The 144,179-nt window shown below is 42.2% G+C and overlaps 7 protein-coding genes across 18 annotated transcripts in view; 5 read left to right on the plus strand and 2 right to left on the minus strand.

The window, feature by feature from the left end:
* raraa (retinoic acid receptor, alpha a) overlaps positions 1-13,658 on the plus strand; it is a 218,390-nt gene extending 204,732 nt beyond the window's left edge. For 4 of the 6 annotated variants that reach the window (XM_064923932.1, XM_064923934.1, XM_064923933.1 and 1 more), the window contains 7 exons: positions 1,065-1,206; positions 3,450-3,566; positions 6,248-6,408; positions 8,209-8,385; positions 8,815-9,019; positions 9,837-9,995; positions 11,347-13,658. In XM_064923932.1, the coding sequence (XP_064780004.1) occupies positions 1,065-1,206; positions 3,450-3,566; positions 6,248-6,408; positions 8,209-8,385; positions 8,815-9,019; positions 9,837-9,995; positions 11,347-11,549 (1,164 nt within the window). In that variant the 3' untranslated portion in view covers positions 11,550-13,658. The remainder of the gene's footprint in view (positions 1-1,064; positions 1,207-3,449; positions 3,567-6,247; positions 6,409-8,208; positions 8,386-8,814; positions 9,020-9,836; positions 9,996-11,346) is intronic. The other 2 variants (XM_064923936.1, XM_064923935.1) reach the window with 1 other exon arrangement.
* A 9,203-nt stretch (positions 13,659-22,861) lies between these two features.
* mki67 (marker of proliferation Ki-67) lies at positions 22,862-42,457 on the plus strand. Its single transcript, XM_064923937.1, is given in 18 exon segments — positions 22,862-23,062; positions 23,559-23,664; positions 24,799-24,880; positions 26,309-26,424; positions 26,604-26,676; positions 26,820-27,618; positions 28,249-28,487; positions 28,582-28,860; positions 28,863-29,472; positions 29,577-29,692; positions 29,851-30,028; positions 30,418-30,555; positions 31,201-31,793; positions 32,061-32,097; positions 32,558-32,663; positions 33,559-33,640; positions 33,736-33,851; positions 38,814-42,457. Coding segments are annotated over 17 exon segments (7,035 nt in total). The 5' UTR covers positions 22,862-23,062; positions 23,559-23,575; the 3' UTR covers positions 42,196-42,457.
* Positions 42,458-45,780: 3,323 nt separating this feature from the next.
* On the plus strand, positions 45,781-53,113 carry tut1 (terminal uridylyl transferase 1, U6 snRNA-specific). The gene is made up of 10 exons (XM_064923938.1): positions 45,781-45,961; positions 46,352-46,542; positions 47,174-47,380; positions 47,533-47,647; positions 47,835-47,962; positions 48,062-48,288; positions 48,536-48,645; positions 48,853-48,975; positions 49,541-49,633; positions 51,138-53,113. Exons 1-10 carry the CDS (start codon positions 45,883-45,885, stop codon positions 52,280-52,282), a joined length of 2,418 nt encoding a protein of 805 aa, XP_064780010.1. The 5' UTR covers positions 45,781-45,882; the 3' UTR covers positions 52,283-53,113.
* Positions 53,114-69,007: 15,894 nt separating this feature from the next.
* Positions 69,008-75,202, plus strand: pyyb (peptide YYb). The gene is made up of 4 exons (XM_064923948.1): positions 69,008-69,114; positions 71,284-71,471; positions 74,667-74,747; positions 74,990-75,202. The coding sequence occupies exons 2-4, from the start codon at positions 71,284-71,286 to the stop codon at positions 75,012-75,014; spliced, it is 294 nt and encodes a 97-aa protein (XP_064780020.1). The 5' UTR covers positions 69,008-69,114; the 3' UTR covers positions 75,015-75,202.
* A 303-nt stretch (positions 75,203-75,505) lies between these two features.
* On the plus strand, positions 75,506-120,831 carry mpp2b (MAGUK p55 scaffold protein 2b). 4 transcript variants are annotated; one of them, XM_064923939.1, is made up of 13 exons: positions 75,506-75,884; positions 85,781-85,862; positions 106,811-106,911; positions 111,115-111,291; positions 111,638-111,793; positions 112,820-113,047; positions 114,877-115,008; positions 115,128-115,230; positions 118,127-118,195; positions 118,386-118,547; positions 119,608-119,810; positions 120,228-120,356; positions 120,655-120,831. In XM_064923939.1, exons 2-13 carry the CDS (start codon positions 85,832-85,834, stop codon positions 120,829-120,831), a joined length of 1,668 nt encoding a protein of 555 aa, XP_064780011.1. In that variant the 5' UTR covers positions 75,506-75,884; positions 85,781-85,831. The 4 variants fall into 4 exon arrangements, with proteins under 4 accessions (XP_064780011.1, XP_064780014.1, XP_064780015.1 ...); XM_064923942.1 differs by lacking the exon at positions 75,506-75,884 and adding an exon at positions 106,566-106,614 and having other exon boundaries at positions 85,813-85,862; XM_064923943.1 differs by lacking the exons at positions 75,506-75,884; positions 85,781-85,862 and adding an exon at positions 89,293-89,461.
* A 6,665-nt stretch (positions 120,832-127,496) lies between these two features.
* Positions 127,497-136,331, minus strand: LOC135504968 (uncharacterized). 4 transcript variants are annotated; one of them, XM_064923947.1, is made up of 4 exons: positions 136,205-136,331; positions 135,187-135,250; positions 132,800-133,094; positions 127,497-132,416 (listed from the first exon to the last, which is right to left on the minus strand). In XM_064923947.1, exons 2-4 carry the CDS (start codon positions 135,219-135,221, stop codon positions 132,228-132,230), a joined length of 519 nt encoding a protein of 172 aa, XP_064780019.1. In that variant the 5' UTR covers positions 135,222-135,250; positions 136,205-136,331; the 3' UTR covers positions 127,497-132,227. The 4 variants fall into 4 exon arrangements, with proteins under 4 accessions (XP_064780019.1, XP_064780018.1, XP_064780017.1 ...); XM_064923946.1 differs by having other exon boundaries at positions 135,187-135,254; XM_064923945.1 differs by having other exon boundaries at positions 135,187-135,284.
* Positions 136,332-137,008: 677 nt separating this feature from the next.
* On the minus strand, positions 137,009-139,806 carry LOC135504970 (uncharacterized). Its single transcript, XM_064923949.1, has 5 exons — positions 139,558-139,806; positions 139,009-139,176; positions 138,624-138,803; positions 138,208-138,353; positions 137,009-138,020 (listed from the first exon to the last, which is right to left on the minus strand). Exons 1-5 carry the CDS (start codon positions 139,696-139,698, stop codon positions 137,228-137,230), a joined length of 1,428 nt encoding a protein of 475 aa, XP_064780021.1. The 5' UTR covers positions 139,699-139,806; the 3' UTR covers positions 137,009-137,227.
* Positions 139,807-144,179: the final 4,373 nt, after the last annotated feature.

The raw sequence follows: 144,179 nt of genomic DNA on the forward strand, positions 1-144,179 counted from the left end.
AGTATACTGTAATGATACTGTTCCTCTCATTTCGCTCACCTTCAAATAGGATCCCTCCCCACCTATCCCCCAGCCTGCCTGTCTCTCCTCTCAGGAGGGGTAGGACGAGGAGAGAGAAGGATAGCCCATGATCCGAGAAGGACAAATTGTGGGTTTTAGTCCATCTGTCGGCCAGAGAGCTAATCTCCTGGAATTGTGACGCTCCCCTGCCAGCCGGCCCCATCCAAACATGACCCACCCCCTTTCCTCCGTGATTCAATATGACCTATGACCCACCGTCGCTCCTCCGCCCGTCAATGTTGCCAGTGATTAACCCATTGAGTGACTAATGAAAAGAAATAGAAGTTATAACTTCCACATTGTGCTTGATAACTGATGGCATCCTCTACAGTCTCTGCATTGCCAGAATACACAAAGGGGGTAGATGCCTCGAATGGTAGATGTACCGTTTGTGAGCTTTTGTTGGGCTTTTTAGGTTTTTGGAGCTTTGAAACGCATGGGTTGGCGACTTTTGTGTATCTGACACCCTCCTCTGACACCCTCCTCCTGTCCAGATATCTGCTAAAACAAAATGATCTGCGGCGAGTTTTTTTTTTTCATTCTGAGAGTGTAAGCATTTTAAACCCATGTTCTCTCTCTGTAATGATTTTCAGTTGGCCCCGACCCAGAATTTCTTTTTGCTGGGCCATTTTAAATATATAAAGTAGGTCATGGAAAATAGCTAGAGGCCCATTGGCCTCTGCGTTTCATATCCCCGAACCGTTTTGACTTACTTAAAGTCCTAAAAGCATCTCTCAATGTCCTAATGGGCTATTACCAAGGTACATGGGTGATCTCATGAGATGGCAACAGGAGTTAATATTTCTCCTGCAGATGATTCATTGCTACGACTTTCAAGAGCGTAGTGTTTGGGTAACGCACTGTGGACCCTATGGAACACTCTGGGACTATCTATAGGTTGTTGAATCTCCTCACGCTCACGGACAATATCTCTCTTCTCAACGCTCTCATTCTTTTTTTTTCTCCCTCTCCTCGCTCTCTGTCTTCATTCCTCTGTCCTCCAGGGCTTCTTTCGGAGGAGCATCCAGAAGAACATGGTGTACACGTGTCACCGGGAGAAGAACTGCATCATCAACAAGGTCACCAGGAACCGATGCCAGTATTGCCGGCTGCAGAAATGCCTGGAAGTGGGCATGTCCAAGGAGTGTGAGTAGCACTGCTAAACTACACCAGCCTGCCAACCCTAACCTCAGTACACTATACGCTACACCTCCCGGGTCAGGTCGTCATCCACAGAGGCCATGGCATTATCCAAACTATGCACTGACAATCAGGACAATTAAAATCATTTCCGTTCGACTGCCATCTGGGATGAAATGTCTGGGTGTTTGATTGAGTTCTGATTGATGGGATATCATGCGTCGCTGAGGTACGCGGCACTGTCCAGTCGAGCCTATACTACACAACAAACTCTGATCCCAATCATCATTCTCTATCATAGGGCCTCAGAACTGTGTGTGTGTGTGTGTGTGTGTGTGTGTGTGTGTGTGTGTGTGTGTGTGTGTGTGTGTGTGTGTGTGTGTGTGTGCGTATATATGTGGGTAGTGTACACTGCCCCAATACACATTTTGGCTTTGCACAGTAATAGTGGTAGCATAGTGAGTCTTAGTGGACCTCTGTGATGAATATGTTAGCACCTGCGGAGAGTGAATGAGCAGGCATCGCCTCTGATCAGTGCATCCCTGGGGCTGTGTCAACACACTCCCTCCCCTCACACACACACACATACACACACTGTCAGACCAGATGAGCTAATTGGTGGAGGTGAGACACACACACACACACAGGTCCACACTGTAGGCATTGTAAATATACTGACACACACACAGGCGGGCACACTCCTCCCTCTCTCTGTCGTCTCTCTACTATGGTATTTACCCTCTTCATGGTACTGTAAGGGCTCTGCGAGTTTCCCACGCTGCTGGCCGTCTGAGGCCTACTGTAAAGTAAGTTATCCTCAGCGCTCCTTACCTCTGAATGGGCCCATTAATCATGATTATGAGGATTACGGCAGGCCGGCTCTGCAACACCCACCACAGGGACAGACGGGAGATAGTTTGAAATGGCACTGCCATCTTGTGGCTTGAAGTCGGTACTGCATGGCTGAAGGTAAATAGACAGGATAGGTAGAAGTGGAACCTAACAACTGATACAGGGTGAGATCTTTCTTCTGTTCATCTCCCTAATGGTTAAGGGCCAACTTCTATCTCAAGTTCAAAAAGTAGCCATATAGGTTCACTCTTAAGGCGTCAGCATGCTGGACTCCGCTAGGTGTGCTCGCATGCTCCCTTCAGCCCTCGCTTGAAAAACAAGAAAAAAGCGACAATACTGTACATATTGTCCATTTTGAGACACCGTAGCCAGTATACACTTCCTCACAATAGTCAGAATTAATCTGAGATAACTCAAGAAATCTGTCATCAATTTGAACGTTTTTGCAGAGAAACAATGTTGGGTTCCCGAACAGACGATTTAAAAACCCTCACCTGAGTCCAAAACGAACAAAAATGTTGTCATAATATATGCACAAACTCTTCCAAACTGTTTCGTCTGGGAAGCATGCTGACGGACGCCTTTACTCTCCCATACTCCCTCTATTTATTCTGTGTGTGTGTGTGTGTGTGTGTGTGTGTGTGTGTGTGTACTGATTGGGTTATGTGAGGGTGTAGTGTTGAGATGTCTTTCTCCGTGTGTCTCTGTGTCCTGGCTGATGACTTTGGTTGTGTTGCGGGGCTCCATCGGGGGGGCTGGCCATCTGGGGACCTGCGGGGAGCTACCGAGGAGGCTGGGAGGGCCGGCCGCTCTGCTAGGGGACGTCTCGGTGACCTTGCGTCTGCTCGACAGCTCCAACACCGTCAGGACCGGTGCCAGGTGGCCATGCCGAGGCAGAGAGGGGGAGAGCGGGTGAAAGAGGAGGAGGGGAGAGATGGGGGGGGGGTTACCAGGGAAAGCCTGAGAGAGGAGTCAGTGATGTCGAGGAAAGGCAGGGGCTGGCCTGGAGTTTTTGGGGGAAATGCTCTTTTACAATATCAATGTTGACTATGTTTGTTTCCTTCGGGGTGCCGTTAAACCTCTGCTGGTGACTACTGTATGTGTGTAGAATATAGACTCGATCCATGTCATGAAGTTGTGTGGTTTTCAATACAGTCTGTGTACGACAGAGAATATGCCTATTCAAGTTGTTTTGTTTTTTTTAGTTGTGTTTTGAATTTGGTTATTAACGTTCAGATTATAGGACAGTCCATTTCATTGTACATACGTAAACGTTCCCCGCTGTAATTACTGTGGTAGGGTGTGTGTGTGGCTGTACTGTACTACGGGGGAGCCCTGTGTTAGTTAGCGTGTGCCCTGTCGAGGGGGTAAAACTGTGCCCCTCCTTGTCGCCTCAGCTCCTCGCTCCAGCTCCAAAGGCGGGATGGCGTTGGGCCCCCAGCCGCCGCCCCCACCCTTGGAGACCGGGAGAGGACAGACTGGGGCGCCAGGGGCGGACAGGGCAGCTCCCCCGGGTAAGCAGTCACCCCCCCTCCTTCCCCAACTCCATTCCTCTGTCTCCTCTTTCCCTCCATCCATCCCTCATCACCTGTTTTCATCTCCCGTGCAGTGCCCTAGCATCTCCAGCATGTATGAACGGAGGAGGAGGAGGGGGTAGGAGAGGATAGAGGGAGAATAAGTTTCATCATTGCCTGGCCAAAACAGAGCAGCGAGAGAGAGAGAGAGGCAGGCAGGAGAAGCAGGGCAACATTGACATTTTTATCTTTCCATTGAATTTAATCTGTGTGATGGACGACCTGTCATGGGTTTAATTTTCCTCCTTCAAATTATCCCTGTCTGTCAGCTAGCTGTCCCTCTCTCGCTTTCTCATGCGCACACACACACACACACACACACGCGTGTGTACGCCCCCACACATTCATGCACACGCACGCAGACACATTGTCAAACGTAGCCTTTTATATTGTGAAATCCACTATGAGTACAAGTGATTGATTGATGGGAGTATGTGTATTGCTTCTAGCATACCCAATACAATACTATACGCTACAATGAATAGACTGCTAGAATGTGTTTCATATCAGTGGGAAACCCAATTCCACACGGTCATACCATTTTAAGAATGCTAGAAAGAATCCTTCATAGCTCAAACACATTCATATTCAAACAAAGCATTCGTGTAGACACATTCCACGATTTACACACACACACACACACACACACACAAAATAATGCTGTGGGCTGTATTTCTTCTCCCCCTCGCTAGCCCTGCTATGGATCGCCCTCCAGTTATTGCACACAGCAATTCTCCGTGACTGATCGCGAGTCCCGGCTAATGGTTCTTTAATGACTGCGTTCAATTGTGTTGTGCAGCTTTTGATTGCAGTGTCAATTTGTCACGGGTAATGTCTCTGCGTTAAGGATTCTCCACTTTTATTTAGGGAATTCATTTAACGTCTCCAACGGGCGCCGTAATGGCGGTTGGGGTGGGGGGGGGCGCTGAGTCGCTTTGACAGGTACGGGAGAGCGGGGGAGGGCCCGAGACACACACATACGCACACACACTCACATCATTCTCAGCTTTCCTCACCTGTCAGCTCCTTTAAAGGTGGATGGACTTTGTGGCAAGGAGCTGTTGGCAATGCATAGTTGTATAGATGGAAGTGCTTGACTTTACTTACTTGATTTTTATTTGTTAGTGACGCACATTAATCAATATCTCTGTAATTGTGCCAAATTTTGCCAAAAGTCTAATTTTCATCTGAAGTCTTAGTGATTTGAGGGTGTGCTTACCTAGCAAATGCAGGATCTGCTGTTGTATAGTGTGTGAGTATCAGACCTGGATCTCTCCCCCCCCGTGTCTGTGGACTGATTTAATGAACGTTGTCCCTGTACGGTGCATCCCTTTCTGGCCCTGGGTCAGATGTTGTCCCTAGACAGACAGTAATCTGTGAGTTTTGTGTACCCCTATAATGGTTAGGATTTGGACAGGGGAACTGATCCAGGGTCTGTGCCTAAGGTTAACCTCTGGGTCAAGGTCTGGGACCACTGGGTCTGCGCTGGGGCTCGAGCTGTGGTCTGGGGAAAGGGGGAGAAGAGGAAAACGACAAACCCAGGGAAGACCTATCAGAGAACAAGTGAAGCTTGGAGCGACACAGAGGGAAATAAGCTGGCGATTGAGGATTAAAGAGAGGGAGAAGAGAGGAATGTGCAACAGTGATGGAGATAGAAAGAGTGCATGAGAGCGAAAGCTAGAGGGGGTTGTGCAGCTAGTGGGAGCGGGGGCTCAGTCGAGCCCTTAAAACCATTACCGCCTGGATATTTGTCATATTATGTTATTAGATTAGCCAGGGCCTCTAATGAAAGCAGTAGCAATGTGTCAGCATTATGAACGACCTTATCCTCCAAAGCTATTTATCACCTAACCCGCCTCCCCTCGTCAGACCTATACACCCCAGGGTGGGTGAGGGGAGGGAGGAGGGAGAGAGCTGAATATACCCTAATGGCTTTCCAATGCTAAACACAGCAGCGGCTGGTGTATTTGTCATTTCGGGAGTGAGTGTAGCTACATTCACAGCAGCGGTCGGAGCGCCGCGGGGAATGGCATTTCTCAGGCTTTCCTTTTGGATTATTTCCTCAGTAATATCTCTGTCCCCCCTGGGCCGACCTCTCATGGTCGTTTATCTTCCCGGATGGGATCAGAGCTGGAATGTGTTCTGCTGGCTTCTTAGCTACAGAGGCCCTCGGAGCTTGATGTTTTCCTACTGCCACTTAATCATCCTCTTCTATCGGGTATCTGTCCTGTTAGCTAGCCTACATACACCACCTCCTACTCTTGTCCTTTTGCTACCTCTATTTTCTATCTCAATCCCCTCTTAGTTTCAGTCTAGATACCGCCACAATTTAAATACTGTTCCACAATTTGTTCCCCCCGACACATGGGAAATCCTGGGTGCCGATGGTCTTGCCATTTCATTTTGGTTTTATTTCTGTCTTTGATATCACAATTACGTTCTAGTTTCGGCAGGAAAAGCAGTATCCTTCCTAGACTGTTTGCAAACCAACCAACTGAAACCGAGACATACCAAATTGACCTACAAAGCCCCCTTCTTTTTAACACACCTTTTAGACATTCCACTGCTAAATGGCCTCCCTGTTCCTAAACCCTGCTTCTCTTCCTTCTCTCTCCCGTCAGCGGTGAGGAACGACCGGAACAAGAAGAAGAAGGATGAGAAGAAGCCGGAGTGCATTGAGAGCTACGTGCTGAGCACTGAGACGGAGCAGATGATCAACAGGGTCAGCAAGGCGCATAAGGAGACCTTCCCTTCCCTCTGCCAGCTGGGCAAATACACTACGGTGAGCACCGCAATACTTAGTCAGAGGTGTGTGTGTTTCTGTATGTAAAATCTCACAGATTACCAGGACAGTGCATTCGCTCATCTGTTGTGGTTGGTATTTTAACTGAATGATTAAGTGTTGTTTAAGTATAGCTTCAGAACCTTGTTGGTGCTGCTACCTGTGATTCTCATAATCACAGAGTTCATTCATTTGATTTATTGTGTCATTCATGTTGTCTGTGTGGAGTCTTGAATGCAGGGGCGCAACTTTGTTTTTAGAAGTGGGGGGGGGGCATAATCTGGCGGAGGACCCCCCCCAAAAAAAAAAAAAAAAAAAAAAAAAAAGAATTGGGGCATCTAAGATAATTTCCTGCATTTCTGCACAATCCAATATGACCCATGGCCCTTCTCGCCATCTTAATTTAGAACAACGACAAAAAAGCTAAAATGTCCCAGTCATCAAGCTCGTTAAGAGATCATTGTTAAATATGTTTAAGGGATAAGACTGAACAAGATCAAAGCTAATTCAATAATCAATATTGTTGCACCTTTAACCAATAACCTAACAAATGAACAACTCTTTTAAAATGAAGTATAAGGACTTTGGATTGTGTTTATTAAGAAATTCTCTATCAAATTTCAGCCAGATCCTTCTACACGCCCGACCCCCACCAGCCTAGTCAATAACTAAACTCTCTTCCAACACAATTTGTTTTCACAGTCTTTAGGTTTGGGAATAAAGGTTAAATATAATACAAAAAATAAGCGCAAAGCTACACATTATACATATTTTATTTCAGCTCATGAAACACTTTACATGTTGCGTTTACATTTTTGTTCAGTATTATAGTTGAAATCTTTTGAGGCATCTGGCTTGTTCAGTGTTTGCTGCACGGAGAGAATAAAGTGTATCTGCAAAAGGTCACCTGAGCTCCGTCACAAACTGGTCTTCCCTGGCTGCCTGTCTCTGCTGAGACCCCTGTCACCATCTGATCCTCCTGAGGCATGAGAAAGAATTACCTTGGTGTACATTTATACATTATCTAAGAATAGAATCAACGGTTCAATAATTGAAATGACCGTTATTCCTAGATCCCAGACTGTAGCATTAATCTGCTGTCCTGTAGGTACTGTAGGTCTACCCATCAACTCAAGACAGAACTTTGTATCATTCAATAATATTGTTAATATACTGCAAAAAATCACCAGAACTCCGTAGACTGGTCTTCCCTGGCTGTTTGACCCTGCTGGGACACCTGTCACCATCTTATCCTGCTAAGACATGATGATCATGGTGCACCGTCTGTACACAACACTATGACAGTGAAGCCTGTAGAGCTGTTTATTACTAGAATTATCTAGGGAAACTTGACAAATCAATAAGATTACATTGCTATACTGACTCTAATAAAAACTCACATTGCACAAAAACCGCCAATTTTGGCCAGCTCTCTTTCTCTGTACATCAACTGGCGAAAGCAATCGAAGTTAATTTACTTCTGTTGAATCGGGACAAAAAGGCTACAGAACATTTCCATACAAACAACAGCTGTTAAATGGTAATAATAGCCACCTCATATCGCAATCTGATACTGATAGCTACAGGCTAAACTAGAGCTAAATTGGCTTTGGTGGCTACTAGCTCTCTAATTCATTCACCTCAGTCGAGACACTACTAGCTCAGTACTGGCAATTTCAGAATGTGACCCGCCTCCCCGTCCCCAGTGAAAGTTGCACTGCTGCTTCAATGTAAAACCATCTTCATCCAATAAAAACAGGTTAGCCATCAAACTCTTACTAGTTTCTCTCTCATTCACAGAGTAACAGCTCGGAGCGGCGTGTGGCTTTGGACGTGAACCTGTGGGACAAATTCAGTGAGCTGTCCACCAAGTGTATCATCAAGACGGTGGAGTTTGCCAAGCAGCTGCCCGGCTTCACCACGCTCACCATCGCTGACCAGATCACCCTGCTCAAGGCCGCCTGTCTGGATATACTGGTAAGGGGATCGCTTTTGGTTAGGTCTACTAATGGTTGTCTGGAACAAATGCTAACACACCCTCTCTAATCGCTCTTCATGATCAGAGTTGGTCAATTAACCAACCCTGGTCCTGGTCCATCTGAGAGGGAGTACAGGCGTTTGTTCCAGCACTAAAACACCATATCACCAACAAACCACCTTATAAGAAGGAACTCGATCAGTTGAAACGGATGTATGAGTGCTGTGGTGGTGTAAAAACCTGCACACAATCTAGTTTTTTCAGGCCTGGGATTAGTGAGTGGTGACCACTCTATTATATAAGATCTGTTCATAGGATTATTGAAAGTACTACAGCTACTTATCGATTCATACCCCGTGCTATTTCATGATTGGCCTATGTATTTTATTTCTGGCATTCTCAACCAATCCTGCGCTCTGCTCCCTCAGATTCTGCGGATCTGCACGCGCTACACACCGGAGCAGGACACCATGACGTTCTCGGACGGCCTGACGCTAAACCGGACCCAGATGCACAATGCCGGCTTCGGACCGCTCACCGACCTGGTGTTCGCCTTCGCCAACCAGCTCCTCCCCCTGGAGATGGACGACGCCGAGACAGGGCTACTCAGCGCCATCTGTCTGCTGTGTGGAGGTACTGCGGCTGTTTGAATTTAACCAATGCTACTGCATATACAGACGCACCCATACACACTCAGTGATTTGAAGTTGATAATGACATTGTGTCCAGGTAGAGTAGGGCAGGGGTTCATCTGCCTCGTCTTCATGTGGCTGTGAAGGTGTCGCTGTCTAAAACCAATAGAGCTGGTCACATCACTTCTCATTATAGGCAACTGTCACTGTACCGTATTCCAGCATTCACATATTGGACAAGCTCCCTGCTAGTGAGCATTTCTCCTTTGCCAAGATAATTCATCCACCTGATAGGTGTGGCATATTAAGAAGCTGATTAAACAGCATGATCATTACACAGGTGTACCTTGTGCTGGGGACAATAAAAGGCCACTTTTAAATAGGCAGTTTTGTCACACAACACAATGCCTCAGATCTGTCAAATTTTGAGGGAGCATGCAATTGGCATGCTGACTGCAGGAATGTCCACCATAGCTGTTGCCAGATGATTTAATGTTAATATATCTATCATAAGCCACCTCCAACATCGTTTTACAGAATTTGGCAGTACGTCCAACCAGCCTCACAAGCGCAGACCACTTATAAGGCTTTCTGTAGGCGAGTGGTTTGCTGATGTTAACGTTGTGAACAGAAGTGCCCCATGGTGGGCAGGCATAATATGGCATGAAATAGGCAGGCATAAACTATGGACAACGAGCACAATTGCATTTTATCGATGGCAATTTGAATGCAGAGAATGCATACAGTTTAGCATGAGCTCTATTTATTACATTTCAACTCACTGAACACACCCCTGTATTGTTTGTGGCTGTGTGTAGATCGGCAGGACCTGGAGCAGGCAGACAAGGTGGACGTACTACAGGAGCCCCTACTGGAGGCTCTGAAGATCTACGTGAGGAAGAGGAGGCCTCACAAACCACACATGTTTCCCAAGATGCTGATGAAGATCACCGACCTGAGGAGCATCAGTGCCAAAGGTGATAGGCAGTCCGAGACATCCGTCTACACCGTTGACCATTTCTTTCTCGTTCAAAGGTTGTCTGAAATAGGCCAAGATCAGGCATCTTGCGATTGGTTCACGGATGATCGATAACGGACGGGACACAAATGTAGTTTCCTCAGTATTACGAAAGGTGTGCAGCAGGGGTCGATTTTTGGGGCCCTGTTCTCTTCACTATTTATATGAAACCTGTAACATTCCTCTCTGTGCGGATGGTACACTTATTACTGTTATTTACTCCTGTGTCTCCTCAGTACAGCAGACCTTTCATGACCTTCAACGTGTTTTTGACAATTCAAAGATCACTTACTGATCTTGAAACTAGTGCCTAATGCCAATAAACCCCTAATCAGTGTTCTCTAGGTCTTGTAATATTGACCCTGAGGACCTGCGTATTTGCACGCGATGATACTCTCTTTTAAAACACACATTGAAAAAACGGACAAAAAAGCTGAGAATTAAGATGGGTTTTGTATAGAAATAAATCCTGGAAGATTGTTCAAGGAACGCTTATCCTAGTGTATTATTATGGTGATATAATCTACATACATGCGGCAGCCTCCGTTTTTTTTAAACCTTCAGACTCAGTCTATCACTCAACACTGCGTTTTATCACTGGGGACCATTTCCTTACACATCACTGCATTTTGTATAGTTCTGTTGGCTGGGAGCCTCTGACTACCAGAAGGTCCCACTTTGTATATGAAGTGTTTCTTCAGAGACGACCCCCCCTCCCTTACTCAGCTCACGTATTGATTGGAAGTCCTGTTTCAATTAGCGTTATATTATAATGGTCTACTATATATAGTAGTTAAAGCTGCAATATTCAACTTTTTTGGGCGACCCGACCGAATTAACATAGAAATGGGATTTTTAGATCTGTAATTTTTATCGAAAGCAAGTCTAAGAAGCATAGATTTGTTCTATGTGCGCTATTTATATGCTTCCCATTCTTACGTTTTGTTTTTGCTTCTTTTACTTTCAGTTTTGTAAACCAGCTGAGAATACAATATTTTTGATTATGGAAAATATATTTCACAGCGGTTTAGATGGTATAATGATTCTCTACACTATACTTGCTTGTTTTGTCACAAACTGAAATTAGGCAAACTATTTTAATTTTAGCAACCAGGAAATGGAGGCGCAATTTCTGCATAGTGCAGCTTTTAAAGTACTTACTTTGCAACGTCCATAAAGGTTTAAACTAAATTGTAAAGGTATACATTTGTAATGTCGATCCAAGTCAAGTGTGACTCATTCATATAAAGGGGTTGAATGTCCACAACTGAGGACAGACTAACACCATATCTTGGTCCTCCCCTCCTCAGGAGCCGAGCGTGTCATCACCCTGAAGATGGAGATCCCGGGCTCCATGCCCCCTCTCATCCAGGAGATGCTAGAGAATTCTGAGGGTCTGGAGAGTGGGGCCACAGGCTCCCGGTCCAGTGGGGCCCTCCCAGGCAGCTGCAGCCCCAGCCTATCCCCAAGTTCCGCCCAAAGCAGCCCCAGCCCCACCACGCAGTCACCGTAGCAAGCTCTTTTTCGCTCATCCCCCTCTTTCTCCCTGTGGTTTGGGGGTCCTCAATGGACACAGAGACTGGCGTGTTCTTGAGTGTTCCTCCCTATGTGCGATACACCCTTTCCTGCTCCACCCCCTCAAAGACACTTTTGGGAAAATGGCGGACGGGCGGTGGTGGGGTTTCTCCGTTTTCTGGAACACTGCTGATATCTCCTCTGTCCCTCACCCTTCCCTCTCTCTCTCTCTCTCTCTACCTGAAAGACTGAGGGAAGGAATCGAGCAGTCAGAGCTGTGGACACTGGTCCACTCAGAGGGGCTGGCGGGAAAGGAGGAAACAGACAGACAAATGGGCAGGACAAGCGGACAGACTAACACCAGACACTTTTCTCGTTTCTCCAAGGCGGACTGCAGGCATGGACTTGTCGAAGAAGAACCCACATAAAAAGACTGGGTCATTCTCCTTTTCCATCTTTGAAAAACAGATTTCGTACAAAATATATATATAAATATATATAGAAAAGTAAGGAACTGTTGTGATTGAATTCTTCTTGATGGAATAACAGGTTGAGAAGAAAAACTACTTTTTGTGTGTTTAATTGTTTTATACCCATGAGGGTATCAAAAGAGAATTGTTCCATTGTTTTATCACATACTGATGATGTTTTAATTAACAAAAGTAAAGAAGTTAAAATTACTTTTTCAATTTAAAGACATACACACGCAAATGTGCACAGAAAAGAGTTGCGATAAATATCGAACTATTCCAGGTTGGGTTTGCTTTTTCTCTCCTTTTTCTTTTCTGCTGCAAAGAGAATGGAAAAAAATGATTGTATGAGCTTGGATGTATGATATGGTCACAGGTCCTTCAAGAAATCAAATGAATGAAGTTAAGGTGTATTTTAAGTAGCCTTTGAGTTCGTGTATATAAGCTGTATTCATTTCTTTAAAAAAAAAAAACTACGGATACCTTTTACGTGTTTTGTTCATAGGTTTCTGTTTCAAGAAAAATATATTTTAAGCACATTTTCCTGAAGGAAACGCATCTGTTTGTCCCTTTAAATGAGGGACTTGTCCATAGAAATCACTATGGTTCTTAAACAGCAGCCACAATTTAGTTCACTCTCACCCCTTAAATTACAACATAGATTACCATGAATACGAAAAAGAAAACCAAAGCACTCATATTGGGGCTTTTTGGTGAATGGATTTGGGGAGTTGGAGGGTTGAGAGCCAGGCGCTGGGTTCATCCAGCTAGGCACAGAGACTAGACACAGCATGGTTCCCAAATTGATTACAATGTGAAGGATGGAGTACAGTACACACATTTTCCCCAAAAAAATGATATGGGGGAGGGTAACTTGAGTGATCTAGTGTTCCCTATTGATGGTGAAGAAAGTTGACTGCTCTCACGACTACACCAACAACCTGGGTCGTATTCATTAGGCATGAAAAATTAAAAATAAGTGATTGACACAGGGAGAGTCGACCCTCCCCCCCTTGTAAAATGTTTTGCAGTGTGCACTAATGAATGTGACCCCGTTTTGGGAAACGGGACCTTTGACCTTTGCCTCAGAGCAATACCACCTGTGATTCTTCATAGAAGCCCAACATCACCACTGAGCCTAGTTTTTGATTCTCACACACAGCTCGCTCAAACATTCATCACTGTATACAAACACATACCGATGTCTCAGGAAGGAATCATTCTATATGCTTTGCTTGTTCTTTGTAAGAGTTTCCACTGTGCTGCACCCCACTGCCTATCACACACACTGACACACATATGCATGCTACTGAATTCTACAACTCTACAATCACTCGTCTCTGCTAGGCCAGTACTTTGCAGAGAGACTGGTCTGAACAACAAGAGCTATGAAGAGGATGTCAATATGGATTCTGTTGGAATCATAAATGTGTTCCTTTTTTTTCATTTCTTTATTTGTACGGTCAAAGCTGCTTTTTTTTTACCCTCAATTTTTCACCTGTCCACAACAGCGCACAAGCCTCTCCCCAGCGAATCTGGATTAGCAACACAAACCCCTCGATTTGAGAAGTATGGACTATGTTGCAATTTTATTTCAAAATTCATCAGGCAACTTAAAATAAAAACATTTCATAATAGTGTTTGTTTGTGTGTGCCTGAAGCAGTGTTTGATTACACATTTACGATAATACATCAAGATGTGTAATATATATATATATATATATAGTCTTATACTTGAGTAGTCTTCTGCACCTGAGCCTTGTCCTTTGAGAAGCATTACTTGGCGTGTAAACAAATGTCTGTCATATACACCCCACTGATAGATGAGTAGGCCTCTTCTGATAGAAGAAATACATTGATGGCAGCAACGGCTACCATTTACGGACCGTCATGTCTTGCATAATGTAAGTACGCAGTAATGAATGGGTTCCGTGGTATGGTATATGTGCTGTTGCAGACTGCAGTACAGTACGAGGACAACCATACAAACGTTAGGCCCTCAAATACCAACGAAGGCTACGGTGTTCTACTGGTAGCAAGCAGGCCATCGAGAGGGGTTATTTGTCATCTGGCATAGAACGTTTAATATCACCCCTCACAGCCAGTGAACTACGAACGCAGAGCATACTGCGTCTCTGCTTGTGCTTGGGAGTGATTGTACTAGTTCTTGTAACTGCATGAGATAAGAGCAGCTTTTAAAATTAGCGAGAATGTGTGTATTTATACTGAGCAAAAATAAATATGAAACAATTTCAAAGATTTTACTGAGTTACAGTTCATATAAGGCAATCAGTCCATTTAAATACATGGATTATTCCCTAATCTATGGATTTCACATTTATTTAATCTTTATTTACCGAGGCAAGTCCGTTACGAACAAATGCTTATTTACAATTTACATTTTCCTCACGCAGAGCGACACATTTCCTTCGCATAGAGTTGCTCAGGCTGTTGATTGTAGCCTGTGGAATGTTGTCCCACTCCTCTTCAATGGCTGTGCGAAGTTGCTGGATATTGGCAGAAACTGGGATACGCTGTAGTACACGTTGATCCAGAGCGACACTAACTTGCTCAATGGGTGACATGTCTGGTGAGTATACAAGTCATGGAAGAACTGGGACATTTTCTGCTTCCAGGAATTTATTACAGATCCTTGCGACATGGGGCCATGCATTATCATGCTGAAACATGAGGTGATGGCGGCGGATGAATGGCACAACAATGGGCCTCAAGATCTAGTCACGGTATCTCTGTGCATTCAAATTGCCATTGATAAAATGCAATTGTGTTCATTGTCCGTAGCTTATGCCTGCCCATACCATAACCCCACCGCCACCATGGGGCACAACATTGACATCAGCTAACCCCTCGTCCACACAAGGCCATACACGTGGTCTGCGGTTGTGAGGCTGGTTGGACGTACTGCCAAATTCTCTATAACAACGTTGGAGGTGGCTTATGGTAGAGAAATTAACATTAAATTCTCTGGCAACAGCTCTAGTGGACATTGCTGCAGTCAGCATGTCAATTGCACGCTCCATCAAAACTTGAGACATCTGTGGCATAGAGCCCCACCGTGGAGGTGTCATAATAACCATAAAACCTAGCGGTCAAACAGGGAAATGGTTCCAATTGTTTTTCCACTATTCATTTTTCCCCATATCGGATTTTAGAAACACTTAAAATAAGGGCTGTGTTTCGTGTAGGCTTATTATGGTTTGAGGTTTTGTAAATCCCTTTCGGACAAGGTGACTTATCAATATATTCAGCTCTACTTACTCTCAGTTTCAAAAATGCGAATTAGCATCAAAGTAGACACCATGCAAAACTACAATTCCCTGCAAGCTCCATCACGTCATTTCTAGCTGAGACTTTTGCTAACAGGTATTGTGTCCATTTAAAACTTGCACAAGACATTTCACATAATTGTCCATTTAAAGAAATGTAGCCAATTTATTAATTACTATATTGAACAAACATTAGATAGTTAATCCAGAGATTCTTACTTTTGCCTTTGATTCGGCAGTCTCGTCCAGATAATCATGGCATCTGTAGTTCTTTATGATAGCCACATTAGCAGTTAATTAGCATTTCATATTTGGGGCGTGAATACAGACAAATATATTGATAAAAGTCACCTTGTCCTGGAGAGATTTACACAGTTATCAGAACATCACGCCAAGGTAAGCCTACACTTCTTCACAGAGGTTTAGTGGCGGTTGGCATCCAATAAATGTTGCATTACCGCCACCTACTAGACTGGAGTATAACTCCCTTATACTGTGCTAAAAAGAAAATACCCTACCATCTAACACTACACTCACTAAATTATATTCATTTTTTTTATAAATAAATAAAACCACCCTATTCCTATTTAAATTATTTACATCTATTTAGTCCTACTTTAGGCCACCAGCCTGAAATTATGGGACACCACTTAACACACCCTGGAAATCTTCTGACATCAAGTCTTGCACACCCAAATACCTCTCTGCAGCTGCCACCACAACCTCAATTTTCTGCGACTTACTTATTAATGCTAAAAATAGTATCTTACTGAAACACACAGTGCCTTCGGAAAGTATTCAGACCTCTTGACTTTTTCCAGGGGTCTGTCATGTGCCTTTTACTGAGGGATGGCTTCCATCTGGCCACTACCATAAATGTCTGATTGGTGGAGTGCTGCAGAGATGGTTGTCCTTCTGGAGGTTTCTCCCATCTACACAGAGGAACTCTAGAGCTCTGTCAGATTGACCATCAAGTTCTTGGTCACCTCTCTGACCAAGACCCTTCTTCCCCAACTGCTCAGTTTGGCCGAGCAGGCAGCTCTAGGAAGAATCTTGGTGGTTCAAAACTAATTCCATTTAAGAATGATGGAGGCCACTGTGTTCTTGGAGACCTTCAGTGCAGCAGACATATTTTGGTACCCTTCCCCAGATCTGTGCCTCAACACAATCCGGTCTCAGAGTACTTCGGACAATTTTAATTTTTTACCTTTATTTAACTAGGCAAGTCAATTAAGAACAAATTCTTATTTTCAATGACGGCCTAGAACAGTGGGTTAACGGCCTTGTTCAGGGGCAGAACGACAGATGTTTACCATGTCAGCTCAGGGATTCGATCTTACAACCTTTCGGTTACAAGTCCAACGCTCTAACCACTACCTACTGCCCAATTCCTTCACCCTCATGGCTTGGTCTTTGCTCTGACACCTGTATATAGCCTCATTTCTTTTTTTTCTTTACTTATCTATTGTTTACCTAATACCTATTTTTTAACTTAAACTGCGCTGTTGGTTAAGGGCTTGTAGGTAAGCATTTCACTGTAAAGTTTACACCTGTTGTATTCAGCGCACGTGACAAACTTTGACTTGATTTGACATGCACTGTCAACTTTGAGACCTTATATAGACAGATGTGTGCCTTTCCAACTCATGTCCAATCAATTAAACAGGTGGACACCAATCAAGTTGTAAAGACATCTCAAGGATGATCAATGGAAACAGGATGCACCTGTGCTCAATTTCGAGTCTCATTGCAAAGGGTCTGAATACTTATGTAAATAAGGTATTAGAGTTTTTAAAGTTTTTTTATTTTAATTTCTAAAAACTGTTTTTGCTTCGTCATTATGGGGTATTGTGCGTAGATTTTTATTTAATCAATTTTAGAATAAGGCTGTAGCTTAACAAAATGTGGACAAAGTCAAGGGGTCTGAATACTCTCCGAAGGCTCTGTATATCACTTGTTGGCTTATCCCTCTGTACTGGTAAAGATCTACTACTCATAACACTCCTCACAGGATCCCTCCCCCTTGACTCATCTTCCTCTACTTTCTTCACTGCCTCAGCATATGAAAACTTCTGCACTACTCTAACATTGGAATCCTCAAACTGCCTCTCTCGCACCGGACATTTCTAATTCAACACCATAGTACCCTCCAAGCTCATGAGTAAGCTCGGGGCCCTGGGTCTGAACCCCATCCTATTCAACTCGGTCCTGGACTTCCTGACGGGCAGTGTGGTGTTGCGCCTCTTCAATCTCAGAAATCTGAAGAAATTTGGCTTGGCCCCAAAAAACCCTCACAAACTTTTATAGGTGCACACTTGGGAGCATCCTGTCGGGCTGTATCACCGCCTGGTACGGCAACTGCACCACTCGCAACCGCAGGGCTCTCCAAAGGGTGGTGCGGTCTGTCCAGCACATAAACGGGGGCAAACTACCTGCCCTCCAGGACACCTACAGCACCCGATGTCACAGAAAGCCCAAAAAGATCATCAAGGACAACAACCACCCAAGTCACTGCCTGTTCATCCTGCTATCATCCAGAAGGCGAGGTCAGTACAGGTGCATCAAAGCAGGGACCGAGAGACTGAAAAACAGCTTCTATCTTCAAAGTCATCAGACTGTTAAATAGCCATCAGTAGCACCTTAGAGGCTGTTGCCCTATATACATAGACTTGAAATCACTGGCCAATTTAATAATGGAACACTGGTCACTTTAATAATGTTTACATATTTTGCATTTCTCATCTCATATGTATATACTGTATTCTATTCTACTGTATCTTAGTCTATGCCGCGCCGACATTGCTCGTCCAAATATTTATATATTCTTAATTCCATTCCTTAACTTTGGATTTGTGTATATTGTGTGTAGTGTTGTGAAATTGTTAGATATTACTTGTTAGATATTACTGCACTGTTGGAGCTAGAAACACAAGTATTTCACTACACCCGCAAAAACATATGCTAAACATGTGTATATGACCCATACAATTTGATTTGATTTGATTTCCACCGGTCTAATGTCCATTGCTCTTGTTTCTTGGCCCAAGCAAGTCTCTTCTTATTATTGCTGTCCTTTAGTAGAAGTTTATTTGCAGCAATTTGCCAATGAAGGCCTAATTCACACAGTCTCCTCTGAACAGTTGATGTTGAGATGTGTCTGTTACTTGAACTCTGTGAAGCATTTATTCGGGCTGCAATCTGAGGTGCATTTAATTGCCAATTTCTGAGGCTGGTAACTCTAAATAACTCTGGGTCTTCTTTTCCTGTGGCAGTCCTCATGAGAGCCAGTTTCATCATAGCGCTTGATGGTTTTTGCGACTGCACTTGAAGAAACTTTCAAAGTTCTTGACATTTTCTGGACTGCTTATTTGAGCTTTTCTTGACATAATACGGACTTGGTCTTTTACCAAATAAAGCCATCTTCTGTATACCACCCCTACCTTGTCACAACACAACTGACTGGTTCAAACGCGTTGAGAAGGAAAGAATTTCCACAAATTAACTTTTAACAAGGCACACCTGTTAATTGAAATGCATTCCAGGTGACTACCTCATGAAGCTGGTTGAGAGAATGCCAAGAGTGTGCAAAGCTGTCATCAAGGCAAAGGGCAGCTATTTTGAAGAATCTCAAATATAAAATATATTTTGATTTGTTTAACACTTTTTGGTTACTACATGATTCCATATCTGTTATTTCATAGTGTTGATGTAGAACATTTTTTTTAAATAAGAAAAACCCTTGAATGAGTAGGTGTGTACTAACTTTTGACTAGTACTGTATATGCTAACATGACTTTGTTGGGCAAAGACTCAACATCAAAACTCAAAAGAACAGACAACGACACTTCTGTTTCGCCACTCATGCCACCCTGTCTTCGTCGCATCAAACGACGAGCATCACAAACACCGGGAATTTTACATTTTTTAAAAGTTATTTTTTAATTTCACCTTTATTTAACCAGGTAGGCCAGTTGAGAACAAGTTCTCATTTAGAACTGCGACCTGGCCAAGATAGAGCAAAGCAGTGTGACACAAACAACACAGAGTTACACATGGGATAAACAAACATACTGTCACGTTCTGACCATAGTTATTTTGTGTTTTCCTTGTTTTAGTATTGGTCAAGACGTGAGCTGGGTGGGCATTCTATGTTGTGTGTCTAGTTTGTCTATTTCTATGTTTGGCCTGATATGGTTCTCAATCAGAGGCAGGTGTTAGTCATTGTCTCTGATTGGGAAACATATTTAGGTTGCCTGTTTTGTGTTGGGATGTGTGGGTGGTTGTTTCCTGTCTTTGTGTTTTTCTGCACTAGATAGGGCTGGTTTGGTTTTGCCACGTTTATTGTTTTGTAGTTTTTCATGTTAAGTGTCTCTTATTAAAGAACCATGAACTTCAACCACGCTGCATTTTGGTCCTCCTCTCCTTCTCAGGAAGAAAGCCATTACACATACAGTCAATAACACAATAGAAAAGTCTATATACAGTGTGTGCAAATGTATTAAGATTAGGGAGCTAAGGCAATAAATAGGCCATTGTAGTGAAATAATTACAATTTAGCAATTAAACACTGGAGTGATAGATGTGCAGAAGATGAATGTGCAAGTAGAGATACTGGGGTGCAAAGGAGCAAAAAAATGTTAAACAATATGGGGATGAGGTAGTTGGGTGGGCTATTTACAGATGGGCTATGTACAGGCGCAACGATTGGTAAGCTGCTCTGACAGCTGATGCTTAAAGTTAATGAGGGAGATATAAGTCTCCAGCTTCAGTGATTTTTGCAATTCGTTCCAGTCATTGGCAGCAGAGAACTGTAAGGAAAGGTGGCCAAAGGAGGAGTTGGCTTTGGGGGTGACCAGTGACCAGTGAAATATACCTGTTGGAGTGTGTGCTACGGGTGGGTGGTGCTATGGTGACCAGTGAACTGAGATAAGGCGGGGCTTTACCTAGCAAAGACTTATAGATGACCTGGAGCCTGTGGGTTTGGCGATGAATATGAAGCGAGGGCCCGCCAACGAGAACATACAGGTCGCAGTGGTGGGTAGTATATGGGGCTTTGGTGAAAAAACGGATGGCACTGTGATAGACAACATCCAATTTGCTGAGTAGAGTGTTGGAGGCTATTTTGTAAATGGCATCGCCGAAGTCAAGGATCGGCAGGATAGTCAGTTTTTCGAGGGTATGTTTGGCAGCATGAGTGAAGGAGGCTTTGTTTTGCGAAATATGAAGCCGATTCTAGATTTAAGTTTGGAGATGCTTAATGTGAGTCTGGAAGGAGAGTTTACAGTCTAACCAGACACCTAGGTTTTTGTAGTTGTCCACATATTCTAAGTCAGAACCATCCAGAGTAGTGATGCTCGTCGGGCGGGTGTGGGCAACAATTGGTTGAAGAACATGCATTTAGTTTAGCTTGCATTTAAGAGCTGTTGGAGGTCACAGAAGGAGTGTTGTATGGCATTGAAGCTCGTCTGGAGGTTTGTTAACACAGTGTCCTAAGAAGGGCCAGAAGTATACAGAATGGTGTCGTCTGCTTAGAGGTGGATCAGAGAATCACCAGCAGCAAGAGCGACATCATTGATGTATACAGAGAAAAGAGTCGGCCCACTGGGGTAGTGGTAAAAAGAGTTTACCACTACCCCAGTTATCACTCCTTTTAATGGCACCCTTTTCTTATTCACATATCTTGTCCCCATTCGTTTAACGCAGAGTGCCTGCTGGTGACCCTCACCGATTCTACAGCACTCAATTCTGTTTTCACCAACCCTGAAACCACAAATGGATCAGCCAAAAGACAAGAGTCCCCTTTTTCCCAAAACTAAACTCCTACTGTCAGACTCATCTTTCTCGGACTCCGAGAACTTCACCACACCGACCACCTCCGATACTTCTCCCTCATTCACTTTCATTTCTCCTCCTGTCTTCAGCTCACTCTTCTTACACTTTCTACCATTCTTCTTCAACAAACCATGTCCCTTTTTTCCTCCATTTTTAACCGACTCAAGCTCACCCTCTTCCTCCCTCTTTATCTTAGATCTCCTCTGCCTCTCTTTTTCCCTCCATTCCTCCTCCGCATTCCAAGTACACGTATCATTATGATAATACTGCACTTCTCCTGACATACCTTCTTGTTCTTGCCTTCTCAAGGGACGCCATTTAACCTGCTGTCATAATCTCAGTACAATCAGCACAAGCCCCTCAGGATTTAAACACTCAACAGTGCATCGCACTGCTTTCGGTAAGCCTACACGAAACACAGCCCTTATTTTAAGTGTTTCTAAAATGCCCTATGGGAAAATGTATGGTGGGATAACGATTGCTTTTATGGGTATTATGTCTCATCCTGTGGTATTTTAGTGTTTTGTTTGAAGAAACTGCCCATTTTAGTGTCCTTTTATTGTCCCCAGCATAAGTTGCATCTGTGTAATGGTCATGCTGTTAAATCAGTTTCTTGATATACCACAGCTGTCCGGTGGATGGATTATCTTGGCAAAGGAGAAATGCTCATTAACAGGGATGTAAACATATTTGTGCACAACATTTGAGAAAAATACACTTTTGTGGAACATTTCTGCGATAATTTATTTCAGTTTATGAAACATGGGACCAACACTTTACATGTTGCGGTCGTTTATATTTTTGTTCTGTGTAATTTGCGCATTTACTAGCACGAGCCGAGCGAGACTCTTTCTTTGGCGTGAGTGAGTTCGGGAACAATTGAATGTATGCGTCTTAGAAGTAGTTATCACATACAAACTTTAGTTATGTCCATACTCCGAATCAAATATGATTCCCAAAAATAACATGGTCGCTGTGGTAGAACGGTTATGTTGGTTGTCGATGTTCTGCATTTATCAGTGCCATCAGGTAGACTGATTTCAGACGTGTCCATGTAAATATGATTATTAGGGAAATCGTTCTTGCAAAGCATGTACATTTTTGAATCGAACTATTATATTAATCTGCCTCCACAATAATCCTATTATTGTATTTCTTCAGGGAAGTTAACATTACCATACTCACAAATATATTTGTTTGATATTTTGATTAGTTCACATTGACCATTCAGTTTCAAGGAACGAAAAGACTGAACTAATATTTGTACCTTTTTGTTTCTGGGAATTTTACTTTTAACATACACTGCTGACAAACAATTAATAGTTTTATATAATTGTTTAATTATATAACTATAATTTCTTACAACGTTATTTCACCTTCAACAAATCCGCTCTGCCTCCTACTACTGTGCGTGTACCTTTAACAGGATTTCAGCCAATGGACACACTTCGCGCGTAATTTCAAACGTTTTCAAATGGCTATCTGTTAGAAGGCGAAGAAGTCCTCCGCCGGGCTTGTAAACAAAATAGTCCTTCATATTTTAAAGCACATTTGACACACTGAAATCTGTAAAACGGGGTATATGTTTTACAAAATATAATATCCAATATATTTTATGACCTACCAAGTCCACAGCACAACTATGTATTTTAATAAGATTGAATTGTGCGGAGGGATTTCATGTACACTGAAGTACGCTAACCGTTTTGCCAAGCGCAGTAAGGAACCGTCCACATCTACACATTAGCTAAAGATAGGTAGGGCAAGATAACGAGAAACAGTTTTAGGAAGGTAAAGGCGATTCTTTTAAAACAAGGTTGATGATTTTATCAATCATTGTTATAGTTTGATAAAGGGTCAAATATTATCCTGTAGTTTATGGACGACCAGCTGTTTTGAAGAATATTTTTGAACTGCCTCAGGTAACGTTAACCAAATCATTTATAATTGCTTGCAAATGTAGCTAGCTAACGCCTGCCAAAAGTTAGATCGCGTAGAACGTTTCAAAGTGGCAACAACATTTTAGCTTCGCCTGCGCGTTCACAACGGTGTTGAAATAGCCATTCTACATTGGTTGGTAGTTTGCTAAATATGTTTATTATGAATAAATCGGTAACACTGAAGCGCGTGGGTAGTTGGCTAGCTAGGTTAGCACAGTGCCATGCGTGTTGGAATATATGTTGGTTGGCGATTCAATTTTAAACTCAAATGTAACTAATTTACAAAGACTGACGCTAGCGTTTGCAATCCTCAAACGTATCCTTACTTGGCAGTTGTAACCAGTTGGCAGATTATTGGTCAATACATTGTTGCCATGCTGTTACAAATCAGAACAATGTGGCTAACTAGAATCATTGTTGAATCAGTCATATTTTACACGATCGCTCAATATCTTAACGTTTGTTTCTTTGTATTTAGGTAAAGTTGAATTCAAAATGTCCCTGCACGGGAAAATTGTTGTAATCAAAAGGAGTGGCGGAGATGGGACTGAGTTTCCTCTGACTGCATCATGCTTATTTGGAAGGTGAGAAAAAGCATTCAAATTCTGTCAACAATACGTCTAATGCCATGGAAGTGAGAGCCATTAAGTATGATTTCGTTTTTTTTTTTTTTTAAATTCGTACTGTTCAATGTATGAAAGTCAACTTTTGCTGCATGTATGGAACGTGTTTTTACTCAGTGGTTCAATGTTGCAGTCTAGCCATTTTAAATTTGTAAAGAGGCGGGCTTTCTTCTGCTGTCGTTGATCAGTATTACAGCGTTTCAAAAAAACATGACACCACAGATCCTAGAGGCCCATTCAACTTTATCCACTGAAAGTCAACTGGATTGGGTTTAGCACACCCATGTTGATAAATTGCCACACGTTTAACATTTACTCAACTGGACTGTTCCTGTATTTGCTGCTGTTAACCCCAATAAGTTTTGCTGGAGTGACAGTTTATGGTAGGGTGTCCACCCATGGGTGACAATTGTACTTCCTTATGTTATAAAATACATTTGACCAATAAATGATTATTCATGTTCTAAATCTTTCAGTGGGATCTTTCTCTAACATATCATTAAACATGATATCCAATAAGATTTGGATTTGGTAACCTAATACATCCAATAATAAGCACCTAGCTCTGAAATAGTTGTGCAGATTTCTCATTACTTTAGAGGATTTTGTGGTCGTCTTCAAAGTTGCATGACATGAGCTGAATTAAATGTGTAGTTCAAAGATTGTTTTTTGAAATATATATTTTCAAAATTTATCTGAGAAGCATATGCTAAAAGATTGAAATACTACATGCCTCAAAATCGACATCCATCTTCGCTCTAAATAGTTTGTCCTCCAGATTTGTGAGCCTGTCAGGTGCAATGTCACTTTAAAAAAAAACACCAACGTTATTACCCTTTCTCAGGCTTCCATTTATTTAGGAATCCTAACTTTGGCCATCCTACAAGGGTAGAATAAATAATAATCATAATCATTTTTCCCATTGGTCAAAAAATGCGTTTTTGATTGGACACCCTACTAATGGAGTTATGAAATATAATTGACATGCCATAAACACAAATGTTGTATTGACAGAACCAAATCTTTATGTATGCAATGAAATCAGAAAATGTAGACAACCTTTTTACATAATATAATGGTGTTTTTGTCTCTTAGGAAACCTGACTGCGACATTCGCATTCAACTTCCTCATGTCTCCAAGGAGCATTGCAGGATTGAGTTGAATGAAAATAAAGAGGTAACTATAGTCAGTCAATATACATTGCATTTGGGAAGTATTCAGATGGCTCTACTTTTTCCACATTTTGTTACGTTACAGCCGTGTTCTAAATTGGATCAAATATAAAATAGATCGGATCTACACAAAAACCCTGTAACGAAATTGAGCTCAGGTGCATCCTGTTTCCAGTGCTCATCCTTGAGATGTTTCTTGGGTCCACCTGTTGTAATTTCAATTGTTTGGATATGATTTTGAAAGGCACACACCTGTCTATATAAGGTCCCACAGTTGACAGCGCAAAAACCAAGCCTTGAGGTTGAAGGAATTGTCCGTAGAGCTCCGAGACAGGATTGTGTCGAGGCACAGATCTGGGGAAAGGTACCAAAATATTTCTGCAGCATTGAAGGTCCCCAATAATAGTGGCCTCAATCATTCTTAAATGGAAGAAGTTTGTAACAGCCTAGACTCTTCCTAGAGCTGGCCAAACTGAACAATCAGTGGAGAAGGGTCTTGGTCAGGGTGGTGACCAAGAACCCAATGCTTAGTCTGAAAGAGCTCCAGAGTTCTTCTGTGGAGATAACCTTCTAGAAAGACAACCATCTCTGCAGCACTCCACAGTAAAAGGCACGGGACAGCCTGCTTAGTTTGCCTAAAGGACTCTGACCTTGAAACAAGATTCTCTGGTCTAATGAAGCCATGATTGAACTCTTTGGTCTGAATGCCAAGTGTAACATTTGGAGGAAACCTGACACCATCCCTATGGTGGTGGCAGCGTCTTGCTGTGGGGATGTTATTCAGTGCCTGGGAGACGAGTCGGGATTGAGAGAAAGATGAACAGAGCAAAGTACAGAGAGATCCTTGATGAAAACCTGCTCCAGAGCGTTCAGGACCTCGGACTGGGGGTGGAGGGTCACATTCCAACATGACAACGTCCCTAAGCACACAGCCAAGACAACACAGTGGATGGCCCGGACATGAACCTGATCGACCATCTCTGGAGAGACCTGATAATAGCGATGCTCACATCCAATCTGACAGAGCTTGAGAGGATCTGCGGAGAAGGCTAGGAAAAACTCTCCAAATACAGGTGTGCCAAGCTTGTAGCGTCATATCCAAGAAGACTCAAGGCTGTAATCACTGCCAAAGGTGCTTCAACAAAGCACTGCATATAGGGTCTGAATACTTATGTAAATGTGATATTTCAGTTTTACATTTATTTCATACATAAAAAAAAAAAATATGTCTTAACCTCTCTTGCTTTGTCATTATGGGTTATTGTGTGTAGATTGTCTCTTCCCCCCAATGTGATCAATTTTAGAATATGGCTGTAATGTGACAAGTCAAGGGGTCTGAATGCTTTCCGAATGCACTAATTGCTGTCTTGAATAAGTCCGCTTTATTTTAATGTCTGTAGAGCAAGTATTGAAAGACAGTTTTCTCTTACAGGTTATTTTAACTAATTTGAGTTCAACGAACCCGACCCGTGTCAATGGGGAGGTTTTTCAGCAGTCTGAACGTTTGAAACATGGAGATCTAATCACAATTATTGACCGTTCTTTCAGGTTTGTGCATCTTCTGTCAGTTTATAACACTCAGAGAATATCAATTATGTGTTTAGTCTGCTTACTGACTTCCTCCAATTTGATGGACAGCATGTCATAATTGGACAAGTGTTTGGCATTTTGAACATGCACATGGATAGACTATATGATAATGGGTCTTGGTAATTATTTTTCTTCAGGTTTGAATACCCTCCAGCACCCACTCCAAAGAAAAATCGATATTCTACCACTAGCAAAAGTGAAACTCCTCAGGTATGATGCATGTTGCACACTAAAAGTAAAAGCCTGAGGCATATTTGATAATAAAGCATGACTTACTATTCATTATATGCACCATTTAGGAAATCTACCTCATGAATTGCCTAGAAAGTCTGCTCAAGCTGTCTTTGTCACAGGTTTTACATGAAACCCAAGCAAGGGATACCAGCGCTAAAGATGGAACCAACACTTCTGATGTCAAACCCAAGGAGGATGGAAGTCTTGAACAGAACAAGCCAAGCTCCCCTTTCTGTGAGCTGTACCAAATGTTCAAACAAGATCTGGATTCCAAGACTCCAAAGAAAGCACTTGGAACACCTGCTTCGAAGCTTTGCCCACAGAAACCTATCTCAACCAGGAAAGTGGATGGGGCGTCTGTCATTTCCACACCCAAGAAGGCGGAGACTGAAAATGTGTCACCTGTCACTGGAGTGACTCCAAAATCGGCTCAGAAGAAGCGAAAGTCCCTCAAAGGTCGGGTTGTTGAGGGGAATGTGCCAGTCGAAGATTTCATCCAACTGCCTCCATCTATTCTTGAAACTCCCAAAGGTAAAAGGCGTTCTTCAAAGTCCATAACACCCACCATTGTTGAAGAAAAATCCGCCCCTGTTTCTCAGAGGAAAAGTCACCTGGCAACGCCCGAGAAGTTCACTGCTAGTGAAGTGGCTGAGCAGATTTCTGAGTGTCCGACTGCAGAAATCCTTACGACCCCCACTCGGAGGAGGAGCAGGGAAGCCACTCCTATCAAATCTTTGATAACTGGGGTAGAACCACCTGCTGATGCTTTCGTCTCAAACCAAGACCAGATCGTACTAACTGAGAATTCCACGCCAAGTACTCTTAAGACCGAGCACTCCCGCTCTCCAAGGCCTGCTGGGGGAAAGCTTCAAGCCCAGGATGTGCTTTGTGAGCTGGAGGTGACCACACCCATCAATGGTGAGGAAAAAATGCCCAGTTATTTCCCAATAGCTGTCACATTTTTCACGTATACATATTAACCTACTTTGAAACTTAAGCAATGTCAATTATTTGATTTACATTCTGTATTATTCCTATGTTTAACCCAATGTCTGTATATATGTATAAACAAAGCCATTGATCATGTGACACCATTCATTCCTATGTGAAGACTCGATAGCGCATTGAAGTCTGTTGAGATGGCTATCATGGAGACATGCACAGTTTGAGCTACCCCGGGAAGTGACTTTACACCCTAGCTGCCCTCTCTCAATCACTGACTCAAAGTTCAAGGCTGACCAGAGTACCTCAGGCCGCCGGTAGCAACTAAATTATCCTTAACTACTTCTGTGTGCAATTTTAAATAACCTTTTCAAGGTTCTCTGGTCTATTGGTCCCATGATTCTTCTTCAAAAAAAAAATGTTTCCATTCACTATAATAGTGGTCCTGTTTTCTGCTAACAATGCCTGTAGTACTGCAAACAGCCATGAACCTCTGGCTTCAATGAGAGTGGGCAGTTCTCTGGTTTAACCTAAGGTGTCATGTCCTCTTGTGATTGCATGTGTTTGACCACTATAATAAAATATTTTTCATTTCCATCTACTCAGTTAAACAGTCGTCTGCTAAGAAACGGAAGAGTGGAGACCTTGAAACTGAATTTCCAACACCTCTGTGCAAGAGGAAAAGGGTTTCATTTGGAGGTCATTTGGAGCCGGAACTGTTCGATAAACGTCTTCCTCCTGACTCCCCACTATGCAAAGGTGCCACTCCTGGACGGCGAAGCTTGTGTGCCCCCAAAATGAAACGGTCACTCCTCAGGAGAGCGTCTGCAATTGGTCTGATAAAGGTAAGTTCAATAATATACTGTTGGTTTGTGTGCTGACTTTGCTCATTTCACATATATTGCTGATTCTCACTTAAATAATTTTTCCATTTCATAGGAGCATGAACAATCTGCCCCAGAGAGTCTTAGCGTGAAAGGAAGTCCAGGAAAGAAGGCATCTCCCAAGAAGTCGCCGAAGGCGTCTCCCAAGACTCCCTCGCCCGCCAAGTCGCCAAAGGCATCTGCCAAGACTCCCTCGCCCGCCAAGTCGCCAAAGGCATCTGCCAAGACTCCCTCGCCCGCCAAGTCGCCAAAGGCATCTGCCAAGACTCCTCGCCCGCCAAGTCGCCAAAGGCATCTGCCAAGACTCCCTCGCCCGCCAAGTCGCCAAAGGCATCTGCCAAGACTCCCTCGCCCGCCAAGTCGCCAAAGGCATCTGCCAAGACTCCCTCGCCCGCCAAGTCGCCAAAGGCATCTGCCAAGACTCCCTCGCCCGCCAAGTCGCCAAAGGCATCTGCCAAGACTCCCTCGCCCGCCAAGACGCCAAAGGCATCTGCCAAGACTCCCTCGCCCGCCAAGACGCCAAAGGCATCTGCCAAGACTCCCTCGTCTGCCAAGAAGTCAACAAAAGCTAAAACGCCATCTCCAGGTAAAGAGAAGACCCCGAAAACCGCTGTCAAGACTCCATCTCCTGCTCGAAGAAAGTCTACATTAAAAGATGAATCTCAAACACCCAAGGCTGGGGGAACTCCCAAGACCCCTGCAAGTTTGCCATCAGCCAACACGACACCCACCATTCAAGGCCGGTTCTCAGTGTCCCTCGTCAGCACCCCTTCACCCACCGCAGACCAGGACTCTGTTCTACAGCCGTCTGTCACTGTAACGCCTCGTGTTCCCTTGAGGCGAACGACAATGTCGTCTACCTCGAAGACGACACAGAAAAGCGCAATGAAAAATTCCCTTCAAGTCATCCGTAGAAGAAGTGGTGTTTCTCGGGCATCTATGAAAGGTATGCATCCATTTACTTTATTTCCTATTTGGGATTCAGTAACTTTTTTTTGTTGATTTTGTATTTTGATTGCAATCTAAGTGTTTAATTTCCTTTGTTTCAAGTTGTGAATTCCTGGGCTGACATTGTGAAGTTTGGCCAGACCAAGACCCAAGCTGTTATCCCAACCAAGAAAATCACCCGAGTGACTAAGACGAAGACTGTTGTACCAAAACCGAAGGTATGTTTCGATAGTATTTTGCCCTCCATGACTGCACTTTATGAAATTTGTCTAGTGTAGCAAATTGAAGCTTGTTGTTAAATTGACGTCAATGGTAGTCTTGATTTTGTTTTTCTATGGCTACATTACCTAACTTGTTGATGTTTGTTCTGTTACAGACACCTGTGAGGAAACTCCTAGGACATGTCAGCACTGGTCATGCAGATTCACCTGTGACCATTGTTGTGGGCAAAGCTCACAGGCTGAAAGCCATTCAGCCAAGTGGGGCCGCCCCAAAGCTTGTCCACAACATTGCTGTGCTAAAAAAGAACATGAGAATGGATGAGGATTTGTCAGGTAATTGGTCTATTTCCTAATCCCACTGTTCCATGTGCATATGTTTTTCATATGGGGTGTTGGTAAATATGCTGTATTGTAAGAGAATGCCTCACTCTGAACTTTTTACTTGCCCTAGAGAGTAGAGCCGATGAGTGTTTGTTATGAAGAGGGTTAGTGACTTACTCTGTTACTGGCAACAATTTAATAGGTATACATAAACATGCGCTAAGAAAGCTGTCTTAATTGTTTTAATTTAAATTTTTAGCTCTGGAACTCAAACCAGGGTGCTCAGAATTCGCCATAGATTGCCAGGGTGAATTTATGAACTCATCCATTGTATATAAAGGACTTGTTACATTGTCATATTGTTCTCAAGTAAAGCAACCTGGTTTTGTTTGTGGTTTCAGGCATTGCAGACATTTTCAAGACCCCTGCTAGGCAAAGGAAGTCTGTGGTCAATGTGCAGAGTGCCCTCAAGACCCCCCTGAGAGCCCAGTCTACATCTATGATTGAATCATCAGTGATGAATACCCCAGAGGAGACTGGTAAGTGATTTTTGGGGGGTGTGGGCTCAATTGCATACTCCTTGTCCCTCCCCTCTGACCTTCTCCAATGGGTTTTGAGAAGAGGCGAGAGGACACAAAAAGTATGCAATTGAGATTCTCCCTATGATCATGTCAAGATGAGTATGAATGATGAAGAATCTGGTGTGGGGGACTTTTTCTGAATTGTACACTATATTATGTTTTTATGCTCATCAAACTATTCAGTGACCACTTCAGTGCGCTGTGGATGGGGAGCATTGTAATGCTATGGGGGCGTAGCCGAAATAATGGCCTGCCCAGCATTCTTATACAAGTGTTGGTAATTCCAGTCCTAGAGGAGCCTGATTGATGTTACAGTAATGCCCCAGCTAACACACCTGACTCCAATAATCACTTAATCATGATCTTCAGTTTAGAATGCAATTTGATTAATCAGCTGTTTGCTAGGGATGGAGAAAGTGTGACATCAATCAGGCCCTCGGGGTCTGAAGTTGCCCTGCCCTACATGATGATAATTGCTTAATTAACTCAGGAACCACACCTGTGTGGAAGCACCTGCTTTCAATATACTTTGTATCCATTTACTCATGTGTTAGCTATATCATGCTGAAATCAGTTGACACTAAACATATCTTATCTTCACAGGGGAAATGGTGGTGTCTCCACTTGTTGTTTCTACTGCTAAACGGGGCGCATACAACAGCGATGCAGTCACAAGACTCCTTCGGGATGGTCAAGAATCCAGTTTCATCACGGAGGAAGCTGATGACTGCCGTACTACACAAAATGAGATTCTTGCCTTAGAGAGGTCTTCAGAGGAATTGGAGGAAGAACAGCGGCCAGAATCAAAAAAATCTATTTCCACTCCCAAACAGAAGAAACCCGAACAACCCGAGTGTCTCACTGGAGTGAAGAGGATCATGAAGACCCCAAGACAGAAGGTGCAACCCATTGAAGACCTCAGAGGAAAACTGATGACAACTCCCAAACAGAAACTTGAACAACTCGAATGTCTCACTGGTGTGAAGAGGATCATGAAGACCCCAAGACAGAAGGTGCAACCCATTGAAGACCTCAGAGGAAAACTGATGACAACTCCAAGAGGGCCTAAGGCTTCTCAGGAAGTAAGCTTAGTTGGTGTAAAGGAACTCCTGACCACCCCCAAACAAATCGCTGAAACAGTTGAAGAGATGTCTGGTAAAGTCCAAGATGACAACGTCCACAGCGAGACAAAAGAGGTAAAGGCAACATGGCTATTTGTGTGTAGTTTCAGCGCCATTGTTCTCTTTTTATTACACAGATGTATAAGGGTTGGTAATTTGATTTGATGTTTGGTGTAATGGTAAGTTTACATACCAAAAAGTCTTTGGCATAACTTAATTGCCTTTTATGTTTATTAGCTGTTGAATGGTTTATTTCATCTTATCCCATGACTACTATAATAGGTTCTGAATATTTCAACTGTATCTGCTTTTTAATTAAAAGGGTCTTCGTTTCATTTTCAGATTCACGGCGACGCTGTTTCTCCTAAATGCCTCTCAGGTAACATATCTGCTTGCTAACATAAAGCATTCACAATCCGCAGAGTGACAAGTTAGCTTCGCCCGTCAGTCCACATCAATGTTTGAATAGCAATTCTACATTGGTGTTTGACGCTCTGCTTATTCTGCTACCGGTAGTTAGTTTACACGGAAGAGCATTGTTACTTGGCTGGCTCGGTTGGTAAGCACAGTGGCATGTGTGTTCAATGCAGCAATGCATATTGGTTGGCGATTCAATTCTTAACTCATGTAACCTACGAGTAGTTTACTACTATCAAGAGGCATTGCAATCACTCAACTTAATCTTGCTAGGCAGTACTAACCAGTTTGCACACAGGTTATTGGTTGCTGTTCTTTTTGCGAATCGTAACAACTTGGCTCCCCTAGCTAGCTTGTGCCAGTAGCTAGAATCATTGAGTCACATGATTGCTCAATGTCCTAACATTTTATTTTTTATTTAGGTAACGTTGAATTCAAAATGCCCCTGTACGGGAAAATAGTTGTAATCAAAAGGAGTGGCGGAGATGGGACTGCGTTTCCTCTGACTGCATCATGCTTATTTGGAAGGTGAGCTTAAGCTATTCAAATCTGTCAACGTGTGAAATGCCATAGCAGTGAGTGCCATTATCTAAATGTAATATATTCATAGTTTTGTATGGTACTGATAATTGTATGAGTCTACTTATGCTGCATGTATGGAACGTGGTTTTTACTTGGTGCTGAGCTAGGGCGAAACCCCGGTGTACATTATATTTTGAAATACCAAGAGGTTGATTTACAATACCGGGAGGAAGAAAAAATGTCATCTGAAATGTGTCAAATTATATCCAGCCCAGGGCTCCAGCTATGCATTTGGTTTGTTTACTTGCTAGCCAATCAAGCTTCTTGATTACAGCAGAGACATTCGCTTAATCTTGACATCTAGCAAGTTAGCAAACCAAATGCATAGCTTGAGCCCAGAGCATTTATTTGACACATCTTAGATTTCTTAATGTTTTTGCCAATCCCTACTTGGGGTCACTTTTTAAATTTGTGACGAGACGGCCCTTCTACTGCTGTCTTTGGTTGTTTAGCTTTGTTCACTATTACAGCTTTTCGAAACGTTTCAAGACATGTCACCACAGACCCTAGAGATCCATTCAGCCTTATCCACTGAGAATTAATTATGGATTGGATTTAGCCTGCTTTTGTTTATAAATTGCCACACATTTAGCATGTATTCAACTGAACTTTTTGTTTCCATATGTGTGCTGTGTGAACCCCAGCAATTGTAGCTGTTGCTGGAGTAACAGCTTATGGGGATAAAGATAAACCATGAAATACAACTTAAATGCCTTAAACAGTTTAAATAAGGATGTTTAAACATGTGACAATCATATATTTGCAGAGCTGATGACTGGTATACAATGAAATCAGGAAATGTTGACAACCTTTCTAAAGAATATTTATTATTGTCTCTTAGGAAACCTGACTGCGACATTTGCGTTAAACTTCCCGAAGTATCCAAGGAGCATTGCAGGATTGAGTTGAATGAAAATAACGAGGTAATTGCAGAGTCGGCCAATATAATTGCTGCCTTCAATAAGTCAGTTACTGTAGAGCAAGTATTGTAAGATACTTTTTTCCCCTTCTCTTGCAGGTTATTTTAACTAATTTGAGTTCAACGAACCCGACCCGTGTCAATGGAGAGGTTTTGCAGCAGTCTGAACATTTGAAACATGGAGATCTAATCACAATTATTGACCGTTCTTTCAGGTTTGTGCATCTTATGTGGGTTTATAAGTCAGCGAATAAGAATTTATTTAATGTGTTTAGTCTAGAGCCTGACTGATATGGGATTTTTGATCTGATTTTAATGTAAATATTCACTGTTAATAACCTCTTGAAGCTAGGGGGCACTATTTTTATGTTTGGAAAAATAACGTTCCCAAAGTAAATGGCCTATTTCTCAGGACCAGATGCTAGAATATGCATATAATTGACCGATTATGATAGAAAACACTCTTAAAGTTTCCAAAACGGTCAAAATATTGTCTGAGTATAAAAGAACTGATATTGCAGGCGAAACCCTGAGAAAAATCAAACCAGGAATTGGCTTCTATTTTGAAAACTCCATGTTCCATAGCCTCCCATTGCTCCATTTAGAAGGGATATTAACCAGATTCCTTAGTCTGTGGCTTCCCGATGGTGTCAACAGTCTTTAGACATAGTTTCAGGCTTTTATTTTGAAAAATGAGCGTGAAGGATCACATTGCATAAGTGGAGAGGTGGGGGCTCTCAGTGAGTTTGTGCGCAATTGAGTAAAGCCACCATTGTTCCTCCCGCTGTTATGGAAAAAGCAACACACTCGGTTGATATATTATCGAATATATATTTTAAAAACTACCTGAGGAATGATTATTTTAAAAACCGTTTGGCATGTTTCTGTGGACACTTTTGGAATTTCCATCTGCGTTGTCATGACCGCTTTCCTGTGGATTTCTGAACATAACATGACAAACAAACGTCAGTATTTTGGGTATAAAAATAATCTTTAAGGAACATTTGCTGTGTAACTGGGAGTCTCGTGAGTGAAAACATCTGAAGATCAAAGGTAAACGGTTAATTTGGTTGCTTCTCTGATTTTGGTGACCAAGCTTCCTGATGCTATCGATAAACTTACACAAACGCTTGGATTGCTTTTGCTGTAAAGTGTAATTTCAAAATCTGAGACGACAGGGTGATTAACAAAAGGCTAAGCTGTGTTTCACAATATTGCACTTGTGATCATATGAATATTTTCTGTTGCGCTATGGATTCAGCGCTGATGAAAATGATCCCGCTAAAGTGATAGGTAGGCCCTGCAAAAATATTACTATAGAAAAGCATTTTCTGTATTTCCTAAATTTGATTAAAGAACATTAAATGTAAGCAACAAAATTTATGAGCACCAGAATGACAAGATATGTTTATGGAAAAACTGTTGCTCTAGTGAAATGAGGATAAACTGTACTGATTGCAGCAAAATGTGCCTCTGAAGATGGCTGCCTCGTGCTGGCCTGCTGGAAAATGACACGGGACACGTATTGGTATTTACGGTAACTATGTTGTCATCAATTGAAGAGCTGTGGTCACTGAATTCTGGTAGTTGTCACTTAAAATGAAAAACAGAACTCACAAAATTGGCTGCTGGCATATTGCTGCCTTTCGCCCCAAGCGTTGCCTCAGTGAACGCTCCTTGCTTACCCCATTGAAGTTGAAATGTAAAATTGTAAGGGTTAGGGTACTCCCCACCACAAAAAAATATATATATATATTTTAGAAGCTATAGAAATGCATTTATTAATGTGTCTTGTTTGCCACATTTATTCTATTAGACACTTTTTAATGACTACTTTAAAATAGTGAGCTAAACACAACTAAGAATAAATATATGGTGCCTTCAGAAAGTATTCACACCCCTTGACTTTTTCCACATTTTGTTGTTATAAAGTGGGATTAAATGTGATTTCATTGTCGTTTTCAGTCAACAATCTACACCGTACAAACGCTCTAAGATTGGTTTTATTTTTCATTATAGTTAAAAAATCTTGATTAGAAATGTATTCAAGCCCTCAATACATGTTGAATCAACTTTTGGCAGCGATTACACCAGTGAGTCTTTCTGGGTAAGTCTCGAAGAGCTTACCACCTGGATTTGCCAACATTTCCCCATTCTTTCAATTTCTTCAAGCTCTGTCAAATTGGTTGTTGATAATTGCTTGACGACCATTTTCAGGTCTTGACATAAATTTTCAAGCAGATTTAAGTCAAAACCATTATTCTGCCACTCAGGAACATTCAACATCTTCTTGGTTAGCAACTCCAGTGTAGCTTCAGTCTTGTTTTAGGTTATGGTCCTGCTGAAAGATGAATTAATCTCCAGTGTCTGGTGGAAAGCTGACTGAACCAGGTTTTCCTTTAGGATTTTGCCTGTGCTTAGTTCCGTTTCTTTTTTTATCCTGAAACTCACGTCCTTAATGATTACAAGCATACCCATAGCATGATGCAGTCACCACAATGCTTGAAAATATGGAGCGTGTTGTATGTTTGGGGCAAATGCAATAACACTTTGTTCAGGTCAAAAAGTTTATTGCTTAGCCACATTTTTTTGCACTATTCCTTTAGTGTCTTGTTGCAAACAGGATTCATATATTTTATTATCTACATGCTTCCTTTTCACTTTCAATTAGGTTAGTATTCTGGAGTAACTGGTGTTGATCTGTTTTCAGTTGTCTCCCTTCACAGCCGTTGTTTTAAAGTCACTATTGGCCTCGTGGTGAAATCCCTGGCAAGGGAGTTAGGAAGAACGTCTTTGTAGTGACTGGGTGCTTTAAAAAAATATATATATATTTCCTCTCTACCAATAGGTGCCCTTTGTGGCATTGGAAACCCCCCCCCCATCTTTGGTTGAATCTGTTTGAAATTCCCTGCTTGACTGAGGGATCTTACAGATAGTTTTGTGTGGGGTGCAGAGATGGGGGTACCCATTTAAAAAATGTTTAACAATATTATTGTACACAGTACTTGCAATTTATTGTGACTTTTACTCCTGAACTTTTGCCATATCAAAGTGGTTGACCATTTATTGATTTTAATTTTTAATGAATTTGCTAAAAATGTCTAAACACAATTCCACTTTGACATGGGGTATTGTGTGTAGGCCAGTGGGAGGGGGAAATCTATTTTTAAATTCATGCTGTGACACAATGTGGAATAAGTCGAGGGGTGGTAAATATTTTCCTTAAAGTAAAAATTTTTAGACATTACTAATGTTACTGTCCCCACCTACTTTTTACTCATTTGTTCCTTGAACCGTCTGAAATACTGTAGAATTTCATGAATTCCTATGGAGAACTGCTCCTACTGGGGAGTACCAATATGGCCGACCGTTGACTTGAAAGCCTCAATAGAGCTTCTGGTTTGTTCAGTCATCGCTATTGGGAATGTGTATATAGGGTTTTAGAATAAACAAAACTCTATTTTTCCATCACTGGCTTAGGTGGTCTTCAACATTTTTTCCTATGAGATGATAGCAGTCAGTTAACATGACCTTTTTATGAAGCCTTTATGTACTTTATTACATACATTCACAGTGACGTTAGCTGATTATCTCATACAACAAAAAGTATATTAACGCCATTTTCCCCATCTGCTTTGTCCAACGAAACATGACTGAGTTAGTGCCTACAAAAAGACCACTTTTTTTCGGCCAATACACAGCATCAGCAATCCATGGTTTATGTACATAAATGAATGCGGTGGCAAACTGCCTTTAGAAACTTGGCATTCAGAGGCATCAAATCTTCTAATGCGTATCAAACAAATCTACAAAATAACTGAACGAAGCATCACCTAATGCGCTCGACATCTTTAATCAATACTTTTTGACATTATTAATTAAACGGGTCTGGCTGCGGTTCGGGCTGCCGCACAGACGGAACCGGCATGGACACGTAGCCAACAACACTATCAACAATGGCGACAAGTGTCACATCAAAGGTGACGGGCTCACTGTGCTGAAAGGACAGGGACCGTAATACCTGTGCACTCCATGGCACTGATGGAGAGCCAATTCTGGTCAGACACTGCTGATACAGGCGACAGCCGTTAAACACAGCATCAAATAATGCTAAAGAATAAGCAGCCCATTTACTCCTGTAGGCCCCATGAAATCGTACCATTACAACAGCACAACCATTTTATGTCAAATAAAAAAAACAGCTATTACCTTTCATGTCTATCACACTGACAAAGGATCTAAAGTTTTACATGTAACAATGTTTCAGTCATTGTTTTCAGTGATGGCTAACAGCAAGTGAGCTGCAACAAAACAGTGCCACTCATCAGATAATCAGTTGTAAACATAGTATGAAAGTAAATCTTAAAGGTTAGCAAATTAGCAAAAACATCTGCTGCAACAACAGCTGCTGCAGCTATTTTGTCACACTACAACAAAAGCTAGTGAACGTTACTAGTGTGAGCAAACTACTGCTTGTGACACTGATTATTTTCTCTTGTCGAGTCCTGTCAATGTGATTGGGTCATTCCACTGTTACTCATTCTGCTCTAATACAGTTGAATGCCAGAAGCCTTCTGTCCAGCTTCTGAAGGCCTAGCCAATGGCTGGCTGAGCTAGCTCAATTTTTCTACCCAGAGACCACCAAAGAGAATCCTGATTTTGATCATTTTCTCTATTCAGTATTAACACTGCTCTTTACAACACAAACTGAAGGCATGGAATCAGAAAATGATTCCAATTATTGTAAAGATGAAATACAAATGACATTTCATTTTAATTTCTACAAAAATATCTGAAGGCCTACAACTGATGGTTCCCTACTGATTGAATATGACATCTGATTTCACGAGCTTCGCTAAAGGACTAATGAAATGCAAATAAAGTCTATTTTTCCTCAATGTTTTCTCTGCACCTTATCTCGGCCCTTTTCGGTGGATTAAACACTGATGCAAATACATCCGTAAAAGGCTGCTATCGTCCGTTTTTTAAATTTTTATTATATCGGTCCACCGATTTAAAAATCAGTCAGGCTCTAGTTTAGTTAGCTTATAGTCTGTTTTAAAATGTGATGGACAGCATGTCATAATTGAACAATTATTTGTCATGTTAAACCATACTTGGATCCATAGGTTTAATGGTGTACTGTTAACATTTTAATTTGATATTTTCCTTTTCAGGTTTGAATACCCTCAAGCACCCACTCCAAAGAGAAATAGATCTTCTAAACAGAACACTCCAAGAGGGCCTAAGGCTCTTCAGAAAGTAAGCTTAGATGTTGTGAAGACCCCCGAGCATGTCGCTCCACCTGTTGAAGAAATTTCTGGTGACGCCCAAGAGATTCCTGATGCCATGACAACCGAGGCAGTGGAAGAGCTTGCTGCTGCTCTTGCTGAGGCAGTGGAGGAGGTAGAGACCGTTTCTGCACCTGCTGAGACAGTGGAGGAAGAACAACCTGCTCCTCTTGTTGAGGCAGTGCAGGAGGTAGAAGAGCCAGCTTCTGTACCTGCTGAGGCAGTGCAGGAGGTAGAAGAGCCAGCTTCTGTACCTGCTGAGGCAGTGCAGGAGGTAGAAGAGCCAGCTTCTGTACCTGCTGAGGCAGTGGATGAAGAACAACCTGCTCCTCTTGCTGAGCCTGTTGCTGCACCTGCTGAGGCAGTGGAGGAAAAGCAACCTGCTCCTCTTACTGAGGCAGTGCAGGAGGTAGAAGAGCCAGCTTCTGCACCTGCTGAGGCAGTGGATGAAAAACAACCTGCTCCTCTTGCTGAGCCCGTTGCTGCACCTGCTGAGGCAGTGGAGGAAGACCAACCTGCTCCTCTTGTTGAGCCCGTTGCTGCACCTGCTGAGGCAGTGGAGGAAGACCAACCTGCTCCTCTTGTTGAGCCCGTTGCGGCACCTGCTGAGGCAGTGGAGATGGCACATTATGACAGTGAAGAGCCTTCTGTTCCAGTAAAAGGTAGAGGAAAGAAAACTGAGGGGATTGTGCCACCACCTGCTAGAGGGAGATCGGCAAGGCGTAATGAAACCAGTAGCGTTGAGGCACTAGCAGAAACTATGGACTCTGTGGATGTCCAGGAGAAAATGGCAGCTGACCCAGTTCCTGCTGAAAGGCTCAAGAGAGGAAGAAAGGCCAAACAGGCTTCTGTAGAGAGAGTTGAATCAGTGCAGGAGAACGCTGTTGAAAGTGAGAGTGCTGAAATTCCTCCAATTGAGGACCAGCAGCCAACTTCTGATGTCCCTGTGGAGAAACCCAGAAGAGGAAGAAAGGCCAAACAGGCTTCTGTAGAACAAGTTGAAACAGTGTTGGAGAACACTGAAGCTGTGAGTATTCTTGTCACTGAGACGTTTGAGGCTCAGACTCCAGTTGTTAGATCTGAGAGAGGAAGAAAGCCTAAACCGGATTCAGTAGAAGAAGTTGAAGCGGGGGTTCTTGAAATTCCTCCAATTAAGATTGTGGAAGCCAAGGAGATGCCTGCTAGTGTTCCTGTTGAGAAACCACAGGCAAGAGGAAAACGAGGTAAACAGGAATCTGAAGAAGCCAAAACAATGGAAGAAAATGTTGTGGCGGTTGATATTCCTACAGAAGAGGTGGAGGCCTCAGTCCTGTTTGCAACACCCAAAAGAGGAAGAAAGACTAAGCAGGAGCCTGTAGATCAAGTGGAGTCTGTGAGTGTTGAAACTCCCATTGAACAAGTTGTGGCCCAGGAGCAGGCCACTGTGGCTCCAGTTGAGAAACCCAAAAGAGGGGGAAGGAAGACTAAGCAGGCTTCTGTAGAGCAAGTTGAAGATCACCCCGTTGAGTCTCTGACTGTTGAACTCCAGGAGCAGACTACTGTGGCGCCAGTTGAGAAACCCAAAAGAGGGGGAAGGAAGACTAAGCAGGCTTCTGTAGAGCAAGTTGAAGATCGCCTCGTTGAGTCTCTGACTGTTGAACTCCAGGAGCAGACTACTGTGGCGCCAGTTGAGAAACCCAAAAGAGGGGGAAGAAAGACTAAGCAGGCTTCTGTAGAGAAAGTTGAGCCTGTTGAGGAACACCCTGTTGCGTCTCTGACTGTTGAAGTTGAAGCCCAGGAGCAGACTACTGTGGCCCCAGTTGAGAAACCCAAAAGAGGGGGAAGAAAGACTAAGCAGGCTTCTGTAGAGCAAGTTGAAGATCACCCCGTTGAGTCACTGACTGTTGAACTCCAGGAGCAGACTACTGTGGCGCCAGTTGAGAAACCCAAAAGAGGGGGAAGGAAGACTAAGCAAGCTTCTGTTGAGCCTGTTGTGGATCACCCCGTTGAGACTCTGACTGTTGAGCTCCAGGAGCAGACTACCATGGATTCGGTTGAGAAACCTAAAAGAGTGGGAAGAAGGACTAAACAGGACCCTGAGTGTGTCGTCCCGCCAGTATCCACAAAGACTCAGGAGGAAACATCTGCTCCCCCTACAGAGAAACCTAAAAGAGGAGGAAGAAGAGCAAAGCAGCAGAAGGTTCCTGAAGTGGTGGAAGTTGAGAACATGGTAGTGCAGGAGGTCCACCTTCCTGCACAAACTGAGGTTGATGCTAGACCAGAGCGTGAAGAGGCTGATGCTGAAGAACTGCTGGAAGCTCCGGTTGTCAAACCAGGATGGAGAAGGAAGGCAAAAGCCATTGTGAAGGATGAAGTGCCTGCCAAGCGAGCACGCAGAGGAGCAGCTGATTCCACAAAGGTGCCCACTGTTGCAGAAGCAACTGTGGAAGTTCCAACTGAGCCTGTCAAGCGAGGTAGAAGGGCAGCTAAATCCAAAGTCTCTGCAGATGAAACCACCATTGCAGCCGAGAGCACTCCGTTGGAGGCTGAGGTAACAGACACCGAGGTTATGACTGCTGTGGTTAGAAGAGGAAAAGCCCCTAAAAAGGGAAATGCTGTTTCTGAAACTAACTCTGACCAGGCAAATTCTATTGAAGGCATGGAAACCATTGACGAAGACTCAAAAAAGACCTCAAAATCTGTGAATTGGAAACCTGATTTGGAAGTTACACACAAGGTCACCCCTCTTCCTAAACAGAAGACATCCAGACGGAATGATACTGTTCCTGTTACTAAGGTTGAAAAACAGCCTGAACGGAGTGAAGAACAGCAGGTTGTGAAGACAGTGCGAGGGAGAAGAGCAAGATCTTATGTCGCTGTCAAAGAGACCGTACAATCAACACCCTCAAAAAGGGCACGCCATAGTACCATAGAGACCTCTGCTGCTGAAGCCACGGTCCCCATTTCAAAGCCAGTAAACGGAAGAAATGCAGCAAGATCTATGACAACTGAAGAGGCAGATCTCTCTGATAAAGCTGTTCCAAAGGAGCCTGTCAAGAAAACAAGACGAGCAGCAAAGTCTACTGCAGCAGCTTCCGTTGAGGCCACGAGCACTACTCCTGCTGTCCCGGAGGGAGAGACCATCCCCGATGCCACAGTTGTGGCTGCTACAAGAGGAAGAGGTAAAGCGACAAAAGGAAAAACGATATCTCAGGAAATTGACATTGAGCAAGGTACTGAGTCGGAGCAGCCGTGTAAGCCCCGCAGAGGGAGAGCAGCAAGAAAATAGAGCTTAGGCAGTCATAGATTTTTGTTTGTTTTTAATGCTTTGTTATAGAAATGCTAATGCTCAACTTATTTTTTTTTTGTACTTTCCTGGTGTTACAGATGTATAATTGAAGGCCAGTGCTTTACAATATTATTCTGATTTTTGGTCTTAATTGTGGTTAGTTTTGCTACATTCTCTGAATATTTTTTTACATTTTTAAAGAATTTGTATTTAGACTGAAAATAGTTTGGGAAATTATTCATATTAAAAATCAAAAAATTAAGTTGTCAGAATTTCTTATTATGCTGTAGCATTATTGAGTAGGTTCTGGTACTGTACATTTTTATATTTGTCTTTGATTTAACTCCAACACATACAATACCACATGCATGGAGGTTATCCCCATACATTATTCATTCAGATTAGTGAGGAAACATTCACAAACTATTCAAGTATTTCCATTGTGGTTGTCTTGGCCAAAATGACATCGCCGTTTTAAAAGAATAACAATGCTTTGTTTGACACACACAAAGCAAGGAGGCAGCTCTTGTATGAAATGGTTTCCAGAACCTGTGAAGAGAACAAATGGTGCAAAACTCCCCATCTCTGCCCCAGACCCTCTGAGGAAACAAGTGGTCATCTTTACTGTCAAAGAGAAGCCTTGTAAGCTTTAAACATTTGGGATCTGCGTAAAGTACGTGTCACTCATTCCACGAAGGGCCGAGTGTCTGCAGGTTATTTATCCTCACTTGTACTTGATTGATGAATTGAGGTCACAGATTATTTAGGAACTCCCTTCACCTAGTTGTCTAGTTAGGTCTTAATGGAAAGCAAAAACCAGCAGTGTTTGACACCCCTGGTCATAAAGTAATTGTCAGTTGTCTCGGCGTAAAATTTAAAAAAGGGAATTGTTCTGAAGTTCACATACTGTGCAGAAAAAAATGCATTGTGATTTAGATGACTTCTGACTGCATCTAGAAATAAGAGATGAGATTCAGTTTTCAGCTGGAAAGTATGTTGACCATGCCAGATATTGTATTCCTCTTATAATTTCTAGTATGTGCAAACAAGCTGTGTAGGAAATGTTCCATGTTTATTCTAGCTGCATTATAAACATACAATAATTATGATCATTGACCAATACCGAAGCTGTGTTTGAATACTCGTATTAACCTGCACTAACTGTATATGTGACAAAAATGAGTATGTAGTATGCTTATTGGTCATCGTATGGATATAGTTAGTATACCAAAAGTTCCCGGATGTCGCACTAAATTCGCCAAAATACGAAGTATACAGGCAGTGGACAGTATTTCTGTGCTTTTAGGGCCCATAATGGAATTTCTTCAGAAAATGGGCGTGGCTTCACAAAATTTTTAGATTTGAAAGAGTGGATACAAATTCATTGCTTTAACTAGTTATGGCAAATGTTAACACGTTGAGCAATGTAATAAAGTAATTACTTTTAAAATAAGTTACATTACACGTTATGTTGGCTGACAATTGATTAGATATGCTATCTCTTATGAGACATTATGTACCTGTATGTTGCTAACATTAGCTACCTACTAATACATTGAACTTGCCAGGCATTATATTAACTATATGCTATTTAACTAACTACGCAACATGTGTTGACTTGATTATTCAGGATTATTCCAATTTCATAGCGCGGAATAACGCTCAACACCTGTTGAATATGACCCGTGTCAATATTGACAGTAAACATAGGCACAAAAAAAAGCGTATTTAAATTGTTGCCAGCAGCACAGTTACAGTCACCAACGCTCTGGATAACACAAAACAGCCTAACCAACTCTGCTAGAGCGAGTAGTCTGACATTCTGAGCAAACTCTGGCACTCCAGATTGAATTTACGAACACACCCAAAATCATAAAATTAGTTATTTGTTAACAAGCTAGCAAGAGGTTGCATAGCAACAGTATTAACTTCCGGTACAGGCGAAGCCCTAGTACCTTCGTTTACAGTATACTAAAATGAACTAATATTGTGTAGTATACACTATCAGTCAAAAGTTTTAGAACACCTACTCATTCAAGGTTGTTTTATTTGTACTATTTTATATTTTGTATAATAATAGTGAAGACATCAAAACTATGAAATAACAAGGAATCATGTTGTAACCAAAAAAGGGGGTATACAGATGATAGCCAAAAAAGTCCAACTCCATATTATGGCAAGAACAGCTCAAATAAGCAAAGAGAAACAACAGTCCATCGTTACTTTAAGGTCAGTCAATATGGAAAACTATCCAGCACTATGATGACACTGGTTCTCATTAGGACCACCACAGGAATGGAAGACCGAGTTACCTCTGCAGCAGGAGGATAGGAGGGATAAGTTCATGAGAGTTACCAGCCTCAGAAATTGCAGCCCAAATAAATGCTTCAGAGTTCAAGTAACATGCACATCTCAACATCAACTGTTTAGAGGAGACTGTGAATCAGGCCTTCATGAACGAATTGCTGTAAATAAACCACTACTAAAAGACACCAATAATAAAAAGAGACTTGCTTGGGCCAAGAAACACAAGCAATGGACATTAGACCAGTGGATTTTTGGTTCCAACCGCTATTGCTTTGTGAGACGCAGTGTAGGTGAACGGATGATCTCCGCATCTGTATTTCCCACTGCAAAGCATGGAGGAGGTGTTATGGTGTGGTGGTGCTTTGCTGGTGACACTGATATATTTAGAATTCAAAGCACACTTAGCCAGCATGGCTACCACAGCATTCTGCAGTGATTCACCATCTCATCTTGTTTGGGCTTAGTGGGACTATCATTTGTTTTTCAACAGGACAATGACCCAACACACCACCAGGCTGTGTAAGGGATAGTTTACCAAGAAGGAGAGTGATGGAGTGCTGCATCAGATAACCTGGCCTCCACAATCCCCCGACCATAACCAAATTGAGATGGTTTGGGATGAGTCGGAGCGCAGAGTGAAGGAAAAGAAGCCAACAAGTGCTCAGCATATGTGGGAACTCCTTCAAGACTGTTGGAAAAGTGTCCAGGTGAAGCTGGTTGATAGAATGGCACGAGTGTGCAAAGCTGTCATCAAGGCAAAGGGTGGCTATTTGAAGAATTTGAAATATAAAATATATTTTGATTTGTTTAACACTTTTTTGGTTACTACATGATTTAATGTGTTATTTCATCGTTTTGATGTCTTCACTATTATTCTACAATGTAGAAAATGAAAGAAAAACCCTTGAATAAGAAGGTTTTCTAAAACTTTTGACCGGTACTGTATACTCATTAAGTATGTGGTATACAGTACGTTGGTATGGGTATTCGAGCACAGCTCGAGTATGAAGGAAGCGCATCTCCTCTAAGTATCACAGAAAGACATTCTCAGACCCACCCATCCAGCGATAAAGGGGAGCAGTTTTTAGCAGATACTCTGTGCAACAAATTTTAAATGTCAGGTCTGTCTTAGATTATTGACATATTTAGATTTTAATTTGTAAAAATAAAAAAATGCAATCCAGAATGCAATATTATGTCCATTTCAAATTATGAAATTCATATTTCTAGCGGAACTAGTAATTGAGGTTTGCGCATTTACCCGGATGAGATAGCGGATGGACTAGGGAGAAGAACGCAAGGTGAACGACGGAGGGAGATTTGAGGATTTAAAAAATATATAATTTACTTTGTTGAATTGTTTATTTGGTTTCTTGCAAAATGGAAGATTTGGACAAAGACATACGATCCACTGCGAGAGGTTTTCATTGCATCCTATGCAATGTGAATGTACCCAATAGTAAGTGAATGTCGTCGTTTTGCTATTTGGTTGCAGGTAACGTTAGCTAGCTATCGGCTAGCCACAAACCAACCAGATATATGGCTAACTTACTTTATAAGATAGCTAACTAGTTCATTACTCTGTCGGCTGTAAACTAATCAGCTAATCGTACAGGTGGCTAGGACAGTAACGTGAGCTAACTAACCTTTTATAATTTCCATGATATTTTATCAATTTCAGTTTACAGAAGTAGGTACCTACAGTAAATGCTTAGCTAGATATATGAATTCATGACAATTGATACGGACGCTGGCTTAGTTTTACACATGTCTGCTGGATAATCTAACGTTATGCATATCAGTTTTGTGACCAATTTTCCTTACTGACTGGAAAACACTGAATCCACAGAGGCCAGTCTGGATGCCCATGTGAAAGGGCGAAAGCATGTGAAGCTGAGCACAGTGCGGGCGACTCGGAAGGCTCAGGTGGAGAACAGTGTGTTTGTCAGTGGGATCAAACCGGATACAGCTCAAGCTGACCTTGTAGACTACTTCCAAAGGTTTGGACCAGTGTCAGAGGTCATCATGGACAAAGACAAGGTGAGCTCTAAGTAGTTGGAGTGCTGATCTAGGATTGGGACCATTGTCAATATCATCTTGCTGCCATCTCTTCTCTCAATATTATATTCTCTCAATCAGAAATTGAAAAGATGGCGGCATATACATTGTCAGATTACTTCATGGCGCAAATTTAGCATTTGCTAAATTCCAAAGGTCCACCTGCAACTAGCCATGGGAGTTTAGAAAACACTGGTACCTTCCAAGCTGAATTAATGAAGTATCGGCAAGTAAAGGTTGGTTGAAAAATAATGCCTGATGGATTGAACATCCCAAACCATAATTATTAAAGGACAACTCTTTCATTAGTCCATTGTTGATATAGTCCCAAAATGTTTTGCATGTCATCAATCAAGTTTTCAAGATATGTAACTTTCAAAATAAAGAAATCAGGCAGATTTCTGTATTTTGGAAGTTAGACCTCTTTAACTTGATTGCTGACATGCAAAACATTTGATGGTAGGATAATTTATAAAGGTTTTTTTCCATAGCTAGCTGGAGAGGAATATTCTTTGCAGTATTCTTATGGACCTCCAGCCCAAACAGTTGGTTGACACAAGCCTTGGACATACCCCTTGTCATATGTCTATAATCCATTGTCTTCCGTCCACAGGGTGTGTACGCTATTGTGGAATTCAGTGAGAATGACAGTCTGCAGGCCACGCTGTCCCGGTTAGAGCACGACATGAACGGTCTGAAGCTGCGGGTGAAACCCAGGGAGAACAAGGAGTTCAAACTGATCCCTAAAAAGAGGCAGGATTCCAAGAACCTGCAGCAGATACTGGAGCGGCTCACCAAAGAGCTCTGCCAGACTGCTTCGGTAAGTGTTCCTTAGTTTAGTGTCCCTCCTCATTTCATGTTCCATGACTCTCTCTGTCTGATATGCACTATTAATGTAGGGAATGATAAAAAGGGTAAGTATCAAAGTGCTGATGGATATGATGTGTTGTTGAAGTGGTTCTCTGTCTCCAGGTGAATGAACAGATGCAGAGTGTGGTGGAGCGATTCCAGTTGGGGGAGAATGAGAAAAAGGCCAGAGAGTTACTAGTGCAACTGCTCCAGGAGGTGTTTACAGAGTTCTTCCCAGGTAGGCCAACTTTCATTGAGCCCAATCATGTAGCTTGAAGTACAAATTGCCCCTAACCACAGATCAAGGATCAGATTACCTCCAGTCATAATCTTAACCACAAGGGGGATGAAAAATAGCTGACCCCGTGTCAGTGATTAGGTGCATAAATGATGGCCTTTGATGTTTGTGTGTGGTCTTGGTACAGATAGTCAGATCCTGGCCTTCGGTTCCTCCGTCAACACATTTGACATCCACTCCTGTGACTTGGATCTGTTCCTGGACCTGGACAACACCAAGGTGTTCCAAGCTCGGGCCAAGAATTCTTCTGAACAGGTGTGGTGGTGTCAACTTTTATAACGTCCCCCAGCGTCTCAATGTATTTTAAATGACCCATGCTATCTCCAGCACTCCTCTTCCTCTGATGTCCTCCAGGCAGGGGAAGGCCCATCGGACGACACCCGCTCTGAGGACTCCATCCTGTCCGACATCGACCTTTCCACTGCCTCGCCGGCTGAAGTGCTAGAGCTGGTGGCGGCCATCTTGAGAAAGTGCGTCCCTGGGGTGCACAAGGTCATGCCGGTCAGTGGCGCTCGCCTCCCTGTGGTTAAGTTCATCCACAAGGAGCTCAACCTCCAGGGGGACGTGACCATCAATAATAGGTCAGCCTATACAATGCTACTGTCATAATTAAATAGTACGAGTCATTTAATGCATCTCTATTGCTACTGTGCTGTGTATGGCCCAGAACCAAGCTGACCACTACCCCTTTGTCCTAGAAACCTAATAATGATCAGACAAGTCCCAGAGAGCAATTCTTAGTACTTTGGGTATGAAGATAAGCACGACGGGCCACAATGGGTCCCCCCACCAGCCAACCTTCCTAATCTCACTTCCTCCACCCCTCAGACTGGCGGTGAGGAACACCCGTTTCCTGCAGCTGTGCTCAGGGCTGGACTCCAGGCTGCGCCCTCTGGTCTACACCGTCCGCTACTGGGCTAAACAGAAGCAGCTGGCTGGTGAGTGGCCTTCACAGCTCCCCTGTAGGAGAGACTAACATCATTTTAGATCAAACACCATTTTGAACAGTATTCAGTAGGGGTCAGCAGAACCTTGCTTGTGGACTTTCTGTGACCTTTTTTTTGTCTACAGATGATACAGTATTATGCCTCTTTGTGCTACATGCTTGTCATAACTGTTTTGTCTCTCTGGTGTTTCTCCCGTAGGTAACCCCAGCGGTGCTGGACCCTTGCTGAATAACTATGCTCTGACACTGCTGGTGATCTTCTATCTGCAGAAGTGTGACCCTCCTGTTCTCCCCACGTTGGACCAGCTGAAGGACATGGCCTGTATGTACTACTTCCTGTCTGCACCTCTTTAAAGCTCATCACAAATGGAACATGCATGACATTAACACGCATCTCATCTCAAGGCATTTCTATTCTGAACAAAAAATCTAAACAGAACATACAACATGTGTGGTGAGTATGCTAGGCCACGGAAGAACTAGGACAGTTTCACCTTCCAGGAATTGTGTACAGATCTTTTAGACACAGGGCCGTGCATTATCATGCTGAAACATAAGGTGATGGCAGCGGATGAATGGCAAGACAATGGGCGTGAGGATCTTGTCACGGTATTCAAATTGCCATTGCAGTTCTGTTCGTTGTCCATAGCTTATACCTGCCCATACCATAACCCCATCGCCACCATGGGGGCCTTCTGTTCACAACGTTGGCATCAGCAAACCGCAATCCCTCACGACTCCATACACATGGTCTGCAGTTGTGAGGCCAGTTGGAAGTACTGCCAAATCCTCTAAAACGACTTTGGAGACAGCTTATGGTATAGAAATTAACATTAAATTCTCTGGCAATTCTCTGTTTGTTTTTCTCACTGTTCTTTTCCTCTAAGGTGAGGAGGAAGAGTGCGTGATCGAAGGCTGGAACTGCACCTTCCCCAGTCAGCCCATTGCTGTGCCCCCCAGCAAGAACACCCAGGATCTGTGTAGGTTACACCAAAAAATTGCATGAAAAATACATCCAACCATTATTTTATATATACATACACACACACACAGTGGGGCAAAAAAGTATTTAGTCAGCCACCAATTGCGCAAGTTCTCCCACTTAAAAAGATGAGAGGCCTGTAATTTTCATCATAGGTACACTTCAACTATGACAGACAAAATGAGTTTAAAAAATCCACATTGTAGGATTTTTAATGAATTAATTTGCAAATTATGGTGGAAACTTTTGTAGGTGACCAAATACTTAATCTCAATACTTTGTTATAAACCCTTTGTTGGCAATGACAGAGGTCAATCGTTTTCTGTAAGTCTTCACAAGGTTTTCACACACTGTTGCTGGTATTTTGGCCCATTCCTCCATGCAGATCTCCTCTAGAGCAGTGATGTTTTGGGGCTGTTGCTGGGCAACACAGACTTTCAACTCCCTCCAAAGATTTTCTATGGGGTTGAGATCTGGAGACTGGCTAGGTCACTCCAGGACCTTAATACTTCTTAAGAAGCCACTCCTTTGTTGCCCGGGCAGTTTCATCTTCAATGCCCTTGCTGATGGTAGGCTTTGTTACTTTGGTCCCAGCTCTCTGCAGGTCATTCACTAGGTCCCCCCGTGTGGTTCTGTGATTTTTGCTCACTGTTCTTGTGGTCATTTTGACCCCACGGGGTGAGATCTTGCGTGGAGCCCCAGATCGAGGGAGATTATCAGTGGTCTTGTATGTCTTCAATTTCCTAAAAATTGCTCCCACAGTTGATTTCTTCAAACCAAGCTACTTACCTATTGCAGATTCAGTCTTCCCAGCCTGGTGCAGATCTACAATTTTGTTTCTGGTGTCCTTTGACAGCTCTTTGGTCTTGGCCATAGTGGAGTTTGGAGTGTGACTGTTTGAGGTTGTGGACAGGTGTCTTTTATACTGATAACAAGTTCAAACAAGTGCCATTAATACAGGTAACGAGTGGAGGACAGAGGAGCCTCTTAAAGAAGAAGTTACAGGTCTGTGAGAGCCAGAAATCTTGCTTGTTTGTAGGTGACCAAATACTTATTTTCCACCATAATTTGCAAATAAATCAATTAAAAATCCTACAGTGTGATTTTCTGGATTTTGGCTTCTGATTTGTCTGTCATAGTTGAAGTGTACCTATGATGAAAATTACAGGCCTCATCTTTTTAAGTGGGAGAACTTGCACAATTGCTGGCTGACTAAATACTTTTTGCCCCAGTGTGTGTGTGTGTGTGATCGATATATAGATATATATATATATATATCCCTTTAGCAGACACTTTTATACAAAGCAACTTAGTCAGTCATGCGTGCATACATGGGTGATCCCTGGAGTCAAACCCTCTATCATGGTGTTGCAAGCTCTATGCTCTACCAACTGAGCTACAGAAGACATTAGAATATCAATAGTAGAATTGAAGATGGCATTTTATCCATTGGTTTCTTTTAGATTGAACAATGGCTTGAAGCTTTTTTTTTTTTTCTGTAGGTGCCCTGCTGTCAGGCTTCTTCTCCTTCTATGCCCAGTTTGACTTTGCCAGCTCTATCATCTCCATCAGGGAGGGCTGCTCTCTCCCTGTCACCAGCTTTCTTAGCCGAGACAAGGTAAAGGGGGAAGGGGAGGCCATGGAGCAGGAGAGGTCCTCAGGCCCCAAGCTGGGCCCCCTCAATGTGCTGGACCCCTTCGAGCTGCACCACAATGTTGCGGGCAACCTGACTGAGCGCAGCCAGAGGAGCTTTCAAAGGGAGTGCCAGGAGGCAGAGAAGTACTGCCGCAGCCTGCAGTACATGCGCAAGTCCACCAAAGGTAAGGTGTGGGGCCTGGTGCGCCTTTTCACCCCCCGGGACGAGGGCCCTCACCACCACAAGGGGGCTGAGGGGGCAGAGCGGGAACTAGCCATCAGCATCCCCTTCAAGGCGGCGTCGCTCCCCGAGGTGGTCCGCAGCCAGCTGCACTCTGCCGGGGACGGCTTCCGCTTGCTCTGGTTCCAGAGGGTGTGCTCTGCTGTGGAGGGGGTGATTCAGGGAGTCCTTAAGTGCAGCCTAACTAACACTGGCATGGGGGAAAGCACTGGAGCTGACGGAATGGATACTGCGTCTCCGATTGGCAAATCGACAAACGACCACGGTGAGAACGCCAGCCGCCTTGCCTCCAGTGACTGCAGCCCACAGAGCAAGGACACCCCAGGAACCAAGAGACGCCTGCTGTCCTCTGAGAGCAGCGGTGACTCAGTGTCCCCGCAGGGCAAGAGGCCCAGGTTGGACAGTTACATCGGGTCCCAGCCTGGTTCTCCACACTGGACCTACATCCAGAGGCACAGGGTGTGGGCGGGCCGACGGAAGGTCAGGAGGGAGCTGCTTAAAGGGGGAATGGACATGGACTCCAGGCCAGAGGGCAGCAGTGTGGAGCTGGAGACCCAGGTGACCAAGCACATTGTGGACAAGGAGCCAGAGGACAAGGAGCCGCTGGAGTTCCAGGTTCAGGCCCAGGTGGTGGGCGGCACAGAGAGCACCAAGGCCGTGATCAAGTTTCGACCCTCTGCCGATGGTGCCGGACTGTTCCAGGACTTCTTTCACTTCCTGGAGATGTTCCTGCCCAAGATGGCCGACACACTGATGGGGAAGACTGGGTAGATGATGTCAGATGACGTCAGACTGTTTTGTAAAAGGGTTGTGTGGGTTCTGATAATCATCACTTCATTTTTTCTTCTGAATAGTGGAAGAGTGGTTGAAACTGGCCACTTTGCACTATTTTCATATTATGGGAGATTTTTTGTTGTTGATTAAACTAAAGGAGTTGTCTCTTCCGAAAACGGATCTGACCAAGATGGCTCTGAAGTGTTATGAAAGAGCTTGAGTAATGGCTTTGATAAAGCCATGAAAATATTGTGAAAATTGATTGTGCGCTGTCATGCTATTAAGTAAGGTATGTTCTACTTGTTTTAGATTAGGGTTGGCAAGTGCCCTGCAGCAATGCACTCATTTGTATTGTTTCAGTGATTTGTTTAGTTTGACATCTTTTTTTATTGGGGGGGGGGTTTGAAGGAAATTAAAGGCTATTGAATACTGTTCTCAACAGTTGGAATTAAATGAAAAACATTTTATCATGCGATGGGACAACTTTCTTCTTTTTTTGCTCTTTGTCTTGGTGCCGTTGTGCCACATAATCTATCCAGTTTAACTATTGGACAAGCTCCCATGTCCATAAATCACAATGGTAGGCTGTCTACCTAAGGTCTCCAGGGGGACTTGCCTGTTTATGATGTTACACAGGTCATAATTACATGGTGCATGCATCATTGACCCTCTATCCACCATTGAAACAGCCTGGCAGACACAGGTCTATGCCAGGGGAAGTGTGTTTACTGGATGCCTGGTCCAGATTACCCTCTGCTCATACGACTGAGACCAACAACTGCAATTGCTCAGGCAGATAGCCTAGGTAATAAAGCAGCATATCTGCCGCCATAGTTGGCAGTGGGTAGGTGTAGTGCTGGGCGGTATGGCCAAAATATCAGCTCACGGTACTTTTTAAAAATGTTGAAGGTTTTTGATAGTATTCTATGTTTTTAAATTATATCGTTTGCAACACTCATTATCGAGTTCCAAACTGACCCTGGAAGCAACATCAGAGCGATAACTGTTCGTCAGGGGACTTTCTGAAATGGGTTTCCATGGCCGAGAAGCCGCACGCACACAAGCCTAAAACCACTGTGCTCAATGCCAAACGCTGGCTGGAGTGGTGTAAAACTCACCGCCATCTGGATCAGTGGAAATGCGTTCTCTGGAGTGATGATATCATGCATCACCATCTGGCAGTCTGACAGATGAATCTGGGTTTGGCAGATGCCAGGAGAACGCTACCTGCTCCACTGCATAGTGCCAACTGTAAACGTGTGGTGGAGGAGGTATAAGGGTCTGGGGCTGTTTTTCATGGTTCAGGCTAGGCCCCTTAGGTCCAGTGAATGGAAATCTTAACGCTACAGCATACAATGACATTCTAGACGATTCTGTGCTTCCAACTTTGTGGCAACAGTTTGGGGAAGGCCCTTTCCTGTTTCAGAATGACAATGCTTTTGCGCACAAAGCGAGGTTCATACAGAAATGGTTTGTCGAGATCGGTGTGGAAGAACTTGACTGCCCTGTACAGAGCCCTGACCTCAACCCCATTGAACACCTTTGGTATGAATTGGAACGCCGACTGCTCGCCAGGCCTAATCGCCAAACATCAGTGCCCAGCCTCACTAATGCTCTTGTGGCTGAATGGATGTTGTATCATCCCTGCAGCAATGTTCCAACATCTAGTGGAAGGCCTTCCCAGAAGAGTGGAGGCTGCTATAGCATCAAAGGGGGGACCAACTCTATATTAATGTCCATGATTTTGGAATGAGATGTTCGACGAGGTGTCCACATACTTTTGGTCATGTAGTGTAGCTACTAGAACCATGCTATCACTGAAGACTGAAGTGACCACATAACAAAATGTACTGTAGCATGTTTTGTACATGAAACAAAGCCTTAAGGCTCTGTCACTATTGCACTCATCATTCCTGTACTGTCTTTGAAGTATTTTTTGTTAGTACATCAAAGACTCATAGAAGCCCTGCTTGTTCAATGTTTTACACATGTCCTAGTACACCACTGCCAGAACATAAGGCTGGAAGAAATTGAATAAGAAATTGAGTTTTGCCATATAGCAAAATACCAGCTATTGTCCCCCATGATCTGTCCCAATGATGAAGTCCAACAGGGAACATCCACCATTTTCTCTTAATTGCTTTTGTAGATGCGTGTTAATTATATGCAGACTATCGCAATGGAGAATGATTTCATGTAGACTAATTGCCCAACCATCGTCAGTTTCATGGAGCTCTCTGAGTAATCAATACCATCACGAATTGATTCTGCTTCTGAATCTTTTAACGTTCTTACGTAAAAGAAAATTGTTTTGTTGTTGTGACACGAGCGTCAATCTTTAATTAGGGGGGGGAAAACACCTAATTTAATATTTGGTGTCATTGGTGCCCATGATACAGCCACTGCGTCAATTTGTTCCCCAGACACCCTACATTCCCACTTATTCAGATCAATGGCATCAATTAGTCCTAACTCTCAACAGACTGAGTAAATAAACCTTATGTTTCTCATCCACAGCTAGCAGAACTGAAGGCTGTATACGTAGAGAGTTTTACGTGTAAGAAGAGTGAAGCATTTTTGGACACATAAGCTACAAATGACATACCGATCGGAAGGCATGTCTTACTCTGCCAATATATTCTCTCCCATGTGTGGTGACTGAAGGATTATGTTCCCCACATTAAATGGAAAAACCCTGGGAAATGCCATCTCATTGTTTGGTTACTGTTATTCAGTAGTGCTTCTGAGTGACGCTCGAGGGTTTTTCAGGGCATTTCATGTATTCCTGAATTATTGCACTAACAGACAGTGATATCCATTGATGAAGTCTGCAGTGCAAACAGACCGGGTTGACTGGATCACTGGAAAGCACTCTGCTCACATTAGTGGCTGCCTCAATCAGAAGATAACACTAAATTAGCCTTGCAATACTACTGGAAGGAGTCAGATTTCTCTGGGGAGACATCCATAAAATGAAGCGAGTGAGCTTCTTTCTTTGCATTAGTCCTCCCTCTACTATGCTACTATGTTTGGAAGCAGCAAGTGTCATGAGTACAAAATAGGGTACAATCATATTGTTTCGTTTTCAAAGCGAGAGGTTTTTCAAACAGAGGATTTTGGTCTTGCCTTCTAACATGCATACTAACATAGTATTAGCATATTTGGTGTTCCATGGAATACATATTTATATTTACATACAGTACCAGTCAGTTTGGACACACCTACCCATTCAAATGTTTTTCTTTATTTTTTATTATTTTCTACATTGTAGAATAATAGTGAAGACATCAAAACTATGAAATAACACATGGAATCATGCAGTAAATAAAGAAGTGTTAAACAAATCAAGATATATTTTAGATTCTTTGAAGTAGCCACCTGTTGCCTTGATAACAGCTTTGCACACTTTTTGGCATTCTCTCAACCAGCTTCACCTGGAATGCTTTTCCAACAGTCTTGAAGGAGTTCTCACATGCTGAGCACTTGTTGGCTGCTTTTAATTCACTCTGCGGTCCAACTCATCCCAAACCATCTCAATTGGGTTGAGGTCAGGTGATTGTGGAGGCCAGGTATTCTGATGCAGCACTCCATCACACTCCTTGGTGAAATAGCCCTTACATAGCCTGGAGGTGAGTTGGGTCATTGTCCTGTTGAAAAACAAATGATAGTCCCACTAAGCGAAAACCAGATGGTATGGCGTATCGCTGTGGTAGCCATGCTGGTTATTTGTGCCTTGAATTCTAAATAAATCACTGACAGTGTCACCAACAAAGCACCATCACACCACCTCCTCCATGCTTCATGGTGGGAACCACACATGCGGAGATCCTCTGTTCACCTATTCTGCATCTCACAAAGTCACCGCAGTTGGAACCAAAAATCTCAAATTTGGACTCATCAGACCAAAGGACAGATTTCCACTGGTCTAGTGTCCATTGATCATGTTTCTTGGCCCAAACAAGTCTCTTATTCTTATTGGTGGCCTTTAGTAGTGGTTTCTTTGCAGCAATTCGACCAGGAAGGCCTGATTCACGCAGTCTATGAACAGTTAATGGTGAGATGTGTCTGTTTCTTGAACTCTGTGAAGCATGTGTTTTTTGTATTTTTTTGTACCATCTTTGAAATGCAAGAGAAAGGCCATAATGTATTATTGCAGCCCAGGCACAATTTAGATTTTGGCCACTAGATGGCTGCAGTTTGTGTGCAAAATTTTAGACTGACCCAAATAACCATTTAATTTCTGTTCAAAATATTGTATCAAGACTGCCCAAATGTCCCTAATTGGTTTTCAAGTTCATAACTGTGCACTCTCCTCAAACAATAGCATGGTATTATTTCACTGTAAATTGGACAGTGCAGTTAGATTAACAACATTGTAAGCTTTCTGCCGATATCAGATATGTCTATGTTCTGGGAAATGTTCTTGTTACTTACAACCTCATGCTAATCGCATTAGCCTACATTTTCTCAATCTTCCTGAGGGGGACCCACCAATCCTGTAGAGGTTATTAATTAAAGTAATGATGGACTGTTGTTTCTTTTTGCTTATTTGTGCTGTTCTTGACATATTATGGACTTGGTATTTTACAAAATAGGGCTATCTTCTGTATACCACCCCTAACTTGCCACAAAACTAATTGGCTCAAACTAATTAAGAAGGAAAGAAATTCCACAAATGAACATTTAACAAGGCACACCTGTTAATTGAAATGCATTCCAGGTGACTACTTCATGAAGCTGGTTGAGAGAATGCCAAGCGTGTGCAAAGCTGTCATCAAGGCTAAGGGTGGCATCTTTGAAGAATCTCAAATATAATCTTTTTTTTGTTGGTTACTGCATGATTCCATATGTGTTATTTCATAGTTTTGATGTCTTCAGTATTATTCTTCAATGTAGAAAATAGTTGTTTTTTTAAATAAAGAAAAACACTGGAATGAGTAGGTGTCTTGACTGGTAATGTATATTTATGTAAAGTAAATGTCAAATGTTCACTGTTAAAGAAGGATCATCAGCACATACATTGTCATTAGTTACACCTGTAATTGAGTAATGGGCACACCAACATTAGTAACAAAATGTGGTGTGTGGTTGTGACTGAGTTGTATTTGCTGCCTTCTTGGAGTGCATTAGCCTGAGACATATCTGGAGGAGTTTATTGGGTCTAATGAGCCTTGGAAAAACTCAACTGTTTGCCTTTTCGTTATTTTCTGTTACTTCTGAATGTTTACCCGTGGAGACGGCGATCGAGTGAGGAGATGAGTTTGCCTTCTGCCTGTTGTTTCTTGTCATTGACTTTTATTGCGAGTTGGGTAAACAGAAAGAGTCAGTAAATTACTATCACGGGAGAACGGACAAGTTGTAGTGGGATACACTGTGCTTTTCCTGCTATCCCATAGGCCGGATGTGAGGGGTGCAAGAGAAAGGTACAGCGGGGCTCCAAATTATTGACACCCTCGATAAAGATGAGCATAAATGGCAAAAATACATCTATAATATTATTGTATTCTCTTAAATGTATACTAATACAATTGCTCAGAGAAAGATTTTGTTTAACAAGTCGTTATATTTCTCAAAAAGAACGGGTCAAAATGATTGACGCCACTGTTTTCAATACCTTTCAATACCTCACCTTGCGAGGATAACGGCACCGAGTCTTTTTCTAGAATGTTTTCTGAGATTGGAGAACACAATGAGAGGGATCTTAGACCATTCTTCCATACAGAATCTTTCCAGATCCCTGATATCCTTTGTCTACTGTAAAATATACTGGTGGATCTTTGATGTTATGGGGCCTATTTTGCTTCCACTCCCTGGGGCCCTTGTTAAGGTCAACGGCATCATTCTCTATACCCAGTACCCGGATATTTCAGCCTAAAACCTGGTTGCCTCTGGCAGGAGGTTGAAACTTGGCCACAAGTGGATGTTCCAGTGAGACAATAACCCCAAGCACACATCAAAATTCACAAAGAAATCCACATTTCCAGTCTCAGGACTTGAAACCCATTGAAAACACTTTGGGTTTCTACAGCACAACGGCAGAGTCATGTCCTAAGTGTAAAACTAATAATGACTTAATAATCCATAATCCTTTCTGGGAAGTCTGAAAATTGTGGGCGGAGCTAGAAAGTTGGCTGTCAAAAAGGTGTTACAATGTAAATTTACTTTTAATCCGTCGGTCTGCATATTTCAAGACATGGCTTATGTGGATGTAGTGAGATACCCAATGGGCTGGACTCATCACAAAAACTAAAAGTATACTAAATATGTGGAAATCAATCAATCCGCCATTATTAACACAATGGAAAAATCAAATGATTTTAAAAAAATATTGAAATAGCATGGACGACAAAGAAAAACAAATTGATACAATTTAAGGTCCAAATGGCAAACAATAATGCAGGCACTAGGGATGGGGGTGTGAGCATGCGGGTCTGGGCAGATGAGATGTAGGCATTGTTTGTGTGCGTCTCTGCGTTGTTGTTCGTATAAGTTTGAATATGGAGTGGATTTTAAAAATATATTTTTAAAATAGAATACCTGTGGTTTGAATTGAAGAGGGCAGTCTATAAGCCCAGACAAAGGATATCAAGGATCTGGAAAGATTCTGTATGGAGGAATGGTCTAAGATCCCTCCTGACGTGTTCTCCAATCTCATAAAACATTCTAGAAAAAGGCTGTGTCGTTATCCTTGCAAGGGTAGGGTGCCGGAATTTTAGCCCTATCTTTTTTAGATTGGTTTGTATTACTTATTAAACCAAATCTCTTTCTCTGTATTAATATAAAATAATATAAATTTTCAGTTTTTTTGAGCATACAATATAGCTCAGTATTTGTTTTTTTATACACTTTTTGCTCATCTTGATCAAGGGTGCCAATAGTTAGTGACCCCTCTGTACAGACGCTAGAATTTTTCATTTGTATACCTAATTCTTATGAGGGATTCTCTTTACTCAATATGGTAAAAATGTGATTAAAATGTAAATCATATCTATATATCATTTAGCATTTGTTCTCAACAATGATCCTGGTAAAAAAAAAAAAAAATCCTGGTATTGACACGTTTCTTATTGCTTTTCAGGCTAGATAAGAGGGATACACTTGGGGATAAGTAGTCGCAGACAGAGAGATGAGGGAGGTTAAACTACGTATTGACATCACAGTCAACTTCTCAGACAAACATTTTTAATGTCACACACCCACACACACACACATAAGAATGTGTGCACTTTCACATGCAAAAGAATGTACACACTCTCACACACACGCACACCACTCTTTCTGCATGCGTCCTTCATCTTTGCCTCAACCCTGACTAGTATCCTGGTCCCTGCTGCTGAAAAACATGCCCACAGCATGATGCTGTGCAAAAATCAGAAACTTTCTGTCCAAAAATGATGCAGAAAAATTAATCCATGCTTTTGTCACTTCTAGGTTAGACTACTGCAATGCTCTATTTTCCGGCTACCCGGATAAAGCACTAAATAAACTTCAGTTAGTGCTAAATACGGCTGCTAGAATCCTGACTAGAACCAAAACAATTGATCATATTACTCCAGTGCTAGCCTCCCTACACTGGCTTCCTGTCAAAGCAAGAGCTGATTTCAAGGTTTTACTGCTAACCTACAAAGCATTACATGGGCTTGCTCCTACCTATCTCTCTGATTTGGTCCTGCCGTACATACCTACACGTACGCTACGGTCACAAGACGCAGGCCTCCCAATTGTCCCTATAATTTCTAAGCAAACAGCTGGAGGCAGGGCTTTCTCCTATAGAGCTCCATTTTTATGGAACGGTCTGCCTACCCATGTCAGTGATGCAAACTCGGTCTCAACCTTTAAGTCTTTACTGAAGACTCATCTCTTCAGTGGGTCATATGATTGAGTGTAGTCTGGCCCAGGAGTGGGAAGGTGAACGGAAAGGCTCTGGAGCAACGAACCACCCTTGCTGTCTCTGCCTGGCCGGTTCCCCTCTTTCCACTGGGATTCTCGGCCTTTAACCCTATTACAGGGGCTGAGTCACTGGCTTACTGGGGCTCTCTCATGCCGTCCCTGGAGGGGGTGCGTCACCTGAGTGGGTTGATTCACTGATGTGGTCATCCTGTCTGGGTTGGCACCCCCCCTTGGGTTGTGCCATGGCGGAGATCTTTGCGGGCTATACTCAGCTTTGTCTCAGGATGGTAAGTTGGTGGTTGAAGATATCCCTCTAGTGGTGTGGGGGCTGTGCTTTGGCAAAGTGGGTGGGGTTATATCCTTCCTGTTTGGCCCTGTCCGGGGTGTCCTCGGATGGGGCCACAGTGTCTCCTGACCCCTCCTGTCTCAGCCTCCAGTATTTATGCTGCAGTAGTTTATGTGTCGGGGGGCTGGGGTCAGTTTGTTATATCTGGAGTACTTCTCCTGTCCAATTCGGTGTCCTGTGTGAATCTAAGTGTGCGTTCTCTAATTCTCTCCTTCTCGCTCTCGGAGGACCTGAGCCCTAGGACCATGCCCCAGGACTACCTGACATGATGACTCCTTGCTGTCCCCAGTCCACCTGGCCGTGGCTGCTGCTCCAGTTTCAACTGTTCTACCTTATTATTATTCGACCATGCTGGTCATTTATGAACATTTGAACATCTTGGCCATGTTCTGTTATAATCTCCACCCGGCACAGCTGGAAGAGGACTGGCCACCCCACATATGCTCTCTCTAATTCTCTTTCTTTCTCTCTCTCGGGGGACCTGAGCCCTAGGACCATGCCCCAGGACTACCTGACATGATGACTCCTTGCTGTCCCCAGTCCACCTGGCCGTGCTGCTGCTCCAGTTTCAACTGTTCTACCTTATTATTATTCGACCATGCTGGTCCTTTATGAACATTTGAACATCTTGGCCATGTTCTGTTATAATCTCTACCCGGCACAGCCAGAAGAGGACTGGCCACCCCACATAGCCTGGTTCCTCTCTAGGTTTCTTCCTAGGTTTTGGCCTTTCTAGGGAGTTTTTCCTAACCACCGTGCTTCTACACCTGCATTGCTTGCTGTTTGGGGTTTTAGGCTGGGTTTCTGTACAGCACTTTGAGATATCAGCTGATGTACGAAGGGCTATATAAATACATTTGATTTGATTTGATTTGTGATTTGATTTGATGCTGCCACCAGCATGCTTTACCGTAGGGATGGTGCCAGGTTTCCTCCAGACGTGATGCTTGGCATACAGGCCTTTGCTTTGTCATTATGGGTATTGTGTGTAGAATACTATTACGCAATTGCTGTGACTCAGTCTCATATCAAGTCTCAGCTCCCCTTTATCCCCCCCAGGGTATTCATATCAGTCAACTTGTTCAATTAAATTCAAACAACTTTTATTCCTGAGAGGGAACTTCATGTGTGGTGACGGAGCGGTACACAGAACGTAGAACACATCAACGTAGAACACAAAATCATGTTCGGTATTAGAGGATTAGAAGCATTATATGCAATCACAGGTTATACACATCTATATTTGCTATGATAACGTAGAGATGTGTACAAAATAAATGTGTGTGTGTGTGCTCTAAGGCTGTATTTTTATATGATCAGACAAACAACCATATTATTAGTCTGTGACTAGTCTTTCTTCTGACCTCTCACTCCAACAGGTCACATGGAGACTGCATCATACAGTCAATCTATCTATAATGCAATCTGGAATTATGTAGGTGTAGGCCTACAGAATTTCTGCTATTTTGGGTTTATTTTTTTCCCCTCGGCTGGTGTATTTTATAAGCTACCTCATATGAATAATTCAACAAGAAATGACTCATTAGGGTCATTCATACATACACATTCTGTACATTCTACAGATATTTTACATACATGGCACTTTTTTACACAGTAGTTACATACGAAAAATATAGCAATTCTTTTTTTGATTGACTGTACAACTAAGATATTAGGGTGGTTGTTTTCAAACCACAGGGCATGACTCGAAACTCCCCGAGGAGAACGTAAGAAATAGAGGCTAGCAGCAATTTATATTGATTGGTTTGTTACTTTTAGAGCTTTATAGCTTGGCTACTTTGCAATTTTGTGAACGATTAAATAGTATCTCTGAAACGCAGACTCACAAAGTTATGTAAAAACACACTTGTATTCGGTGCATGTGCTGCAAACAAAATGAGAATGAACGCTGTGTGCTACTATTTGACGAATCACCGCACTATTTCCCCATAAAACATTAAAATCATCGCAATATTATTGCATAAAACTGATCCATCACCGCAGTATAAAAACAATCACTGCCCAGTAAGCAAAATTATGTTTAAAATATATATACATATATTATTTTACGGACATTTAAATCAGGTGTATTTTACCTGAATTAAAGGTGAAAATACGTTTTTTTCCAGATGTTGAAAATGTGTCATTTGCAGACCTTGAAAATGCATATTTTTGGGGTCATTGATTCTAAGGCCAAATTTCAACTGCTGTATATATTCTCAATGAAATAAGTATTATATCACAATCATATTTGTTGAAGCCTCTTAATATACTGAAGATTGCAACATAATATTTATTATTGTTATCTGTTACTTTCACTTTAAGCTTTAAAACTGGCAGCAATGATGTTCAAAGTAGTCCAACCTAAAGAGTAAACCAACAGACCACTTCAACTACAATAACATTCTCAGTTATAGAATTACAATTACAGATTATAATTTTTTTGTTGCTATGACTGTAATATCTTGTTTATTTACCTTTTACCTGTTTATTTAGTTGAATGCACTGACTGTAAGTCACTCTGGATAAGAGCGTCTGCTGAATGACCAGAATGTAAATGTAAAAACAAACACTTGCTGGGTATTATTCTAATGAGCTCCGCCCCAAAACAAGTACACATTGGTCTGTGCGGACCTGATCAAGATCTGAACGAATCATAGACGTCTATGCTATGTTTCACAAGTTTGAACATCACAGTACAGTATGGCACAGTTTAGTACAGTAGAGCACAGTAGAGTACGGTATAGTACGGTACAGGACAGTAAAGTTTTATTCAGTAGAGTACAGTAGGGTACAGTATGGTACAGTAGAGTTTAATTCAGTAGAGTACAGTACAGTATAGTTTAATTCAGTAGAGTGCACTACAATAAAGTAGAGTACATTAGAGTAAACTAGGGTACAATACAGTACACTATACATGTATTTTATTTACCCTACTCTACTGTGCTATTCTGTATTGTGCTGTACTGTACCCTACTTTTCCTTAATGTACTGTGCACTGTACTGCAATGAACTGTGCTGTGCTATACTGTATGAAAGAACCCCTCAACTCACCAAAGGTGCAAATATGAACCATTGACTAGCAATGATTGCCTGAGGAACTCCAGGGGTTCCTTGAGAATCTCCAGGGTTCCTCAAGTCACCACTAATTCTAAGAGTGTACTGCATAGGCCTACCCCTTCAAAAAATACAAATAATTGTGTGCACAGTGTGCTATTAGCGTGCTAACAATCATTAAGACAGACTGGTGAAATAACTAGCATAGCTAGCCATCACTAGCATTTACTTGTTGAAGTAACTTTTGAATGTAATGGAGTTGATTGTAGCCTCTTCACTCTGGGAGATCTGTAGAAATTGGTCTTATCCTGTACCCCGATAACATATTTAGCAGCGCTCTGGTTGACCTATTTCTGATACACTTTTACAGTCACCGATGGCAAATCTATAATGCCTTGCCAGTCGATACGGGCTATACTATGGTAAAAAATAAATGTTTAAATCTACATAAATCTACACATCTCAGATGGCATCGCACCTTTAGGGAGATATGGTGTGAATTCTGTAAACTCTATAAAAGTTCATATAAACTTTTCTTTTCACACATTGTATAGCCTGTATCAACTGGTAAGGCATTCTGGATTAGTTTATAGATTTGCCATCGGTGACAGGAAAAGCTTCTCAGAAATAGGTAAACCAGAGTGCTGATAAATATGTTTTTGGGGTACGGGATGTCTCCTTCAGCGATGGGAGATCATATGTATAGGACCATATGTACAGGACCATATGTACAGCAAAGATACTAATTAACAGGTCAACTATGACATTGATATACACTACATGCAGTGGCGACCCGTCATTCAGGGCAGGTGGGGCAGAGCAAAAAGAAAAAGTTGAGCCGTGATGGCTCAGTGTTCTGTCACTCATGGGAACACTACGTAACCGCAAAATCTACGAGGAGAACTCGAGGGTGCTGCCATAGAGTTACATTAGAAGTGCCCATCCAAGAACGCTCAAGGTCATTGGCCACAGATAAAATTATGTCAAATCAAGTTATATCTACAGTAGCTTTGATTGGACTGATCATGTCAAAATCTTAGCTAGCAGTCATCATCATGAATCAAGTTGACAATCTACTGGCAAATCCTTTTCAATCCTTGTCATATGAAGTGAAATTATAGATAAAACATATCGGTGCTCATCGGCCATTGGATATAAACATTAGACAACAAGTTGGAAATCATAAATTCAGCAATGAGTAGTTTGTAAGGAATCAGTGGCTAACTGCATGCATTGCAAAGCAATCACTATCCTGCTATTCAGTGGTGGGTGTGTGGTCAAAGTCTGGATTTAAGGGTCTCTTTTCCAAGCTTAAAAGGATAAAGATTCACATGCCATGGGCCAGAAAAGGTTGAATACATTGGCCATGCTGTCAATCCAGCATGATTTCTGCCTCATTCAAAACAATTGGAAACTCGGAACTGGGAAATCTCAGTTCAAGACAACTGGGAACTAGGGGAAAAAACGAGCTCCAACTGGAATAATATGTTTTGAGCGGTCATCCAACTCGGAATTCCATGTCTGGAACTCGGGACTTTTCTACAGCTCCGACCTGAAGATTACTGACGTCATTTTTTCCCCAGTTGTCTTGAAATCACCATAAATCCAGAGAATGCCAGACTTTGAAGACAAAGTTTGATGACAAAATTTGCCCACGAAAGTGAGCACAGCACAACAAGGTGAGTCCAAAAATGTATTGTATGCTGCTGTCACACCCTGATCATAGTTTGCTTTGTATGTTTCTATGTTTTGTTTGGTCAGGGTGTGATCTGAGTGGGCATTCTGTTGTGTGTCTAGTTTGTCTGTTTCTGTGTTTGGCCTGATATGGTTCTCAATCAGAGGAAGGTGTTAGTCATTGTCTCTGATTGGGAACCATATTTAGGTAGCCTGTTTGGTGTTGGGTTTTGTGGGTGATTGTTCCTGTCTTTGTGTTTGCACCAGATAGGGCTGGTTTAGGTTTTATGTTTATTGTTTTGTTTTGTTTTGTTAGTCTGTTCATGTGTAGAGTCTTTATTAAAGTACCATGAATAACAACCACGCTGTGTTTTGGTCCACCTCTCCTTCAACTAAAGCTGCTGCATAAATTATGTAATATGCCAGGGAGATATGTATACTGTAAGCTAAGAAAGTAATACTAAGTGTATGTTGTGTAGTAAGATGTTAGTAGCCCATGTGCCTCACCCTAATAATTTGGTCTCTTTCCCCCTCATAACTTAGCCTAATGTTCTGACTTGGTGGTGCACATGTAGCCCATAGCCTGGTTTTGAGAAATGTAATCATCGATTATTGTAAGAGCTTTCATTGTCTGTTTATATGCCCCCTTTATTTATCTTATGGTTCTGACTAGGTCTACAGAGAGAATACTGTAAGAACGGCCCATGTTTAGAATTCTGTCACTGTACATTTTAAAAGTGCTGAACAAATAGTTATATTGACTACGTCCATTCTAGCTCGCTCATTCATGTCTTAATCGAAATTACGAATTGCCTCTTATCTGCTCGGCGTCCCCTTATGCCATAGTTTGTACATCTCAGTTGTCAGTAGAAACCACATTTGTTTAAGCATGTCAGCCATATCAGCTATGTTTTTTAAAAGGCAGTAAATGAGGCTGAATGAAATGTCAGACTAGGCTCCGCTGATAGCCAGGTGTAGCAGTGGTAAGGATTCACTCCATGGGGCTGAAAAGAAAGCTCTGCTGTTTGGACAGCTTTATGTAGGCCCTAACAGTTTGTGGGTACTGTTTGTCACCGTTATAGTGCAATTAATGCTGTGTTGTGTGGCTTTTCTGGCATGCATCAAAAAATGTTGGGGAATTTGCCCCACCAAGATTTACATGTTCAAATCGCTAAAAGAATGTGGACACCGCTTCAAATTAATGGATTTTCCTATTGAAGCCACACCTGTTTCTGAAAGGTGTATAAAATTGAGCACACAGCCATGCAATCTCCATAGACAAACATTGGCAGTAGAATAGCCTTTACTGAAATGCTCAAAATGTTCAAAGTGGCACCTTCATAGGATGCCACCTTTCCAACAAGTCAGTTTGTCAAATTTCTGTCCTGCTAGAGCAGCCTCGGTCAACTGTAAGTGCTGTTATCGTGAAGTGGAAAAGTCTAGGAGTAACAACAGCTCAGCCTCGAAGTGGTATGCCACACAAGCTCATAGAAAGTGACCGCCGAGGGCTGATGTGCGTAAAAATAGTCTGTCCTCGATTGCAACACTCACTAACGAGTTCCTCTGGAAGCACAAGAACTGTTCATCAGGAGCTTCATGATATGGGTTTCCACCATGCACAATGCCAAGCGTCGGTTGGAGTAGTTTAAAGCACGCCGCCATTGGACTCTGGAGAAGTGGAAAGGCGTTCTCTGAAGTGATGAACCAAGCTTCACCATCTGACAGTCCAACGGACTAATTTGGGTTTGGCTGATGCCAGGAGAACGCTACCTGCCCCAATACATAGTAACAACTGTAAAGTTTGGTGGTCATGGTTCAGGCTAGGCCCCTTAGTTCAAGTGAAGGGTTCTGTGCTTCCAAGTTTGTGGTAAGAGTTTGGGGAAGGCCCTTTCCTGTTTCAGCATGACAATGCACCCATGCACAAAGCGATGTCCATATAGAAATGGTTTGTCGAGATCGGTGTGGAAGAATGTAACTGGCCTGCACAGAGCCCTGACGTCAACCCCATCAAACACCTTTGGGGATGAATTGGAACGCCGACTACGAGCCAGGCCTAATCACCCAACATCAGCGCCCGACCTCGCTAATGCTCTTGTGGCTGAATGGAAGCAAGTCCATGCAGCAATGTTCCAACATATTGTGAAAAACCTTCCCAGAAGAGTGGAGGCTGTTAAAGGGGCAAAAGGGGGACCAACTCCATATTAATGGCCATGATTTTGCAATGAGATGTTCGACCAGTAGGTGTCCACAAACTTATGTTAATATAATTCATGACGGTATCTACAATCCATTTATAATTGAAAAACACATGATAAACTCAGCAAAAAAAGAAACGTCCTCTCACTGTCAACTGTGTTTATTTTCAGCAAACTTAACATGTGTAAATAAACTGAGACATAAGCTGAACAAGTTCCACATACATGTGACTAACAGAAATGGAATAATGTGTCTCTGAACAAAGAGGGGGGGTCAAAATCAAAAGTAACAGTCAGTGTCTGGTGTGGCCACCAGCTGCATTAAGTACTGCAGTGCATCTCCTTCTCATGGACTGCACCAGATTTGCCAGTTCTTGCTGTGAGATGTTACCCCACTCTTCCACCAAGGCACCTGCAAGTTCCTGGACATTTCTGGGGGGAATGGCCCTAGCCCTCACCCTCCGATCCAACAGGTCCCAGACGTGCTCAATGGGATTAAGATCCGGGCCTTACAACAGGCCTACAAGTCCTCAGTCCAGCCTCTCTCAGCCTATTGCGGACAGTCTGAGCACTGATGGAGGGATTGTGCTTTCCTGGTGTAACTCGGGTAGTTGTTGTTGCCATCCTGTGCCTGTCACGCAGGTGTGATGTTCGGATGTACCGATCCTGTGCAGGTGTTGTTACACGTGGTCTGTCACTGCGAGGACGATTAGCTGTCCGTCCTGTCTCCCTGTAGTGCTGTCTTAGGCATCTCACAGTACGGACATTGCAATTTATTGCCCTGGCCACATCTGCATTCCTTATGCCTCCTTGCAGCATGCCTAAGGCACATTCACGCAGATGAGCAGTGACCCCTTCTTTTGGTGTTTTTCAGAGTCAGTAGAAAGGCCTCTTTAGTGTCCTAGGTTTTCATAACTGTGGCCTTAATTGACTACCGTCTGTAAGCTGTTAGTGTCTTAACGACCGTCCCACAGGTGCATGTTCATTAATAGTTAAGTACATGAAAGTACATTAAAGGCCCTTAAGTTGACACTGAAAGGTTGTATTTTATGCTTTGCGCAGGTCTGGAACCAACAAGACCCTGAACAGCTTCTACCCCCAGGCCATGACTGATAAATAGCTAGTTCAATGCATTGGCTCTTTTTGGACATTTTTTTTTTTTTTTTTTACCCATCACATAAGCTGCTGCTACTGTTTACTATCTGTCACTTTATTCCTAGTTATTTGTTAAATGTACATATCTACCTCAATACCCCTACACATCGACTCGGTACTGATACCCTGTGTATATAGACAAGTTATCTTTACTCATTGTGTATTTATTATTGCGTTTATTATTACGTGATACACTTTTTAAAATTACTTATCTATTTTCTTTCTCTATTCGTTGTAGGGAAAGGCCCGTAGGTAAACATTTCACTGTTAGTCTACACTTGTTGTTTCCAAGCATGTGACGAATAGAATTTGATTTGATATTTTCAATAGGGAAAGAGTGCTTCCGTACTCCGCTCGTTCTCGCTTGCGTAGATTGAGTTGAAAACGTGATTTTGCCGTGTCTCAAGGCGCGCGCATCAGGTTGCCTTGACCATATAAACCATCCGGATTTGGGAATAATAAAACGCACAACAAGAACATAGTGAAAACCGGTGAAGCAAGCCTGCTGCAGAGTGAGTAATGAGTTACGTTTTGCTCTCTGTGACTATGCTGAGTTGGGAAGTTTTGACTGTTGAATTAATTTTAGCAATTGGGTCGTTTTTGAAATGCGATGGCAATGCCATTTAGGAAATAATAAACCATTTTTTTCTTTATTTAAATGTAGGCTATTTTGGTATCATCCCATTCTAAATCAACTAATTTGGCAGCTTAATGACGACTTTTCAGTAACATTTGAACTATCTACTAACCCTAACCCTTATCCTAACCCTAAACTTTACCCTAGCCCTATAACTCTAACCTTAGCCCTTATCATAACCCTTATTCTAAACATTACCCTATAACCCTAATCTAACTTCAGGAAGCAGTTGCTTATCAACAGTTTGTTAATAGTATGACCACTTACAGATGGACTATCCAAATAAAGTGTGACTAATCATTTTTACCATTATGATAACTTTGCGCATACTACAAAGTAGGATCAATGAGTTACCCAGCTAACTTTGATGAACAACCATAAATAACTATTGATTTTCTGGTTCATTAAGAAAGCTAAACTTGGATATGCGTTTTTGGTTGTTGAGTCAATTACACCATGACCAAAATAAAAAGTTAATTCAGAACATTTAGGGCTTGATCCAGTTTTGTAGTTCGTACACCCAACAGGTGTGGTGGTGCATTTATGCTTGAGGGTGCTGTACTACGGTCATTTTGCAACCCAATCACTACAACTGTTATTGGGTTGTTGCTGAATGTTTACTCTGCATCATTTGTATCTAATGAAGGAATTGTCTTTATATATTCTAAAATACATAAGCATATGTTGTTTTAGTAGTTTATAACATCTCAAACTGGATTATACTAGACGCTATACGGCACATAAACAGTATAGTATGATTGTGGAAGAAATTAGAGGGAAATAACAAGAGTAGTAAAAGAAACGAAGGACAATAACATGTAAGAAAGTAAGTATTGAACATAGGCTCAATTTATGTAAGGATTTAAGCATTTGTGGAATAATAGAGCTGTTTTGTGATTAAGTAAAAACTGTGCAGAATCCTTTAGTTCGATTTTCACCAAGAGCTTGGAAGGTTCCCAAATACATTTTACAAGGGCATGGAGAGGGTCTAGTATAATGTCATTGACACAATTGTTAAAACAGAGTGTGTTATTTATAAGCCTCTACAATGCCTCTTTGATAATTTCATAGCAAGTGGCAAGTGAAGTGGGACATTCATTCATTTCTAATGAGAAAATAGTGCCCCACTTCATCTACTAAATTGCCCTACTGCAACTGAAGGACACACTTTTGCTAAAGTGTAAGGGTCTGATGTTGTTTTAGGTATTGTAGCAACCACTGAATAATCCATTATCCACTTGTTTTCATCATAAACATGTAGATTAAGACAGTAATTAATGAAAATAAACATTACTTGAGTAGGGTGGGCTGATTTTGATTGTCTACATAGCGATTTACCAAAAGTGTCCCTATAATGATGACTTCACCCTCGGAGTAGTAACACCACAGATGCTCAAATCTAAGGTTGTTAACCCTTTAACCTTTCATTTACTAAAGTGATATGATTAATTAATTTTGCTCAACATTTAATTTCCCTTCATTTAAATTGAGTAACACGCATGACAGTTTGTATTTAGACACACTAAATGATCAATGGAATCGTTAAATGACTAAATGGGATTGACTAATCTGAAGGGAATGTTCAAGGTCCTTGTATATCTTTGTAATGAGTGATTTTCAAACGTGTTTGATGTGTAAGTATTTGTAATTTTAAAGTGTTTTTCATGGTTGCAAAGGCAAAGGACGCAAATGCCACCGCAATTGCAGTAGCAATTAGCAAGAGTAAGCAATTATTTCATTATCATTACTTAACACAATATAATGTTCCATAGTATTGTAGAATCAATAGGTTGAAGACCAATTGGTTTATTTCATAAGCAACTTTGGCACACATTTCAGCACCATAGACAGTGCAACTGCTAATGTGTCTCTGATACAGACTCCTTTCAAAAAGATGAAGACTTACTCATCTGACTCATCAAAAAGCTTTGCTTAAAACTGATAACTTTGAGATTCTGATGCCAAGAATGCCAAGCTTTTGTTCAACTTTTCTTTAAGTCCAGCAGCCGCCAGGGAAATGCTAGCCTACATTCTTTATTTACAGATGGCCAACACACTGAGACCCTGGTTGATCCTTGTCGTCCTCGTCCTGGGCGTGCTGGTTAGTCTGGGCACTTTCACGGATGCCTACTTTACCAAGCCGGTGAGCCCCGACGACAACGCGCCTCCGGAGGAATGGGCCAGATACAACACAGCGCTGCGACACTACATCAACCTCATCAATAGACAGAGGTGAGTGAGTTCAGCACTCTGTAGGCTAGCATTTTATCTACACGGGAAAACCTTGTCTTAGATATGGCACGAGAGTCAGAGATAATGCAATGTTTCAGCCTATTGGGGGGGGGGGGGGCAATTTCTCAAACCAGTTTTATGGGAACGGAACCTCCCACTGACAATCAATAGACTCAGCATATTCCTTCACTCAATTTGTTTTCAAAGGTTAAAAAAAATCCCTCTGCCAAATTACAATAAAATGTTGCTGATATTCTGAAGAGGGTTAAATTACCACTATAGCCAAGGTCACAGAAGAAGCTCTGAGGGGACAAGAGATATTTGAATTAATCCTGAGGATAATGAAGTTCTCTTGGCTCTCCAAGTTCATGTCCTGTCTCCGTGCTTTGGGGGCAAAAGGAAAGCACAACAGGATTTGCCCCTGTCTCTCAGTACAATTGAGTCTGTGTGTCTGCGACACTGCATCAACCTCATCACTAGATAGAGGTGAGTGAGTTCAGCACTCTGTAGGCTAACATGTTATCAACAGGGGAACACCTTGTCTTAGATATGGCACAAGAGTCAGAGATAATGCAATGTTTCAGCCTATTCAGTGGGGGGGGGGGGGGGGGGGCACAATTTCTCAAACCAGTTCTATGGGAATGGAACCTCCTACTGACAATCAATAGACTGATTGCATAATCCTTCACTCAATTTGAATACAAAGGCAACAAAAAATCCCAAAACCTAAATTCCAATCAAATGTTGCTGATGTTCTTAAGAGGGTCAAATTACCACTATAGCCATGGTCACAGGAGAAGTTCTGAGGGGACAAGAGATATTTGAATTAACCCTGAGGATAATGATATTCCCTTGGCTCTCCAAACAGGCAGTTGTTCTGAACACTGTTATAACATAACTTCATTCCAGTTTTGGCAAGACACATATGCAGCAGCATTACACAGACAGAGAGATTAGTATTTAGAGAACAGAGTGTAGTTATTTCAAATAATGATGGTATGGACAGAAAAGAAAAGGAGCCTGGTTTTGTTCTAGCCATTAAGTCAATGTCCTGTCTCTGTGTTTTGTGTGTGTGTGTGTGTGTGTGGGGGGGGGGGGGGGGCTTTACAAGGTGGCCGTCTTTGGAAGTAAGAATGTGCTCTTAACCAACTTGCCTGATTAAAAAAAGGTTAAATAAAATAAACAAATATGTGCAGATATGTGCACTATGACATTTCTCTCTGTCTCTGTCTCTGTGTGCTGTGTCCACTGAGCCTTTGGGCGCGCCCTGCAACCTCATTGGATAACACTGGGCCGGCCTCTTGCTAGCTGTCACTCAAATGTGAGGGGCTGAAGCTCATTGGCTAGAACTCAAATTCCTAGGGGGCAGGCACACGTGGTGGGAAATTTAGGGAAAAATGCACAGCACAGCTTCAAGAAAACAGTTGCTTTCTAACTAGGGATTTTGTGGCTAATTGAGGTGAGACAGTAATTCTGCTCATAGATTATGCATGTAAGAACTACACATGGACACATTCAGCCCAAAGCGGGAGGATTAAAAAATACTTTCTTAGTCGCCAAAGTATCGGAGCATGTCTTTAAGTGGGCTGGAACTGTTTATGCACTACAAGGGCTGTGTGCCATGCAGTTCAGCCCCTCTTGTTCTCACACAAAGGGAGATTCACTCCTCATTGACAAAGCATTGATTTAAAGATGATTTAAAAGCTGTGTCACTCTCTGTGGAACCGGGGATTGCTTGCCTTGCTGAGCATTGGGCATTGGACTTTAAAATCTCTCCTTGTTTCAAGCTAATTGCTTGAGATATGTGTTCTTGCCTCTGGAGATAAAAAGGGTATAGGCGAGTAGTGAGTACACACACTAGGGCAAGGGTCCACATTACATTCAGCTGTGGGCCTATTTTTCCTTTGGCGGATGGTCGGGGAGCCAGAACATCGTTCTAAACCATTTGCACACTGCAAATGAACAGCGAGAATCCCAAACAGATATGATTTTGACAAAAACAAAAATATATGCAAAAATATAACACACAGTACCAGTCAAAAGTTTGCACACCAACTCTTTTTCTTTATTTGTACTATTTTCTATAGAATATTAGTGAAGACTTTAAAACTATGAAATAAAACATATGGAATCATGTAGGAAACAAATCAAAATATATTTTAGATTTTAGATTCAAGTTTCCACCATGACATTCAAACCAGCTTTGTGAATGCTTTTCCTTTCTAACAGTCTTGAAGGAGTTCCCACTCTTGTTAGCATCTTTTCCTTCACTCTGCGGTCCATCTCATCCCAAACCATCTAAATTGGGTTGCGGTTGGGTGATTGTGGAGACCAGGTCATCTGATGCAGCACTCCATCACTTTCCTTGGTCAAATAGCCCTTACACATCCTGGAGGTGTGTTTTGGGACCTTGTCATGTTAAAAAACAAATGATAGTCCCACTAAGCACAAACCAGATGGGATGGTGTTCCGCAGCAGAATGCTGTAGTTGCCATGCTGGTTTAGTGTGTCTTGAACAAGGCAAAGGGTGGCAACTTTGAAGAATCTCAAATCTAAAATATATTTGTTTAACACTTTTTTGGTTACTACATGATTCCATATGTGTTATTTAATAGTTTTGATGTCTTCACCATTATTCTACAATATAGAAAATAGCAAAACAAATAAAAACCCTGGAATGAGTAGGTGTGTCCAAACTTTTGACTGGTACTGTATTTCCTCAATTAAAATCACTTTGAGCTGATTTCCTGTTGATTTTACAGTCTTTTATGTCCAACAATGAAAATTATATATATTTTTTGCTCAGAAAACTTGTGGGCCAAATAAAATCACCGGCCCACGGCCTGCCTATTGGGGAACCCGGCAGTAGGGTATTCACACCAGTAATGTCTGCGTAGTTTCTTGAAACTTTGGCTCTTTCTCAATACATTTTTATCTGATTCCTGGCATCCTCTCACCTCTTTCTTAAAACACATTGGAGAAGGAGTTCTGAAGGGAAGGACATTGGATCTTCTCTTCCAGTACTCAGAAAGACTAATTGAGGTAGTGCCTTGCAATTCATGGGTCTGTCAACGATCGGGTGGCCAGGCTATTCATCGCGACAAGGGGACATGATAAGACCCTGTTAGCACACTACAGCAAGTAATGTACATCTCTTGATGACATACAGCATGTGATGGTCTCTGTGTCCACTAGGTATGGAAAGAGGTCTGCACCTGAGTCAGCTCTGGGGTGGTTGCTGTTCAGAGATGAGTCGGAAGTCGATTTAACACAACGGTGAGAGGATGAAGAGACTGAGGGAAAGGGTGATTCAAAGTGACTGTCTGCTCTTTGTTACAACAGACTCATCATTCCTTGAGTATATCAACATGACCCATGCATACACCCGCAGTAGGAATGTGACAGTCCACTAAAAGTAGTGCCCACACTGGATAGCAATATCTAAGTTTGATCACTTGATATGGAGTTTAGTGAGTTTGGAAGGCCAGCTACTGACTTTCTGTGTCTTTTTCTAACAGTTCGGGTGGCAGTGATCTCGGATAAATCTGGGTCCCGTCCCACTGGCATGCTGTTCCACTCAAATGGTGGGCCTTACAACAACTCAAATAGGCTGCTTAATCTCTGTCTCTCTTTCTCACTCTCTCATTCCAACACATAATTGTCTATTTTTGGTTGTTGACATAATTTGTAATTAAATTCAACAATGAATAATAAATAAATGTGTTATAATACATCTTGTCACAGTGTATTTTTTTGAAAGCCTTTCCGTTTCTGTGACTCAACAGATAAGCAAACCAATATTTATATCCAAAACCATGATTGGAAATTATCCTAGACCAACCACCAATTCAGGCTTATTATTAAACATGGTTACAAGAGTAATATCATTGTTTGTGACATATTCATACCACTAGGTGACAGTATATTACAAGGAAAATGCTCTCTGTACGTTATTTGCCAGTGGACTTGTAATTTATGCATTGGACCACATATTCTACTGACCTTGCTGCAGGACGTGGCCAGCCTACACATTTACCATAATTCCTCACAATGGTCTCAAAAAGAGTAGGGATGTATTGAAGTATCAGCATTTTAATACAGTATCCTATGCTGAAGATGAAACTTATCATTTTGAAACTTTTGGACACAGTATAGTGTACAATTTCCTTACTTTGTTTATGGTACATTGTATATTGCACTGTCTTATCACGTGTGATATTTAGATATTTAAGTAATCTAGACTCAAGACCTGTACGACAAGAAGCATTCAAACCGCGGTTCGGTGGGTTCTGCACTGTGGCACACATACCGTTTTCCCTTTAATCTTCAGCAACGGTGCTCAGGGATTTGACATTTCAGCCGCGCCGTCTTTGCTCTCGTCTCGAATTGGACAGTGGGAGCAACAGAAGCAAGGTAACCTAATATGAGCTCCTAAAGTAGTGATTTGTTGAACAGAAACAATGGTTATTGATATAGAAGATGCATCATTTCTTGTCGCTATCGTTTTCTTTGTGTCCCGGCTATTTAGAATCGATTGTGATTCCGCGGTGATGCGCCCGTGGCACCAGGTGGTTTGTTTTACGCTAGAATCTATCATATTACGAATGAATGGATTGGACATTGTGAATTATTGATAGTGGTGGCATCGCAATATCAATCATGTTGATCGTGCACATGATAGCATATTCCTGGCACATTACCTCCTCTAGCTTAGGCTACGGTTATTACGCAGGAGCCTATTGGTGTGCATACAAAGCCCACAGATAGGGAGGAATAGTCTGAGAGAAAAGCATTTAAGCAAAAGCACAAGCTATTTCTGATTTATTTTCTTATCCCACGTACGGCACTCAATAGCTGCCAAGTTGTGTGAGGAGATACAATGTAGTCTAACCCGTGTCCGGTCTTCCATCCTTTGCGCTTGTGAATTAGAATACTACATCACTGACTTTACAAGTTAATGATGGATTATCAATCATACTCTTGGAAATGTACTTGTGACTGGGAGAGAATGGCTGTTTTACAATAGCAGAATCCCAGACCTTATGTAGCCTTAAGGATAGTCAGATCGGACATCATGTGCACCTGTTCCCTGGTGCATGCTCACGTCACTCCCTACGCACCACATTTCTCTTTCAGTTTTAATGTGAATATATGAATAAACAAACAAATGATAATGTGTAATTTGGTTCTGAGAGTAATAGCCTACAGTAGCTTATTGGGTAATGACATTGTAGCAAATATGAGGGGTAGCCGCGACCGGGACTCGAACCCGGGTCCACGACTGTCAAGCAAACACTTTAACCCAGGGATGGGCGTTTGCGAGCAAAACCCTTTAGCGGTCCCCCTTTTGACAGTGGAGCAAAGATCTATAAATTTTAGAGTTTATTTCCTGCAATTCCGTACTTGGCACAGACTTCAGTTCAACATCAGGTTGATTCAGTTGTCAACTAAAGAGAAATCAACAAAAATTTCACCCTCATTGGATTTAGATCAAATGTTTGGTGAATTTTTTCCCTACATTTTTTACTTTTAGCAATTCCAATCAGTTTTCCACAAATATATGTTTTGTTGAAATAACGTGGAAACTCAACCTTACCATTCAAACAGAACATCATACCTGGTGGATGGGACCACAATGTAAACACATTCATTTTTGACATCTTCTCCAACAAGGTAATTGGGAGAGGGTGTAGTCTCGCCCAGGGTTTCCCAAACTCTGACACGGCTGGCAGGAAGAGAGGTCCTTTTCAACCATCATAGTGTCCTTTGTTACTTTACACTCAAACTTACAGTGAGATGGTTATGTCTAAAATCATAGATCATATCATATTAGGTGTTTGGGTTGAGATGAGCTTCAGCAGTTATTCAAGTCTTCTAATACAGTTTTTCCACCAAATCACTCTGGTGGATTTACACATCAAAACTGTGATATGTCTTATTCTGGAGTGCTTTTAGCTCAGCTTAAAGGAACTTCATCCTTCTTAATAGTCTCCCTTTTGAGAACTTGCAGCTGCAACAGGATTTTTGTCGGGTTTGACAGCTGTGTGAAGCTGCACGATCAATGAGCTCCACAGAAATGTGACCTAAGCACTTCCTTACACAGCATGAAAACACTGCCAGATTTGGGGTGATTCTCAATTAGTAAAAAGTATGTCCTCTCCTAGACTCCTCTGTCATCCTCTCCTCTGTGACTGGGAAACCGATAAGTAGTCGCCGTATGAAGGAGTGTCAATTCGTTAATAAGAGGCAAATTGAGGAGTTTGCTCCCCTACTTGATTGCCTCCCCCGGCGAAGGATGTTCAGGTGTAACCTACTGTGGAAGAGTTTTGAAATCCACCACACCCCCTTTGAAACAGCTGTTGTTTTATCGGATGAGAAAAATCATGCACACATTTAAAAACAACATGCTACTTATCCACTTTATTAATGTCTTGCACAACTAGCTACATTTCATTTGACCATTTTACAGATGTATTATGGGGTTCTACATCTGTAAACGTAATTTGCCTGATGACACACTACAGTAGGATAGCCTCATTTCATATACAAGCGCATTTGTTTCCACATAGGACAGAGGAGAGGACTTGAGGAATAGAGGAAATCTAATTGAGATTCTCCCACAGTCTTAAGCCTCCCTCACTTCCTCCTTCTATCCTTACTTCTCTTCTTCCTTGAGGCAATGACTGCAAGGTAACCAGTTTATTCATTCACCAATCCAACCGTGTCAGATCAGTGGTTAAGGATGGAAGGAGCTCTAAAATATTTAAGCAGGGCCGAGGGCAGCCTCAAATCTCACAACTATAATGTTTTGATGGGGTAACCTAACTGAGCAGGCGTAAAGTAAATGCATGAAACAAGATCCTCCGCCCCCCCCCCCCTACTGCAAGGATCATCAACTCTTTTCCTTGAGCGGATGGTCAGGGGCCGGAACATACTTAGAAATCATTTGTATAATGCAAATTGACCGCACAAATCCCAAACAGATATAATATTTGACTAAAACATAATCATTTTAAACCTTACATTTGTATACGTCACATATACAGTATCTCTCTATTATGCGTGGGAATACTTTGGAACAGATTTCCAAAATAAAAATCACTTGGAGCTGATTTGCTGGTGTTTTTATAGTCTTTTATGTCCAACAAAATAGAACTTGGGGGGGGCTCCGCGGGCCACCAGTTGAGGAACCCTGCCCTACTCTAGATACTGTTGACGAGAAGAACAAAGCTGTCAGTAGAGGTTTTCTTCTGCACTGTTTAACCAATCCAGTAAATGTGGATGAGGAAGTTGCATCCCAACAATTTTGTGGGAAATGTTGCAGCACAGCTTCCAGAAACAGTCCCTTTCAAACTAGGGATTTCGTGGCTGATTGAGGTGAAACATTCATTCTACTCATAGATTATGAATGTATGAACTACACATTGACATATCCAGCCCAAAGCGGGAGTTTAAAAAAAGCTTCCGGAGCATGTCTTTAAGTAAAGTACTTTGAAAAACTACTATGGGAAAAATAATCATATCTAAATCTGAAATGTTATAGACTACAAATTGTCTGATGTTAATAACAGAATGTGTCATTTAGCCGATTAAACACAAAAAACAGTTTCAAGTGACAATTAGGCAGGTCAGCTGTAAATGTAAAAAAAAAAGGGATATTCTTGCCTACTTTGCAAAAAATTGTGTGTAGTTCCAGTAGTTAGCTACATCGCTACATGGCAACAAAGTAACTCTAGAAAACTCTATCAAGATTTTAATTTGGTTCAACTACTACCAAGCTACTGAAAATGTGTAGTTAAATTACTAATTGAACTACATATATTTCACTACTCCCCAACACTGGATCCTAGATCATTAGCCCAGGTAATTTGTACATTTTATGTTTATTTAGCCTGCCCACGAAAGGTTTTTGGCTACTTCTATCTTGAATACCAAACCTAATTGTGCCTATATTCATATGAACTATTCTCCTTATGCCGCTCCATAGCGCTGTATCCTTAGCTGTAGGGAGAGACTGTGTTGCTGAGAAACAACCGAGCCTCCCAGGCTTTGATTTCTTCTCTGGCTGAATCAGCTGTCGGCAGAGAAAGTGCAGAGGTAAGGCCAGAGATGGAAGAGGAAGCAAGACACCCCACTGACTGTTTTTTTTCTGCTTCAATAAAAGTCAATGAGCTAAGTACACCAGACCCAGCTGCTATTGCGTTGGTGTCTATGGGAGGACCCACCCCGTTAAGTAGACCGGAACTGCATTTTTTTCCAATGGTAAATGGTCCTTAGTGAACTATCTTCATTTATCCACCATATTTGGTAGGACCTCCATTGTAGGCACGGCGAGTCGGCATAGAGATTAACCGGCGACGGTGTAACGCATCTATTCCAGTGGCACCCCTCCGTCCTTCACCCTTCGCCCCACATTTAAAGCAACTGGAAAACGTCCATGGCAGGCACTGTTGTCACTTTAGCTTGCTACATAAGGAATTATAGAAAGCACGAGCACCACCACCAATCAGTTTACGCCACAGCGCACACACCAGTCGTTACTATGACAACTAGCGTAATCCGATTTGATCACTTTTAATTTGCTGTTTGGACAGTCAGTTCCAAAACGGATTTGAACAACTGATTTCAGTATTAGGGCATGCAGTGTGAACAATGCTTATGCCACCTCTGTCACTACCACAACAGATCAGTCTGGATGAATTTAGGGTTCGTAAACATCGTGACACAGCTACTGTAAAATGGGCTGGACTACTGCATTCTTTTGTATGGATTGGCTCTATAGGGACAGGAGTTTTACTTGAGGTGAGCTCATGTGCTCTGGAAAAACTCAGGGCCACTAGATCCAAGACAGTATAGTATAAAGATAGGCAGAAACTACTTCTCCAATAGAATTCCCCGATCACACTTGTAGGCGATGTCATGGTGATGTTGGCGAGCTAAACTCATGTGCAAAAACATGTTGTCTCGCGCTAAACTGCGTGTGCTGGTTGTCAAATCAAAGGCACTCCTTCGATATAAAGTTGTTTTTGACGGAAATTAAAACGTGTCAGTTTGTCACTTTCATGAGCTGGAGTAATAACATGTTCAACTAATTACTTTTCTCGGATGTAGGTTGTGCCTTTGGATTTTGGGAAAACTAACAACTAAGGAATTATTTTTCACCTTTCTTACCACCTTTTTCCATCCAATTGGCGACAGATTTGAATGCGAATATTCTAAAATCCCCATGAAGAAAATATGCCTATATTCCCACCAGTGGTGTTTCCACCAAACGGACTTGTTGCGGATACAAATGAGTGCAAGATGAGGTAGTGCACACAAAATGTTAAGTTTTCATGTACCGAATAAAAATCTAACGTTTTTATGTGTTTCCATCACATTTTCAATTCCATCGCAAAAACTGTTGCGTTAAATAGTAAATGTACCTACTCTGGTTTTGGCACCTGTGCTCTAGTCAGCAGCTCACAGATACAGTGCGGGTTGGCTGTGCAAGGTTGGCTAGTCTACATGATGAGATTATTATGAATAAGAGCGATGTCACCATAATAAAACCCTCGATATTTATTGGAACGGAGCATCAAGCTCATTACCGTGCACTTTCACCACCCCTTGAAAGTTCCATCATACTTTATCTAATCTGTAGCCTAATAAATTGCATGCTTTCCCAAATCATAGTGGGAGGAACACACAATATATCATCGCGTGACTCCAAGTCTACTTTGATATGATGTTTATTATATCAACATTTGCGCGTTAAGTCCATGTCCATTGCCATTTCTCGCACAATTCATTTTACAGATGCAAAAAGAGCCCATCATGTCGAACGAACAAATGATCTGTCTGCATTTAAACATTGTACCTAGACTTCCTGTTTCCATCACAGCTGTCAGTATGTTTTATTATATGGTATGACTTTACTCGCATAACATTTGCGGATGGAAATGTGGTTACTGATTTCTCAAACCCCCAAATCCCGGCTTGGCTTGCTTGGTCTGTTTCGCAAGCGTTCTCGGAAGTCTAACGATGTTGCACCTCAGGGTTTAGAAACTTTGTGACTAGAGTTTCACATCACAGCTTTGCCTTTGAAGGCCTCGATATCGTATCTGATCACATTATACTGTATTGTATATCGTATTGTGTATCGAATATTATAAACTGGGTGGCTAGAACCCTGAATGCTGATTGGCTGACAGCTGTGGTATATCAGACCATATACCACAGGTATGAAAAAAACGTATTTTTACTGCTCTAATTAGTGGATAACCAGTTTATAATAGCAATAAGGCAACCCAGAGGTTTGTGGTATATGGCCAATGTACCACGGCTAAGGTATATGGCCAATATACCGCAATGTGGTATATGTGGTACATATACCGCAATGTGGTATTTGTGGTATATGGCCAATATACCGCGATGTGTCATGTCTAAGAACAGCCCTTAGCTGTGGTATATTGGCCATATACCACACCCCCTCTTGCCTTATTGCTTAAATATATTGTATAGTGTACTATATCGTACTGTACCATATCCTATCTGTAACATTTGGTCAGAAACTTTAGTCTTTAGTCAAGAGGTATGTTGGTGGCGTTGAACCAAGGCCTGTCATTACTCAGACTTATTCAATCAGTACTTCCTTGACTGAATTACCAGCAACAGGGACCTTGACTGAAATACTGGCAGTGGAACTGCTTCACTGCTAAGGCTAGTGTGTGTGTGTGTGTGTGTGTGTGTGTGTGTGCGTGTGTGCGTGTGTGCGTGTGTGCGTGTGGCTAAAATGTTATTTTCCAGTTGAGTTGGGGCTATCACTGTTGATCCCAGGGACATTTAAGTAGCTAACTATAGTAACACTTTGTGTACATCAATATACATGAGGTGGTGAGAATGAAAACAGTGTTGAACATGCAGATCTCAGATCTCAGTTGACCATGTGGCACGTACTAGCTTCAAATGGCATTTCAATTAGTTTCTTTCTCCTCCCTACAAAATAATATTTTGTTTTGATGTAGTGAATTCAAGTTATTTCGGGCTCCCGTTGTGTGACACAGATTCACGGAAGTTTGAGTTTGTTAAGGAAGAATTTAGGTCACACCTGATTTCACAGCTCTTAAGTAAATAAGTAAAACCTTTAATCTGTTATTTAAAAGCTCCTTATAAATGTTCTGTAATTCTCTACCTTTAGTTTTTCATGGAGAAATCAGGGCCGGTGTCAGAGTGGGATCAGGTCCCTCCTGTCCATGTAATCACATTCATTATGATCTAATAGGCAAAACTGATCGTAGATCAGCAATCTTACTCTAAGACACTAAATGAATACCGCCCCAGCCCCAGGCCAAATACACCATACGCTTGCCACTCAAATATTGCACCAGTGGACCTGAATATAAACGATATAAAGTGTACAATCAGACACACACGCCTGAAGTTTATTCAAGCACTTTGGTGAGACATGATGCATATCTGAAATCTGAAATCAAGTTAATCAGTCGTTCGGGTGAGAGAGCAAGTTCACAAAGACATTTCTCATTGAGAGCTTTCATCATAGACCTCTGAGTTGGCCTTTTTAAACTGCCGTTTAAGCCTTGTGATTCAGCTTGTGTATCTCACTGTGCTGTGATCGATTCCACTGTGATTCGTTTTGAAGGCAATACTCTGGATTTCAATGGTGCTGTTCACCCTCTACAATTTATTCTCAGTATTGTTTTGATGTAAAAAAAACTACAATACAATAGCAGAGACACATTAAACTACTACCATTTGCATTTCATTATTCCCCAATTGAGTACAATTGCAATCCCCTCTCCCCTTATTATTATTTTACACATTTTTCCTTGTTGCCATGGCAAACCAGTGGAAAAAAGAAAAGAGGTCCTTGCGGTTGTCTTGGATACGAGCGCTTTCCCCCTGTGATGCAATGAGAGGAGGAGAGGAACCTGTGGGAGTGCAGGCAGGGTTATTTTTAGGCGTGACGCGAGCCACGCGTGGATTAGGATTTGGTTGTGGTGTATGTGTGTGTGCGTGTGCGTTTGTGTGTCTGTTTCTGTCAGATTATGTGTGTGTCAAAGAGTCTGTGTCTGTCAGTAACAGTGTGTGTGGGTGAGAAAAAAGGGTTTGTGTGTGTGCATGTTGGCATCACAGATTTAAGGTGCAACCTAACTGTTGGGGGTAGATATAACACCTGTGTGCCAGGACCACACATTAAGAAAGTAGGTGCTGGCTCCTGGCCAAGATGTGGATCCAAGACACCTAGCTTATGTAACAGAAAACCTTTCACAAATATATATCAGAGACCTGTAAATGACTGTATAGAAATAGAAATGCTACCCTCAGTGTTTCGCACTCCTCTCTCTGAGATTGTGTTAATCCTGTTGTCGTCCATCCCTCTGTTTGTGTGGCCCTGGCCCAGTGTCAGTGTTTCTCTCCACCTCAGCGTTGCGCTTCTCTTAATTGGTTGGCAGGGTGGAGAGATGATGATTGCAGGCCTGCGCTGTGAGCATGATGTCATAGCAGCTGTGGGGTCGATGTAGCCTGGGCTCAGTATGACAGAGAACATGGGACTTTGGATCACACCTAAAGAGAAAGCAGTCCCCACAATAAAAAAGACCTAGCGGGAGCACAGCTACAGACCCTGATCTCTGTTGTAGAATCTAATGCAACTATTGTACATTTATATACCCTTATTATTTAGATTGGAAAGTGCTTTATAAAGGCTTAATCGCTTGATTACAATTTCATCCGTTTTCATAATAGGCTAAGGAAATGATATCATTCAGTGTGCAGCGTCACTGGGCTGATTTTGCCCCTGCATAAGAAACGTTCCGGGAAAAAAGAGAGGGAGAGAGCTGGCAAAATAAAGCAGGAAAATGCTGACCTCTCTCTCTCTCTCTCTCACCCTCTGTAAACCCAGCTCAAGCATGGCCAAGGCTGCCTGCAAGCTGCCTGCATACTTTTAACAAGCTCTGTCATTTGTGTGTGCGTGTTTGTTGTGCGTCTATGTGTGAGAGAGCAACTGTATGTGTGTGTGTGTGTGTGTGTGTGCGTCTGTGTGTGCTTTATCGTGTGTGTGCTTGCCTGTGTGCTCTGTCATTTCCCAGTGTGAACACCGGAGGGCTGGGGAGGGAGGGATAAGCTGGGAGGGGGGGGGGTGAACTGGTGTGAATGTTTTAAGAGCCTGTTCTGCATAGATCAGAGTTATACAAAGCCCTGGGCAGTGGTAGAGTACATTTCACACTCTGGGTTTCAGTGTGTTTCAATGGCACAGCAGGAACTACAATTCGAGCTTCTGTCTAAGTGTTGATGTGGTGTTAATATACTCATCTGCATAGACACACACTTTTTAGATGATGATTGTGCTTTGTGCTTTATACTGTATGAAGTGTATGTGTGTGTGTGTGTGTATGTGATGAGGAGGTTGAATGATAGACTTTCCCTCCTATTTGGCTACCACCCCTTCACCCTGACCACAGTCTGCTGTATATTGTCATGGCAACCAGGCATTAGCATCATTGGATGCTGTTCTCCCTCATCGACTTCACTTTTTCCACCTCTGTTCCATTTCTCTCTCTCCCTCTCCCTCTCTCCCTCTCTCCCTCTCTCCCTCACTCACTCACTCACTCACTCACTCACTCACTCACTCACTCACTCGCTCACTCGCTCACTCGCTCGCTCTCTCTCTCTCTCTCTCTCTCTCTCTCTCTCTCTCTCTCTCTCTCTCTCTCTCCAGCTCTCTCACACACTAACGTCTCACTCGACTCTTCAATCCGTTGCTATTTGTCCTTGATTTCTCACTGCTGTAATGTAACACAATTCTAGGACTCTTCTTCCCAAATCCATCGGCAAACAATTGATTTAGAACATGTCTGAAATGTTGAGCCTCTCCAGTCAGTTCCTGATGACATTAAGCGTAATGCCAATGGGTTCAATCAGATGCCTTAACGATCCTCTCCAAGCTAGTACAACATGTTATCCTGCCCACTCACTTACTGTAGCCAATCTCTTTAACTAGCTATAGTTGACTTCGTGGAAACTGAGTTGGACAGTGTGGGTGTTACCTATAATTAGACACTGACAACAGGGGAAGGGGCATGTGTGGGCATGGGAACTATACTGGGACTGGGTGGGTGTAAATAACATGAGGGAGAACTCCCTCAGTCTCCCTCTACTGCTTTTTGTCTGCTTTTCTTATCGTCCCTCCCTCCTCTTGGTCCATTTCTCCAGTTTGGTGTTTGAGGGTGGTTGTTTTCATAACTGATGAATAATTAATGTTTGTTTACCATGTTCTTCTCCCTACCTCTCTCATTCTCTCTCTCCAGCTGACCTAACAAGATTCAAAGAAGAGGATTTGGGGAGAGCAGATTTCCAAAATGCCCGTGGCTTCATCCAGCTCGGACTCTGGTAAGTGGCTTGGCCTCAGCGTGACGGAGCGATAGAAAGAGGTAGAGATAGCGAGAAAGGGGTGAAACGTGTGTGTCTGTGTGTGTGTGTGTACAGTTGAAGTCGGAAGTTGACATACACCTTAGCCAAATACATTTAAACTCAGTTTTCACAATTCATGACATTAAATCCTAAAAATTCCATGTCTTAGGTCATTTAGGATCACCACTTTATTTTAAGAATGTGTAATGTCAGAATAATAGTAGAGAGAATGATTTATTTCAGCTTTTATTTCTTTCATCACATTCCCAGTGGGTCAGAAGTTTACATACACTCAATTAGTATTTTTTAGCATTGCCTTTAAATTGTTTAACTTGGGTCAAACGTTTTGTGTAGCCTTCCACAAGCTTCCCACAATAAGTTGGGTGAATTTTGGCCCATTTCTCCTGACAGAGCTGGTGTAACTGAGTCATGTTTGTAGGCCTACTTGCTCGCACATGCTTTTTCAGTTCTGCCCACAAATGTTCTATAGGATTGAGGTCAGGGCTTTGTGATGGCCACTCCAATACCTTGACTTTGTTGTCCTTAATCCATTTTGCCACAACTTTGGAAGTATGCATGGGGTCATTGTCCATTTGGAAGACCCATTTGCAACCAATCTTTAACTTCCTGACTGATGTCTTGAGATGTTGCTTCAATATATCCACATCATTTTCCTACCTCATGATGCCACCTATTTTGTGAAGTGCACCAGTCCCTCCTGCAGCAAAGCACCCCCACAACATGATGCTGCCACCCCCACAACATGATGATGCCACCCCCGTGCTTCACGGTTGGGATGGTGTTCTTCGGCTTGCAAGCTTCGCCCTTTTTCCTCCAAACATAACGATGGTCATTATGGCCAAACAGTTTTACTTTTGTTTCATCAGACCAGAGGACATTTCTCCAAAAAGTACGATCTTTGTCCCTATGTGCAGTTGCAAACTGTAGTCTGGATTATTTATGGTGGTTTTGGAGCAGTGGCTTCTTCCTTGCTGAGCGGCCTTTTAGGTTATGTCGGTATAGGACTCGATTTACTATGAATATAGATACTTTTGTACCTGTTTCCTCCAGCATCTTCACAAGGTCCTTTGCTCTTGTTCTGGGATTGATTTGCACTTTTCGCACCAAAGTATGTTCATCTCTAGGAGACAGAACGAGCGGTATGACGGCTGCGTGGTCCCATGGTTTTTATACTTGTGTACTATTGTTTGTACAGATGAACGTGGTACCTTCAGGCTTTTGGAAATTGCTCCCAATGATGAACTAGACTTGTGGAGGTCTACAATTTTCTTTCTGAGGTTTTGGCTGATTTCTTTTGATTTTCCCATGATGTCAAGCAAAGAGGCACTGAGTTTGAAGGTAGGCCTTGAAATACATCCACATGTACACCTCCAATTGACTCAAATTATGTCATTTAGCCTATCAGAAGCTTCTAAAGCCATGACATCCTTTTCTGGAATTTTCTGGGAGAGAGAAAGCGAGAGGGTGACAGATAGAGAAAAATAGGGTGAGAGGTGGGAGAGAGGAGGGGTGAGAGAGCAAAAGAGAAAGGGAAGATTAGAGGGATGTTTCAACATTCTCTGATGAATGACACTGGATGAATGACCCCCCAGTCCAGCATATTTCCACATAACAGAGAGAAACACAGCTAAAAAGAAACAGAGAAGGATGGAGGGATAAAAGGAGATGAAGCGGTGAAGTGGGAGAGAGACAGAGAGAGAGAGATAGGGAGAGAGATGGAGCAGGTAGGGACAGTTTATCACGTGGGGCCCTCCAAGTTATCTCCACTCCTCTAATGTGACTTAATGATGTGCCTTATGAAGCAGTGAATTCGGACTCAAACTCAGACGTATCAGTCTGGCTGTCTGGAAGGATCTGTTTGTTATTAGACCTCACTACCCTCACTGACCTTGGTTTGAGGCTTCTCTGGTGGGTATTAGTGTTGGGGTGAGATGGGGGTTTGGGAGTTTTGAGATTGGGTGGGCTGATTTCTCTTCAAATAAATCCTTTCCATTCCCTGATTGCGGACTGATTTCTGTGTTTGCTATTGGACAGAGAGAAGAGTAGGAGAAGGACATTGACAAGGACAGGGACACAGGACAGACATATACACAATGACAGAGACAGAGACAATTTGTTTATCTCACCATTGGGAGATGGAAGAGAGGGGAGATTCTCTCGTTTGAAGTGTTTTCACCAATGGCTGGCTGACTCAATGTATTACCGAAAGTTGTATGGCATCTGATGTGAAGTATATGTAGCTCATGAGTTTGAGCAGGCGAGGTGAGGAGGGGAATTTAGATTTATGGCGGTTCAACACCCCTGAGATATTGAATGTGCATTAAATCTGTATTTAGAAATGGCCCACATGTCAATCTCTGATTGTAAACTAGCCAAGGGGGAGATCTCCTGATGGATGTTATCTGTAACCAAGAATAAATTGTGCCTCGGAACAATTTCTTGTCTCCCAGTTATCAAAAAAGTTAGCATTTTATAGTATGGCTATTTTTGGCGCTGATATGCAGCCGGTTACAATTACATTTTGATTTGAAGCGAGGAGGTGGTTCATGCACTCGGTCAATGAAGCCGTAATGTTTTTATGTGCACTGCTTCGTGAGCATAATGCTAATAGCTAGCTACAGCCATAACACAATACAGAGGAATACTTTATTGAGTTTCAGAGCTTACCCAGTCTCTCTTATTACTTGGATTTTGGCAACATCTCGATTCTCCACCCTTTCCCAGAAGCGTGTACTTGCACACTCCTGTCATGAATTTAAAGGTATAGGATTGGTTGGAAGGAGGTTTCATCAGTGTTAAATTCATATGGGAAAGAGTCCAAGTGTAGGGTGGAGAATCAGGACACGGCCAATGTGTGGTGAACCATGATGATGTCACTAAACAGGAAGGACGTTCTTGATATAAGCACCAATCAGAAGATTCCTCTCTAAGCCCCTTGAGCCCACCCTCCCTCCCTCCCTCCCTCCCTCCCTCCTCCCCCTCCCTTCCTTCCAACACACGCGCACACACACACACACACACACACACACACACACACACACACACACACACACACACACACACACACACACACACACACACACACACACACACACACACACACACACACGGTAGTGGCTAGTAGAAGATCATTGTGCCTTGACTCCCCCTTCCTTTCCAAGCATCGCACCTCCTACGTGAGATGTGTCACTCTATCCCTCCTCTTCCCCCTTTATTTCTCTCTCCCCCTTTATTTCTCTGCTCTGAGAGGCTTCCATTCAGGGGGAGAGGCTCAGTCATCCTTGGCAGCTCTCAGGAGCTGCAGGTATTGAGAGGGGGAGGAGGAAGAGGAGGAAGAGGAGAGAGAGGCGCTCTGAAGGAGGGGAGGAGAGGAGAGAGGAGGAGAGGAGCTCCTCTCAGGCTGTCTCAGGTGTGAGTGTGTAAGTCGTCGCTAGGTGTGTGTGTGTGTGTGTGTGTCGTGGAGGTGTGTGTGTACCACACGGCTGGCAGACTGTTTTGAAGGTTCTCCCTGGAGAACTCTGTCCTGTCCCTGGAATGCCTGGAGCTCAGTGGGAAAGGTAAGGACAGGCGGATGGGGTGATGCTGATGATGGTGATGGGGGTCATAGAAAGGATGAGGGTTTTAATGGTTTATCTATGGTGAAAGGATTAGGGTTTTAATGGTTTATCTATGGTGAAAGGATTAGGGTTTTAATGGTTTATCAATGGTGAAAGGAGTAGGGTTTTAATGGTTTATCTATGGTGAAAGGATTAGGGTTTTAATGGTTTATCTATGGTGAAAGGATTAGGGTTTTAATGTTTGTCTATGGTGAAAGGATTAGGGTTTTAATAGTTTATCTATGGTGAAAGGATTAGGGTTTTAATGTTTGTCTATGGTGAAAGGATTAGGGTTTTAATAATTTATCTATGGTGAAAGGATTAGGGTTTTAATGGTTTATCTATGGTGAAAGGATTAGGGTTTTAATGGTTTATCTATGGTGAAAGGATTAGGGTTTTAATGGTTTATCTATGGTGACAGGATTAGGGTTTTAATGGTTTATCTATGGTGAAAGGATTAGGGTTTTAATGGTTTATCTATGGTGAAAGGATTAGGGTTTTAATGGTTTATCTATGGTGAAAGGATGAGGGTTTGCACTCTGTTGATAGGGGTCATAGAAAGGATGAGGGTTTGGATTCTATGGTCCACCTATGGTGAAGGGATGCGGATTTGGATTCTATGGTTCATCTATGGTGAAGGGATGCGGGTTTGGATTCTATGGTTCATCTATGGTGAAGGGATGCGGGTTTGGATTCTATGGTTCATCTATGGTGAAGGGATGCGGGTTTGGATTCTATGGTCCATCTATGGTGAAGGGATGCGGGTTTGGATTCTATGGTTCATCTATGGTGAAGGGATGCGGGTTTGGATTCTATGGTTCATCTATGGTGAAGGGATGCGGGTTTGGATTCTATGGTCCATCTATGGTGAAGGGATGCGGGTTTGGATTCTATGGTTCATCTATGGTGAAGGGATGCGGGTTTGGATTCTATGGTTCATCTATGGTGAAGGGATGCGGGTTTGGATTCTATGGTTCATCTATGGTGAAGGGATGCGGGTTTGGATTCTATGGTTCATCTATGGTGAAGGGATGCGGGTTTGGATTCTATGGTTCATCTATGGTGAAGGGATGCGGGTTTGGATTCTATGGTTCATCTATGGTGAAGGGATGCGGGTTTGGATTCTATGGTTCATCTCTATGGTGAAGGGATGCGGATTCTATGGTTCATCTATGGTGAAGGGATGCGGGTTTGGATTCTATGGTTCATCTATGGTGAAGGGATGCGGGTTTGGATTCTATGGTTCATCTATGGTGAAGGGATGATGGTTCATCTATGGTGAAGGGATGCGGGTTTGGATTCTATGGTTCATCTATGGTGAAGGGATGCGGGTTTGGATTCTATGGTTCATCTATGGTGAAGGGATTCTATGGGTGAAGGGATTTTGGATTCTATGGTCCATCTATGGTGAAGGGATTTGGATTCTATGGTTCATCTATGGTGAAGGGATGCGGGTTTGGATTCTATGGTTCATCTATGGTGAAGGGATGCGGGTTTGGATTCTATGGTCCATCTATGGTGAAGGGATGCGGGTTTGGATTCTATGGTTCATCTATGGTGAAGGGATGCGGGTTTGGATTCTATGGTTCATCTATGTTTGGATGGGTTCCACTTACTCCCTGTATGTTTTGGTGTATAAATAGAACTGTAGTGTGGTTGTGAGAATTATGAGCTATCTGGGAGATACAAGCGAGACAATAGGGTGTGGATGTGCGAGACTCATTGCTCAGGTGTGAAACTGTATTCACCCAATGTCAGAAATAACTAACAGCAGAATCTCAAGCATATGGGACTACTACTATCATTTTGTATGCTGTTCCTGTCCTTTAATTTGACCATTGATCAAGTGGAATTATTACATACTAGCTAAACTATTGTATGTATAGATTCAGTGTCCCTTATGACTGAAGGAAAATGAGAGAGTGCATAGAGAGAAAACATGTACTACTTTACGCAGAGCCCTCATATAGCCATAGAAATAGAACCAATCTATTTCATTCTATTTCTATGATAATAACCATTATACTCTTCATGACAAATATGGCTGTAACAGTAAATGGCCGTGCGTTACAATAACCAGGAGATAGGTAGTGACAGCCTCCCATAGAACAAAACTGAATGATAGTGCTTTGATAATACTGTATGTGCTCTCAGTGTGTGGGGGACGTGCTCTTATAGATTCTATCCATAATTGATGGTATTAATTCATGTTGCATTTATTGCATACTATACTGCAAGGGAATGTGTCACTGTACAAATGGATAGTGCTCGAAATGGAACGTAAAAGAAATTGGATACCTGGTCAGTCGCACAACTGAATGCGTTGAAGCGTTCACAGGACGTACTGGAATTATATGCCTTTGTTAGACAAAATGTTGCGTTGACGATCATAAGTAATTGTACTATACATTAAATAAACAGCAAGAGAGAGAGGAGATGGAGGAGTGAATAAGATAACGCTTGAGGTACGTACTGCTGTACAACACAGTGAGGTCGAGATGTAGAAGTCGGACGTTTACATACACTTAGGTTGGAGTCATTAAACTAGTTTTTCAACTACTCCACAAATGTCTTGTTAACAAACTATAGTTTTGGCAAGTTGGTTAGGACATCTACTTTGTGCATGACACAAGTCATTTTTCCAACAATTGTTTACAGACAGATTATTTCACTTATAATTCTCTGTATCACAATTCCAGTGGGTCAGAAGTTTACATACACTATGTTGACTGTGCCTTTAAACAGTTTGGAAAATTCCAGAAAATTACGTAATGGCTTTAGAAGCTTCTGATAGGCTAATTGACATCATTTGAGTCAATTAGAGGTGTACCTGTAGATGTATTTCAAGGCCTACTGTCACGCCCTAACCTTAGATTCTCTGTTTTTCTATATATTTTGGTTAGGTCAGGGTGTGACTAGGGTGGGTACTCTAGTTGTTGTATGTCTAGGGTTTTTGTCATCTAGGGTTTTTGTATGTCTATGTTGGCCTGATATGGTTCCCAATCTGAGACAGCTGTTTATCATTGTCTCGGATTGGGGATCATATTTAGGTAGCCATTTTCCCCATTGTTAGTTGTGGGATCTTGTCTATGTTTAGTTGCCTGTCAGCACTAGTTTGTATAGCGTCAGGGGTCGTTTGGTTGTTTGTTGTTTTTGTTCATTCATTCATTAAAAAGAGAATGTACGCATACCACGCTGCGCCTTGGTCCGATCCTTATGACGAACGTGACACCTACCTTCAAACTCAGTGCCTCTTTGCTTGACATAATGGGAAAATCAAAAGAAATCAGCCAAGACCTCAGAAAGAAAATTGTAGACCTCCACATGTCTGGTTCATCCTTGGGAGCAATTTCAAAATGCCTAAAGGTACCATGTTCATCTGTACAAACATTAGTAGGCAAGTATAAACACCATGGGACTACGCAGCCATCATACCACTCAGGAAGGGGACACATTCGGTCTCCTAGAGATGAACGTACTTTAGTGTGAAAAGTGCAAATCAATCCCAGAACAACAGCAAAGGACCTTGTGAAGATGCAGGTAACAGGTACAAAAGTATCTATATCCACAGTAAAATGAGTCCTATATCGACATAACCTGAAAGACTGCTCAGCAAGGAAGAACCACTGCTCCAAAACCACCATAACAAAATCCAGACTACGGTTTGCAACTACACATGGGGACAAATATTGTACATTTTGGAGAAATGTCCTCTAGTCTGATGAAACAAAAATATAACTTTTTGGCCATAATGCCCATCGTTATGTTTGGAGGAAAAAGGGGAGGCTTGCAAGCCGAAGAACACCACCCCAACCGTGAAGCACCGGGGTGGCAGCATCATGTTGTGGGGTGCTTTGCTGCAGGAGGGACTGGTGGACTTCACAAAATAGATGGCATCATGAGGATAGAAAATGATGTGGATATATTAAAGCAACATCTCAAGACATCAGTCAGGAAGTTAAAGCTTGGTCGCAAATGGGTCTTCCAAATGGACAATGACCCAAAGCATACTTCCACAGTTGTGGCAAAATGGCTTAAGGATTAAAAGGGCAAGGTATTAGAGTGGCCATCACAAAGCCCTGACCTCAATCCTATAGAGAATTTGTGGGCAGAACTGAAATAGTGTGTGCGAGCAAGGAGGCCTACAAATCTGACTCAGTTTACACCAGCTCTGTCAGGAGGAATAGACCAAAATTCACCCAACTTATTGTGGGAAGCTTGTGGAAGGCTACGCAAAATGTTTGACCCAAGTTACACAATTTAAAGGCAATGCTACCAAATACTAATTGAGTGTATGTAAACTTCTGAGCCACTGGGAATGTGATGAAAGAAATAAAAGTTTAAATAAATCATTCTCTCTACTATTATTCTGACATTTCACATTCTTAAAATAAAGTGGTGATCCTAACTGACCTAAGACAGGGATTGTTTTTACCAGGATTAAATGTCATGAATTGTGAAAACTGAATTTAAATGTATTTGGCTAAGGTGTATGTAAACTTCCAACTTCAACTGTATCTCCTAATAGTAGTTGACGTGACAGGTAAGACAGTCTGTCAGTACTTTCACATTAGTTCTTCATTGAGGAGCTCCCTCCTACCTGGTGCGTTTTGTATTCGCTGTTATTCAGATGCAACAGTGCGCTTCACAGAGCGGTCACATTCGGGAGTGTCACCGACAGAGACACAACCTTCAAATAACATCCGTCTCTCTCTGCCCTCTCTGGACCAGGACCTGTCAGATGAATACTCAATCACATGTCCCAAATGTCAGGAATAAAAGTGTGGGGCCATAGACAGCACTGTTGAGTGTATTATTTATTTCTGAGTGATCCGGATTTGATTATGTGGTTTGGTTATCCTAACAATAAAACCTGGGTTTTATATAGCCATTTTCAAATACCAAAAGATGGATGGTTTGGTGACACAATGGTGTCATGTTGCTATTGAAATGTTATTATAAACTGGGCGGTTCGAGCCCTGAATGCTGATTGGCTGACAGCTGTGGTATATCAGACCGTGTACCACAGGTATGAAAAAACATTTATTTTTACTTCTCTAATTATGTTGGTAACTGGTTTATAATAGCAATGGATAGTGGTATATGCCCAATATACCACTGCTAAGGGCTGTGTCCAGGCACTCTGCATTGCGTCATAAGAACAGCTGTTAGCCGTGGTATATTGGCCATATACCGCACATTCCTCGGGCCTTATTGCGCAATTCTAGATTATAATTGTCATTATAAAAACAAAGTGTGTCAACGCTACACATTTTTCTGTTACCTTCCTGACAGCCATCATATAATAGAGCTGTTGTTCAACCCTGTCATCTTTTTCTGGACATACTACCATTCAATATAATGGGAGGTGCAAGAGTGAAATGTCACTAAATATCACTGGTTGTTGTCTGGACTGATGACCTTCAGCTTGGTAATGAGGTCTGAGCCCTTCTGAGGCACGCAGACAGGGCACAATGACCATCACCATGGAGATGTTGTTGTGATTTCAGTGGCTGGTATACTGCAGGCCCTTCAGAGGGTTTGTTGTGTTCTCAACAGGGAAGGGGGGGGGGGGGGTTGGGAATATCTGACTGTCATGAGGTGTTACACACATACAGTGGGGCGAAAAAGTATTTAGTCAGCCACCAATTGTGCAAGTACTCACACTTAAAAAGATGAGAGAGGCCTGTAATTTTCATCATAGGTACACTTCAACTATGACAGACAAAATCAGAAAAAAAATCCAGAAAATCACATTGTAGGATTTTTTATGAATTTATTTGCAAATTATGGTGGAAAATAAGTATTTGGTCACCTACAAACAAGCAAGATTTCTGGCTCTCACAGACCTGTAAGAGGCTCCTCTGTCCTCCACTCGTTACCTGTATTAATGGCACCTGTTTGAACTTGTTATCAGTATAAAAGACACCTGTCCACAACCTCAAACATTCACACTCCAAACTCCACTATGGCCAAGACCAAAGAGCTGTCAAAGGACACCAGAAACAAAATTGTAGATCTGAACCAGGCCGGGAAGACTGAATCTGCAATAGGTAAGCAGCTTGGTTTGACGAAATCAACTGTGGGAGCAATTATTAGGAAATGGAAGACATACAAGACCACTGATAATCTCCCTCGATCTGGGGCTCCACGCAAGATCTCACCCCGTAGGTGAGCAAAAATCCCAGAACCACACGGGGGGACGTAGTGAATGACCTGCAGAGAGCTGGGACCAAAGTAACAAAGCCTACCATCAGTAACACATTACGCCGCCAGGGACTCAGATCCTGCAGTGCCAGACGTGTCCCCCTGCTAAGCCAGTACATGTCCAGGCCCGTCTGAAGTTTGCTAGAGAGCATTTGGATGATCCAGAAGAAGATTGGGAGAATGTCATATGGTCAGATGAAACCAAAATAGAACTTTTTGGTAAAAACTCAACTCGTCGTGTTTGGAGGACAAAGAATGCTGAGTTGCATCCAAAGAACACCATACCTACTGTGAAGCATGGGGGTGGAAACATCATGCTTTGTGGCTGTTTTTCTGCAAAGGGAACAGGACGACTGATCCGTGTAAAGGAAAGAATGAATGGGGCCATGTATCGTGAGATTTTGAGTGAAAACCTCCTTCCATCAGCAAGGGCATTGAAGATGAAACGTGGCTGGGTCTTTCAGCATGACAATGATCCCAAACACACCGCCCGAGCAACGAAGGAGTGGCTTCGTAAGAAGCATTTCAATGTCCTGGAGTGGCCTAGCCAGTCTCTAGATCTAAACCCCATAGAAAATCTTTGCAGGGAGTTGAAAGTCTGTGTTGCCCAGCAACAGCCCCAAAACCTCACTGCTCTAGAGGAGATCTGCAAGGAGGAATGGGCCAAAATACCAGCAACAGTGTGTGAAAACCTTGTGAAGACTTACAGAAAACGTTTGACCTCTGTCATTGCCAACAAAGGGTATATAACAAAGTATTGAGATAAACTTTTGTTATTGACCAAATACTTATTTTCCACCATAATTTGCAAATAAATTCATAAAAAAGCCTACAATGTGATTTTCTGGATTTTTTTTCTCGTTTTGTCTGTCATAGTTGAAGTGTACCTATGATGAAAATGACAGGCCTCTCTCATCTTTTTAAGTGGGAGAACTTGCACAATTGGTGGCTGACTAAATACTTTTTTGCCCCACTGTATATTGTACATTAGACACAGGCACATTAGACACAGGCACATGCATGCACACACAAATGTACGCAGATACACACACACACACACACACACACACACACACACACACACACACACACACACACACACACACACACACACACACACACTGCATGCACGCATTCTTTACGCAAACATCAGTCCAAATCAATTGTCTTAGCAGTAAACCTACTGTGTCACTGTGTGAATGTTGACTTCAACTCTGAGATCTACATGCTTGAACTCTTTCACTCTCTAGGCTGGCTCAATTTATAATACAATACCTTGTGTTGGATGGCATTTTTGATTCTTTTTGATGTAGCCTAGATCTCAATTGACATAGAAATGACTTAAACCAAATCGAAACTGTGTAGAAATTATAATGAACCTACATTTAGTCTTGTCACTCTGTCCAGCTTGCTAACAGTCATGGAAACGAGAGCTAGACAGTCAGGGACCATCAAAAATGGAAAAAGTTATAGTTAGAGGACAATTTTGAGCAATGTTTTACGGCAAGGAAATATAATAAATGTTTAATGTTGCCCTCCAGCACTCGGTGAATTGTGAATTCTGCCCGTGGGGAAATTGAGTGTGACACCGCTGACCTAAACCATCTATGCTGGTCTATGCTGTTGTTTTCAGCAGGGAGGACAAGCTATTGATTAAAAGTGCGTGTTCCATCATAAGTTGTTGAACAGTGACACACCACTCTGGATTAAGCTCCACTCCAAGACGTCTACTGAATATTGTCCACCGACACTCATCTTTACCTGAGGCCTGTGTTTAATTACACAACTGTAAGGAAGCAGGGGATATTATCATAGTACAGTTTCATATCAGTCAAATGTAAAGTTTTAACAGGCTTACTCCCGATAGGTGTTCTAGGCGATTTTGTCGGTCATCGTCAGTGTGGAACATATTTGATTTATAAATCGCTCCACAGCAGTGCACTCACTTCAAAAAAATTGAACAGCAATTACTTAGACATATCAAACACCTCATTGATTCATTCAGAGGGAGCAATGTCGAAAGAGGATTTCAGGGAAACTACCCAAATAGCTTACCGAAACACTACCTGTTAAGACCCTCGAGACATGCCAGTGTAAATTACCGAGTAGTCCTTTAGCAAATTCAAATCCGACATTTTGGCGGTCTTCAAACGCTTTGTCTCTAGACATCATTAGTCTGTATTTCCTACATCCTTCAAACCTCTACAAAACCAATATCCACAATACATCCTGTTGTTATTGTCAGGCGCTCCTGACAATGTGTGTATTTGTATGTGTGTGTGTGTGCATGCACTTGGAAATGACTGTCTATCTGCTAAAACCAGTGTCTGCTCCTCTGTGACCCAATCCCCATATCACCTGACCCCAGATCTGTATGTACTTTAGCTAACCCCTCTGACATACAGTACCAGTCAAAAGTTTGGACACACCTACTCATTCAAGGATTTATCTTTATTTTTACTATTTTCTACGTTATAGAATAATAGTGAAGACATCAAAACTATGAAATAACACATTTGGAATCATGTAGTAACCAAAAATAATATTGAATATTTGAGATTCTTCAAAGTAGCCATCCTTTGCCTCGATGACAGCTTTGTACACTCTTGGCAGACCAGCTTCACCTGGAATGCTTTTTCAACAGTTCCCACATATGCTGAGCACTTGTTGGCTGCTTTTCCTTCACTCTGCGGTCCAACTCATCTCAAACCATCTCAAATTGGGTTGAGGTCTGGTGATTGTGGAGGACAGGTAATCTGATGCAACACCACATCACTCTCCTTCTTGGTCAAATAGCCCTTACACAGCCTGGAGGAGTGTTGGGTCATTGTCCTGTTGAAAAACAAATGATAGTCCCACTAAGCACACACCAGATGGGATGGTGTATCGCTGTAGAATGCTGTGGTAGCCATGCTGGTTAAGTGTGCCTTGAATTATAAATAAATCACTGACAGTGTTACCAGCAAAGCACCCTCACACCTCCTCCTCCATGCTTCACGGAGGGAACCACACATGCGGAGATCATCCGTTCACCTACTCTGCGTCTCACAAAGACACGCCGGTTGGAATCAAAATATCAAATTTGGACCAAAGGACAGATTTCCACCGGTCTAATGTCCATTGCTCATTTCTTGGCCCAAGCAAGTCTCTTCTTCTTAGTGGTGTCCTTTAGTAGTGGTTTCTTTGCAGCAATTTGACCATGAAGGTCTGATTCACGCAGTCTCCTCTGAACAGTTGAAAATGAGATGTGTCTGTTACTTGAACTCTGTGAAGCATTTATTTGGGCTGTAATTTCTGAAGCTGGTGACTCTAATAAACTTATCCTCTGCAGTAGGGGTAACTGTGGGTCTTCCTTTCCTGTGGCGGTCCTCATGAGAGCCTGTTTCATCATAGCACTGACCTTCATGTCTTAAAATAATGATGAATTGTAATTTCTCTTTGCTTATTTGAGCTGTTCTTGCCATAATATGGACTTGGTCTTTTAACAAAAAGGGCTAACTTCTGTATACCAGCCCTACCTTGTCACAACACAACTGTTTTGCTCAAACACATTAAGAAGGAAAGAAATTCCAAAAAGTAATTTTTAACATTTTAAATGCATTCCAGGTGACTACCTCATGAAGCTGGTTGAGAGAATGCCAAGAGTGTGCAAAGCTGTCAATTAGGCAAATGGTGGCTACTTTGAAGTATCTGAAATATAAAATATATTTAGATTTGTTTAACACTTTTTTGGTTACTACATGATTCCATACGTGTTATTTCATAGCTTTGATGTCTTCACTGTTATCCTACAATGTAGAAAATAGTTAAATAAAGAAAAACCTTTGAATGAGTAGGTATGTTCAACCTTTTGACTGGTACTGTATGTATGGCACGACAATGACAGACAGATCTCAGACCAGTGTATTCCCTATGTGGATTCACTACACAACAAAAACACCCACACCCCCTGCCTCCCTCACTGGAGCCATAGTGCTCCATAGCAACCGGTTGCCTCCTCTATTGCTGAGGTTAATGTTCCCCACTGTGTTCCCGAAGCACTAACCTAACATAGCAGGCGTAAAAACGGCATTTCTTTCTTTCGGGTCCTGACGAGAGAGAAAAACTGTCTGCGGAGGTTATCTTCTGCACTGTTCAACCAGTCCAGTAATTGTGGAGGAGGAGTTAAGATGGAGGGTCGCCTTGGTAACGTCCAAAAGCGTAAATTGCGTCACAAGCTCTCTTTCCATTTCCCCTGAAAACCGTATGCATCCGGTTGAGAATAATCCCCGCAGAGGGTGCTGAAACACAAACAATAAGAACTTGCATGGGCAACATTGGTGCTTTAATTGCAGCTGTTGTTACCATGGAAATGCTAAACCGCATAGCGTGAGAATGCATGAGTGTGTGTGTAACTCAAGGTAGTCCCTTCCCCCTATTATTTTTTCTAGTTTAAAGATGTCTACCTTTTTCCCCTAAAGCAAACAGAGGTTATTACAACCGGTATTACAACCGATTGTATTGTTTTCGTTGTGGTACCTTAGCGGCTTCCCCATGACATCAACTGAAGCTTAGCAATCAATGGCTGGTCACCTGTGGCCTCATGCTGCTGTTTTGGGTGAATATGGACAAGAAGGGAGCATTCTTTGATGTAGTTTTATCTTTTGTGATGGGCTAGTGGCCAAAGCCTTCGTCTGTCTGCCATCTCAGGCTGTTAATAAAGCCAGTGGAATGTGGTAATCTTGCTGACTGCTCTACACGCTTATACAGGGGTGCAACAGCCTACCCAACACTCAGAGGCGTTCGTATAGTCTAAAAGCACACCGATGCCTCGTTTTGTATTACATTCCAATGATACAATTGGGGGGGTGCAAAAATGCAATTTCAGAATGTGGGGAGCCCGTCCCCAGTGAAGGTTGTGCCCCTGCTCTTGTAAAAAAGGGCTCTTTAGCTGTCCCTACAGGATAACCCTTTTTGATTCCAGGAAGAACCCTTTTGGGTTCCATTCAGTACCCTCTGTGGAGAGGGTTCTACGTGGAACCCAAAAGGGTCCTATCTGGAAACCTGTTGTTGAGCCTCGCACTTCAACGCTCTTAGTTGTTGCGGAAATTGACCCACGATACTGTTTCATTTCTGCGCCTATGTCATATCGCTGAGTCTGTCTTCAAACCGTAATTCAACGATAGTTGATTAGTTGATTACTGTACAAATGCTTGCGTTTTTACTGTTTTTACTGTGTACATCAATTGTGGGAAAGAGATAAATACTTCTTTAGCATGGTTGAAACTATTAAATCCTGGCAATGGTAGCTGGACACAGTTCATAGGGGAGGATTTCACAGTACTCGTTCCCCTACTAATTTAATATGTAAAGATGATACTGTGTTTGAATTTGAAACACAATGGCATGCATTACACAGATTCCGCATACACTATGGGAAAGGGATCACCTGAACTAATACTGACATCTAAACCTACCTATGTTGGTGAACTTCTGACCTGTACTCTTCTTACTCTTAATTCTAAAAACTCTTTTATTGTATTGTAGGTCGGGGAAAGTGAGCGAGGCAACCCAATCTGGCAACTGACACAGAGCAGCAAGGCATTGCGACACAAGAAGGAGGCCATGTTGGATTTGTGATAATCCTTCTGAATAATACAACAATGGCAGCAGTAACCAACCGCTGTTGAATAGGGCCATTATTCTCTTGTCGCTTTCACAACTTCGCTCGTAATCTGCCTTGATGGCAAACCTATTCCAAAAGCATGGCTAGGCTACTTATTTCCCCTCCTCTTGTTATTTAGCTCTCCTTTATATCTTATTCAAGCCACGTAAAGAGCCTACTGTGATGCCTACATGATGTCAGCATTGTCGGAATGATGGGAATAAGAACAGGAGTAAATGCGAGGGGAAGGAGAGTGAGAGAGAGAGAGAGAGAGAGAGAGAGAGAGAGTGAGACTCACTAGATTCTCCGATGGATTCTCCAATTACATTGAATGAACTACAGGACAAAATACAAACCCTCCAACCCACAAAAGGCCTGTGGGGTTGATGGTATCTTAAATGAAATGATACCACAAATTCCAATTGGCTAAACTCTTTAACATCATCCTCTGTCTGGCAAATTCCCCAATATTTGGAACCAAGGACTGATCACCCCAATCCACAAAAGTGGAGACAAATTTGACCCCAATAACTACAGTGGGATATGCGTCAACAGAGAACTACTTCATCATTAACAGCAGACTTGTACATTTCCTCAGTGAAAACAATGTACTGAGCAAATGTAAAATGGTCTTTTTAGCAAATTGCCGTACGACAGACCACGTATTCACCCTGCACACCTTAATTGACAAACAAACAAACCAAAAAAAGGCAAAGTCTTCTCATGCTTTGTTGATTTCAAAAAAGCTTTCGACTCAATTTGGCATTAGGGCCTGCTATACAAATTGATGGAAAGTTTTGTTGGGGTAAAACTATATGACATTATAAAATCCATGTACACAAACAACAAGTGTGCGGTTAAAATTGGCAAAAAAAACACACGCATTTCTTTCCACAGGGCCGGGGATGAGACAGGGATGCAGCTTATGCCTCACCCTCTTCAACATATATATCAACAAATTGGCGAGGGCACTAGAACGGTCTCCAGCACCCGGCCTCACCTTACTAGAATCTGAAGTTAAATATCTACTGTTTGCTGATGATCTGATGCTTCTCTCTGCAACCAAGGAGTATCACTGAGATCTTCTGCACAGATTCTGTCAGACCTGGGCCCTGACAGTAAATCTCTAAATCTCTCCATAGAAAAGCCATCACCTAAAGAGAAATGAACCTAGAGAAGAGCCACCTAACACAATTAGACCCAACCAAATCATGAGAAAACAATAAGTTAATTACTTGACACATTGGAAAGAATTGACTAAAAAAACAGAGTACACTAGAATGCTATTTGGCCTGAAACAGAGAGTACACAGTGGCAGAATACCTGACCACCGTGATGGACCCAAAATTAAGGAAATCTTTGACTACGTACAGACTCAGTGAAAGGCAGCCTAACACAACCCTGGCTCTCAAGAGAAGACATGCTATGTGCACATAAAATGAGGTGGAAACTGAGCTGTGCTTCCTAACCTCCTGCCAAACCATATTAGAGACACATATTTCCCTCAGATTACACAGACCCACAAAGAATTTGAAAACAAATCCAAACACCATTATAAATTCAACCTATATTTATGTTAATTTTTTTCTCCTTTTATTACTTTACTTTCTATTTGCACATCATTACAACACACTGTATATAGACATATGACATTTGGAATGTCTTTCTTCTTTTGGAACTTTTGTGAGTGTAATGTTTACTGTACATTTTCTATTGTTTATTTCACTTTTGTTTATTATCTATTTAACTTGCTTTGGCAATGTAAACATGTGTTTCCCATGCCAATAAATCCACACAGAGAGAGTGAGAGAGAGAGAGAGAGAGAGAGAGAGAGAGAGAGAGAGAGAGAGAGAGAGAGAGAGAGAGAGAGAGAGAGAGAGAGAGAGAGAGAGACGCAAAGAAGGGCCCTGTACACTGAAGTAAACAAACCCTGTGGCACACTGTGGTGAGTGTTGGTGATTAAAGAGAATTATGCAGGGCCTAAAAAAGCTTGGTCGGCATTTTGATCTGCTCTCTGCAACCGCTCCAGATTTTGATCTGCAACCTCTTCTCCAGGGGAAGAGGGGGAAGAGGAGAAGAGAGGATAAGGGGAGGAGGGGGGGGGGGGTAACAAGGTTTTACCACTGCACTCTACATCTAATTATTTGTTTAGGGAGGCATTTCTTCCTTCCTTCCGTTCTTCCTTCCTGTCCCGGTGGAAGCCAAACCAAAACCAGGGCTGCATCTTTATGTTTTGCTATTGACAGCTGGGGGCGGATGTGTTGAAACTGCAGAAGTTGCCTAGGATGAGTATAACTACAGTAATGTCTCTATTATTGGGGAGAGGTCTGCATTGATAGGACAGATGTAAAAAATGACAGGGAGCGCAAAACAAACCATTCGTCAGTATCCTCTTGAAAATGAACAGTATCATTATGACCATCAGAGATTTTTGTGGTAACATACCGTTTGTGTGTTTGTTAGTGTGTGATTCCTCATAGATTTGTAGTGTGTTTCTCTTAAAATAGGACATACTCGAGGATTTGGAGTGGACTAGAGTGTGTGACTTCCATTAATTTTGACATAAGTCAAGGCTGTGTCTGATGTACAATGCATGACTGACCTCAGAGCTCCTTATAGCCTTTGCTGTGTTTGTGAAGTGTCTCTATGGTGAAGTACTGAACTACTTACCCGTCTGTGCCACCAGAGCTATAGTGTTATGGAGTGGAATTCGTAGAAGTTTCTCCCAGCCACTATTAGAGGGTCACATGTTCTCTTTCTTTTTTTGTTCAAAATAATATTTTATAAAAAATAAAAAAATGTATTTTTTATTTTAACAAATATGATAGATTCATTCATATGAATACAAATCTGTTTTCACATCAATACATGGGTTCGTTATTTGACTACTTAACATCATTTACATACTTCATAGTGTCCAGCTTTCTTCCTCTTTTTTGAAATCCATTTGGATATGTTTCAAAAAGTTATTTTATGGTCGTCATACATCATCATGCATCTTGTCCTCCAAATCTTATTGTTTACCATGCATATTGTTGTCCACCTTAGATATTCAGTATTGTCGTCCATGTTAGGATCAAAAAACACCAGCCTCCCCCTTTGCTAGAGGAGCAATAGAGGAGCAATAGAGGACAGAAGAGGAAGGCCCACCCCCACACTTGTGCTATTTCATGAATTACCTGGAATTACCTGGACCAGATGCGACTTTTGTTAACTAAATCAGGTGAAACATGAGCTGAAAACTGGACTTTATGGTTTGGATCTGTTTTATAGTTATTTTTATGGTCTCTGGTAGGGTACGGTAATCATACCCTTGATCTATGGTTATGAGAAAACAATATTATAGTGGGAGGCAGTAAATGATGCAGGGTCGTTGTGTCTCCAAATTTGCCGTGCAGTCACTCCTAATGGAGCTGATTAAATTGATGAACTGCACTCTAATTGCACAGATCATCTCTGAGTTACATATCACGCCCTCGTTAGGGAATGATGCCTCGTTAGCAAGTGATGACATGGGGAAAAGGAACTCTCGTGCAGGGGTTCTCAAACCTTTTGGGGTCGGGGACCCGTTTTATGATAGCAAATTTATCAGGGACCCACTCATAATCAGAACACAACTCAAGTCAGGGGCGCCACTTTGGTTTTAGAAGTGGGGGGGCATAATTATTATTATTGTATATATATTTTTTATCCAGTTGGATAAACACTCCAAACAGCCTACCTGACCGCACGGAGGCGTCCACATTGTCCTGAAGCGCACTGCTGCCTTGTTTTGTATCACATTCCAGAAATAGCAAACAATATGCCTTTGGTAGTGAATGGCAGGACGAACCAAGTCTCAGGCCCTGGGGAAGAACATTTTTAAGGCCTGTCTCTTGGCATCGGAGAGAAAATGTTGTGGTTTTCAAGCTAATTTCCTGTAATTTTGCACATTTTGTCATGGGGCAGAGAGATGTTTTGTTGTTGCAGCTTTAAAGCTAATATCCTGCAATTCTACATATTTTGCCTTGAGGCAGAGAAAACTTTGTAGTTTTAAAGTTTAAATTGCAATGCTTTTATGTTTGATGAAAAAAAATGCAAATTTGGGAGTACAATAACTATTGAGTTGAAACATTTTATAATTGTTGGAGTACTGCAGTGGAAACCAATGTCCCTGTGAGCCTCCCAGGCCCATGTTGCCCTTGTTTAAGAGCCTACATTGTAGATGAATGATATGTAATGAAATTACATTGTGTTATTGTTTTACACCCTTTAAACTTACTTCACAGATATGTATGTTTCATCTGTTTTTGTTAGTAATATTCAGTTTTTAAAAATGTAGTGCATACAGTATATACATTTTGGAATATGGCCTTTTATTTTACCTTTATTTAACTAGGCAAGTCAGTTAAAAACAAATTCTTATTTCCAATGATGGCCTAGGAACAGTGGGTTAACTGCCTGTTCAGGGGCAGAATGACAGATTTGTACCTTGTCAGCTGGGGGGTTTGAACTTCCATGTTACTAGTCCAACACTCTAACCACTAGGCTACCCTGCCTTGGACCTCCAGTCCATGGAGGTACTGCAGGGGGAGTCCACGGCAATATCAAAGTATATATATATATATGCATTACGACTTGGAGAACCCATGCTCTAGTGGACTTCTCTGACAATTTACAAGTTTGATGCATTGCGATAGGATGGGATGGGACAAGACGGTGAGATGAACAATAAGCTATCCAAACATAATGAGGGAAGGATAGTGTTCTGAGAAGAAATGCCACTGTCTCCATCAGTCTGTCAGTCGGTTAGTGGCAGTCCGTCAGTCAACTGCTCTGTGTCCCCTTTGTTATATAAAATCAGTGGACAAACTGCACTGCCAACCTTCCTAGTTATACAAGTGGAGTTGCTTTGAAGGGTTGTTGATGTGACTTCCTCAGATCGTACAGTTCCTGCTGCCCCCCCCCCCCCCCTCTGTGACTCTACCCCAGAGAGATAAGAGGTAGAGAGAGACGAAGGGGAGGTGAGATGCTGTCTCCACTGTCAGAAAGAAAATTGACAGGGAATTCACTGACAGTGGTGAGATTGCTTTGGAAAGGATGTGAGGCATTTCATCTCTCTCTGTATTGCTTTCCTGTAGACTACTTTTTCTCTAGGTTCTTTTGCTCATGCTTCCGGTGAACATCTCTATTCTCTCACACTTTCTCTCTTTATGTGTTTGTTTTCCTTACGAGCTGACCAATGGTGACTAATCAAATGAAAACCACGGCACTCTCCCAAAGGGTTAGTATGTGTATACAACCAGCGAGTATAGATATACAAACGATATAGTAGCTCCGCACTCAAAAAAGTTGCTGCAAAGAGCTTACTTCAATTTTCATTTTTGTAAAATGATTTTCACTGCACGGGGGGGGGAAAAGTGGAACGGTGAGTAACCTGTAGTCCTAACTGTCCTCTTCTCTCCTGTGTCTGTCTCCAGCTATGCAGCAGGTTCTAGACACTTTGAGTGACAGCACCAGCTCCACCATGGCCAATGACCTGGACCTCATCTTCCTCAAGGGCATCATGGAGAGCCCCGTGGTGAGGATATACCTTTACCTACAGTATACCTACTTTTCTATGGATCTGTTGGGCTTGTCGGTATGAGGTGATAGCTTTCTTGTTGAGTTCTAGTTGTCTTCATATGACTATGTTCTTTGCTTTTACATAGATGGAATTGCAATTCATGAATCGTTTGTTTAGTCAACTTATCAGTCTGTTCTTGTCAGAAACTGTCTGCACTGGACTCAAATGTCTGTAAAATGACTATTTTACAAGTAGAAAAACATTTAGCCAAGAACAAAAGACACCTGCATTGTCATGGGTGTTTTGATTCAAGGACGTTATCAACTTTCTGTCTGAGACACAAAGTCACAACCTTATGAGGCACAAAGTTCACAAAGTTCACCAAAAAGCACAAAGAAGCTACTTTCTTGTGAGAGAAGAGATACCAAAACAAAAACTTGCCTTATCGACTTTTCTTTTTAATGATGACTAGTTTTCCAACATATAATGGATGCATGTTCTTCGTTTTACACTTTGAGCTTTTCAGCTTTTGAAGAGACTGAGGTTGAGGGAAGGAGGAGGGAGGGATAAAGGGAGTTTGGAGTAGCAGACTGGCTATTGAGAGCAGCGCCCCACTGAGCTCCGGGTTCGGTCTTTTTTTATCCCCGATTTTAAACGTCCTCCTTTTCCCGAAAAGAAAGGAGCATGATTCCAAATTCAGCGCCCTTAAAAAAAAATGAATTTTCCAAAAGCTACTAGAATGAAAAGTCCACAATCGATAAACAAAATAATAAAACGTCAATTTAAGTTTAGAACCTTGAGAAGGAAATGAACAAATCAACACTGACATTAACATTGTAATTATTAAAATTACAATATAGTCGTGATTGTTGCGCTATCTATTCTAATGCAGTTGAGGCCTAGGAACTGTCAGAAGCTCTGACATTTTACAATCCTGGGGGATACTCTGTTCTTTGCCATGCTCTCAAAGAAAGAACAGACTTGCAGGCTCACTAATGCTGTGTGGTCTTTCTCTCTCTCTCCGATTCAAAGCATTCAGACAGACAGGGTTTTCTGGAAGCGAGAAGGAGATTAGAGCTCTTTGGGGAGCACTGCATCAAATGCATGCATTCAAATCTCTCGCTCTCTCTCTACTCTCCACCGCTTCTCTCAAAGCTGATTTATTTATTTTCTGGGGGAGATTTATTATCTGTGTGTGTGTCCCCCTTTTGTCTATCTATATATGGGAAGCTCCTAAAGGATTAATTCACAGATGCAAGCTGTACGAACACTGTCCTATGTTCAAGGACTTGAAACAGGAATTTTGAACAGAGTGTACTGTTGCTTGCCATTGACCTCCAAGCAGGTCTGTTGTATTATTCTTCATGGTATAGAGTATATGGAGCAGCTATGCCAAAATCCATTCACAAAGCAACATCATGATCAATTATCAACATGGCAGCTACTGCTTGGCTCCTTATGTTGGAGTCATCAGAACTATTGAAGCATTGAAATAGAGCATAAGATCACAAGCGCGCAATTGCTCTCGCTCTCACTCACGTCTTGAGGTGGCCTATGTCTTTTGAACGAGACGACACAGACCTGGTATGCTACACTATTAGAACCCCTTTGGTTCAAGGTAGAACACTTTTGGTTCGGTTCCAATGTAGAACCGTTTCCACAGAGGGCTGTACATGGAAACCAAAGGGGTTCTACCTGGAACCAAAAAGGATTATCCTATGGGGACAATCGAAGAACCATTTTGGAAGAGTGTGTGCATACAGTACAGTCCTCTCCGTGTTTGTTTTGTCAATGCTGCCATATAATATTTCAAATGTGCATATCAAGTAGCTTACAGAGCCAGACAACAACAACAGAGACTAAAGGTAGCTACAGTATTCTTGTCAATTTAGGTGGTCTACAGAATTGATTTTAAACGGTACAAAGACTTAATATGCACACGCAGTCCTATCGCTCTATTGGGATTCTTCAGCCTCCCATATTTTCAATGTGCCTGTGAAGGAGCTTATAAAGCCAGACAACAACATCAGAGACTAAAGGTAGCTATTCCAAGAGGGCTGAACCTTCTGGCTGTCTGTCTCCCCACCCCCTGATCTAAGCAGCAGTATTTGTGTTGTTCTGCTGTCCAAGGACCACTTTCTGACAGCTTGCTCCACAAGGTTGCCAGACCCTTGCCAAAGCACATTGAGTAAACCCAGTCTTCCTGCAAAAGAGTCCTACACAGTGTGTGTGTGTGTGTGTGTGTGTGTGTGTGTGGGTGTGGGTGTGTATGTGTCTCTTTGAGCGTGTGTCTGTTTTTCTGTCTGTCTGTCTGTCTGTCTGTCTGTCTGTCTGTCTGTCTGTCTGTCTGTCTGTCCGTGCGTCCGTCAGTCTGTTTCGTCCGTCCGTCCGTCTGTCTGGCTGTGTGTGTTTCTGCGTACGAGCAAGTGTTTGTGTGTACTCATATCCTGTTCAACAGCAGGGGTGCGTTCCCTTCCGTCACATAAACAAACAGCCATAGCTGCCAGACCAGACAACAGGCCCATGGGAGCATGTCTCTGTGGGATTGACTGTCTCTGTAAATCTACCCATAAAACAACATGGCTATTTGTGTCTGTTTGGGAGTAACGTAGCAGGGCGGTGGAATGTTAAATGATATCTGATCTATTTTTATAGGCTGTGCAGCAGCAGATTAACTGCTATGTATTGATATCCTTATTTAAGTTGTTTTCTCAGTGTTCTTATTAATTTCTCTTGTGCTAATTTGGATCAGCCTTGTAGTTACGCTGTACTTGCCTCAACAGTGTAACACTGCCTCAGCACTGTAAACTGCCTCAGCACTGTAACACTGCCTCAACACTGTAACACTGCCTCAGCACTGTAAACTGCCTCAGCACTGTAACACTGCCTCAACACTGTAACACTGCCTCAACACTGTAACACTGCCTCAACACTGTAACACTGCCTCAGCACTGTAACACTGCCTCAACACTGTAATACTGCCTCAGCACTGTAATACTGCCTCAGCACTGTAACACTGCCTCAACACTGTAATACTGCCTCAACACTGTAACACTGCCTCAGCACTGTAACACTGCCTCAACACTGTAACACTGCCTCAACACTGTAACACTGCCTCAACACTGTAACACTGCCTCAGCACTGTAACACTGCCTCTGCACTGTAAACTGCCTCAGCACTGTAACACTGCCTCAGCACTGTAACACTGCCTCAGCACTGTAACACTGCCTCAGCACTGTAGCCTCAGCACTGTAACACTGCCTCAACACTGTAACACTGCCTCAACACTGTAACACTGCCTCAACACTGTAACACTGCCTCAACACTGTAATACTGCCTCAGCACTGTAACACTGCCTCATCACTGTAACACTGCCTCAGCACTGTAACACTGCCTCAGCACTGTAACACTGCCTCAGCACTGTAACACTGCCTCAACACTGTAATTTCATTGTATCTACCGTATAATGGTCGAAGCCAGCATAAGTTGATATAAAGTGGAACCATTTAATTAAGCACTATGCAGCATTTCAAACTTCTAAATTAATTAGAGGGTTTTCTGTTAATGGGAAATAAACACTTGGAGATTGAGGGGCAGGAGCGAGCGCATTATGATTTAGTTCATAAGTCCCACATGGGTGGTGGGCCAGAGGCCAGTCGTGTTAAAAGGTGAGGACATGTTCAGTAAAGTAGGACCAGTGCCCTCAGTGCAAAAGACGAAGTGAAATATTCATATAAACTAAAACATTGATGCTCCACAGCACAGGGAGAAAACACACAGTGTATCTGATTGTTTTAGGGCAGACACATATTTTCCGGTGAAGTCGTGACTCAAAGTGGTTTGTTGCTGCATGGGAGTTGCACTGTGTTTCTTTAGATGTTTTCTGTGTTTTTACAGGAGAGTGACTTTATTGCCAGAAAGTAACTGAGTTCATAGTAAATACTCTGTGACTCTTTGTTCGGGCCGAAGTGCGTCGCGAGATCTGCCATATATTTGCTCTAATTTGGTACTATTGGTCCTGTGTGGCTCAGTTGGTAGGAGCATGGCGCTAGGAATGCCAGGGTCGTGGGTTTGAATACTAAAATGTATGTACTCACTGCACTGAAAGTTGCTTTGGATAAACATGTCTGCTAAATAGTACGTATAAATAATTACTGCAATGGGCTAAAATGACCAACAAAGATTGCTAGTTATTAACAATAACTTTTTGCCCTTCAGTTCCCGTCTCCCTGCTACCCGCAGGCCCATGAGAACCTGGAGGAGTCCAGGCTGGAGGCGGTGAGTGACAACAACATGGAGCTGGTGCAGGACATCCTGAAGGAGCTCACTCCCCTCACGCACAGGAGCAAGGCCGCAGACGAACTGGCGTGCATACTGAAGGAGCCACACTTCCAGGTCTGCACGCTTGACGGTTTCGTTTATGCTCGATATCATAGCTGATCTAGGATCACGCAATCTGTCCATGCAATCTTATTCATCATGATCTAAAAGGCTAAACTGATCCTAGATCAGCACTCCAACTCTGCGACTTCTACTCCATTCTCAAAGAAATCCCTTACTGAAGGGAAACTGTCCTAACTGGTGTTGCTACCATGGGTGCCATGCTAATTTGCTTAATGTATCCAATGCAGTCTTCTTAAGATCAGTTGTGAATATTACTGTCTTACTCGAACAATTCTATCGTACAGTATGTGCCATGCAATCATCCACATCTTGATCCTCTGTCCCTATTGGTCCACAGTCTCTCATGGAAACCCATGATTCGGTGGCCTCCAAGACCTTTGAGACTCCTCCTCCCAGCCCCTGTTCCTTCATGGACGCTGCCTTCAACAACCAGCCTGTGCCCCCAGATGCAGTCAGGATGGTGGGCATCCGCAAGGTGTCTGGAGAGCACCTGGTAAGACTCAGTGATGGACAAGAAATGCTGGACACCATGGCAGCCATTTTGAAATGGCTTTACAGTGGTTTACATGTGCAACTGTGTGTTGAGAGGTTCACTACACCTGTTGTATTCGGCGCGTGTGACAAATAACATTTGATTTGATGTTCATATAATAGGGAAGATATAAAAAAACCTTGTAGAGAGCATAACCAACTGACAATGTCTTCGAGAAAAAACATGAACTTTTGGAACCAAGACTTACAAATAGCTGATGTTGGCACAAGATGGAGGGAGTGTAACATAACTAACAACATTACAATGTACAGAATGTTTTTATTCAAGAAACAAAACGTACAAATTCTACAGCAGAGTCATAAGTGTAAAACGAACAGTGACTCCATGATTCAGGCCTTCTGGGAGTGTACTTCTATAAAGTAAAAAAAAATGATGGGCGGAGTGAGAAAGTTGTCTGTCAGAGGTTTTACAATATGTACAACTTTTAATCCGTCTATCTTCGTATTTCAAGACATGGCATATGGGGGTGCGGTAAGATTACCCAATGGGCTGAACCGTACTTTTCTCCTCAATCATTTAAAAAAATGTTTGTTTAAAAACTGGAAGTCAAGTGGCCTTCCATCATTAAGACAGTGGATGAATCAAATGACCCTCAATCGTTAAGACAGTGGATGAATCAAATGACCCTCAATTGTTAAGACAGTGGATGGGTCCTGTGTGGCTCAGTCGGTAGAGCATGGCGCTTGCAGCGCCAAGCGTCGTGGGTTCGATTCCCGCTGGGGCCACCCATATGTAAAAGTAGTGGCCCCAGCCGACTTGTAAGTCGCTTTGGACAAAAGCGTCTGCTAAATGGGATATATATATTGTGGTGTGGTTCTTTATGAAACTGAAAAATAAAATGGTGGTCCTTGTTAAACCTTTGTTAGTACTTCTAGTCATGGTCCTGGATGTTTTCCTCTTCTTTGACTCGGCTCAGGTAGATAAAAACCAATGGTAAAATAAAGGGCTACATTTTTGTCTTTGTAGGGTGTGACATTTCGGGTGGAGAGTGGAGAGCTGGTGATCGCCCGCATCCTTCATGGCGGGATGATCGACCAGCAGGGCCTCCTCTACGTGGGTGACATTATCAAGGAGGTGAATGCCAAAGAGGTGGGCAATGACCCCAAGGTGCTCCAGCAGATGCTAAAGGAGGCCAGCGGCAGCGTGGTGCTCAAGATCCTCCCCAGCTACCAGGAGCCTCACACCCCACGCCAGGTGAGTTGAGCCCTGGCCCTTGATCCCTCGGGGGTACCCCATACATTGACCCATATGACCTCAGCAACAGCTGCTGAAATTCCTAGGGTCCTATGATTCATTCTAATTGGAACCCTAGCCCATATCTGTTTTTTGACTTCATTAGATCTGAAAGCATTGGATAGGTGTATCCAATATGCCCCAAAAGATCCACTTAGTCTGTCGGAGTACAGTTAGAGCTATTACTATACTTCTTATACCTATCAAATCTTTTCAGATCTATATGCAATTCAAAAGGATTGGTTGCTAGGAAAGTTTAACAGAAAAGATTTTTGCATTTGTTTTAAATTTTTAAAAAATAATAATTTGTCATAGAGTTTTGCTCTCGCTTTAAAATTATTTGCTTACAAGTTTTGGGGTTTTGCTTTTGATGTCTTATTTTTGTTTACAATTCTACATATTATGCTTTCAATTGTTTGGTTTTTGATTTCAACATACATTATTTCACCCAGTCCTGGAAAATATGTTTACATTCTCAACTTTATTTTTCATGTTCACGATTTATTTGATTTTGAATTCAATACATATGGCGTGAAATTGACCCCATATAATCCTACTAAATTATTTTCTCTCATGAATGATGAATTAGCTACTGGAGTGAGTAGGATTTAGAGCAAACCAAAAACAACCTGGGGGAAAAACTGATCCGTACAGTAGATCTGTTTCAACTAGAAAGAAAATGTTATCGATGTATGATTTCCACCCACATCCTCAGTATTTCAGCTGACAAAAACATTGCATATAAGAGTGTTTAAGAGTTTCACACAGAGTTTTAACTTTTGCAGTAAGTAAGTTATTCAAAATAGTGAATTGTTCCCCTTAGTATGCACCCTGAATGAATACACCCAAAACACATTACTGGTTACTATTACTTCTTTTAAACAACCCCTTTCCATTTAGAGGCCCAGCCTTTGAATTTGTTGTTGGTATAGTGTCCTTAGCTCTGTGAGTGTTTAACCCTGGAGACTAGCTAATGGTCACAGGGTCTCAAAGGAGCCAAAGAGTGTTATAGACTGAGTGTAGTCAGCGACAGAATGGTCCAAATGAAAGCGAACAAGGAAAAGCTCACAGGACAGAACACCTGTCTCAAATAACAGTAATTCATGTCATGCCAATAACCCACAGCTCTGTACTGTCTATCCCATTCCACTGACCAGCCAAGGTCCAATATGAGCTGGACAGATGCCCTGGGCCAGACGCCTTTTTGAAAGAGTGCCTTTGAATCGTCCCCTCATGGCTGACTGGATAACATCAGGTCTGGGCTATTCGTTTGAAATATTTTGGGGCGTATTTCAAAAGGTTCGGACAACACATTTTGAGTGGTTACTCCCTTGAATTTCTTCCTGACGACCGACGCGGGTTCATTTTGAAGTATTTTCATTGCCGGAGGCGACTTCAAGCTGTCCAAGCAGAGAGCTGCTGAATGTTATCTCTGAGAGGGAGAGAGATGACAGATTAGACGCTGTTGTCTGTGGAGACATTTCGCTTGCACCGGAAAACTGCTCCATCATCACAGCACATTGCCAATCATCAGAAAAACTGTTTGTCAAAACACAATTCCATTCCATATAAGGATCTATGTGCAGGTGGGTCACACAGTACATGTTGATAGTAGATGATAAATTCCCCTTAAGTGCAAAATAAATCCAGTCCAGTAAAGAGATGTTCAGCTCCATGTATTACAGAGTATCAACAATAACCACCTCTCTGTACTGTGTGCGGGTGCATGCTGAGGTGACCGAAGTAAGTAGACAACATATTTTACCCAGTGCCCTCTCCATCTTCCTCAGGCCTATGTGAAGTGTCACTTTGACTATGACCCGTCCCATGACAACCTAATCCCCTGTAAGGAGGCAGGCCTGGGCTTCAGCAGTGGAGACATCCTGCAGATCTTCAATCAGGAGGACCTCAACTGGTGGCAGGTCAGTCACTTCTGAATGGACAACCACTCCTAATTCGTTCACTTTATCCCGAATAGTTTTCAATGTGTTGTTGTTCAAAATGGTGACAGGACAGCTTTATGTATTTCTTTTCATCACAGGCATGTCACCTGGAGGGGGGCAGTGCAGGCCTCATCCCCAGCCAGCTCCTGGAGGAGAAGAGGAAGGCTTTTGTCAAGAGAGATCTGGAGCTGGTTACAACAGGTGCTGTATATTATATATATGCGTCATTCCTTATTACCGTATTATAACCCATAGGGGCTGGAAGACACAAAGTAGCCTGACACCTTCTACACGCTAAACATAACGCTCTGAATGCACAAGTTGAACACGTTTACTCCTCTGACATCTGTCGTGGAAATAACACAAGACACTGAAGATCTCAAACAGAGAGAAGGTGCGATGATACTTTATTATTGTCTGAATACGCAACAATATGGTCCACAAGAAGAAGAAAAAAACCATGAAGCATAAATGGAGACTGAAGGAAGATTTGTTGCTCTGCGTGTTTTGCGCTGTGCAATGTGCACGTGTACGCTTTAGAACCCTGCTTGTCCCCCAGTCAACCTTCAAGATGGTTGTTTCATCAGTGAAGAGGGACTAGCAAATAAGCAGCAGGCTTAGAGAGGAATGACTCAAACAAGCGGGCTGATTCAATCTGTTCCTCGTTAAGCTCATTCTAAACAGAGGGGCCAGGTCACATTCATACTGTAGTGTCCTCTGTCTGTCTGTAGCACACCAGTACACGTGGTGGGTGGTGAGTCAGCCTGCAGCCTTGCCTACATCTGCTTCCCTTCTCTTCACTTGTGGCTCAGTTGGTAGTGCGTGGTGCTTGCAACACCAGGGTCGTGGGTTCAATTCCCACAGGGGGACCAGTACAATAAAGTATGAAAATGTATGCGAGTCACTCTGGATGAGAGAATCTATTTAAATGTAACTTCAGTTGGAGGAAGTGCCAGTCTGCTAAGACTCCTCTTGGGTCTGTTGTAGACACATATGGGACACTTGTGGGGGGGGGGTATTCATGCGATATATGATATAATTATACACTGCTCAAAAAAATAAAGGGAACACTTAAACAACACAATGTAACTCCAAGTTAATTACACTTCTGTGAAATCAAACTGTCCACTTAGGAAGCAACACTGATTGACAATACATTTCACATGCTGTTGTGAAAATGGAATAGACAACAGGTGGAAATTATAGGCAATTAGCAAGACACCCCCAATAAAGGAGTGGTTCTGCAGGTGGTAACCACAGACCACTTCTCAGTTCCTATGCTTCCTGGCTGATGTTTTGGTCACTTTTGAATGCTGGCGGTGCTTTCACTCTAGTGGTAGCATGAGATGGAGTCTACAACCCACACAAGTGGCTCAGGTAGTGCAGCTCATCCAGGATGGCACATCAATGCGAGCTGTGGCAAGAAGGTTTGCTGTGTCTGTCAGCGTAGTGTCCAGAGCATGGAGGCGCTACCAGGAGACAGGCCAGTACATCAGGAGACGTGGAGGAGGCCGTAGGAGGGCAACAACCCAGCAGCAGGACCGCTACCTCCACCTTTGTGCAAGGAGGAGCACTGCCAGAGCCCTGCAAAATGACCTCCAGCAGGCCACAAATGTGCATGTGTCTGCTCAAACGGTCAGAAACAGACTCCATGAGGGTGGTATGATGGCCCGACGTCCACAGGTGGGGGTTGTGCTTACAGCCCAACACCGTGCAGGACGTTTGGCATTTGCCAGAGAACACTAAGATTGGCAAATTCGCCACTGGCGCCCTGTGCTCTTCACAGATGAAAGCAGGTTCACACTGAGCACATGTGACAGACATGACAGTATGGAGACGCCGTGGAGAACATTCTGCTGCCTGCAACATCCTCTAGCATGACCGGTTTGGAGGTGGGTCAGTCATGGTGTGGGGTGGCATTTCTTTGGGGGGCCGCACAACCCTACATGTGCTCGCCACAGGTAGTCTGACTGCCATTAGGTACCGAGATGAGATCCTCAGACCCCTTGTGAGACCATATGATGGCGGGTTTGGCCCTGGGTTCCTCCTAATGCAAGACAATGCTAGACCTCATGTGGCTGGAGTGTGTCAGCAGTTCCTGCAAGAGGAAGGCATTGATGCTATGGATTGGCCCACCCATCATGTCTCACTCCATCCACCAACGCCACGTTGCACCACAGACTGTCCAGGGGTTGGCAGATGCTTTAGTCCAGGTCTGGGAGGAGATCCCTCAGGAGACCATCCGCCACCTCATAAGGAGCATGCCCAGGCATTGTAGGGAAGTCATACAGGCACGTGGAGGCCACACACACTACTGAGCCTCATTTTGACTTGTTTTAAGGACATTACATCAAAGTTGGATCAGCCTGTAGTGTGGTTTTCCACTTTAATTTTGAGTGTGACTCCAAATCCAGACCTCCATGGGTTAGAATATTTCATTCATTCAGATCTAGGATGTGTTATTTTAGTGTTCCCTTTATTTTTTTGAGCAGTGTATATAAAATGCCTATCCCAAGCTACTTGTATTGAATGTATGAATCAAACACACAACAGTGGCGTTGCCATGGTGCTACCGACTAAGCCAGTGGAACCAGCATGCAGTTTAGGATTTTAATGTGATTGAGCCATATTTAAAAATCAGAAGTGATCATTGTCAAATGGCCAGCTCTTTTAATGCATCCCATCAACATATTGATCCACTGTGTCGATATCAAAGTCGTATTTATTTTCATAAAACAAACATCAAAAGGTTATGTCATGCCCATTGTTGTCCCCGCTTCAAACAAACGTCCTCAAAATCCACCTGCCGGCCAATACTGAGCAGACGACTGGGCAGTAACAGTGATTCCCAGTTGTACTGTTGTAATAAAATGGAGTGTCATCCTTACTGTAATGCAGAGGCATACTGCCCTCTAGTGGTACATGCTACCTATGCACCCTCAGCAGACCTGATTTACGATTCAGAACAGCAACACTCTAAAAGGCAACAGACCCTGACTGGCAGGCGCTGTTCATTAAATTGATCAAGATTCAATTGAAGTGGGCTGAGAAGTACTGAATGAAGACCGAACATTTTTGTTGTTGTTGCTTTTCACAGGTCCTCTTTGTTCTGGAATGGGCGGGAAGAAGAAGAAAAAGATGATGTATCTAACGACCAAAAATGCAGGTGCGTTTTTTGTACCAACATGACCATGTGAACGTAACAATGTTTGAAACTGCAGCGAATGGAGTTTTACTTGTTGTAAACATTATTAGACAAACGTGTAAACTGTTGTCAATGCAGTATGCTAGATTGAGTAGGTGCAGTAATACCGTTAGTAATGCGGATATCTGATATGAATATGTTGATGGTTCAGAGTTTGATCGGCATGAGCTGAGGATCTACGAGGAGGTGGCCAAGGTTTCCCCGTTCCGTCGGAAGACGTTGGTTCTGATTGGAGCACAGGGAGTGGGCCGCCGTAGTCTGAAGAACAAACTGTTGGTGTCAGACCCCCTGCGGTATGGGACCACCATCCCCTGTGAGTAGTACTAACATTCAACACTGACAGAGCTACGAAACACTGACATTTTTTTTTTTTTTTTTTTTTTTTACCTTTATTTTACTAGGCAAGTCAGTTAAGAACAAATTCTTATTTTCAATGACGGCCTAGGAACAGTGGGTTAACTGCCTGTTCAGGGCAGAACGACAGACTTGTACCTTGTCAGCTCCGGGGTTTTGAACTTGCAACCTTTCGGTTACTAGTCCAACACTCTAACCACTAGGCTACTCTGGTATTCTGTAAACAATGCCATATTAGAAAAGTATACAAAAAACATAAACAATTTAAAAATACAAAATACCTTTACTTTGTATGAGTTACAAAGACTACATTTTGTGATTCTGTGTGCGTTGTTCAGCACTGTATTTGTCAGTTGCTATACCTTAATGTACATGACCAAACAACAACCATCAATCTGTATTTATCACCAGCAGTGGTGTAAAATACTTAAGTAAAAAATAATTTAAACTACTACTTAAGTATTTTTTTGGGGGCGGGGTATCTGTACTTTACTTTACTACTATAATTTTGACAACTTTTACTTCACTACATTCCTAAAGAAAAATAATGTACTTTTTACTCCATACATTTTCCCTGACACCCAAAAGTACTCTTAACATTTTGAATTCTTAGCAGGACAGAAAATTGTCAAGAGAACATTCCTGGTCATCCCTACAGCCTCTGATCTGGCGGACTCACTAAACACAAATGCTTTTTTTTGTAAATGATGTCCGAGTGTTGTAAACAATAGCCAGTGTATCCCTGGCTATCCTTCAATTTTAAAAATAAGAAAATTGTGCCGTCTGGTTTGCTTAATATAAAGATTTGTTTTGTTATTCATACTTTTACTTTTGATAATTAAGTATATTTTAGCAATTACATTTACTTTTGATACTTAAGTATATGTAAAACCAAATACTTTTAAGCTTTTACTCAAGTAGTATTTTACTGGGTGACTCACTTTTACTTTTTCTATTAAGGTATCTTTACTTTTACTCAAGTATGAAAATGGGGTACTTTTTCCACCACTGATCAACAGTTACCTCGAGGAAACCCAAGGTGGATGAAACGGATGCACAGATGTATTCGTTCATGACTCGCAGTGAGATGGATTTGGACATTAAGAACGGGCGCTTCCTGGAGCACGGCGAGTACGACGGGAACCTCTATGGCACCAAGATCAACTCCATCCACGAGGTGGTGGACTCTGGCAAGATCTGCATCCTGGATGTCAACCCACAGGTAGACTATAGCATCTGGGCATCTATATTCATTCAGATATCATCCTCTATACATTTTTTGGGGGTATCAATGTCCAGGGAAGAGGTCGATCTGGACCTTTTTGTTTTCATTTAAAGGAGAACTGAATTCATTCCCCCCATTCATATTGTATTGTTTTATTTTTAAATTGTTGGCTACATTACCACTATGCCAAACTTCGGCACATAGTAAAGTAATAGGGTTATGATATAATGTTCTTATTGTTTAACCAAAGCGAGAGTTTGAATTACAGAGAGGAAACGGAAGGAGCGGATTCCTTCAATGAGACACATTTTCAAGTGATTCGTGGCCAATTTCAGTAGCTCGTTACGTCATTAGCGGGGTTAATAATAATGTATTGCTACAGCCACTTTTCAACCATTTCATTCCACGCTACAGGCACTTAAGGTTCTGCGGACGTCAGAGTTCCTTCCCTACGTGGTGTTTATTGAGGCTCCAGATTACGAGGTCCTCAAAGCCATGAATAAGTCTGCCAAAGAAGCCGGAGTGATGACCAAACAGTTAACGGTGAGTCCCAGACTGGATAGTTGTACCACAGCTACATCACTGGTCCTGTTACTGTGAGCAAACAATGTTGTTAGACACATGGTAAAATGTAGGACTGGTATGTTCATAATGCATTAACCCTAGCAATTCATCATCTTTAATATGCCCATTCACGGCAATTCATTTCAGGGAGGATCTGATCCTAGATCAGCACGTCTACTCTGAGATGCTTTTTGAATGGGCCCAATTGTTCACATGCAAACAAGTCATAGTTGTCCATGATAACCACTATCATCTCCCTGTTGTTCCTCCCATGCAGGACTCAGAGCTGAAGAGGACAGTGGATGAGAGCGAAAGGATCCAGCGGGCCTACGGACATTACTTTGACCTGAACATCATCAACGACAGCCTGGAGGGGGCCTTCTGCGGCCTGAAGATGGCGCTGGAGAGACTAGGCGCAGAGCAGCAGTGGGTTCCTGTCAGCTGGGTCTTCTAAAGGTCGGCTAGAGGTCAGGATGTCATCATGAGGAGGTCAGAATAGGCATCAAAGGCCTGAGGAGTTGGTACAGGCCGCAGGTAGAGAGGGACCAATCAGGAGAGAGTAAATTGTAAAGGGGTGGAGCTTCCCTCCACAGCTTGTGACGTTATTGGTTGGAGGTCTGTTGTAAGGGGCCAAACCCGATGTTCCAGTGCAAGGGGTCTGCCTCATGGTAGGCTTTTGCACAAATTATATACTCCGCAGACATGATGTCAAACTGCAATTTTTGTTTAAAAAAATAAAAAAATAACCAAATATATATTGGTATTTGTTGAGGAGGCTTTAGAGGGGATTTGAGGTACAGTGCGTAGTGTGTGAGTGATACGAGTGGCAGTATATTATATATGTTGAAGTAGGCTTATATATTTTGCAAATAATGTGCTGGCGGTCTTGGAGTATAATGGATATTGTTATACTACCAGGAGTTCCCTGAAAATGTTTAGCCTTCCCAAATCTTACAAAAACTATGTAGTGCAATGTTTACATTGAATGTTTCGTTTCGTGGCCGATTTAGAATACAAAGGTACCAACTGTCACACTATTCTTTCTATGAAATTCGGTGTATTTTGTCATATGAGCGTACGATTGTAAATATTTGACAGTTGTCCTGATGTTGCTGTACTTATTCTTATTTATGTTCTTTTTGTTGAAAAAAAGATAGCATAGCGATACATGATCTGAGACGAATACACAAATTCACGCATGAATGCATACCCACTCACACAAAGACAAACACACAGCAATCAACAATGCATACACGTCAATACGCTCTATTTTCTCACTCTGAGAATTGAATATTTTAATGTCATCTTAAATTTCTTTGTTCTTTGTTACCATGTTTAAAAAAAATCAAATGTGTGTTTAAAAAAAAATAGTTTAATGTGCGAGTTGTTGGAAATATTCAGATCTTTTTACCCCAGATGTGACCACAATCGCTAAGTGTGAATTTAGGCCCCGAAGAAATGTTTTAGATGATTGAAACTATGTTTAATTGAAACGGTGTAATTGTTTGATTACTCTGCACAATTGTTCGTTTTACTTCATGTGGACTATAGTGTCTGTCACTTATAGTGTCTGACTCTTTCTGAGTAGAATGTTTGTTTTGATGGACATATTTAGTTTATTTTCAATGTTGATTATACAGGATATATATATATATATACAGTGCCTTGCGAAAGTATTCGGCCCCCTTGAACTTTGCGACCTTTTGCCACATTTCAGGCTTCAAACATAAAGATATAAAACTGTATTTTTTTGTGAAGAATCAACAACAAGTGGGACACAATCATGAAGTGGAACGACATTTATTGGATATTTCAAACTTTTTTAACAAATCAAAAACTGAAAAATTGGGCGTGCAAAATTATTCAGCCCCTTTACCTTCAGTGCAGCAAACTCTCTCCAGAAGTTCAGTGAGGATCTCTGAATGATCCAATGTTGACCTAAATGACTAATGATGATAAATACAATCCACCTGTGTGTAATCAAGTCTCCGTATAAATGCACCTGCACTGTTATAGTCTCAGAGGTCCGTTAAAAGCGCAGAGAGCATCATGAAGAACAAGGAACACACCAGGCAGGTCCGAGATACTGTTGTGAAGAAGTTTAAAGCCGGATTTGGATACAAAAAGATTTCCCAAGCTTTAAACATCCCAAGGAGCACTGTGCAAGCGATAATATTGAAATGGAAGGAGTATCAGACCACTGCAAATCTACCAAGACCTGGCCGTCCCTCTAAACTTTCAGCTCATACAAGGAGAAGACTGATCAGAGATGCAGCCAAGAGGCCCATGATCACTCTGGATGAACTGAGATCTACAGGTGAGGTGGGAGACTCTGTCCATAGGACAACAATCAGTCGTATATTGCACAAATCTGGCCTTTGTGGAAGAGTGGCAAGAAGAAAGCCATTTCTTAAAGATATCCATAAAAAGTGTTGTTTGCCACAAGCCACCTGGGAGACACACCAAACATGTGGAAGAAGGTGCTCTGGTCAGATGAAACCAAAATTGAACTTTTTGGCAACAATGCAAAACGTTATGTTTGGCGTAAAAGCAACACAGCTCATGAACACACCATACCCACTGTCAAACGTGGTGGCAGCATCATGGTTTGGGCCTGATTTTCTTCAGCAGGGACAGGGAAGATGGTTAAAATTGATAGGAAGATGGATGGAGCTAAATACAGGACCATTCTGGAAGAAAACCTGATGGAGTCTGCAAAAGACCTGAGACTGGGACGGAGATTTGTCTTCCAACAAGACAATGATCCAAAACATAAAGCAAAATCTACAATGGAATGGTTCAAAAATAAACATATCCAGGTGTTAGAATGGCCAAGTCAAAGTCCAGACCTGAATCCAATCGAGAATCTGTGGAAAGAACTGAAAACTGCTGTTCACAAATGCTCTCCATCCAACCTCACTGAGCTCGAGCTGTTTTGCAAGGAGGAATGGGAAAAAATTTCAGTCTCTCGATGTGCAAAACTGATAGAGACATACCCCAAGCGACTTACAGCTGTAATCGCAGCAAAAGGTGGCGCTACAAAGTATTAACTTAAGTGGGCTGAATAATTTTGCACGCCCAATTTTTCAGTTTTTGATTTGTTAAAAAAGTTTGAAATATCCAATAAATGTTGTTCCACTTCATGATTGTGTCCCACTTGTTGTTGATTCTTCACAAAAAAATACAGTTTTATATCTTTATGTTTGAAGCCTGAAATGTGGCAAAAGGTCGCAAAGTTCAAGGGGGCCGAATACTTTCGCAAGGCACTGTATATATTTATATTAGTACCAGTTAAGTTTGGACACACCTACTCATTTCAAGGTTTTTCTTTATTTGGACTATTTTCTACATTGTATAATTATTTTCTACTTCAAAATTATGAAATAGTTTATCCAAAATAGCTACTTTGAAGAATCTAAAATATATTTTGATATTTTTAACGCTATTTTGGTTACTACATGATTCCATATGAGTTATTTCATAGTGTTGAGGCCTTCTTTTATTCTACAATGTAGAAAATAGTCCAAATAAAGAAAACCCCTTGAATGAGTAGGTGTGTCCAAACATTTGACAGGTACCATATATATAAAAAATAAGTGGCTTCCAACATGCTTACTTTGCCTTAACATGGTACAGAGGCCAAGGATATACTTACTGTACACTAGTTATAGGTTGAAATGTTATCTATTTTTCACATGCTACAGCATGATTACTGTATGTTATCCCTTTCCCTATGATTAAAAAAATATATGTATAATTCCAGTGATTTTATCTCAGAATTTCGTAAATATTGTACTGTAACAAAGGTTATATATAAAGAGAACTTTAGTGCTCTGGATTACTATACTACTGTGTTGAGGTAGTGGGGCAGCTACACAAGATTGTAATTCTGAATTTCATAGAAAAATATTAAAGATGTAATATCTTGTAGAACATTGCCTCGTCCTCATGGCTTAAGGCAGATTTAATTCTAAATGTTCTTCCTTGTGTTACATATGGAGGTTAGTTAAGTTTAGTTAGTAGTTAAGTGCACAGGTAGGCTGAATCCCAAATCAGCCCCTCGGCGCACCATTTGGGCGCTCACGCACACCTCTGCCATATACACAAGTGTCCCAAAGCTGAGGGTGTCGGTGCTAATTAGAACCTCCGATAGCCACTTCGACCGAGCCAGCAAGGCTGGAGGCTCCAGGCGAAGTGCTATCCCAACATGCACTGCAATATGTTTGGAATTTGCGCAATTTCATGCAACATAATTATATGTCACGTGCATTTGTTTGTGTCTGATTTCGAGGCTTGACACATGTAACAAATGAAAGTCCACCCAAATTAAACGTTTAACTGTTATTTATTTATTTGAATTTTTACCCCTTTTTCTCCCCAATTTTGTGGTATCCAATTGTTGTAGTAGCTACTATCTTGTCTCATCGCTACAACTCCCATACGGGCTCGGGAGAGACGAGGGTTGAAAGTCATGCGTCCTCGGATACACAACCCAACCAGCCGCACTGCTTCTTAACACAGCGCACATCCAACCCAGAAGCCAGCTGCACCAATGTGCCGGAGGAAACACCGTTTACCTGGCAACCTTGGTTAGCGTGCACTGCGCCCGTCCCGCCACAGGAGTCGCTGGTGCGCGATGAGACAAGGACATCCCTACCGACCAAGCCCCGTGTGTGGCCACGCACGACTCCAACACCGTCATTAAGTTTGATGACGACACGACAGCGGTAGGCCTGATCGCCTGCAGTAATGAGACCGCCTATAAAGAGGAGGTCAGTGAACTGCCAGTGTGGTGTCAGGACAGCAACCTCCCTCAACGTTAGCAAGAAGAGGAGCTGAAGGTGGACTACAGGAAACAGAGGGCAGATCACCCATCCACATCGAAGGGGATGTAGCGGAGCGGGTCGAGAGCTTCAACTTCCTGGGTGTCCACATCACTAAGTATTTAACATGTTCCACACACACCAATGCAGTCGTGAAGGCGGCACGATAATGCCTCTTCCCCTCTCAGGAGGCTGAAATGTTTTGGCATGGGCCCTCAGATCCTCAAAATGTGCTACAGCTGCAGTATTGACAGCATCTTGACTGGCTGCATCACAGCTTTGCATGGCACCTGCTTGGCATGCGAACGCAAGTCGCTAAGGAGGGTAGTGCGTACGGACCAATACATCACTGGCGGTGTCAGAGGAAGGCCGGTTCTCACAGACGGTTCTCTCTGCTACCGCCCGACAAGCGGTACCCAATGCACCAAGTCTGTAACCAACAGGACCCTGATCAGCTTCTACCCCCAGATAATCTGTGTAGCTAACTATCAAACTCTTTTGACTCATAACAAACACTGCTGCTCGACTGTTTATTATCTATATTTTTGCCTAGTCGACTCAGTACTGGTACCTCGTCTATAGCCAAGTTATCCTTAATCATTATGTATTTATTCCTTGTGTTATTATTTGTACTATATTTTTCTCTCTGCATTGTTGGGAAGGGTCCGTAAGTAAGCATTTCACTGTTAGTTTACGCCTGTTGTTTACAAAGCATTTGTTACAAATACAATTTGATTTTATGTGGACAGCAGCCTCATGGCCTGGTGGGGCCTTTCTCTGAGTTGGTTTGTGTAAATGCTTTTGTTTGGGCGCCATTTGCATTTTCCTTTTTGCATGTCATTGTTTGGTCAGCACAACTGAAAGGAGTAAATACAGTAAGCTTCTTGGGCTGGAGGAGTCAGAACTAAGCTTGCTCTCGAGAAGGCCATACAGCCATTGGGTTCTCATTCGAACCATTGACCACAGCGGTGCAATGCCATTTTGGAAACCTCAGAAACTCTACTTTTATATTTCTCCAGAATAAGATACATGGAGTTGTTTTATTAGTTGCACTCTTTTCATCTGGACTACAACACTTCCTGAGCGAATGGAAACTCGTGAGGAACACAGAAAGAATGTTGGCTTGAAGCTGGGTTGCACAAAAACCTCAGCAGCAATCTGTAGTAAAACAGCTAACAGTAAGTGTAACTTCTGTATTTGTAAAGTTATTTTTGGATGATAATTAAGTTGAGCGTTTATGTTTTCCAAAACTGTATTGCAAGTCAAGGATCAATTATTTTTTAGATAGAGAGTTCCACACTTTGATCAATTCCCCTCAACAATCAAAATGGAGATTCAAGGACTTCAATACAGAATAGCAAGAACGAGCCATGGACCCGGTAAGTTGGCTGTCTCCTATAAACCCACATACAACATGGACCGCATACTCTTACTCTTTAATGCACACATACAGACAGGCCTAGCGCCTAGCAAGTTTAGTGTTAGCAGTCGACTGGCTAGGTGGTTTCGTAACAGTTGGTACTGTATAACCATTTCAATCCCAAAGGTATTTCAATTCATTCATTGGTATTGTGTCGATTAATGAATTGAAATACCTTTGCGAGGCCTACCTGCATGTGTCCTTTAGCATGATAAGTAAGTGTATGTGGGTTTATAGTAGACAGCAAACTTTTGTGCGCCCTAAGAGCGATTTGGTCGAGGGGCCCCCCCACCTCACAGGCAAAATGTTTGAGTGAGTTTTAGTCTGCGCATATGAAGAGGCGGCTCTGAATTGAGTGAATTTAATTTGGTAGCACACGCAGCCTACCTTGGGAACAATTCATTTAAGATACTGTGACAAAGGGGCGGCAGGTAGCCTAGTGTTTAGTGCGTTGTAACCGAAAGGTTGCTATATCGAATCCCCAAGCTGACAAGGTAAAAATCTGTCCCGATCTGACAAAGTAAAAATCTGTTGTTCTGCCCCTGTCTCAACAGGACCTCAGATAGGGTTTGTTAGTCTAGGGTTGTAGTAGTCAACTAACAATGGTCATAACTGAGGTTATAAAAACCCATGTTATCTTGACCATCTAGTTGATCATTTTGTGTTCCCCGGTAGGCCGTCATAGTAAATAGAAATTGGTTCTTAACTGACTTGACTAGTTAAATAAAGGTTAAATAAATAAATAAAAATATATTTTTTAAAAGGGGCAGTGTTTCACTCCTATATGGAGTGAATGTATTTTGTTTTGAGATTTGCTGCAGCTTCTTCCTTGAGTGCTCTATCCGCATTACAAACAAACAGGAGGCATGTTGCACAGTAAGGGTTGCAGCGTTTTTTTTCTCTCATTTTGAATAGAAATGACATATAAATCAAAATAATGTACATTAATGTAAACAATGTCATTTATATCAGCACTATTTGTCAAAATATGACAAATATAAAGGTGCATTTATTCAGTGTTATAACTTCTTCACAAGAAACTCTTCCATACAGTGTTCATTTTGGCACTCTTTTTTAAAAGATTTGGTCTAGTCTTAGTAATTTTGACTAAAATATCATTATGTCTTAGTCACATTTTTGTCATTTGAATATCTAATTTAGTCTAATTATTGTCAAAATGTACGAAAACACTGGGTCATTTTTGTCAACTAAATGCCCTTTCATTTTAGCCACATTGTAGTCACATTACATTTGCCTCAACCTATAGTAAACACAAATCACTGATTTCCATGTGGACAAACATATAGTACAAATCATGGTCCTATCGACATATTTTTCTGCATAACATCCTATTGTCTTACCAACAGAAGAAAATTTGACAAACATGCAGTACCAGTCAAAGTTTGGACACACCTTCTCATTCCAGGGTTTTTATTTTTTAAACTATTTTCTACATTGTGAATAATAGTGAAGACATCAAAACTATGAAATAAATCATATCGTAAACCAAAAAAAGTGTTAAACAAATTATATTTATATTTGGGATTCTTGAAAGTAGCCACTCTTTGCCTTGATGACAGCTTTGCACACACTTGGCATTCTCTCAACTAGCTTCATGAGGTAGTCACCTGGAACGCATTTCAATTAACAGGTGTGCCTAGTTAAAAGTACATTTTGGAATTGACAAGGTAGGTCAATTGTGTTGTGACAAGGTAGGGATGGTATACAGAAGATAGCCCTATATGGTAAAAGACCAAGGCCATATTATGTCAAGAACAGCTCAAATAAGCAAAGAGAAAGGACAGTCCATCATTATTTTAAGACATGAAGGTCAGTCAATCCAGAAAATTTCAAGAACTTTCTTCAAGAAAGTTTCTTCAAGTGCAGTCGCAAAACCCATCAAGCGCTATGATGAAACTAGCTCTCATGAGGACTGCCACAGGAAAGAAAGACCCAGAGTTACAGTTCATTAGAGTTAACTGCACCTCAGATTGCAGGCCAAATAAATGCTTCACAGAGTTCAAGTAACAGACATATCTCAAAATCAACTGTTGAGGGTGTGTGAATCAGGCCTTCATGGTCAAATTGCTGCAAAGAAACCACTAATAAAGGACACAAGAAGAGACTTGAGAAACATGAGCAATGGATATTAGACCGGTGAAAATCAGTCCTTTGGTCTGATGAGTCCACATTTGAGATTTTTGGTTCCAACCACTGTGTCTTTGTGAACGGATAATCTCTGCATGTGTGGTTCCCACCGTGAAGCATGGAGGGGGAGGTGTGAGGGTGCTTTGCTGGTGACACTGTCGCTGATTTATTTAGAATTCAAGGCACACTTAGCCAGCATGGCAACCACAGCATTCTGCAGCATTACGCCATCCAATTTGGTTTGCACTTAGCGGGACTGTCAATTGTTTTTCAACAGGACAATGACACAAAACAAACCTCCAGGCAGTGTAAGGGCTATTTGACCAAGAAGGAGTGTGATGGAGTGCTACATAAGATGACCTTGCCTCCACAATCATCTGACCGCAACCCAATTGAGACGGTTTGGGATGAGTTGGACCGCAGAGTGATGGAAAATTAGCTACCAAGTGCTCAACATATGTGGGAATATGTGGGAATATGTCCTTCAAAACTATTGGAAAAGCATTCCTCATGAAGCTGGTTGAGAAAATGCCTAGAGTGGGCAAAGTGTCATCAAGGCAAAGGGTGGCTACTTTGAAGAATCGCAAATATAACATATATTTTGATTTGTTTAACATTTTTTTGGTTACTACATAATTCCATGTGTTATTTCATCATTTTGATTTCTTACCTATTCTTATTCTACAATGTAGTAAAAATATAGAAAAATCCTTGAATGAGAACGTGTGTCCAAACTTTTGACTAGTACTGTAAATAAGAATAAAATTGTATTTGAATTCTCTGCCCATGTAAATTCCTAATTCAGCCTACATAGATACATACATACAAAACAAACCCGATGGTGCCCCAAAGTAGTATGGATTGCACCGCCATCATTCGGTCACGTCATTACCATTGTTATGAATGTTTCACAGACGCCACATTGAACAGGGGCTAATGATTTTGAAAGGGAGCTAATAACTATTTCACCCAGTGATGTATTTGAGTCACTGAACCTCAAGTCCGAATCAAGTCCCAAGTCCCCTGTGCTCGAGTCCAAGTCACAAGTAAGTGGCTGAAGTTAGAGTCCCAGTGCTTGAGTCCTGGTCCAAGTGCTCAAGTCTGAGTCACTGGGTCCACATTAACTCAAAATATAGTTATTTACCCAGTCAGACCTTGTGTAGTGGCAAGAAGAATTTCAATAAATTGTTTACAATCCCTTTTGCTTTCTCTCTGTGCCGCAAAATGGTTGCATATACAGTGCCTTCGGAAAGTATTCAAACCCCTTGACTTTTCCCACAATTTGTTAGGTTTATTATTTTATAAATTATTCTAAAATGTATTTTAGAAAGTGTTTTCCTTCATCAACCTACACACAATACCCCATAATGACAAATCAAAAACAAGTTATTAGAATTTATAGGAAATGTATATAAAAGAAAATAAATATCACAGACCCTTTACTAAGTACTTTGTTGAAGCAACTTTGGCAGCGATTACAGCCTCAAGTCTGCTGGGTAGGACGCTACGAGCTTGGCACACCTGTATTTGGGGAGTTTCTTACTTTCTTCTCTGCAGATTCTTTCAAGGTCTGTCAGGTTGGATGGGGAGCGTTGCTGCACAGCTATTTTCAGGTCTATGCAGAGATGTTAGATCGGGTTCAAGTCCAGGCTCGGCCACTCAAGGACATTTAGAGACTTGTCCCGAAGCAACTCTTGCGTTGTCTTGTCCTGCTGTGTGACTAAGGTCGTTGTCCTGTTGAAAGGTGAACCTTCGCCCCAGGCTGAGGTCTTGATCACTCTGGAGCATGTTTTCATCAAGGATCTCTCTGTACTTTGCTCCGTTCATTTTTTTCCTCAAACCTGACTAGTCTCCCAGTACTTGCAATGAAAAACATCCCTACAGCATGATGTTGCCACCACGATGCTTCACAGTAGGGGTGGTGCCAGGTCTCCTCCAGACATGACACTTGACATTCAGGCCAAAGAGTGCAATCTTGGTTTCATCAGACCAGAGAATCTTGTTTTTTCATGGTCTGAGAGTCTTTAGGTGCTTTTTTGGCAAACTCCAAGCAGGCTGTTATGTGCCTTTTACTCAGAAGTGCCTTCCATTTGACCATAAAGGCCTGACCTCAATTTCATTGCTGAATACTTATGTAAATGTGTTTGTTTTTTAATAAGTTTGCCAAAAATTCTAAAAACCCGTTTTCACTTTGTCATTATAGGGTATTGTGTGTAAATTGCTGAGGATCATTTTTATTTAATCCATTTTAGAATAAGGCTGTAAAGTAACAACATTTGGAAAAAGTCAAGGGGTCTGAATACTTTCCAGTCACTGTAGGCTACCAATAATGTTACCAGGGCCACGTTCAGTTGAAAAACGTTCTTGAACATTGCAGATAGAAATTCCAAGAATAGAGGCTACGTTATTTCTTATTCAACATGTCAGAGAGGCGTGTTTGTTCTACAGAGCATATTTATATCTGAACGTTTCAAAATGTTGGGTCCTGCTGAACATTCCCCCAGGTTGCTAGCTTTAGCTAGCCAATGAGGTAACATAACTGAACAAGGTGTAGCCTGAACAAATAACGGTCCAGTCTGCAAGTAACCTAGTTTAAGAACGGCCTGTGATATGCTTTATGAATGTAAAATGCTGCCCGCCAATGCACGATCTAAATAAAAAAAACATAGCGCTGTTATTATGTGTCATGTCGTTTAAATGGTACCTTAAGGGCTTAAATCAAGGTGGGAGGGACACTTGACAACAGAACCTGTATATGAAATGCAGTGGGAAAAGTGGGAGGGTTGAATGAGACTACAAATTTAAAAGACCGCCTACCTTTCTATAGCCTACTCAAGGAAGAGAAAAACATAGCTAGACTGTTGTTTTACTATTAAACACAATGCTGTTATTGTTTTTAATTTGGTAAAGCAGCTTGTATTTCTTAACCAGCAAAGAGTATTCTAGCTAACTAGAAGGCTGGTGGTGTTGACTGGTTAAGGTGAAGCAAGAGAGTCACCTTGGTGATTATTTTAGTCACTATTTTTGTTGATGAAATTAACAATGACTCCATGATGGCCCAGTCCTCTACACAAGCCGAACCAGATACTTTACAGTACAATGTCACGTCAGTGATGAAAGTGTTCAATTTAAATAAGATGTACCACTATACAGTATTTCAGGCCCTGAGTTTTCACCAACCGGGAACAACTCTAGGCCCTACCTGTATCACATAAATCCAAAGTTTCCTCAAAAACGTAGATTAATCAGCATTGTTCTTTGGACGGCCTGAATATGCATGTTCAGAGCTCTATATGAACCCCATGGAGGTGCAAGGGAATAGCAGACATAGCCTGGTCCCAGATCTGTTTGTGCTGCCTATAGGTGTTGGCAAGACAGCACAAACAAATCTGGGACCAGGCTGTAGTAGAAGTGCTGTGGGATTAAATGGAATTCTCAATTGTGCAAGTCGCGTCCATGTTAGGGTCTTGGTAACGGGAGTTGGGCGTAACCTGGACTTGAGAGTAAGGGGGGTGAGACTGGGGGCAGTGGCGGATACCAGACAGATGGAAGGTCATCTGACACCACCACTGCTGAGTAGATGGGTGGTATGTCCTCTATCACCGCTCGGTAGGAAGGTGGAACGTCCTCTGGGTCCTTTGGGTCAAACTGCAATGGAGAGGAGTCAGGTTCATGTTAGTGCCAAGTTGAACGCTTATAGTCACTCATACCTCTGTCTGTGAGTAGTTTCTGTTTCTTCAAGAGTAGATCACTTAAAAACTGAATGTGAAGTGATCATATGTTGCTCGTCGTTCGGTCACTAGACTGCTTAGAAGATTGCACTGCCCGTGTTTTTAAAAGCATTTTTTTTTCTAGCCTGATTCAAGTGAAACATAGTGAGCACAGCATTCAGTCTGGTTTTGCAAGGCTGATATTTCCCCCCTAAATTACAAAACGGGGGAAAGTGTTGACGGCCGCTGAAAGTTTTTATAATCAAGATGTCTGTTGACAGTTTGAGGAGGTCAACACCTAGCAGTGGAGGGATGTCGTACCGGAGTGTATGGCGGTGCAGGGTTGATGAGATCCACTGAGCTATACGGCGGCAGTTCTCTATAGGGAGGTCTGTAGACAGTCGTGGGTAACGGTGGAGGGGTTGGGGCCCTTGAGGGCCGAGGAGGTCTACTGGGGGGACTTGCCTCCTCCCTTCGTCCTTCTGTCCTCTCTTCTTCATGCATAGGGATGACATAGACAGAGGAGTCATCTGACTCTTCTTCCTGAGTGCACAGCCATTTTCTACGGCAACACAGCAGGTACAGTGCTATGCACATCAAAGGCGTGATTAAGAACCTGGGAATTGTAGTTTGAGGAATGTAGGATTTAGTCAGGAGTCAGTCAACTACAGCCAGAACTACAGTATATATATTACACTTAGGTTTGATGATGACTGATGACCATGGAAGTGACAAGGATTGCCACTTAGTTTTGCTCTTGGACATCTTTGTAAAATTATTCTCTGTACTGTACAGTTGAAGTCGGAAGTTTACATACAGTTAGGTTGGAGTCATTAAAAGTTGTTTTTCAACCACTCCACAAATAACTTAGTTGGTTAGGACATCTACTTTGTGCACGACACAAATCATTTTCCCAACAATTATTTACAGACAGATTATTTCACTTATAATTCACTGTATCACAATTCCAGTGGGTCAGAAGTTTACATACACTAAGTTGACTGTGCCTTTAAACAGCTTGGAAAATTCCAGAAAATGATGTCATGGCTTTTGATAGGCTAATTGATTTGAGTCAATTGGAGGTGTACCTGTGGATGTATTTCAAGGTCTACCTTCAAACTTAGTGCCTCTTTGCTTGACATCATGGGAAAATCAAAAGAAATCAGCCAAGACCTCAGAAAGAAAATTGTAGACCTCCACAAGTCTGGTTCATCCTTGGGAGAAATTTCCAACTGCCTGAAGGTACCACGTTCATCTGTACAAACAATAGTACACAAGTTTAAACACCATGGGACCACGCAGCTGTCATACCGCTCAGGAAGGAGACGCGTTCTGTCTCCTAGAGATGAACTTAATTTGGTGCGAAAGTGCAAATCAATCCCAGAACAACAGCAAAGGACCTTGTGATGATGCTGGAGGAAACAGGTACAAAAGTATCTATACCCACAGTAAAACGAGTCCTATATCGACATAACCTGAAAGGCCACTCAGCAAGGAAGAAGCCACTGCTCCAAAACTCCCATAAAAAGCCAGACTACAGTTGCAAATGCACATGAGAACAAAGATCATACTTTTTGGAGAAATGTCCTCTGGTCTGATGAAACAAATATAGAACTGTTTGGCCATAATGCCCATCCTTATGTTTGGAGGAAAAAGGGAAATGCTTGCAAGCCGAAGAACACCACCCCAACCGTGAATTACTGGGGTGGCAGCATCATGTTGTCGGGGTGCTTTGCTGCAGGAGGGACTGGTGCACTTCAGAAAATAGATGAAATCATGAGGAGGAAAATTTGGTGGATATATTGAAGCAACATCTCAAGACATCAATCAGGAAGTTAAAGCTTGGTCGCAAATGGGTCTTCCAAATGGACAATGATTCCAAACATACTTCCAAAGTTGTGGCAAAATGGCTTAGGGACAACAAAGTCAAGGTATTGGAGTGGCCATCACAATGTCCTGACCTCAATCCTATAGAAAATATGTGGGCAGAACTGAAAAAGCATGTGCATGCAAGGAGTCCTACAAACCTGACTCAGTTACACCAGCTCTGTCAGGAGGAATGGGCCAAAATTTGACCAACTTATTGTGGGAAGCTTGTGGAAGACTACCCAAAACGTTTGACTCAAGTTAAACAATTTGAAGGCAATGCTACCAAATACTAATTGAGTGTATGTAAACTTCTGACCCACTGGGAATGTGATGAAAGAAATAAAAACTGAAATAAATCATTCTCTCTACTGTTATTCTGACATTTCACATTCTTAAATAAAGTGGTGATCCTAACTGACCTCAGACAGGGAATTTTTACTAGGATTAAATGTCAGGAATTGTGAAAAACTTCTTAAAATTATAAACTGGGTGGTTCGAGCCCTGAATGCTGATTTGCTGAAAGCTGTAGTATATCAGACCGTATACCATGGGTAGGACAAAACATTTATTGGTAATCAGTTTACAATAGCAGTAAGGCACCTCAGGGATTTGTGGTATATGGCCACTAAGAACAGCCCTTACCCGTGGTATATTGGCCATATACCACACCCCCCCACGCCTTATTGCTTAAATATAACCTCATGTTATTGCACACATACTGTTGTAATGTGTAGCATATAGTACATCCACATCGGTGTGTTAATTGGAACATCAGTATGTTTGTTTCCGTTTGGTAGAGGTGGAGATCACAACATAATATGAAAAAGAGAAAGACTTACTTTATCATATCAAGTAACCAACTTTCATTCTGCATGATGCGCAGTCTGTTGTTGTGGCAGGCGTCTGTCTCCGTGTGGAGAACACACAAAAGAGAATCCTAAGGTACAGTTCAAGGAAATTCCTTACGTTTCTATCCAGCAGCCTCCTCATCACTATTAGGGCTTTCAACAGCTCTCTGTGAATCAACAGTAAGCGCTCGTCAATCGGTCATGTTCAGTTCCTATTCAATGTCAGACTCAGCTTCATGACCCAGAAATAACCCATCTCAACCCCTTTTTGTGACCGGTTCAGAACCACTTACATAGTACGTTCTCAGAAGTAATTTAATTTTCTAGGTGCTCCAGATGACATAGACTTGTGTAATTCTTACCTACATTTGATCTAAAGTCTGCATCCTTTACATTTCTTCTAAAGGCCAAACGGAGCAGATTTTGAGCAGGACACTGACTACTGATCAGCAGAGACAGATGTGATCAGGGGTGTATTCATTACGGAAACTGTTTACCGTTTAAGAATCAATCGGAAGCAAACAGAGCAAACAAAACGTTTTGCAACAGAGTCGGAGTAATGATTTATACCCCTGAAGTCACAGGCAACCGAATAAGCTACATTTAATTGTACAAGTTTGACCTCTTTTACAAATAAAAACAAGTAAACTGGAGCATAAACCTTTGACCCTTTTGTCCATAAATGCCCAATGACAAGTGTGATCATTACAAAGCCCCTGTCAACAACCATTTAATACAAAATGTATACACTTTATACACTGTTACAAAGAGGGAGGCATAGTTGGTATGGTGCCTCCTTCTACCCAACCATGACCATGTTAAAATAATTGAACTGGGTTGAATGAATTTGGACCTTGTATGGTGTACTTACGTTTCATTCGGACTTCAAAGTCTAATGAAAATCAGTTGGATTTGGAATAAGACAACAGTCATGCAATATCCTGTCACCAGTGATTACTACATTATTACTGCATTTCGTATTAATAGATGTATTCAAAATGCACCTTACCTTAACAACCAAGACCTCTGAATGTACAGCAACCTGTATGTCGACCTGTGAGTTGCTTTCATACTCTTGTCACAGGAAGTACGCAAAGACAAACTTTTACAGCCTTATTGACCTGTTCAAAGATCCTAAGCATGTTTACTGTCAGGTACTATCAGTGACGCACAACACTTTGAAGCTACGCCTGCGTCCCAAATAGCACCCTATTCTCTATTTAGTGCACTTCTTTTGACCATAACTGCACCCAAAAGGCTCTGGTCAAAAGTAGTGCACTATATAGGGAATCGGGTGCTATTTGGGACACACCCTACATCAGCCAATTGCTTTGAGGCACATGGAATGGAGACCCAAGTGGAGATATTAATAAACATACTGTATAAGATATATGATATAGATGTGTAAGACTATTAGAGGGAGGGAAATGAAGAATATAAGGCTAATGAGAAAAACAAGGGGTCCACGTTAAGGCATGTAACTGAGGAATGCAGTCTAGGCATTGTTGGGACACGTCGTGGTAGTTTGGATGAGTGAGACCCACAGCTGCTTTACATCGGTAGGAATGTGCACTTTTGGAGGGATTTTGTGAGATATATGTAGGCTATAGTAGCCTGGTCCCAGATCTGTTTGTGTTGTACGGTCTTCGTAGTGGTGTGGCGTTGTCAAATGGATAATAGAGTAAGTATATAACTGTGCAACGGAATAACTGTATAATTGAATGGCTGAATAACTGTATAACTGAACGGAGAACCATAACATAACACTGGTGGACATAGAGGTAGTTTCTGCAAAACACAACATAGCAAAATATAGATTTAAAAACGTCCTTTAATGCAGAATCCTGTCATCAATATACTTGCAAATTGAAATAAATCTAATTTGTTTTATACATATTCATAAAAACTCAATCATGATCACACACTGTATTCAGGTTACATACCATATTCAGTTCAATTCATTGCTGTGCCATGTTATCATGTAATCTCTACATAGCAGAAGGTAGATAGAGAAGACACGTAACAATATAAGTTATGGAAGAGGAGGAGGTGGGGGTGGTGGAGGAGGTGGGGGCACCTTAGTGGAGGTACCAGGGAGAGGAGGAGGAGGTGGTGGAGGAGGAGGAGCAGGGGGGAAGCTATTTGATGAGCTGGGAGGAGGAGGTGGTGGAGGAGGAGGAGCAGGGGGGAAGCTATTTGATGAGCTGGGAGGAGGAGGAGGTGGTGGAGGAGGAGGAGCATTACCCATTGAACCAGGTGGAGGAGGAGGAGGAGGAGGGGGGAAGCTATTTGATGAGCTGGGAGGAGGTGGAGGTGGCGGAGGAGGTGGAACATTACCCATTGAACCAGGTGGAGGAGGAGGGGGAGGAGCAGGGGGGAAGCTATTTGATGAGCTGGGAGGAGGTGGAGGTGGCGGAGGAGGTGGAACATTACCCATTGAACCAGGTGGAGGAGGAGGAGCAGGGGGGAAGCTATTTGATGAGCTGGGAGGAGGTGGAGCATTACCCATTGAACCAGGAGGAGGAGGAGGGGGGAAGCTATTTGATGCACTGGCAGGAGGTGGAGGAGGGGGTGGCGGAGAAAGAACATTGGGGGATGCATTTGGTGTAGGAGGAGGGGGAGGAGGGAGGTTATTCGATGAGGTCATGGAGGGTGTAGGAGGAGGAGGACCAGTGCCCATGGAGCCAGGTGCAGGGGGAGGAGGAGGTGGGATGTTGGAGTCAAACGTGGATCCAGGAGGGGGTTGTGGGCAGTTTTGGATGAGGTTTGAGGAGACTGGCAAGGTGGGCACCGATGGTAGGGCCACATTAATGCCAAGATTGGACCTGGGAGGGTAGAATGAGAAGGTTCCATTCAATGGATGTATCACTTTATCTTTGAGACAGTTAAAGCCATGTAATACTAACAGATGGTACTGGTTTTAAGGGCACAATTTCATGATGAGTTTTACTACAGTATGCTAACTGGTCCTATCCCATCACCACTCACCACCCTAACTAGCGCTGTGCTTACCTATAGAGATCCTTATTGATGCTGGCTGAGGAGGGTTCCCCAGGCTGGGTAGCAGGAGCAACGGGACACTCCACAGGGCCACAGCTACCTGTACTCCGCACGCTCTCTGTGGTCCCTGTTCTTTTCCGAGGCTGCAACTCATTGAGCTGGGGAAGACAATAAATTGAGAAAAACACCACAAACATATTACTGCTCTAAAGTCTAGATGGCCCAATAACATTGCTCTGGCGGGATTGAATTACAAAGTAAGTAGGTGCTAATAAGTAACTCAGTGCTAGTAATTGTAATTACAATAATGTAGACTGCGGTTTATTATCTGTGGACAGTCGATCAATATCGTATTACAGAAAAACAATGCTAAGCCTAATGGGATAAAATGTATCCATAAAGCAAAACATTCTCCCAGCTGTCCTCACGTTAAAGCTGTGGCCCAGTGTGTCCAGTCCGGTGAAGGACATGGGTCTTCTGATGTAGCAACCCTCGAGCTCCCGGCCAGCTTTGGGAGGGCTCATTAATTTGGCGCAAGCCAACTTCGTTACTGTGGTGAAAATTCCCATCTCTCTCCGAGACACCTTCTCCTGATGGATAGCTACAGCCTGGGAGATAGCACAGGTATTACAACACTGAGTTTAGGTCCCAAATGGCACCCTGTTACCTATATAGTGAGGTCGTGCACTATATATGGAATAGGGTGCCATGTGGGACGCACTACTGTACTGTACTTCATCTATTGAGCAAAAGCCCCGTACTGTAGTGTAGCCTCATGAGCTAACTGACGCATAAAGCGACAGTGTTTCTCACCAGAGAGAGGAGGTTGAGGGAGTTCTCCATGTCTTTCAGCTGCATGGCCTGGGTGTCCAGCAGTCTCAGGACAGAAGTGGCTAGGCTGTTGATCTGGTAGGCCACACTGGCCAAAGCCTGAGTGGTCAAAGCTTTGGTCTCCTCCAAACCCTTCCATGTGTCCTCATCCTTTAATCATGTTTCAAGCATTATTTTCTTGGCAAAGGTATGATATAGCAAAACTTCTTACAGTGTTCGTATACTTTTCGACACAATCAGAATACTATGATAAACAGAAGAGTGCACAACTTGCCCTTTCATATGCCTCAACGTTCCCTCGAAATGGGTAGGCCTAAGGCTTTAAATTAAAATGTCAAATGTTTTATAACTACGTTATAAAGAAGGCATCTTACCGTTTTTGTTTCAAAGACAGAAAGAGAAAGAGCACAGCAAGCAAGTAAAAGTAATTCACAATTTCCCACAAATACATTCAATAAACAAATAAATAGACTAAGCCTATTAGAATAATTCAGTTGGTTAATTCTGTTATCATTGTCAAAAAATACTCACCTGTAGGCCTAAATAATTGTTTTCACAGTAATCGGCCACTTTGTGAAGGTTGTTATAGTTGTCAATAAGCGCCTTTCTCGATGCGGGAGCCTCTTTTAATATTTGCGTAGCAAGTTCTGAACACTTCGTTTGCTCCGTCATTTTAGACTTTGTTCGGTCCGGAAAGAATGTGCAGAAGTTAACTACAAAGTAAAGGTGTGTCAAACTCTGTGGGTGTGTTCTTATATCAATAGTCGAGGAGGACGAACGAAAGCGTCCCGCCAGCGAGCTAGACTACATGGGTGCATTCATTACTCCAATTCCGTTGAAAAAAAGTTAGAAGTTTTGCAAAACTGTTTCTAACGGAAACCGTTTACTCCAAACGTAAAACGTTTTGCAACGAAAACGATAGTTTCTAATAGACAAATACAGGTAGGTTCCTCTTCGGTTCGTTCAGTTTGCTCTGTTTGGTTCACTTTGGTTCCTAGAGTAAACCCTAAACAGTTTTTGTTGCAAAACGTTTTGCAATAGACCAAATGTTTTGCAACGGAATCTGACTATGAATACACTCCAAGTGAAGTGACAGGCGAGGCATGCTGCTGCAAGGAGTTTCTGCTGAATGCGGAACAACCGCGAGGTATGAGTTTTGACTCCAACTAGGCTACGGTGTTAATATTACAGGCTAAACTTAAAAAACAACCATACGATTTAGCACGGCTGATAATCATCTAATAAGGTAGCCTAAAGCTAGGCTACTTGAATAATCATAATTTTATACAGTGAAATTATTTAATTTATAGGCCTACGTTTTTAATGTCAGCACCCAAATATCGATTTCATTCATTTAAATAACATTGCTTAGGCTCGCCTTTTTGGTTATTTTTCTAACATAGCCTTTATTTCAAAGACCCTAAATGAAAGGCTATGTGCAAGGTCCATAAATACATTATCAGGATAAAGCTACAGCCTTCTCTACTGAACCTCCACTAGAGGTCAGTCTTATAATGCATTTTCTACTATGGCCTCAGCAGTTCAAATCGGTCCCTTCTCATTTGCTACCAACCGACCTACCTGCCTGCCTGTCTGTCTGGGCTATGTGGCTACCTCTATCTATATATCCATCGAAATCAATACCCTACTCTATCTCCATAATGACATACAATTATGATAATATGTCAAATCTATGTTTTTGAATTTAAAAAAAATTTATGCATCCATAAAGGGAGCTTCCTCCTGTATATTTACAATGTCCCTGATAATGTTCTGATCCTGCTATGATTGCTTATCAATAAGCCAATTAAAATATACCTGATAATGTGTTGAAAGCCATTTTGAATAAAAGTGCGGTGCGTCAGGTATCTTGTACATTTAAAAAATGTAAAGTCATAGCTGTTTCCTCTGAGATAGGCCAATGCATACATGAGATTGCAACAAGTCTTTTGTTAGACAAAATGCTTCAATTTGAATTACCTTAAAATGGATTGATTGGTTGATTGATTGTAAGGTGAGACTATATATTTTTAAAATCCAGATAATTGAAAATAGTCAGTCTCAACCTCCACAATATTTTTATTGATTTAAGTCTGCACCTTTCTTTCTCTATTCAGTATTTTCACTGTTAGATATTGTATAGGGGTAGCTACAGAGCTTACATGAACTCGTGTTTGAATGTAACCTCACGTCTCCTTGACTTATCTTTTATATTTCTACCTTTTGTTTAGGATAGAAAATGACGATATGATTGTGTACGTCTGTTATCAGCCAAGGTTAATCACATTGTTTATGGCTCATATAGAGGGCTGACCATATTATCGACACACCGGAGGTCACGAGTCATAAAGGCAGTCAAATTCCATGTGACCATTTAGTTACGGTGATGCTGCTGATGGTCATTAGCAGCCTACCAAAATTGCTAACTGCCTGGTATTCAGCACTCTATTGTCCCTCTAATCACTCTGACATCAATGCCAATGTGATCGAAAATCAAACACTTAATGGGAGCCCATGAGCTCATGTTGTGCAACATTTATATGGCTATACAACTGAGCGAGAAAACAGAATGATGGCCTCTATTAAAAAGAGGAGGATCCCATCAGCTTTCTATAGGCTAAGCCTACTATATTTATTTATCAACTTTCCTAATATTAAGCACATTGCTTATCTATACCACAGGAGTATAGCCTACCATTCGCTATTGAGATAGGTGCATGATAATGGTCCATTCTAAATCAAAATAAATTCACACATATATTATTTAGTATACGTAAAGACAAAATTAAATCGAGAATTAGTCTGATGGGTGACAATATTAGCTTATCACTTGTGAATCATAGTCGCACACCTCATGTAGGCTAGCCCATAGGCCTATATGTTTTGATAAGCTTTGTATCTAACTAAAGTGGCCAAATAACTTCTTAAAATTAAACACATTACATTAGAACCTGACATACATAAGCAGAGTTTCAAATTTGGGGCAGATCATTTTCACCATAAAAATGCACCTTTATAATAAAAGCATTACATGCATAATCACATTTGCGGTCACTTTTGATAATGGTGTTTTCCCCGCTGATGGAACATTCTAGTTTATAGCCTACGCCGTGTGTGCATTGCTGCGCTTATAACGTGAAGAAATAGCCAATTAGTTTATCAACATTTTAAGCTAAATGTTCTGTTCTGTTGTGCCAGCCACATTGGGTAAAAAAGTTTTTAAGAGCCTTCCGAGGGGCGCAGTGGTCTAAGGCACTGCATCGCAGTGTACCGCTAGAGGTCCTGGTTCGAATCCAGGCTCTGTTGCAGCTGGCCGTGACCGGGAGACCCATGGGGAGGCGCGCAATTGGTTCAGTGTCGTCCGGGTTAGGGGAGGGTTTGGCCGGCAGGGATGTCCTTGTCCCATCTCTCTAGCGACTTCTGTGGCGGGCCCGGGCGCATTGCACGTTGGCACGGTAGCCAGGTGTACAGCATTTCCTCTGACACATTGGTGTGGCTGGTTTCTGGGTTAAGCGGGCATTGTGTCAAGAAGCAGTGCGGCTTGGTAGGGTTGTGTTTCGGAGGACACACGGCTCTCGAGCTTCGCCTTCCTGAGTCCGGAGTTGCAGGGATGAGACAAGACTGTAACTACCTATGAAATTGGGGAGAAAAAAGGGGTAAAAAATATATTTTTTAAATCCATGGGTTTTTTACGCTAGTGGTTGTATTAATTTGGGATCTATCGCATCCCACAACTGACCCAGACTATGTTAGGAATATTTATTTCTCGCACAGAATAGGTCAACTTTTGTACTATGGGGGATAGTTGATTGACATAGGCTAGTGCTTTTGCTGTTTGTTAGGCCTACTCATCTTGTTGGCTGATGAAAAATATATGTGGACAGTTCTTCCAATATCTTCAATATGCACCTCGTAATTAGATAAGGATGAGCGCTGTTGCGTCCCCGATGTGTCCGTCTTCACTTGTAGCCTGTTAGAAAGACCCGATCGTGTGATGGAGAGCCATGTGAGTGAACGGTGTACTCAGGAAGAAGGGCACAACGCAGCAATCCGCAAAAGGCATGTATTCTTTTAGGGTGCATTGCAGCCACACAAATCCCAGGCATTATCAAGTGCTTGTCAAAATGTGAATGAGAGACTGATGAAATGTGTACAGCCTTCGCTAAAAATATGTTACAAAGGTCTGCATCAGTGGCTTGTAAGCTATGTTTGGAAGCGAGGAGATGCTAAATGTGTTTATGTTAATTAATGGTCAAATACCATGAGACCGACAGTTATTTGCTTGACAATCACCGGCTGACGGAATTTTGTGACCGCCACTGCCCTACTCATATACATTAAGTATACAAAATTGTAACTATTTCCATGCCATAGACTGATCAGGTGAATCCAGGTGAAAGCTAAGATCCCTTATAGATGTCACTTGTTAAATCCATTTTGATCAGTGTAGATGAAGGGGAGGAGACAGGTTAAAGAAGGATTTTTAAGCCTTGAGACAATTGAGATATGGATTGTGTATGTGTGCCAGTCAGAGGGTGAATGAAGTGCCTTTGAACAGGGTATGGTAGTAGGTGTCAGGCACACCGGTTTGTGTCAAGTACTGCAACGCTGCTCGGTTTTTCCACGTTCAACAGTTTCCCGTGTGTATCAAGACACCCAAAGGACATCCAGCCAACTTGACAAAGCAGTAGGAAGCATTGAATTCAACATAGGCCAGCATTCCTGTGGAATGCTTTCGGCACCTTGTAGAGTCCATGCCCTGACTAATTGAAGCTGTTCTGAAGGCGAAAGGAGGGGGCTACAACTCAATATTAGGAAGGTGTTCCTAATGTTTGGTATATTCAGTGTACATCTGTTGGCAATGAAATGAACTACAGATTGTTTAGCTCATTGAATGGTGTTGTCGCTGAGAAGAATTGTGAACAATAATAATGAAGTCTCCGATCCTTGTTCAAAGAGAATTAAAATTGATTTGCAAACAAATATTATACATTTCTTATTCTGTAGTTACACTCTGACAGACTATTGAGAGGTAGATACAAAGAAAAGTGTCAGGGTCCATTCCTTGTTCAACATTAAGCAGTAAAACTATACTTTGCTGCATCTCCCTGAGGATGCATTCATTTGTATAGGAATACTCCCATTTCTTCCTA

Source organism: Oncorhynchus masou, chromosome 18 (assembly GCF_036934945.1).
Source record: "Oncorhynchus masou masou isolate Uvic2021 chromosome 18, UVic_Omas_1.1, whole genome shotgun sequence".
Classification (NCBI taxonomy): Eukaryota; Metazoa; Chordata; class Actinopteri; order Salmoniformes; family Salmonidae; genus Oncorhynchus; species Oncorhynchus masou.

What these genes read in the sequence shown, in the direction of transcription:
- tut1 (XM_064923938.1), top strand. Translation starts at nt 45,883, where the DNA reads ATGGAAGATTTGGACAAAGACATACGATCCACTGCGAGAGGTTTTCAT. An exon ending in TCATCATGGACAAAGACAAG is followed by an intron (nt 46,543 to 47,173) that starts GTGAGCTCTAAG and finishes TTCCGTCCACAG; the next exon opens with GGTGTGTACGCTATTGTGGA. An exon ending in CAAGAACACCCAGGATCTGT is followed by an intron (nt 49,634 to 51,137) that starts GTAGGTTACACC and finishes TTTTTTCTGTAG; the next exon opens with GTGCCCTGCTGTCAGGCTTC.
- pyyb (XM_064923948.1), top strand. Translation starts at nt 71,284, where the DNA reads ATGGCCAACACACTGAGACCCTGGTTGATCCTTGTCGTCCTCGTCCTG. An exon ending in AACCTCATCAATAGACAGAG is followed by an intron (nt 71,472 to 74,666) that starts GTGAGTGAGTTC and finishes TGTGTCCACTAG; the next exon opens with GTATGGAAAGAGGTCTGCAC. An exon ending in GAAGTCGATTTAACACAACG is followed by an intron (nt 74,748 to 74,989) that starts GTGAGAGGATGA and finishes TTTTTCTAACAG; the next exon opens with TTCGGGTGGCAGTGATCTCG.
- mpp2b (XM_064923939.1), top strand. Translation starts at nt 85,832, where the DNA reads ATGCCCGTGGCTTCATCCAGCTCGGACTCTG. An exon ending in AGGACCTCAACTGGTGGCAG is followed by an intron (nt 115,009 to 115,127) that starts GTCAGTCACTTC and finishes TTTTCATCACAG; the next exon opens with GCATGTCACCTGGAGGGGGG. An exon ending in TCCTGGATGTCAACCCACAG is followed by an intron (nt 119,811 to 120,227) that starts GTAGACTATAGC and finishes TCCACGCTACAG; the next exon opens with GCACTTAAGGTTCTGCGGAC.
- LOC135504968 (XM_064923947.1), bottom strand. Translation starts at nt 135,221, where the DNA reads ATGCAGAATGAAAGTTGGTTACTTGATATGATAAA. An exon ending in TGGTTACTTGATATGATAAA is followed by an intron (nt 133,095 to 135,186) that starts GTAAGTCTTTCT and finishes TACAATTCCCAG; the next exon opens with GTTCTTAATCACGCCTTTGA. An exon ending in CTGCACCGCCATACACTCCG is followed by an intron (nt 132,417 to 132,799) that starts GTACGACATCCC and finishes TCTCCATTGCAG; the next exon opens with TTTGACCCAAAGGACCCAGA.
- LOC135504970 (XM_064923949.1), bottom strand. Translation starts at nt 139,698, where the DNA reads ATGACGGAGCAAACGAAGTGTTCAGAACTTGCTACGCAAATATTAAAA. An exon ending in ACAATTATTTAGGCCTACAG is followed by an intron (nt 139,177 to 139,557) that starts GTGAGTATTTTT and finishes ACATGATTAAAG; the next exon opens with GATGAGGACACATGGAAGGG. An exon ending in CCCTCAACCTCCTCTCTCTG is followed by an intron (nt 138,804 to 139,008) that starts GTGAGAAACACT and finishes GCTATCTCCCAG; the next exon opens with GCTGTAGCTATCCATCAGGA.